Source organism: Ascaphus truei, chromosome 12 (genome assembly GCF_040206685.1).
Source record: "Ascaphus truei isolate aAscTru1 chromosome 12, aAscTru1.hap1, whole genome shotgun sequence".
Lineage (NCBI taxonomy): Eukaryota > Metazoa > Chordata > Amphibia > Anura > Ascaphidae > Ascaphus > Ascaphus truei.
Genome location: NC_134494.1, coordinates 8,136,714 through 8,280,892, shown reverse-complemented (window position 1 = coordinate 8,280,892; position 144,179 = coordinate 8,136,714). Strand labels below are relative to the sequence as shown.

General features: G+C 44.8%; 1 protein-coding gene across 1 annotated transcript; it reads left to right on the top strand.

Annotated features, from left to right (window-relative positions):
• The first annotated feature begins 32,311 nt into the window (after positions 1-32,311).
• On the top strand, positions 32,312-138,542 carry LOC142463799 (alpha-2,8-sialyltransferase 8F-like). The gene is made up of 7 exons (XM_075566630.1): positions 32,312-32,575; positions 84,726-84,806; positions 116,566-116,652; positions 123,056-123,200; positions 124,742-124,854; positions 136,638-136,724; positions 138,031-138,542. The coding sequence occupies exons 1-7, from the start codon at positions 32,469-32,471 to the stop codon at positions 138,491-138,493; spliced, it is 1,083 nt and encodes a 360-aa protein (XP_075422745.1). The 5' UTR covers positions 32,312-32,468; the 3' UTR covers positions 138,494-138,542.
• Positions 138,543-144,179: the final 5,637 nt, after the last annotated feature.

The window sequence follows — 144,179 nt, the reverse complement described above, 5'->3', positions numbered from 1 at the left end:
GTTGGAGCACCCCCCTAATCCCTATAAATGGGCAACCCCTCTTAAACTAGGGACCCCTTTACTATTCCAGGGATACCTCACATCCCTATGCCCCATTTACCTTTCTGGTCTGTGCTGAAGCAGGGAATCCTAGCTGTGAGTCGCGCAATCGTTTTCAAGGGGAGATTTTCCCGGAACAACGTGTCTCAATGTATCTGGGGTTCCGACCTGATTCCCGGGTACATTTTTGGGGTTTCCAGCATCTCTAGAACCTGGCTGGGTAGACTCATTCTAACAACACTTTGGTTTTAACAGCCAATCAAGTGGCTGTTAAACATTTTGAGGCTAAATGTGACGTCACAAGCCCTATTTAAGGCCACGACGCCTCACTTGAGCCCAAGAAGATGACGAGACAACATCGGTTGGGATTGACCATGTGGCTTTTTGGATTGACAGATGAAGATAGAAGATAAAGAAGATCAAGAAATGATGACAGATGAAGATAGAAGAAGGTGATTAAAGAAAGAAAAAAGAAGATTGGGGTACCTGATCCAGATCTTCATAGCAGATGGCATCAGATGATGTTGGAGGCCTTCAAGGTACGTGAGCTTCCTGTTACCCCGGGAGTCGGAGGGCCACCACTTCTAAATGGTAAGTAATATATTGAATGTTTGTAAAAGTCTCTTTTTACAGGTTGTTTCATTGGATGTGTTTTTTGATTTTTTTGGGGGAGGCACATTGACTGATAATATATTATTCTGTACCACTTTAGGGTACAGATTAATACATTATTATGATAATATTTGGGGGGCATTTCTGGCTTGGTATTGCTGTTTGTTTTTTTAATTTCAGTTTCTTATGTGGATGTCATTGTTTGTTTTTTTCCTGCTTAATGGCAATACAATGTTTGCGATTGGTGTTGGTTTTTAGTTAATGTTGTATTATGTTAGCTAATGCGTTTTATGGTTATTTCAGATATTGTTTGTATTTTAATGTTTAAATTAATTCATGAATGTTGTAGTAATTAATTGGTTTGATTGGTTAGTGTTACTATTAATTTTGAGTTGGTTTAGTAATTATTTGGTTGGATTGGTTACTTTATAAAATAATTCGGAGTTGTTTTAGGAATTAATTATTTTGATTGGTTAATGGTTTAATTAATTCATTGTTGATGTTGTTATTGCTTGTATTCATTGGATTAGCTGGCTCCTGTTTTTATTTAGTGAAGTGTGTTTTTTTGGAGTTTAGTTATGGTTTATTATTGTGTGTCTTGTGTATTAATGTATTGTAATTAGGGTGCCCATTGAGTGCTTGTCATGCCCATATTATTATTATATGGGTATGATGTACCACTATACTACTCAATGGGTACAGGGTGGGTATAGTCAGTCCGGGGTGGGTGCTTAGGCCTCACGGATGGGTAAAGGGGGTATTAGCCCTAAGGATGGGTGTCTAGTAAAATTGCATTTACAGCAACTTCATTACCTTAGCGGCTAACCGCTAAGGCAATGAAGGGGTTAAACACCCATGCAAGGCTTACTGTGGCCAGTGAGGGTGGGTGAAGGGGGAATTTGGACCTTTGTGGCTGTTTAGGCATTGCGGGTGGGTAGCGTTTGGGTTAACCCCTTTATTACCTTAGCGGTATTAACCGCTACGGTAATGAAGGGGTTAAGTCCCCCCGCAACCCCCACGCAAGGCCTAAACAGCCACAAAGGGCCAACTTCCCCCTTCACCTACCCTCTCTAGCCACAGTAAGCCTTGCATGGGTGTTTAACCCCTTCATTGCCCTAGCGGTTAGCCGCTAAGGTAATGAAGTTACTGTAAATGCATTTTTCCTGCATCGGATGCATGCCGGGGGGCTCCGGTGCTGGTATTAATGGCTATCAGCTATGGAGACCCCCGGCATCAATCCGAGGAGGGAAAAGGGCTTGATTTTTTCTAAGTCCCGACATATCGCAGCTCATCGAGGCATCTCCCCACCAATTTACCTAAATTTTGAGGTGTGGCGGTTCAGGGGATTCCTGCTTCCCAATGTGTCCCCGTCACACCTGTTCTCCCTGCCTCTGACCATCCTCCTCCTCATTCATCTCTCCCTTCCTCCTCCCACACCCGTTCCTCTGCGCCCTCTCTGGACACACGTCCAGTTGTCACGTCCGCCCCCCGCAAGGTCCGCGCTTACCCCCAGACTCCCGATCCCTCCCGCGGTACTCAGCGCTCGCGGTGCCGTTCTATTCCCTCTCCCCTCATGTTACCTTCTCCAGCTGCACCTCCTGGCCTCTCGCCGCCCGTGGCGGGCGCCCCCGCGGCACTCCTCGCGCTCCCTGGCACACACTGTGCGCGCGCATCCAGCCCTTACAGAAGGCGCGCGCACACGCTCCTCTTGTAGGTCTTCCCTGAGCCCTGGTTCCGCCCCTCATAGTCTGCAAGCTATTTCCCTGTCTGATTTACCTGTCTCCTCCCTCACTCCTTCTGACCTATCTCTGCAACCCCTCACTCAACACTCTGCTCCTCCTCTCTCTCCCATTGGTGCTCAACCGCTCACTCTACCCTCTGCTCCTCCTCTCTCTCCCATTGGTGCTCCCTCCTTTATAATCTCTGTCTGTCCTCTAGCTCATTGCTCTGCATAGCTTCTTGTGACCCTGTGTGTGCAGTTTCTATGCTTGGCTCTCTTGTCTCTTTCAGTGCTGTTTCCTGTCCTTGTTTACCTTTGGATCTCCCTGGCTTGAACTCTGCTTTGAATTGGATTACCCTGCTTTATCCTGCCCTTGGACCCTGCATTCGGATACGTTTACGCTGCCTTCTCCAATCCACAAACACTGGCTTATGGACTTGTTTACACTGACCTCTGAACTCTGGCACACGGACATTACTATCCAAACTCTCAAACCCAGGACTTCGTAAGTATCTGCTAACCTTTTCTCTACAGGCCCGGCAACGCATTACCACACTCCGGGCACGCCCTCACTGCTGTGGGTGCTTGTTAAAACCTTACCCACCTCAGTACTGGGGACTGGCCAGGTCTGCGGGCATACACACGCAAGTTTATGATCCTTCCGAAAATGGCCGATAAGCGGCTGATCGCCGCTCAATTGGCGAGTTTCTTTGGGTCATAAAATTTTGTTGCGATACAGGCTGTTATCGAGCACTTATCGAGGCTTACTGAATACGAGTAGCCATTTTGGCCGATAAGTGCTCAATAAGGGCCTTATCGACGCTTTCTGAATGAGGCCCTATATCGTTGTCATCGTCTTACCCCTACTTTCATCGCATTCCCAGTGCTTAGTTCCTAGTACTAAGAAATAAAATGAATAAGAAGGAAAAAAGTGACACATTGTGAATGCTCATTTGCATGTCATTACCCAGGACCTGTGGTTGCAGTGGAAGCATTGTATGATGAGAGATTATGGGGCAAGGCAGGTTTGTAGACCTGCCAGAGACATGTGAATGTGCTCAAAAGTGGTATTTTTTTGTGCTGTATGATGGAGGGTTTGGTCTCTATTTTTAAACTCATTATATCTAACTGTCGGTACCTAATTGTAGTCCTTACCAGCTTCACATTATAAATCCAGTAACTATCATTAAACTAATGATAAACAAAAGGGAGAAACAGCTGTCTGTGAGTAGGTTTACTGACCATGTACTTGTTTAACTCGAGCTGTGCTGAACAAGCTGTGTAAAGCAGCAGGCATTAGTTTATTGGGATCCATGTCAAAATGTATAAGAAGCAAAAATTTACACACTTTGAGTGCTCCTTTGCATGTCATTACTGATTACCCAAAATATCTGGCTTCAATGGAAGAATTTTATGATGAGGGATTATGGTGAAAGGCAGTTTTGTGAATCAGTCTGAGACATGTGAATGTGCTCATAAGTGGTAATTTTACATGTTGTATTGTATGTCTTTATTTGTATAGCGCCATTAATGTACATAGCGCTTCACAGTAGTAATACACATGGTAATCATATAAATAACAAATAATATAACATAAATAACAGGTCATGGGAATAAGTGCTTCAGACAAACGTAACATTTAGGAAGAGGAGTCCCTGCCCCGAGGAGCTTACAATCTAATTGGTATGTAGGAGGAACATACAGAGACAGTAGGAGGACATTTTGGTAAGTGCTTCTGCAGGGGCCCAAGCTTTATGTATCATGTGTCTAGTAATATCTACGGTGCTACTCATATGCTTCCTTAAGCAAGTGTGTCTTAAGGTGGGTCTTAAAGGTGGATAGAGAGGGTGCTAGTCGAGTATTGAAGGGAAGGGCATTCCAGATGTGTGGGGCAGTCAGTGAGAAAGGTTTAAGGTGGGAGAGGGCTTTAGATACAAAGGGGGTAGAGAGAAGACTTCCTTGAGCAGAACGCAAGAGTCAGGATGGTGCATAGAGAGAAATTAGGGATGAGATGTAAGGAGGGGCAGAAGAGTGTAAAGCTTTAAAAGTGAGGAGGAGAATTGAGTGTGTGATACGGGATTTGATAGGAAGCCAGGAGAGTGATTTCAGGGGAGACGCTGAGACAGATTTAGGAAAGAGTAGAGTGATTCTGGCAGCAGCATTATAATGTGAAATTCAGAGATTGTTCGCTGCGAGAAAATGGGTTAACACAAGTATAACCCTAGATCTGTTAAATGACTGTACACTGGATTCAATAAAGTTGAATACGGGTTATCATATCGCAATCCCACGTTAAGTGCCATTAGCATGAATATCAGTTTACCTGGCATTGCAATGGGATAACATATATAACACCTACGTGAATCTTTCTGTATGTTACATTGTGTCCCTTGGATGCCAGCTATTTGAAAGGGTTTAACAAGAAGAGTGAGGAAAGAGTGAGCTCCTCCTTCTCTTACAGTGCACCTCACAAACACACCACCTATCTAAATACTTTCAAAACTAAAACTGTCTCACATTTTAATCTGGTCTGTAACTGTTACATACGCCTATAATATATAATATCTTTACCTGTTTATGCAATGTCTTTACATATAATGTTCATTTAATGTAACCATGTATTTGTCATTATAACTCTGTGCCCAGGACATACTTGAAAACGAGAGGTAACTCAAAATGTATTACTTCCTGGTAAAACATTTGATAAATAAATAGATTGAATGATCAGGTTATAATAACTTTTCAATACCTTTTTATTAATAAAAAAAAATTCCATGAAAACATCCTCGTTTAAGAATCTTCTCTCAACGTACGAAAACAAGCTTGTTACATATGATGCAGCATGGAGCAGACAATTGTGCAGTGCATCAAAACAAACTTTTCCCTGCAATGATATATGTATCTTTGTATTCATAAGACCCACAGGGGCTTATTAATTAAAGTGCGGTATGGCAGATCAAACATGGAAACTCTCACTGAATTGAATGAACATTTCTGTGTGGTATTGCCCAATTGCCCCTATCACACTTTATTGAGTAACCCCCAAAGAGTGCAACATAAGGCCATTTCTTTAGCCACTTTGCTGCCAGAAGAGCCACCCATTGCTCTGAAATGTTTTTAGGACACTATGGCAGTGAAAAGGTTAATTGTGTATATCCTTGTTTTTTTATTATGCAATATAAAATTCTCTTCTACAGAACAGCACCTCTACGCTAGCTCATTTTCTTATGGTTTTTTTTATTTGAATCTATTTCATGAAGGTTGTAATTCGTTCCCTTCCTTGTTTAATAGCAGCATCGTGTCATAACAAGTAATGAAAAGAAAACCTCTGTTTCAAAACTGGAATATGTCAAACCTATTTCATCATCATCATCATCGTCATCATCATCGTCATCATCATCATCCTCATCCTCATCCTCATCCTCATATACATAGGCACATTAATATTAAAATAGTATGGTATTGCAACATTCAACATTCAATACCTATACATTTTTTTCAAGACTGCCTGGGTATATTAAGATGTTTATTTACTGTAGAGTATACATACTTTAGTATGTGTCACCTAAATGAAAATCATAATATTCACCGGAAGGTCATATATTCTTAAATCAGTATATTATGTTTCGTAAGACTTATATTGTCAGTTTGTCTGCTGTCAAAAATATACTAATTTCAGAATCTATAACCCGGCGTAGCTTACTGACTGATTAAAATACATTTTAAATAAAGGACGCCAAAACTAGAATCATAGCTTCCCACTTTATCCACATGCAATGAAAAGCGGCCAAAACAAGATCACTCAGCTGTACACAGTTAAAATTAAATATATGTATTTATTTTCACATTTTTCAAAAGTATGAATTTAGTTTTGCAGCATGTACCATTAAAGTTTACTTTCTAGTTTTGCTCACTCTTGTAGCCAATAGTGACATGATAAAAAAAGGATAATTTATTTGTATTTACTTTATGCCCACTTTGTTATGCCTTATGTATCAGAGAAGACAATTGTAAAGTTATTTAACCCCTTTCAGTGCAGAGTATTGCAGACTCTCGTGAAAAGAAGGGATTGCAGTTTCATTTTATTTTCATAACTTCTACTTTAATTAAGCATAAAATACAATTACTAAACGAATTTGTATAATAATTTCCCTAGAATAATTTACACTTGCATGGTAGTTGCTATTTTTTTTTAGATATAACTGTCAATAAACTGTTAATTAATTATTCTAAATTGTTCAAAGATGCAACATTTATTTTGAAGACGAACTCTTCCAAGAACTCTTCTAAACATTTCTATACTACTCAAGATTTTGTTGTGTAAACTTGTATTTAGATATATTTAACTTTCAGTAGTGTTGTAGCTAAGAATAATAAGAAGTGAACTAAAATAAACACATTTAATACATATCTCATTTTCATGCTGCTTTAACTCTCACATGTTTCATTTGTTGTATAAATTGATTCCTAGGCAATGTGTCCTTGGTAAAAATGTTAACAGAAAATGCAGTAATACACACAAACAAATTAGAATAAAAACATTGAATTCGAAAATACAATCTAAACTAAACTTACGTCTTCCTTTGAGATATAACATTGATTGTGGGCCCCAATTCCTTGCCATCAACTTATTCTAGAGATTTAAAGAAATCATGCATTATTGCCGTGAAGATTTACCTACAAGATCATATATAGTTTAAGCTATAAGTACAGCATATTACCAATTTTACCTTAGGAGCACACCAGGATTCCGACACAAGAAACAGGAAGACGGCACAGGTACAAAGCAGCACTGTTTTCGTTATCTGAAAGATAAATAATACAATAAATAGGTTTATTACAAATTACAGTACAACTATGAAGTTGTCTTGCAGATAGGATACAGTATAGTTTAGATATGGACTTTCCTCACCATTGTAGATGGTTGCCTAGACTGGGTATGTCAGACAGTCCTTTTCTCGTCAGAATAAACCTGAAAGCTTCAATTTTCAAATGTGCTCCTAATGAACATAAGTAATGCAAAGCCTTGTTCACTTTGTCTTGTTTCTTCTAGTAATCTTCTTTCCATGCACCTATTTGTTGAATAGTAGAACTGTGCATAGGAAGAGAGAATTAGTTATAGTTATCCTCCAGTAATGATCAAAGCAGAAGAACTGTGTCAGGCTCTTTTATCCACGGCTACATAATGACAGTGCTGATCCTGTGACATGTTATACCAATCTGTACCTAAACAACATGTATTATGAAAAATACAGACAAACTGGCACTAAATGTCAAGTATATGATATAGATACTGCATATCTGTAACTTCATTATAGCACTGACTGTTGTGCAAATTTGTATATTAGAAAAAAACAAGAATTCATATTCATCAAATTATTTATTTTGTGTCTCCATGACATTTTTACAAGTTTATCACACAGATTTAGCCGGCGTTAAGGCTCCCACTGGCGTGTTGCAGTTGGGCACACACAACGCGTCAGCGGAAGCAGTTACCATTGTGTCTGTATAACCAAGTCCAAAAAAGGGTGGGGCTAATGTGTTATTGCCCCTGATGGCTCATGCCAGCAGGGGCAATGATGCCTGCTACATCTGTATTTCTGAATATTTGTAGGAAACTGCTTCTCCTGCCAAGCATTCAATTATATCTAGTGTTGGAAATTCACTATATATTAAGCCGTCATATTAGGCAGCGTGTGTGGGGAGAGACAGACTGAACTTTAGAGTTTGGAGGTGCAGATGCAGCACTGTGGTCATTCGCGCTGGCACCCCTAAATCCTCTGTGGCACCATATTTTTCCCATCTGTGCTCACGTGTGCTTGTGGGTGGTCTAGGTAAGGAGACATAATGGCCCATCGGTATTTACACCACGGGGGTCCTTGCATCTGAATGGGACTCGTGTTGTGTGAATCCTACCAGGCTTTTCCTGTCTTTAAGAGATGCCCACTAAGGGGCTCATTCTAGTAGCTTTGATAAAATCACTGCCAAATCGAACGATTTGGCATGACCCTAAAGTACCTCACAGTCTAACATTTTTGTTATCATTGTATTCAGAAAGAATTAAGAAGAATTATCGCAAGTCACAAACAATGAGGTAGAAAAATACCAATATTGCTTTGGATAGCTGTGACCTTATATCAGCCTTTTTCTAAGTTCTATCGCTGCGATCTTCCCGCAGTCTGTAAGAGCTGCGCAGAGAGAGCTGCACAGAGAGAGCTGCCTCTCTCTGCACAGCTCTTACAGGCGATCGCATTGTTTTTATAAAAAAATCTAATAGAGTATTTTTGCAGGGTGTCTCCGGAGCAGAACTGCATTAATTTCAGGTCCGGGGACCACCTGCTTCTTGCGTTACAGGCCCCGTTATGGGGTGCTGGTATCTCCTGTGCATTTAAATGTCCCAGCCATGTGACATGGAGATTTAAACAATGCAGGGAGATACTGGCACCATATACCGGGGCCTGTAACTCGGGAAGGAGGGGGTCCCCGAGGCTGCAATTAATGCGGTTTGGCTCAAGAGACACTCTGCTTCATTACTGTGCGCCCTGTTACCTATCCCCTCTGGCTCGCGCCCACCCTGTGGCGTCATTTGATGCTGGGTTGCCATGGAGACGTGTCGTTGGAAGGCCAGGTAAGTACAGTTACAGAGGCCTCACGTGATCCCCGGCATTTAAAATAAATGCCTTCAGGGAAGTACGGGACTTCTGTAACTACCGCACCTCCCCCAAAAAATCTTGCGCCCCCCACTTTGCGCATAAGGCAATGAAGGGGTTAAACACAAGTACCTGGTTTCTTGGGGGTAGTGGGGGTGGGTGAAGGGGGTAGTTGCCCCAGGGTGGGTGGTTAGGCCTACCAGAAAGGTTGAGGGAGGAGTTAACCCCTTTACTACCATAGCGGTGGTAACAACCCACCCGAGAGGCCTAATCACCAACCCTTGGGGTAACTACCCCCTTTACCCAAACCCTCTATCTCCAAGAAACATTTAAATACCACAACCCTACTGCCCAACTCCCCCCCCCCCTAACAAATACAGTACAATAATGGGCAAAATTACTATTATCCATTACCAGCCAGCATAAAATAAATCAAAGTTCTACTTACCCGTGCCCGGATGAAGGCTATCTTCGTCTTCCTCTTCGTCTTCCTCCTCGTCTTCCATGGGCAGCAACACTACAATAAAAAAACAAACTAGCGTCCACTAACCCCTTAATCACTTTAGCAGTTAGTAACAGCTATAACAATTAAGGGGTTAGCCCCCCTCCCCTGCTACCAACCCAGGAGGAATAACCACCTTCCCAACGGCAACTACTCCCACTCCCCACTCCCTCTACTCATTGATTGTCACAGTGGTAAACAATGCCCCCAATCTGGGCATGGATTTCCACAATAGAAATGAATGGGCAAGCTAAAAAAAAAGAGGCACAAAATAAAACACATGACATTTAAATAAAAACAAACATTTCACAATAAAGCCATTGATTGTGATAAACCATGCCCAAAATATGGGCATGGATTGCCGCAATGACAATGAATGGGCAACATCACAAAAAATACAATACATAACAATTAAATAAAACAAGCATTTGCCAAAAAATGCATTGCTTGTCACTGTGCTTATCTATACCCATAAAGGGGCATAGATAAGCACATTGGCAGTCAATGGGCAACCTAAAAAAATATATACAATGAATAAAAATACAATCAATGTGTTTCTTACCTTTGCTGTATTCACCCGTCGATTCCTACTCGGGCACCATCTCTTGACCCACAACGCAATGCTCCTCATCTGCTGATGCAAAGAAGTCCACAATCATATGTCAATTAAAGAGACATCTCCGGTAAGTTCTTTCCTTCTTTTCTTCTTTCTTTTCTTCTTACTTTTCTTCTGTCTTTTCGGCTATATAATTCAAAAGGGGTGGAGATGTTGCCCCGACGTCTTCTTGTGGTCAAATGAGATGGAACAGGCCTTACATATGGCCTGTGACATCGCATTTGAGTGTCTGATGGTACACCCCCAATCCGATTGGTTGGTGTACCATGTGACAGCTTTAAATTTTTTGTAAGGATGTGATTTCATCAAAAAGGGAGGGAAGCCAGCCAATCAGGTAGTATATGCTTCCCTCCTTTAGGATGTCACTTCAGCAATAAAAAATTTAAGCCAGCACATGGTATACCCAGCAATCAGATTGGTAGATATAACATGTGATGCCTTTCCTTTTGACGTCATCAAAAAGGGATGGAAGATAGCCAGCCTCCTTCCATTTTTGATGACGTCACAGCACTCCAAAAAAGGAAAGGCATCACATGGTATATCCGCCACTCCGATTGCTTGGGGTGCCATGTGATGGCTACCATTTAGTTTTTTGCTGAAGTGACATCATCTTAAAGGGAGGGAAGCATACACTGGCGACACACTTTATTCGAGCTCGGCTAGTCCCACGAATTCGGGTATACCCGGGTGTATTGAGGTTTGTGACTGTTTTCTGCCCGAGTGCATTGAGTTATTTTCCGGCAGGGATTGAAGCATTTTATTCCCGCTGGCTGCAATACTGCACAGTACATATAAATATATACTGCATTACAATTCATGAATTTATGCCATTTGGTAGACACGCGAAGCATTGCAGTCTATTAAATCCTAATCATTATCATTTAACAGATCAGCCGCCCGTCAGCCAGGCATGAACCCAGGCTGGGAAGGCAAATGCAACGGGGCTTGTCAGAGGTGAGGAGCGGCGCATTCCAGGTATCTGCCAGGTACATACCGGGTATTTGCTCGAATAAAGTGTGTCGGTGCAGTATACTACCTGATTGGCTAGCTTCACTCCCTTTTTGATAATGTCATATCCTGAAGAATAAAATGGACCCTGTCACATGGTACACCAACCAATCAGATTGGTAGTGTACCATTTGACACTCAAATGTGACATCACAGGCCTTATATATTATTTGAGTCCAAAAAGATATCGGATCAACATCTCCGGCCCATTCGATTATACATAAGTAAAGAACGAAGGAAATAACTTACCGGGGATGTCTATTCAATCAACATATGATCATGGACTTCTTCACATCGGCTGATGAGGAGCATTGTGTCGTGGTCAAGACATGGTGGCCGAGTAGGGGTGAAGACAGCAAAGGTAAGAAACACATTGATTGTATGTTATTTAATTGTGTATTTTTGGGGGGATGTCCATTGACTACCATTGTGCTTATCTATGCCACTTTCTGGGTATAAATAAGCACAGTGACAAGCAATGCATTTTTGGGGAAATGCTTGTTTTTATTTAATTGTTATGTATTGTATTTTGTGTTATATTTTATTTTGCTTACCCATTCATTGTCATTGTGGAAATCCATGCCCATATTATGGATATGGTTTACCACAGTCACAATCAATGGATTTATTGTGAAATTCTTGTTTTTATTTCAATGTCATGTGTTTTTTTTTTGTGCCTGTGTTTTTCCGCTTGCCCATTCATTCTCATTGTGTCAATCCATGCCCATATTGGGGGCATGGTATACTACTGTGACAATCAATGGGTAGAGAGGGTGGTGGGTGGGGGTAGCTACACTGGGGAGGGTGGTTAGGCATCTGGGTGGTTTGCGGGGAAGGGGTTAATCCCTTAATTACTATAGCAGTTACTAAGCGCTAAAATGATTAAGGGGTTAGTGGCCAGTAGTTTATTTTTTTATTGTAATGTTGCTGTCAACAGAGGACAGGGAGGATGAGAAGGATGAGGAGGAAGACGAGGATGGCCTGTATCCTCGCAGGGGCAAGTAGAACTTTAAGCTGGCTGGATACATGTTTTATTTTTAATGGGCAAATGAACTATTATCCAGATCTGGATAATGTGGATTTTTTCCATTACTGTACTATATGTGTTAGGGGGGTTGTTGAGGATAGAGGGGGTGGATAGTAGGGTGCCCATTCCTTGCCATTGGGGTTATTGTTGCTGCCGTTGAGGGCATAGGTACCCACACTGTCAAACAATGGGTGTATTGGCTAGTATTGTGTTTTAATCTTTATTGGGGGTGGTATTTGGCCTGTGGTGGGTATTTATGCCTACTGGGTGGGTAGCAGGAGGTAGAAACCGCAAAGGTAATGAAGGGTTAAAACCTCCCACCACCCTCCCGGTAGGCATAAATACCCACTACAGGCCAAATACCAGCTTCACCTACCCGCTCTACCCCTAATAGACCAGGCACTGGTATTTAACCCCTTCTTTACCTGAGCGGTTAGCTGCTAAGTGTAATGCTCGGCCTGCCCACAAGCCAGACGCGACCCCGGGACAGAGGTGGAAAGGAGTAATACCACACACCTAACAGCAAACGGGGGCACAGCTGGAGTGTGGTAGTAGCATTGCTGGTCCAGATAACAAAAATAGACAAAGTTCAGTACTTGCCAACTCCGGTGTTGAATGGTAAAGTCCGTAAGCCAATGGTCAAGGTGTAGAGAGGGCAGCGTGGTAGAGTGTCCGTAAGCCTGGGTCGTGGAGTGGAGAGAGCAGCATAGTAGGGGTCCGTAAGCCGTGTCCAAGGGATATAGAGGTCAGCAAGGTAGAGAGTCCAAAGCCAAATCCAAGGGGTACCAGAGAGCAGCATGGTCGAAGTCCAAAGCCAAAGGTCAAAATCCAGGGAGGTCAGCAGAATATCCAGGGACAGGAACAGGGAACTGAAAGACAAGAGAGCCAGGCAAAAGCGGACAGCACCAAGGTACAGAAGCTATGCAGAGCAAGGAGGTAATGGTGAGGGGAGACTAAATAGTGGGCTGGGGCCTAACAGAGGAAGGGGAGGAGCGGACCGGGGGAGATTCTGATAAGAGAGAAGGGCCTGGGGGGCGGACCTGGTGGAGCAGGGGCAGGGAAGAGTGTGATGCGCGCGCTGCACATGAGGAGGCGGGGTCAGGTGCCCGGCGCCAGTAAATTGAAGCCTGGGTCCGCGCGCGCCCGTAAGGGTGACGCGCGAGACCCAGAAGTGCGGGAGCAACCGTGGGAGAGACCGCAAGGACTGAGGCATGCCGCCGGGGAGCCCAAGCAGCAGGGAGAAAAGGTAAGGAGGCGCTGGAAGCAGAGGTACCCGCAGCGCGGATCCTTACACTAAGGTAGTGAAGCTGCCTGTAAATGTATTTTTATTTCATAGGATGGAAGCAGGGGGTCTCCTGAGCAGGTATTAATGCTTGTCAGCTCCGGGGACCCTGGCTTCAATCCAATGCAGAAAAATAAAGTTTTTCTTCTAAGTCACACCGCTAAGTTCATAAAGGGTTTCAACCGCCAAGTGATCGGACAATACAGACATCTGTAAAACAAGTCACTGAACTGCAGATATTTCAATTATAAGACCCTACTTGCTTTTTGTGTACTGCCTAATATACTCTATCTTTACCTTTGGTGCGCTTTGCGTTTGTCTCTTTCTCCCTGTCTTGTCCACGTAGCCTGTCTTCGGTGGACTTTGTGAGAGCATACACAGAATCCTTATTTATTAAGAATAGTTTTACTATCCCATGTTAGTCCAAGTATTTTAAAGGATGATAAGACTCTGGGAGAAATAGAAAGGTTTTGTAAAAGCTATGATATTGAACCTATTGTTCCTTGATTAATGTACAAGTAACACTTTTCTATTGTTAGTTTTACATCTGTCTCAACAAACAAATATTGCTTAACAAACACTTTTTTAACATATCTAACTTACATTTTCCTTACAGGTACATCATTGAGTGGGGGCCCCAGTTTTTTCTCATCACCTAAATGTATAAAAAAGAAATAATTGAAAAAAAAAATATTAACTTATTATTGCAATGTTTTTAAAGTATATGTTCATTGAACTTACCTGTGAGGCATCCCTACAATCAGCTACAAGGAGTACCAAGATAATAGCACACGCCCAAGCACTTGCCTTTTGTGTTTTCTAAAAAGAAAATGTGAATATGAAAATAATCATAATTATACAGTAATTAGCGATGTCCTAATTTTCTTCAAGTATCCTCACCATTGTGAGGTCTACAGTTTTTTGTCCCTTAATACAAGGCCAATTAAGTATTTTGCTGCCCAGCAGCTTTTATATATCTTCATACACAAGAGTAAATAACTCTTATTCAGCTCTCACTTTTACATCTAACTTTGCAAAGGCCTTGCACTGTTTAAAGATGTGCCTACAGTATATGTATACGGCACAAATTGTTCTGTAAAGACGTCAATGGACAGTACTTTAGACATGATAAACACCCAATGACCTAATTAGATTAACATAATAAGTCAGAATGCAATTGTGTATTTTTTATCATTAATTCAAACTAGTTTACTTTTTCTTATATTGAGTAAAAAAACCATTATCATTTTGTAAATTTGTCGCCATAGGCTTGCTTTTCTTTACAAAATGCTGCAATTCCCTTAAAATATATGAAATCCATATACGTTTTACCTTACATTTCTAATCTATTTTTAAATCTGTTCTGTTACATATACAAAGTTAAAGAAATGAAATGAAGGTTTATGTCCTCATATTGTTGGAGTCATTCTTACGAAAATTTCCCTGCTGTTAAACCACTTGAAAGGTGTTTTATTTTCATAGCTTCAGAGATAACATCATTTTAAATAACCCCTTAAATGTTCACTCCAAAGCTTTCAGGTTTTTAAAAAAAAGAAAGATGAGTTTGGGGTTTCAGACATTTGTTTGTTTTTTTACAGAAAATAAAGAATAAAAAACAATAAAAAAATGGGAATAGTTGAGGGACGCTTGTGCAGTTGCTGATGGAGACGAATGGGTAATGCCATTGCTCCGATGTATTCAGAACATTAATGTAAACTCAATCCCACAGTTTTCCTGACTCTCACCTTAGTTGTGCTGAATCCTGTGGCAGATCCATCCACAATGACGCCAAAGTCCCTGAAAAAGAAAAATATTGCTGATTTAGGATCTTATTTTAAAAACCAGGAAGACTCACTCTCTTCTAAGGCCTCTGAGGCGCAGTCGAGGGGAAGGTCGGACTCAGATCAAGAACCCTCAGATGATCTGCACAATCAACTCTCTGGACTTGTATGGAGGCTTGAAGACCATACTACAGGCCGAATTAAAAAGAAATCCAAAAAGATATCTCCTCTTTATTTATTTATAAAATATTTTACCAGGAAGTAATACATTGAGAGTTACCTCTCGTTTTCAAGTATGTCCTGGGCACAGAGTTAAGACAAATAATACATGGTTACAAATACAGTTACATAGATGAACAGGTTATACATAATATACAAGATATTGCATGCACTGTTAAAGATTATATTATGGGCGTATGAAACAGTTACAGACCAGATTAAAATGTGAGACAGCCTTAGATTTGAAAGAATTTAAACTGATGGTGGATGTGAGAGTCTCTGGTAGGTAGTTCCAGTTTTGGGGTGCACGGTAAGAGAAGGAGGAACGTCCGGATACTTTGTTGAGCCTTGGGACCATGAACAGTCTTTTGGAGTCTTTAGGGGACAGAACGGACGTCCTGGAGAGGAAACTTGATGAAACTATCGTGAAACAAAACCGCACCACTGAACAACTGATCTCCTCATGTTCCAGATAGAGGAGCTGATGGAATGCCAGGAAGATTTGAAGAACAGGGAATGAAGGAACAATCTATGTATCAGAGGGATTCTGAATCCATCACTTTATCTCAAAATGGCTGATGGTCATGCTCGTGGACTGCCAAGAGGAATCCTTCATGCTGGACCACTGCCAAGGAGCAGTCCGCCCTTGGTCCCAGCCAAGTGACCCTCCCCGAGATGTGATCATAGGGTCCAGTCTTCCTGAGAAAACTGTGGCTCACCCCAGAAGCCTCGTTGATCCAACAGGGAGACTCACTTCCTCAGAGGCTCCGGGCAAATTAGGAGGAGACAACATCCACATGAAGGTCGAGCGTACGCACCAGAGATGCAGCAGACCCAGACAGAGCATGAGAAGGGAAATAAAGGTACATACCAAACATAAACAGATAAGGCGATCCTCCTCATCCATGACCGCCATTGGACTGTTTATCCCCTGCGGTGACTCCCACCTAGGGCTGGGACTGTTCAGGTCTGGAACGTTAGTATCTAGTGTAACAAGACAATATTTATTTATTTTTATTTATTTATAAAATGTTTTACCAGGAAGTAAGAAAAAATCAATGATCCAGGGCAACTTCGGATTCTTTAATGAAATGTAATCAGTACAAAACACAACGTTTCATCCTTCAAGAGGACTTTCTCAAGTGACTGGTTAGCAGATAGTGTGGAAATGTCCAGTATATATAATTAAAACACCCATGTGAAAAGACTTAATCACCAATTACCCCCTGTGAACACACGATAGTCTGCAGCTGACTTCTTAAACTCCTCTGTGGTCTGACTCCCATTCCGGTCGCGCTGATGTCATCAGATGGCTCCTGCGTGGTGACGTCATCATCTGGTTCCTCCTTATAGTGCGTTCCGACTACCTGGTCACGCACAGTGACGCGCTGACGTCTTCCTCCTTCCCCTCCTTCTGTGGTTACTCCCACGTCGTCCTGTGTTCTCGCGATGTCTCCTCTGCGTGCAATGATGCCATCTTTGTTAGTGGCAGGCTCAGCCCTTCTTCTCCAGTGTGCTTGCCGTTTCGCACATGCACAGTAAAAGGGCTCTTCTGTGTGTGAGGGGGAAGGTGCTTGTTCTGTCTTTTCACGGGGACATCATTCCAGGGGGAGCAATAGAGATAAATGGAGATAAAAGACTCAGTCAGTGAGAGTACATGTATACATATTGACACTATACCCTAAATAAATGTTTAAAGTTTAAAAATGGAATGCTTACTTATTTGACAATCTCTTACAAGGCATAAAAGCAGCAGCAGCAGCAGCAGCAACAGTGAAAAATGCCTGTGGAAGAAATATACAGTAAAATATCATGTTAAGTCAGCGACTTGTCAGAAAACTATTGAGGGACAAAAAATCATTAAGTCCTCTAGGTGAAACTGTATCCAGAGTGAATGTCCAGTAAGCTTCTCTCTGAAGTAATGATATGTCCCTATCTGAACCCGGGGATGAGGTATCTATAGACTCTATCTCCATGATCTTTAAAGATGCCACTGTATGTTTGTGATCTGTACAATGAGTAATGAGAACAGTATCTTCCTTTATGCCATTAATCTTGCTGCGGTGTTCTATGAACCTTGTTTTGAGCATACAGCTTGTTTTTCCTACATAAAGCAGCCCGCGTAGGCACTTGATAATATAAATGATGTTAGTAGAATTACATGTGATCCTACTTTTTATTTTATATTTCTGACAATTCCTCGGATGGCTAAATGTATCTCCTGTAGTGAAGCTATTACATATTGAGCACCCAAAGCACTTATAACATCCTTGTTTTTGCCCACTTAGGAAGTGTGGTGCAGCGAAATATTTGTCATCATTAGCTTTGATCAGTATGTCCTTTAGATTTTGTCCCCTTTGATACGCAAATCTTGGGAGTTCTCTACATATAGGGCCTGTAAGACCATCAGCTTGGAGAACCTTCCAATGTTTGCAGATGCTGTTTTTAATGGCTTTACTTGCCGAAGTGTATTTACTGACTATGTTGATCCTCTCTGTCCCTTTATCGTGTTGCACCGCTAGAACCTCCATGTTAAGTGCGAAAGGAAATGAATGAGGAAATGGATGCGGAGGTGAACTGTTTCTGTCTCTCTTCCTGGTGAATGGGGCGGATTGAGAAAGAAAACGTGCCAGCAGATAGTTTTTATTTATAGCCCAGAAGGATTGCAGCCAATAGGGGGCGACGTGCTGTCTGCTTGCCATGACTACATGACTACATGAGTTCATAAGTACTACATGCAGGTGGTATCTTTTCCATCCTTACAATTCAGGGGTTCTCAATCGTTAGCATTACTCACGTCACTTCAGTGATAATTACTGTTTGCGCTAGCTGCTTCTTTATTCTATGCTCTCTTCTTTATTCTATGCTCTGTTCATCCGCATATTTACATTGCATATACTGTAGTACCCAGGTGATACTGTATATACTGTACCATTTGTTAAAAATAAAAATGGAGTGGCACAGAAAGAAATCACTCTTTTTGTACACTTACAACAGGATGGATGTTGTCCCACTCTTTTTGCGTCTATACATTTTGGGCCTTATTCAGAAAGCCTCAATAAGGCCCTTATCGAGCACTTATCGCCCAAAATGGGCACTCGTATTCAGATAGCCTCGATAAGTGCCTGTATCGACGCAAAATTTTATCTCCATCCGAAATTCGCTGGCTGAGCAGCGATCAGCCCCTTATCGACCATTTTCTGATGGTTGATAAAGTCGCGCTATTCAGAGAACCGCGAGTCGGGTGTCGCGGCCTATCGCAGCCCATCGCAGCCCTAAAAAACGATTTTCTCCCCAAATCCAATTCACCACAAAATTGTGGTCAATTCAATTAGTGGGGAGATGGCCTCGATGAGCTGCGATGTTTCGGGACTTAGAAGAAATCAGGCCCCTTTCCTACCTCGGATTGATGCCGGGGGTCTCCGGAGCTGATAGCCATTAATAGCAGGTCCGGACCCCCCGGCATGCATCCGAGGCAGGAAACATGCATGTACAGCAACTTCATTACCTTAGCGGCTAACCACTAAGGCAATGAAGGGGTTAAACACCTGTGCCAGGCATACAGTAACAAACATACAATACAATACAATACTGTGGCTAGCGGGGGTGGGTGAAGGGGGAATATAGCCCTTAGTGGCTGTTTAGGCATTGCGGGGGGGTTGCGGGTGGAGTTAACCCCTTCATTACCTTGGCAGTTAATATCGCTAAGGTAATAAAGGGGTTAACCCAACCGCTACCCACCCGCAAGGTCTAAACACCCATCCTTAGGGCTAATACCCCCTTCACTCACCCGTCAGGCCTAAGCACCCACCCCAGACTGACTATACCCACCCTATACCCATTGAGTAGTATAGTGATACATCATACCCATATAATAATAATATGGGCATGATAAGCCTCTATAGCACTCAATGGGCACCCTAATAAAAATACAGTAATACATAAGACACACAATAAGAAAAGCCAACTAAACTACCAAAAAAGACACTTCACTAAATACAAACAGTAGCCAGCTAATCCAATCAATATAATCAATAGCAATATCAACATTGAATTAATTAAACCATTATCCAATCAAAACAATTAATTCGGAAAGCAACTCAAAATGAATAGTAACACTAACCAATGTAAACAATGAATTAATCCAACATTAATTAATGTAACCATTAAAAGACAAATACATACATTAAAACTATCTCTGAAGTATCCATAAAACACATTAACTAACATAATATAACATTAAGTACAAGCGAACACCAATCGCAAACCTTTTCTTACATTAACCATAAACAAACAATCACATCCACATCATTAACAAGCGAGAAATGCCCCCCAAATATTGGCATAATAATGTATTAATCTGTACCCTAAAGAGGTACAGATTAATATATTATCAGTCAATGTGCCTCCCCCCAAAAATAAAAACCCAAAGAATACACCTGTAAAAAGAGACATTTACAAACATTGAATATATTACTTACCATTAGAAGCGGTGGCCCTCCGACTCCCGGGGTAACAGGAAGCTCACGTACCTTGAAGGCCTCCAACAGCATCCGATGCCATCCGCCATCAGGATCCGGCTCAGGTACCCCAATCTTCTTTTTTCTTTCTTTACTCACCGTCTTCTATCTTCATCTGTAACCATTTCTTGTTGTTCTTTATCTTCTTTCTTCATCTGTCAATCCATAAAACCCCATGTTAAATCCCAGCCGATGCTGTCTCGTCGGCTTCTTGGGCTCAAATGAGGCGTCACGGCCTTAAATATGGCTTGTGACGTCACATTTACCCTCACAATGGTTAACAGCCACCTGATTGGCTGTTAAAACCATGTGCAGACTTAAAAAAAACTTTTTTGCCGTGACGTCACTTAAAGGGAATGATGCCAGCCAATCAGAATGGCTGTGCTTCATTTACCTTTAACATGACGTCGGTAAATCCAAGATGACCGCTGTGTCACAAGGTATTTCAGCCAATCAGCGTGTGGAATTGGTTCCCACGATCTGATTGGCTGAAATACCTTGTGACACAGTGGCCATCTTGGATTTACCGACGTCATGTTAAGGGTAAATGAAGCACAGCCATTCTGATTGGCTGGCATCATTCCCTTTAAGTGACGTCACGGCAAAAAAAATTTTTTAAGTCTGCACATGATTTTAACAGCCAATCAGGTGGCTGTTAATCATTGTGAGGGTAAATGTGATGTCACAAGCCATATTTAAGGCCGTGTCGCCTCATTTGAGCCCAATAAGCCGACGAGACAGCATCGGCTGGGATTTAACATGGGGTTTTTTGGATTGACAGATGAAGAAAGAAGATAAAGAAGATCAAGAAATGGTGACAGATGAAGATAGAAGAAGGTGATTAAAGAAAGAAAAAAGAAGATTTGGATACCTTTGCTGGATCTTCATGGCAGATGGCATCGGATGCTGTTGGAGGCCTTCAAGGTACGTGAGCTTCCTGTTACCCCGGAAGTCGGAGGGCAACCGCTTCTAATGGTAAGTAAGATATTCAATGTTTGTAAATGTCTCTTTTTACAGGTATATTCTTTGGGTTTTTATTTTTGGGGGGAGGCACATTGACTGATAATATATTAATCTGTACCTCTTTAGGGTACAGATTAATACATTATTATGCCAATATTTGGGGGGCATTTCTCGCTTGTTAATGATGTGGATGTGATTGTTTGTTTATGGTTAATGTTAGAAAAGGTTTGCAATTGGTGTTCGCTTGTACTTAAAGTTATATTATGTTAGCTAATGTGTTTTATGGTTACTTCAGAGATAGTTTTAATGTATTTATTTGTCTTTTAATGGTTACATTAATTAATGTTGGATTAATTCATTGTTTAGTGTTACTATTCATTTTGAGTTGCTTTCCGAATTAATTGTTTTGATTGGATAATGGTTTAATTAATTCAATGTTGATATTGCTATTGATTATATCGATTGAATTAGCTGGCTACTGTTTGTATTTAGTGAAGTGTCTTTTTTGGTAGTTTAGTTGGCTTTTCTTATTGTGTGTCTTATGTATTACTGTATTTTTATTAGGGTGCCCATTGAGTGCTATAGAGGCTTATCATGCCCATATTATTATTATATGGGTATGATGTACCACTATACTACTCAATGGGTATAGGGTGGGTATAGTCAGTCTGGGGTGGGTGCTTAGGCCTCCCGGGTCAGGGTGGGTTAACCCCTTAATAACTATAGCGGTTAGGAACCGCTAAGGTGATTAAGGGGTTAGGGACCATTAGAATGTATTTATTTTCTATATATGCTTTCTGGCAACGGAGGACAGAGGGACCTGCTGTTGTGGTAAGTATAACTGAATTTAATTATTTTATTTATGTATGCTAATGCAGTGTTTAATAATGGGCAAATAATCTATTATCCATATCTGGATAATAGTTATTTTGCCCATTACTGTACTGTATGGGTTTGGGCGGAGGGGGGGGGGGGGTTGTGTATTGATCTGTTTTTAAATATTTATTTAAATATACATTTCTTTAATAGTGTAGAGGTGCAGGGGGTCTCCGGAGCTCAACCACGTTGGTTTTATGTCCGGGACCCCCTGCTTCCCGAGATACAGGCCCCCCTATGGGGTGCCGGTATCCCTCTGCATTGAAATGTCCCGCGTCACGTGACCGGGACATTTCCTTGCATAGGAGATACCGGCACCCCATAAAGAGGCCTGTATCTCGGGAAGCAGGGGGTCCCCGGACATAAAACCAACGTTTTTCAGCTCCAGAGACCCCCTGCACCTCTACACAATTAAAGAAATGTATATTTAAATAAATAATTTTCGGGCGACATTTCAGCTGGGAGAGGCAGCTCTCTGTCTGTGTCTCTATCTATCTTTCTGTCTCTTACAGGACAGCCAGTCTGTGTGATGATCATGATGATGATGTCACAATTCGCAATGTGTCCGTGGATACGTTGTGACAACATCACACAGGCTAGCTCACAGGTCTAGAGCTTTAGTATACAGTAGACCTGTTCAGCCATGGAGGCAGAGAGGCAGAGAGGCAGAGAGGCAGAGAGGCAGAGAGGCAGAGAGGCAGAGAGGCAGAGAGGCAGAGAGGCAGAGAGGCAGAGAGGCAGAGAGGCAGAGAGGCAGAGAGGCAGAGAGGCAGAGAGGCAGAGACATCAGTTTGTCAATCCCATGCAAATTAAATTCCTTGAGAGCAGAGAGACAGCAGCAGGCTGTTGATAGGACAGGATTTGGAGTGGTTGTGTCTCTTTCTTGATCTCTCAACTTCCCTCCCACTGTCTCAGGTGCAGCCAGCGTTAAAGTGAGAGAGGAAATGGATGCGGAGGTGAACTGTTTCTATCTGTCTTCCTGGTGAATGGGGCGGATTGAGAAAGAAAACGTGCCAGCAGATAGTTTTTATTTTTAGCCCAGAAGGATTGCAGCCAATAGGGGGCGACGTGCTGTCTGCTTGCCATGACTACATGACTACATGAGTTCATAAGTATATGCAGGTGGTATCTTTTCCGTCCTTACAATTCAGGGGTTCTCTATCGTTAGCTTTACTCACGTCACTTCAGCGATAATTACTGTTTGCGCTAGCTGCTTCTTTATTCTATGCTCTCTTCTTTATTCTATGCTCTGTTCATCCGCATATTTACATTGCATATACTGTAGTACCAAGATGATATATACTGTACCATTTGTTAAAAATAAAAATGGAGTGGCACAGAAAGAAATCACTCTTTTTGTACACTTACAACAGGATGGATGTTGTCCCCCTCTTTTTGCGTCTATACATTGTGAAGCAATGCAAGGCCGAACGTCCTTGCAAAGTGCATCAACAATCCTTCCGAAAGGAATAATCCTTCAATCTAACTCGTCAGGGATCTATAAATAGAGACATATGTCAAATACCTGTAAAATTTTGGCCAGTACGGGGATCAAACCCACGACCTTGGCGTAATTAGCACCACGCTCTAACCATCTGAGCTAACCGGCCATGTTGGCTGGTGTCACTGTGATTTGTTTTTTTTCCCCATTCATTCCTAGGGTACACTTTTTGCCTTGATACTGTACATATGCTGCATAGTGTTTAGAATCCAGACATGTCAACTGTCTCTGATTTGGAGTCAGTGTCACTGATTTTTAGTGTTGCGTCATACAGTATGTAAGAACAGTTTCTTTCATAGGAAGGCAAATTTTAGACTTACGCCCCTTCACATAAGGCGGATATTTGGAGGCAAATAAATGATGTACAGTAATACAACATATATATATATATACAGTATAGATTTCGTATTAAATTATGCACCATGTAACTCCCCTGAAATTCTTTTTCATTCAAATTTCATTTTAGGATACAGAAGCCCAATGCAGTCTGTGCCTGTGCCTATCTATTTCTAAGTGCATCTCTCTGTCTGTGTCTCTATCTATCTTTCTGTCTCTTACAGGACAGCCAGTCTGTGTGATGATCATGATGATGATGTCACAATTCCCAATGTGTCCGTGGATACGTTGTGACAACATCACACAGGCTAGGTGACAGGTCTAGAGCTTTAGTATACAGTAGAACTGTTCAGCCATGGAGGCAGAGAGGCAGAGAGGCAGAGAGGCAGAGAGGCAGAGAGGCAGAGAGGCAGAGAGGCAGAGAGGCAGAGAGGCAGAGAGGCAGAGAGGCAGAGAGGCAGAGAGGCAGAGAGGCAGAGAGGCAGAGAGGCAGAGAGGCAGAGAGGCAGAGAGGCAGAGAGGCAGAGAGGCAGAGAGGCAGAGAGGCAGAGAGGCAGAGAGGCAGAGACATCAGTTTGTCTCTCCCATGCAAATTAAATTCCTTGAGAGCAGAGAGACAGCAGCAGGCTGTTGATAGGACAGGATTTGGAGTGGTTGTGACTCTTGATCTCTCAACTTCCCTCCCACTGTCTCAGGTGCAGCCAGCGTTAAAGTGAGAGAGGAAATGGATGCGGAGGTGAACTGTTTCTGTCTCTCTTCCTGGTGAATGGGGCGGATTGAGAAAGAAAACGTGCCAGCAGATAGTTTTTATTTTTAGCCCAGAAAGATTGCAGCCAATAGGGGGCGACGTGCTGTCTGCTTGCCATGACTACGTGACTACATGAGTTCATAAGTATATGCAGGTGGTATCTTTTCCGTCCTTACAATTCAGGGGTTCTCAATCGTTAGCTTTACTCACGTCACTTCAGTGATAATTACTGTTTGCGCTAGCTGCTTCTTTATTCTATGCTCTGTTCATCCGCATATTTACATTGCATATACTGTAGTACCAAGATGATATATACTGTACCATTTGTTAAAAATAAAAATGGAGTGGCACAGAAAGAAATCACTCTTTTTGTACACTTACAACAGGATGGATGTTGTCCCCCTCTTTTTGCGTCTATACAAAGTGCATCAACAATCCTTCCGAAAGGAATAATCCTTCAAACTAACTCGTCAGGGATCTATAAATAGAGACATATGTCAAATACCTGTAAAACTTTGGCCAGTACGGGGATCGAACCCGCGACCTTGGCGTTATTAGCACCACGCTCTAACCATCTGAGCTAACCAGCCATATTGAATGTTGCATTGGTTGACGAAAACCTCTGCACGCTTGTGGGTCCCCTGCATAGCGATTGGGAGTGGGAAGTCGTGGCACAAAATGGATATTAGGCTTCGGATTAGAGAAGGAAAAAGTTGGAGGACGGAGATTTCTAGACTGAGACTGTTGGAGGGAGATTGCATCTAATTTTTGAGTCAGAGAAGCGACTTGATTATCCAAGTACAAGAAGTGCTCGTAAATAGAGGACTGTGCTTGGCCTACCTCAGGGGGGTTATGTTTGTTGGGATCAGCATACTGTAATGCTCGCGATACCCACAAACAAGGCAAGACCCCGGTACTGAGGTGGGAAGGTATAAAACCACATACCCATAGCAGCGGAAGCGTGCCTGGAAGGCGGACTGTCTAGCGTTGCCGGGTCTGTGTTGGAGATCGAGGGTTAATCGGTATACTTGCAGTTCCTGGGATTGGAGAGAGTAAAATCTTAGAAGTCCGTTAGCCGTGGTCTGGGATATTAGACGGTAGGATAGTCCAGGTACGTTAGCCGAGATCAGGGGTTGGAGAAGTCACCGTAGTCTAGGGTAAGCCGAGGTCAATATCCAGAGGGGTTCACATACAAGCCGGGTCGGTACACAAGAGGTTAATCTGAAAGACAAGACTGGAACAAGGCAAGGCTCAACTGTAGGAAGCAGCGAGGCTACACCGAATTATGCTGAGCACTGACTGAGAGCAGGAACAGGGTATATATAGGCAAGACAGAACCAATGGGACAGGGGGTGGAGCGGAGGCGCGGCCCCAGCGGAAGCTGGGATAGGCTGCAGGAGACAAGAGGCACAAATGATGCTTGACACGCAGCTGGGGATCGTTGCACATTGTCACGTGCGCGCACGGCGTGTCCGGGGGGCGGAGCCAAGCTCCATGGCAGGGGCTGAAGAACTGCGGGTGCGCGCGCGCTCTGTAATCAGAGCGGGGTTGGGCGCATGAGCGGAGAATGGAGCAGCGGCAGCAGCAGCACTACGTAAGGAGAGAACACGTAGCAAAGGATGTGTTCCCCGATTCCTTTCAATATGCTGCCTCCTAGGGGGATTCAATTTCAACATCTAGTGTTGTAAATTGATTTCTATTCTACCCACCACCAGATTTAAGGGTACTGATCCCTTTTAACAGATTGGTATCACCCTATTAACATTCAGCTATTTTGTGTGACCGAGCTATAGGCAGCTGGGGAAAGGAAAGGTGATTTCTATTAAGGGAAGTTTAAATGGGATTTCTAATTGGAGAAAATAAGGTGATTTCTTATAGATGGAAATTTACAGAATGTTTAATAATGACGGAAACATTGATTTCCAATCAATGCAAATATAGGGAATTTTAATAGGCGCAAGTAAAGTTGATATCTAATAAGGGGAGAGTAAAAGGGATTTCTATTAGAGGAAATTAAAGGGGATGTCTAGTAAGGGAAAATTAATTTGTAACAGGAGGATTATATTTTTGGTAGAGAAGAGGTTACATCATGAAGGCTATATGTTTTTCGATGAAATAATGCATGTAAAGCTCTAATATATTGCTTTATCCTAATACCTTTTTATCTACCCAAGATAGCGCGATGTCAAAACGAATAACATCACCCCATTGCACTTCCTGTATTTATATTTATATTATGGAGTGACTAGGAACAAGGTTTCAACTCGCTGTCTGACTCAGCAATTCATCTGTAATGTGTACCTTGAGAGAATTCAATATATGTACAGTAACCTTTACCCTTAATGCATGGCTCAAACTATAAGATAAAAAAATAGGTAAAGAAGGCGTGCACTGCTATCCAGTCCGTGAGGACTCAAACTATAAGATGTTTTATAATCTTTTACATTTGAGAGAGTGCCTTGTAGGGCGTTAAACTGCCTTCTTATAATTGAGCCTCACTGCTGATAAGTCTGACTACTTTCAAATGAGTGTGACTACCATCCAGTAAGGGTGATAGTCTTTCAGTGAGTGTGACTGTCTTCCTATGCATGGCCTGCTTTCCGGTCAGTGACTGCCCTCCAGTGAGTGTAACAAACTGCCAGTGAGTGTGCCTGCTTTCCAGTAGGTGTGACTACTTTCCAATGAGCATGAGTTCCTTCTTGTGAGTGTCTCTTCCATTGAGTGTGACTGCCTTCCAGCGAGTATGTCAGGTTTCAAATGAGTGTGACTGCCTCCCAGTGAGTTTAACTGCCCTCCAGTGAGTGTGACATCCTTCCAGTAAATGTGACTGCCTTGAGTGAGCGTGACTGCCTTTCAATTAGTGTGACTGCCTTCCAGTGAGTTTGAATTCCTTCCAGTGAGTGTACCTACTTTCCAGTAAGTGTGACTGGTTTCTGTAAGAAATCCAATTTAGCAATAATTATATTGTAATGAATGAATCTTTTATCAAAGGCAGAATGTTAAAGTATACAGTATAATAATCTGATCTTTCCTTCATATATATATATATTATATCTGATTGTATGTTCAGTTATGTATACTCTACTCCAGGGGGGCGCAAACTTTTTTCCCTGTGCCCCCCTACCAGCGGTCCCCTCACTCCCGCGCCCCCCCTAACCCCCACTCACCTGCTCTCCGGCGTCATGACGGCACGTTGCCATAGCAACGTGACGTCACATGACCTCGCGGCGTCATTTTGACGCCACGTTGCCATGGCGACGCAGGAAGGAAGCCGCCGGAGCCAAGGTAAGTGAAGGTTTACAGAGGCCCTGCAGTTCACCCGGCACTTAATTTAAGTTGGTTGACGAAAACCTCTGCACCCTTGTGGGTCCCCTGCATAGCGATTGGGAGTGGGAAGTCGTGGCACCAAATGGATATTAGGCTTCGGATTAGAGAAGGAAAAAGTTGGAGGACGGAGATTTCTAGACTGAGACTGTTGGAGGGAGATTGCATCTAATTTTTGAGTCAGAGAAGCGACTTGATTATCCAAGTACAAGAAGTGCTCGTAAATAGAGGACTGTGCTTGGCCTACCTCAGGGGGGTCTATGTTTGTTGGGATCAGCATACTGTAATGCTCGCGATACCCACAAACAAGGCAAGACCCCGGTACTGAGGTGGGAAGGTACAAAACCATATACCCATAGCAGCGGAAGTGTGCCTGGAAGGCGGACTGTCTAACGTTGCCGGGTCTGGGTTGGAGATAGAGGGTTAATCGGTATACTTGCAGGTCCTGGGATTAGAGAGAGTAAAATCGTAGAAGTCCGTTAGCCGTGGTCTGGGATATTAGACGGTAGGATAGTCCAGGTACGTTAGCCGAGATCAGGGGTTGGAGAAGTCGCCGTAGTCTAGGGTAAGCCGAGGTCAATATCCAGAGGGGTTCACATACAAGCCGGGTCGGTACACAAGAGGTTAATCTGAAAGACAAGACTGGAACAAGGCAAGGCTCAACTGTAGGAAGCAGCGAGGCGACACCGAATTATGCTGAGCACTGACTGAGAGCAGGAACAGGGTATATATAGGCAAGACAGAACCAATGGGACAGGGGGTGGAGCGGAGGCGCGGCCCCAGCGGAAGCTGGGATAGGCTGCAGGAGACAAGAGGCACCAATGATGCTTGACACGCAGCTGGGGATCGTTGCACATTGTCGTTGCGCGCACGGCGTGTCCGGGGGGCGGAGCCAAGCTCCATGGCAGGGGCTGAAGAACTGCGGGTGCGTGCGCGCTCTGTAATCAGAGCGGGGTTGGGCGCATGAGCGGAGAATGGAGCAGCGGCAGCAGCAGCACTACGTAAGGAGAGAACACGTAGCAAAGGATGTGTTCCCCGATTCCTTTCAATATGCTGCCTCCTAGGGGGATTCAATTTCAACATCTAGTGTTGTAAATTGATTTCTATTCTACCCACCACCAGATTTAAGGGTACTGATCCCTTTTAACAGATTGGTATCACCCTATTAACATTCAGCTATTTTGTGTGACCGAGCTATAGGCAGCTGGGGAAAGGAAAGGTGATTTCTATTAAGGGAAGTTTAAATGGGATTTCTAATTGGAGAAAATAAGGTGATTTCTTATAGATGGAAATTTACAGAATGTTTAATAATGACGGAAACATTGATTTACAATCAATGCAAATATAGGGAATTTTAATAGGCGCAAGTAAAGTTGATATCTAATAAGGGGAGAGTAAAAGGGATTTCTATTAGAGGAAATTAAAGGGGATGTCTAGTAAGGGAAAATTAATTTGTAACAGGAGGATTATATTTTTGGTAGAGAAGAGGTTACATCATGAAGGCTATATGTTTTTCGATGAAATAATGCATGTAAAGCTCTAATATATTGCTTTATCCTAATACCTTTTTATCTACCCAAGATAGCGCGATGTCAAAACGAATAACATCACCCCATTGCACTTCCTGTATTTATATTTATATTATGGAGTGACTAGGAACAAGGTTTCAACTCGCTGTCTGACTCAGCAATTCATCTGTAATGTGTACCTTGAGAGAATTCAATATATGTACAGTAACCTTTACCCTTAATGCATGGCTCAAACTATAAGATAAAAAAATAGGTAAAGAAGGCGTGCACTGCTATCCAGTCTGTGAGGACTCAAACTATAAGATGTTTTATAATCTTTTACATTTGAGAGAGTGCCTTGTAGGGCGTTAAACTGCCTTCTTATAATTGAGCCTCACTGCTGATAAGTCTGACTACTTTCAAATGAGTGTGACTACCATCCAGTAAGGGTGATAGTCTTTCAGTGAGTGTGACTGTCTTCCTATGCATGGCCTGCTTTCCGGTCAGTGACTGCCCTCCAGTGAGTGTAACAAACTGCCAGTGAGTGTGCCTGCTTTCCAGTAGGTGTGACTACTTTCCAATGAGCATGAGTTCCTTCTTGTGAGTGTCTCTTCCATTGAGTGTGACTGCCTTCCAGTGAGTGTGACTGTCTTCCAGCGAGTGTCAGGTTTCAAATGAGTGTGACTGCCTCCCAGTGAGTTTAACTGACCTCCAGTGAGTGTGACATCCTTCCAGTAAATGTGACTGCCTTGAGTGAGCGTGACTGCCTTTCAATTAGTGTGACTGCCTTCCAGTGAGTTTGAATTCCTTCCAGTGAGTTTACCTACTTTCCAGTAAGTGTGAATGGTTTCTGTAAGAAATCCAATTTAGCAATAATTATATTGTAATGAATGAATCTTTTATCAAAGGCAGAATGTTAAAGTATACAGTATAATAATCTGATCTTTCCTTCATATATATATATTATATCTGATTGTATGTTCAGTTATGTATACTCTACTCCGGGGGGGCGCAAATTTTTTTCCTGCGCCCCCATACCGGCGGTCCCCTCACTCCCGCGCCCCCCCTAACCCCCACTCACCTGCTCTCCGGCGTCATGACGGCACGTTGCCATAGCAACGTGACGTAACATGACCTCGCGGCGTCATTTTGACGCCACATTGCCATGGCGACGCAGGAAGGAAGCCGCCGGAGCCAAGGTAAGTGAAGGTTTACAGAGGCCCTGCAGCTCACCCGGCACTTAATTTAAGTGCCTTCAGGAAGCGCGCAGGGCCTCTGTAAACCCAGCTCCCCCCCCGCCGGCAGTCTCTTGCCCCCCCTCGGGGTCGCACCCCCCCAGTTTGCGCACCGCTGCTCTACTCTATAGTGAGACCTGACTACTGTCTATCACTAAACAAGGGACATTAACCCCTTTGTACTCTTCGCTTCTTCTGAAGTTGCCTATGGATACTTAACCATATGCAGCAGTTAACTATTTAAATGTCCTAGAAACTTCAGTACACATGTAGATAATATACACCTAGAGTGAGTGTGACTACCTTCCAATTAGAGTGATTGACTTCCAGTGAATTTGAATTCCTTCCTGAGTGTACCTACTTTCCAGTAAGTGTAACTATTTTAAACTGAGTGTGGCTGCCTTCTGGTGAATGTGACTACTTTTCAGTGAGTTTGTCTGCTTTCCAGTGAGCGTGATGGCCTTTCAGTATAGTGTGACTGCCATGCAGTGAGTGTGACTGCCTTTCAGTGAGTGGTACTGTCTTCCAATGAGTGTAACTGCCTTACACTGAGTGTGACTACCTTCCACTTAGTGTGCCTGCCTTCCACAAGCACAATCACTGGAAGGCAGGCACACTAAGTGAAAGACAGTCACACTCATTGGAAGGCAGTCAAACTCACTGAAGGGTATTCAGACTAACTGGAAGGGAGTGATTTTCACTGGACGACAGTCAGAAATACGGTGTCTGGTGGGCAGCTGGAGAAAGGCGCCCTTTGTATGGGATATTGCACATTGTATGGGACACTGTGGCCACGTTAAAGGATCCTATAGGGTATTGGCAGATACCTGATTTCTTCTGAACTTAACGTTATACCAATATGGTACCCAAGGGTACTGTCTCAGACTGACTTCCAATGAGGCACTTATCATTCTCTATAAGGAACTTTAACTTTTGATAGTGTGTTGTGCTTTGGCTGCATTAGTTCATTGCCCTTTCGGGCTTTCTCTGATTTCTCCTATTCTGGATTGATTGACTATAACGATGTGCTAGGTTGCCTTATTGATCACTTTGGGTGTGTACTCATTATTAGGGACAACACTTATATCCTACCTGTTGGGGAGGTTTTACCACAGGGGTTAAGGGAGGTGTACCTTAGATCTAATCTGTCTTTGGGAACGGGCCTGAAGGAGGGGCACACACCCTGAAATGTTGCCTCCCTTATTCCCCTATACCCTTTTCCCCTCTGTCTTCCCCTCCTTCCCCTTTCCCTCACCCCTCTTTCCCCTCCCTACCCTTGTGTTGCATTCTATATAGTGGTTGATTGTCTCACATTACTGTGAGCACACTTACTATTATCGTTTGACTTTTCAATACTGTATACATATACCTCACAAACATCCTGCACCTGTGTATATTGCTAACATATTCACTTATATATTAAACTTCATTTGGCATATCCATATTTCCCTCTGATTTATTTTTTGAAGCGCTGGGAACTCCCTTTTTGTTTATTTACCAGTGTGTGCCTGCCCTCAAGTGTGCATGATTGTCTTACTGTGAGTCGGAATGCCTTCCAGCAAGTGTAACTACTTTCCATTGAGTGTGATTACCTTCATATGAGTGTGATTGCCTTCATATGAGTGTGATTGCCGACTTATGAGTGTGACTACTTTCCAGTAAGAGTGCCTGATCTCCAGTGAGTGTGACTTTCTACCAGTGAGTGTAACTGCTTTCCCATGAGTGTGACTGCCTCCTTAAGATTGAGACTTTCTTGGACTGAGCGAAACAAGTTCCTGTAACAAGAGACTGCCTCCTGCAACAAGAGATAGTCTGCCCTTCCCTTTACCTTCTCTAGCTACCTTTGACATTGACCATAATCATGAACCTAATCGTTGACTGTGTGAAGTATGACCAGCGCTTAATACCTCAGCAATTAACTTCTACAATACAGTGACACACCTAATGTGATAACCCTCTGCAAGAGAGCAGAGGCTGTTTGCAAGCATTCATTCGTCTATCATGTCTTTCCACAGATGGAAATGTTCTTATCTCCCCTTTCTGCTACTTATGATAACGTGTTACAGCTTCTACACAAGGATTCAAGAAAGAGCAAATTTGTGCATGAGGTAGGTTATCTTTAACTCATTCTGATTTCATTTAATTAGGAAACTTGTAAATGTAAATAAAAAAAATGTATATACCCAAATTATAAATAAATTTACCATAACTAGAAAAATAAATTAACATAGTATCATTATACAATGCAACGTGTTTATTGTCAGTGTTTAGATCAGGCGTGGGTAATTATTTTGACTGGTGTGCTACTTCACAAGCTGTGAGAAGCTTCGTGGGCAAAACACTTAATGTAGGTGAACTTCTCCCCCATATGCTCCCACCTTACCTTCTTCTCCCACCCGTGTTCCTGTCCTCTCCAGCTTCTCCACCACATGCTCCCCTCCTCTACAGCTTCTCTCCCATATGTTTATCTCCTCACCTTCTCTCCCACATGCTCACCTTCTCCCCACATGCTCCCCATCCTTTCCAGCTTCTCCCTCACATGCTCCCCTCTTTACCAGCTTCTCCTCCCCACATACTCCCCTCCTCCTCAGCTTCTCTTCCACATACTCCCCTCCTCCTCAGCTTCTCTTCCACATACTCCCCTCCTCCTCAGCTTCTCTTCCACATACTCCCCTCCTCCTCAGCTTCTCCCCCACATGTTCCCCTCCTCTTCTGCTTCTCCCCTACACGATTACCTCCTCACCAGCTTCTCCCACATATGCTCCTCTTCTGAAAAAGCTTCTCCTTCACATGTTCAGAAGTGAATAGAGAAGAATCTTCTCAGCCAGTGCTCAAAGTTAAATAATTTGCTTCTCCTTGGAAATAATTAGTAGCTATGTAGCATAATCATCATTTCAAATGCATCTTTGTTGGAGGATCCAACAACCAGGTAAATATGGTGAGTAAAAACTGTAATAAGGTAAATAATGCTCATTGTTAGGGGTGTGGGTAAAACATAGAAAAGGGATGTCAAGGGAACCTAAGTGAACCAGGGACCCTGACCCCTATCTAAATAATAACTCCAACAACAACCCTTAGAGCTAGACCATAAAGATAAGGAAGAGTGTCAAAGACATATTACTCACGACCCTTATATGTGCGGTCCTTCTGGTCCTGGCATGCTCTCAGCCCGACGTGTATAATGGTAGAAAATCACCCTGGATAGGGGGAAAGATGGCGGTGCACAGCGTGCCAGCAAGTGCCTCATACGTTCTGGAAGCAGGAAGTGAAACGGAAACTGGATGGCGATTTTCAGTAGAAAAATGTAATGAAAAGCAAAGACATCAATAAAAAGAAAAAATCATCTTGAGAAGGAACTCTGACGCGTTTCATGCATCTACTGCACTTTGTCAAAGTATAATGACCCTTCTCGGATGCTAACATTTGAAGGAGATCATCAACCGGAAGTCCCGCACATCCCTCGCTCATTGGTTCCTCTGTTTTGATACAATGACCAATAGAGGAGCATGGCAAGGTGAGTGGCAGCACTGGCGATGAATATAATTCCTCTATTGTCCTTGCACCCTTGAATAGAAGCACAAACATTAACAAAAAACTTTATCCAGCAAAAACTGTTTAATCAAACAAGTCATTATTATTCCTTCAATGCATATAAGTATAAATTAGGATACATGTATAAAATCTCCTCCACATGTTCCCCTCGTCACCAACTTCGACCCCACATGCACCCCTCCTCACCTGCTTCTCCCCCACATGCTCCCGTCCTCTCTAGCTTCTCCTAAACATGCTCCCCTCTCTTCTGCTTTTCCGCCACATGCTTCCCTCCTTATCAGCTTCTCTCCCACATGCTCCCTTCCTCAACAGCTTCTCCCCCACATGCTCCCCTCCTCTCCAGCTTCTCCCCAGCATCCTTTCTTCCTAACCTGCTTCTCCCCCACATGCTTCTCTCCTCTACAGATTCTCCCCCACATGCTCCCCTTTTATCTAGCTTCTCACTTACATGCTCCCCGCCTCTTCAGCTTCTCACCCACATGCTCCTCTTCTCAGCTCCTCCACCACAAGCTCCCCTCCTCAACAGCCTCTCCCCCACATGTTTGTAGATACTAGGACACAGCGTTCCCAGTGTACCGTGCTCAACTGCAGGAAATCTTTAGATGTCCATTTGAAATAATGCCTCTATATGAGGGAAACAGGGAGACACCACTCTCTACAGATATATAGATATAAATGTGTCTCTGATTATATCTCCTGAAATATGGGGGAACTGTATTATATTGGTGAGTGTCAGTAAAAAATCTCTGACCTCCCAGTAACACAGAATGTTGTATCCCCCCTGGAGAAAAGACAACAGTGAATGAATAGCCAGCCGTAATAAACGGATGGATGTACTCACAGTAGAGAGAAATCCTGTGTAGTGAGTCCCACGGCGTGCATCACGTTTGAGAAAGCAGCAACAAGATATCCTTGCGGAAAGAACGGAGCACAGCAAATGCAGTAAGAAGGGGGCTAGATACCGCTGTTAAAAATCCTTTATTCCATGGTAGACATCATGGCATGGGATATGTTAAAAATCTCGAACGCGTTTCGGGCCGTCGCCCTTTGTCAACGAGAATACAAAGGGCGACGGCCCGAAACGCGTTTGAGATTTTTAACATATCCCATGCCATGATGTCTACCATGGAATAAAGGATTTTTAACAGCGGTATCTAGCCCCCTTCTTACTGCATTTGCTGTGCTCCGTTCTTTCCGCAAGGATATCTTGTTGTGTCTCCCCCACATGTGCCTCTCCTCTACAGCTTCCCACCCCAATGCTCCCCATCTCTGCAGCTTCATCCCCATATGCTCCCCTCTTCACCAGATTCTCCCCCACATGCTCCCCCCTCAACAGCATCTCCCCATATGCTCCCCTCCTCACCAGCTCTTCCATCAAATGCTCCCTTGCTCAATAACTTCTCCCCCCACATTATCCCCATCTCTCCAGATTCTCTCAACATGCTTCCTTCCTCATCAGCTTCTACCCCACCCCCCCTACTTTCCAAATTCTTCTCCACGTGCTCCCATCCTCACTACCTTCTCCCCCACGTTCTGCCGTCCTAACCAACTTCTTCCCACACGCTCCCCTCCTCCGCAAACTCCCCCCCACATTCTTCGACCTCACCAGCTCCTCTTCCACATTCTCCACTCATCACCAGCTTCTCTCCCCATGCTTCCCTCTTCTGATTCTCCCCAACGTGCCCCCACCTCTTCTGATTGTGCTCCACAAGCTCCCCTCTTTTCCAGCTCCTCCCCCAAATCCTCAACTTCTACACAAAGATTCAAAAAAGAGCAAATCTTTGCATGAGGTAGGTGCAATTTAACTAATTCTGCTTTCATTAAATTAAGAAACTTTAAAATGTAAATAAAAGTGTATATATACCCAAATAATACATATATTTACCATAACTAGAAAGATAAATTAACAGTATCATAATACAGTGCAATGTGTTTATTATCAGTGTATAGATCAGGCATGGGCAATTATTTTGACTAGTGTGCTACTTCATAAACTTTGAAAAGCTTCCTGGGCAACACACTTAATGTAGGTCAACAGCAACTTATCCCCCACATGCTCCTCCAGGTTCTCTCCACATGCTCCCCTTCTCTTCTGCTTTTCCCCCTCATGCTACCCTCCTCATCAGCTTCTCCCCAACATCCTTTCTTCCTAACCTGCTTCTCCCCCACATGCTCCCCTCCTCTACAGCTTCTCTCCCACATACTCCCCTCCTCACCAGCTTCTCCACCACATGCTCCTCTTCTCAGAAAGCTTCTCCCTCATAAGCTCCCCTCCTCAACAGCTTCTCCCCACATGCTCCCCTTCTCACCAGCTCATCCACCAAATGCTCCCATCCTCTCTAACTTCTCCCCTTACATTATCCCCATCTCTCCAGATTCTTCCACACGTGTTCCCATTCTCACCAGCTTCTGCCCCACATTCTCACCTCCTCACAAGCTTCTTCCCACATGCTCCCCTCCTCCACAAATTCTCCCCAAATTCTTCACTCATTACCAGCTTCTCCCCCCGTGCTCCCCTCTTCAGATTCTGCCCCTCATGGTGACCTCATTACCAGCTACTTCCCCAGATCCTCCCCTCCTTTCCAGCTTCTCACCAATATGTTCACCTCCTCACCAGCTTCTCCTCTAAATGCCCCCCACCTCATTAGCTTGTTTCCCCACATGCTGCCCTACTCACCAGCCTCTCTCCCCCACATGCCCCCTACTCTTCAGCTTCTTCCTCACATGCTCCCATTCTCACCAGCTTCTCCCCACATACTTATATCCTCACTAGCTTCTCACCCACATGCTCCCCTCCTCACCAACTTCTCCCCTCTTCACCAACTTCTCCCCAAATGCTCCGCTCATCACCAGATACTCCCCCACATGTTCCTCTCCTTCCCAACTTCTCTCTGACATTCTCCACTCCTTTCCAGCTTCTTACCACATGCTCCCTGTGACGATGACGTATTATCAATGCCATAAATTAAAGGCAGGTTGCCCGGCAAAGTAACCCCTGAGTCATCAAATGTGTGTTTAAAGTGTCAGCTCTGCGGTCTAGGGCTGACTGCAGTTTTATAAAGGCTGCTAGCCTGTGTTTAAGGGGTTAATTGGAGAAGTACGCTTGGGATGGGGAAGATACAATTTAAAGCCCAGATCAAAAGGCTTATCCAATTAACGGTATAACTTTCGTTAGGAATGTCCTAATGTTCTAATTGTTTGTATACCAACGATTAGGAGAGAGACATGTAGACTGTTATGATTTTATTAATAGTACCACGTGTGTAAATGCATAAACGGGCATGGCCCTTGTGTAGGTTACAGTTATGTGAGGTGGGGGGATTTACATGACAGGCAGGGGACATGATACATTAAAATCCTACATCTATCCTTAACGCTGCTGCCAGAATCACTCTACTCTTTCCTAGATCTGTCTCAGCATCTCCCCTCATGAAATCCCTCTCCTGGCTTCCGATCAAATCCCGCATCTCACACTCCATTCTTCTCCTCACTTTTAAAGCTTTACACTCTTCTGCCCCTCCTTACATCTCAGCCCTAATTTCTCGTTATGCACCATCCAGACTCTTGCGTTCTTCTCAAGGATGTCTTCTTTCTACCCCCTTTGTATCTAAAGCCCTCTCCCGCCTTAAACCTTTTTCATTGACTGCCCCTCACCTCTGGAATGCCCTTCCCCTCAGTACCCGACTAGCACCCTCTCTATCCACCTTTAAGACCCACCTTAAGACACACTTGCTTAAAGAAGCATATGAATAGCACTGTGGCTATTCTGAACACATGGCACATAAAGCTTGGCCCCCTGCAGACGCACTTACCAGAACTCCCTCCTACTGTCTCTGTACGTTCTCCCTACCTACCAATTAGACTGTAAGCTCCTCGGAGCAGGGACTCCTCTTCCTTAATGTCTAAAGCACTTATTCCCATGATCTGTTATTTATATTATCTGTTATTTATTGGATTACCACATGTATTACTGCTGTGAAGCGCTATGTAAATGAATGGCGCTATATAAATAAAGACATACAATACAATACAATACAATACAAAAGATTCACCCTGCTAGGTTATGACCCACCATACAAGGGGGGGCAGGTATGCATAACTGAAGGCCTGGCTTCTAAGGGACCCTGGGGAGATGCCCTCCAGGATGTACAGTATACAAACCGTCAGAGCTTCAAAGAGGTGAACGTTTTGGCCTGGCAGATGTCTTGCTATGTGAGTGTCAAGTGGGAAAGATGACATTTTGTTGCACATGCAGTCAGTCACAGAGTTAGATTCATCAGTTCCATCTAAGAGTTCCATCATTAAAAGAAGATTCATCTGAGCTACAGTGTGCAGTGCAAGGACAGAACAAAATTATTTCATCTGGCAGTTTATAGGGCTGGCAAGTTGCACCCTAGCCAAAGGACTCCGTTTGTGTATCAACCCCGCTCTGGGAATTAATACCTGGTACCTGCATTTTAAGAACTTTCGTTCAAGGACTATTTTATTTTGTTTCAGTAAGTGTTATTCGTGATAATTTTGTAATTCAAGCTGTGTGTGTTCTTTATGTGAATAAAAGCAATTTATTTTATTTCACGCTTTTGTTCAATTAAAGGATCCAGGTATATACAGTATGTGTTAAAAAGCTTGGTCTCCCGTGACACTCCCATTTCCAGCTTCTCTCCAACTTCTCCCCGACATTCTCCACTCCCTTCCAGCTTCTCCCCCACATGCTCCCAATTCCAGCTTCTCGCCAAATGCTACCCTCCTCACCAATTTCTGCTGTCACATGTTGCCCATATATCCAGCTTCTCCCTCACATGCGCCCCTACTCTCCAGCCTCTCCCTCCCATACTCCCCTCAGCAGCTTCTCCCCCATATGCCCCTCTCCTCATCTGCATTTCTCCCACATGCTCCCCTCCTCACCAGCTTCTCTACCATATGCTCCCATCTTCATAAGCTTCGCCCAAACCTTTTCCCCATCTCTCCAGCTTCTCCCTCACATGCTCCCCTACTCTTCAGCTTCTCCCTCACATGCTCCCATTCTCACCAGCTTCTCTCCACATACTTCCATCCTCACTAGATTCTCCCCCACATGTTCCCCTCCTCACCAACTTCTCCCCAAATGCTCCCCTCTTCATCAGATACCCCCCACATGCTTCCGTTCTCACCAGTAACTCCCCCACATGCTCCTCTCCTCCCCAAATTCTCCCCGACATTCTCAACTCCTTTCCAGCTTCTTCCCCACATGCTCCGATTTCCAGCTTCTCCCCAAATGCTCCCCTCCTCACCAATTTCTTCTGCCACATGTTGCCCATATCTCCAACTTCTCCCCCACATTCTCCCATCCTCACCAGCTTCTCCCCATGTAACGCCTCTTCTCCAGCTTCTCCTTACATGCTCAGCTCATCAACTTCTCCCCCATATTCTCTCCATCCTCTCCAGCTTCTTCCTCACATGCTCCCTTCTTTACCAGCTTCTCCCCCACATGCTCCCATCCTCGCCAGCTTCTCCCTCACATGCGCCCCTACTCTCCAGCCACTCCCTCCCATACTCCCCTCACCAGCCTCTCCCCCACATGCTCCCATCCTCACCAGCTTCTCCCTCACATGCCCCCCTACTCTCCAGCCTCTCCCTCCCATACTACCCTCACCAGCTTCTCCCCCATATGCTCCACTCTTCACCTGCTTTGCCCCTACATGCTCCCCTCCTCCCTAGCTTCTCTCCCTTATGCTGCCACCCTCATCAGCTTTTCCAAAACATTTCCCCTTCTCTCCAGCTACTCCCTCACATATTCCCTTGCTTGCCAGATTCCCCCCACATACTGGCCTCCACACCAGGTTCTCCACCACATGCTACCATTCTCTCCAGCTTCTCCCTCTCAAGCCCCCCTCCTTTCCATTTCTCCTCCACATGCTCCCATCCACACCAGCTTCTCCCCAACATGCTCCCCTCCTTAACCACTTTCCCCCACATTCTCCCTCCTCACCAGCTTCTCCCCCATATTGTACCTTCTCACAAGCTTCTCCCACACATTCTACCTTCTCACCAGCTTCTCCCCCACATACTCCCCTCCTCACAATCTCCCCCCCCCCCCCCCATTCACCCTCCTCATCTGCTTCTCCCCCACATGCCCCACTCCTCTTCACTCTTCGGCCACCCAACAACCCTCCACCGCCCCTATTCTCACCCACAACACACTGTAATGGGCAAAAGGCTTATTATTCATATCTGGATAATAGCGCATTTGCCTATTAAAAATAAAACATTAGCCACAATACAGGTAAATTAAAGTTGTACTTAATCATGCCAGGTTGAAGGCAATCATCTTCAGCGTAACCAATCTCCCAGGATCAACTATCCCCAACCCCCACCACCATACATACAGTACAAATGGGCAAAGCACTAGTAGCCAAATATGGCTAATAGTACTTTTGCCGATTTTTTTTCAAAAGAACATAAATACACAATAAAATAACATTGACACAACAGTACAATACATGACACAGTAGGCAATAAACAACAAAAGCGACAGCCCAGCTGCGAGTCAACTACTAGACTTGCATATTGATAGTGCATCCACCTAGAGCAGGCCTGCACAACTCCAGTCCTCGAGGGCCGCATACAGGCCAGGTTTTCAGGATATCCCTACATCGGCACAGTTGGCTCACTTAGTGGCTCAGTATGACAGAGTCACTAATTGAGCCAGCTGTGCTGAAGTAGGGATATCCCGAAAACCTGGCCTGTTTGCGGCCCTCGAGGACTGGAGTTGTGCAGGCCTGACCTAGAGCATACACTTCTGTGCAGGTCCACCTCCACAAAGAGAACCTATTGATCAATCTAATGGCACCTTGTTTACCTATCTGATCTTTTTGCTGGTATACATCCTTGATATATGCAGACCAATACTTATTTTATTTATTTATAAAAATATTTTAGCATGAACTAATACATTGAGAGATACCTCTCGTTTTCAAGTATGTCCTGGGCACAGAGTTATAAAAAAAATACATGGTTACAATAAAAGAACAGGGGTATGCCGTGAATTCACAGACATTTCATGGACAGATAGAGTTGGACAATTGGGTACAGGGGATAAAGGGCTTATGAGTTTCAGATAGAAATAGAGCAGCTTTAACATCACTTTAACATCAACCAACATCAGCAAACGGCTCACACCCTTTGTCTGCCCTTCGGCTCTGCCAAAGGCTGTGCGCCTTTGGGGCAACGCAGATGTACGCTGGGGTGGCTGAGATTTAATCTGATGCATCTCTGAACAAAAAGATCTTTTCTTTGTGTCCCCTTGGCTCATTAACATTCCAGTGGGTGGGGTTGCCGATTCCACAAAGAACAAGCACATGTTAACCCTTGTCACTTATTGTGACCTGTCACAGATTAGAACAAAAGAGGGGATACCCACTCAGCCTAAAAGGTAGTGTGCAACGAGCAGGTGCACCAAGGAGGAGCAAGGGTATGTAAAACAGATACCTGTGATTAAGAAGAGCCCCACCGAGGTAGGGGGACAGCAGGAGGATCCCAATAGCGTGCACTTGTTACTCGCTCAATAATACGTGTGGGAATGGAGTCCCATAACTGGGAACGGGGATAGACCTGTAAAACACTGAACACCTGCCCGTAGTGGGTGAGGCAAAATAATGTCCCAAATTGAGGTAATGTAGTGGTGAATCTATTAAAACCAATTTATTAATAATGGGGGGAAAAGAATAGTTGTGTCATATCAAGGTTGATTTTTCAGTGAGCATTGTGGGTATTGTGGGTGTTATATAAGGGATCATTTGTGATTTATTCATTAAGCCATTTTTCTGCACTTGATAAAGACCATTGCGGTCGAAACGTCGTGTTAGCCTTAATAAATACTTTTGTTATTTTCAAATCCGTGTGCCCTGTCTTCCATCTTTCTTCTCATCACCCTGGATTGCAGCCTTTCGTACATTGATGGGAGCACCGGTAGCTGTATCATTTTTGCTTTGCTATTTATTTGGTGTGCAGCGCTTATCCTTTTTCGCATGGGAAAAGAATAGGGACCACATATAAACATCAAGCATAGCTCACAGGCCATAGATATCTGACTCAATTAAACCAGCATGGTGGCTGTAATAGGTGTGAGTGAAACCAATATGTCGGTGGGAAGGGAATTGAAAATTAAAAAATCTGGCCCTGAATGCATACCCCATACACACAAAGGAATGAAGGGGGTAACCCGGATCATTAACCAGCAAAGTCGGTTAGCATATGGAGGGGAGGGTGGAGGGAGAGGATCCCTAATATCTAAACCTCCACTGAACCTATGTCCGATTCCCAGTGAAGGGGCAGAGCAAGATCTGCCCAAAAGGGTGAGGTAACCGCTAATTTCCAACAGTAGGTTTAATCAATACACCCCATGTGCTTGTGTTGCAACAATATACTGTTTTAAAACCAGAGACAGAACATAAAACACAGACAAAGCTCAGTTTTTAGCACATCCAGTGAGACTCATACACGGTACAGTGCCTAAATATATATGTATAAATATCTAATAAGTAAAATGGTCTTTTAGTTTGACATTTTTGGCCAAAATTGTTGTAAGCCCCTGAGCCCCTGAGCCAACGCCAAGGCTTTGCAACTAATATTGACAGATTTACTATAAATCATTCTTCCTGTTATTACACAGGTTATTAAGAATTTATATTAGCGTTAGGGACCCCTGATATGTGGTCTGCCTTGGCGTTGGCTCAGGGGCTTACAACAATTTTGGCCAAAAATGTCAAACTAAAAGACCATTTTACTTATTAGATATTTATACATATATATTTAGGCACTGTACCGTGTATGAGTCTCACTGGATGTGCTAAAAACTGAGCTTTGTCTGTGTTTTATGTTCTGTCTCTGGTTTTAAAATATATATTGCCATGCTCAGTAGCACTCCTCTGTGACACTCATATGCTTATATATATGTTGTGGTCATTTTGGGGGTTCAATAGGAGCTTGTTAGGTGTCCAGTATGTTTTGCAACAATATACTGACCATATAAGTAAGTAAATAAAGCTACCGCAGTTTCACGTGAATGATCACTGCTCAGTATAAAGCACCGTGCAGCTGCTGTAAATACAGCTGGTAGCAGTTTCATAAGTAATCAGTAAATAAACATAGTCTTGCTCGCAACAATTGACTGATACAACTACACCAGTTTAAATAAAGGGTCACTGTTCAGTTCAGTATAAAGCGCTGTACAGCTGCTGTGACTGTAGCTGGTAGCAAGTGTTCACTCAGTGTATAATCATTGCACAATATGTAGCTGCTCAAATAGGAGATGGTAACAAGGATGTAGTAATCAACCTGAAGTGGCCAGGAAATGCATGTAAATAGCCTAGGGAAAGATGTATCACAGAGCACTGAACAGCTCAAGTACTGTATATAGGGAATGGTAATCCCAAAACACCAATGGTCATCTCACCCTACTGTATGTATGTAACAGTTCACGCCCCCTCCCCCCCCCATCGCAGATAGGGGCCATTAGAGGGTGTGTGTGGTGCATACCTGCTGGTAATAAGATTATACTTAACAGTGCAGCGCCTCCATCTGCCGTAGGCTCCAAAGAAATGGAGATGATCTCCCACGGTAGAACTTGTAACTCTCCCCCCAGTTAGATCACACACCAGGTCAGAGGTATATTGCAAACAGGAACGGTTTATTACTACAGTCTTTGCAGTAATACACTGCTACTCGACAGTCGTCTGCCGGATACAGTATCTTGGCTCACAGCTATCGTTGGAGATTGGCCCTGGACCATCACTGCAGGCCAAGGGCACCCGCAGCCATCCTAGCTCTTCCCCACCTCCCTAGCAGAGGGAGAGCTATAATCCCACTCACTCCTCCCCACAGGGAAGAGCGCATGTGTAGGCCCAAATCTCAGGCTCCCAGTCATGTGACCTTCCTTCCTCAAGGGGAAGGAACAACCTCCAAATTTAGGGCAATCCTGCCCTTAAGTACAGTCAGAAGGCGGGCACCCCGTTGTCCCAGCTACAACAGGATGTGCCACTCTCCGCTCTCACTCAAGTGCAGTACCAAGGTGAAGGCGAAAACCCCACACCAACTACTGGCAAGCCTGTGAATACCAGCGTTTAATGCCAGCCCATTGGGTAGAATAGTAGCCAGGAGATACCCCGCTACATGTACATACCCATACACACAGGGGGAGGGAAGCAAATGGGAACCCTAAACTCTATGGCTGGGTATTTCGGCGCACAGCAACAACCTACTCCTATTTTACAGACATATTTTGATATTTTTCTTTAGGGACAGCTTAGCCATAGAGATTAGGGTTCCCATTTGCTCCCCTCCCCCTGTGTGTAGGGGTATGTAGGGTGAGATTAACATTGGTGTTTTGGGAGTACAATTGTCTATATACTTGAGCTGTTCAGTGCTCTATGATACATCTTTCCCTAGGCTATTTACATACATTTCCTGGCAACTGCAGGCTGATTACTACATTCTTGTTACCAAAATCAAATCAAATAAGTTATACTGTATTGGCATGACGAAAGGACATTTCAGTATTGCCAAAGCATGAATAATAGGGGGGAGGGTACAGTGATTTCACAGTACATGAATAATACCATCTGCTATTAGAGCAACTACATATTGTGTAATGATTATACACTCTGAGGCCGCGCTCATGGGGGTGGTGTCACTACGTGCGCACGCTTGCACGTCCGGGACTCTTACCTGAGTTCTTATTGTAGTTCCTCAAGTCCCCGCTGCCCCTTGTGGTGCTGTAGCATGTTGACGCTGCTACATTTTGGCCAGACAATACAATTTGTGGTTTCGGGCTGCAGTCGTGTGACGTCAGAGTCACGTGAGCTGGTTCAGCCAATGAGGGTGAACAAGCTTCGTGATGCGTCCGTGACACGTTCACCACACCACCGCCACCCCCCGATCGCCTCCCCAATTTCATGCAGCCAACTTTACATATCACTGGGGCTGCAGGAGTGCGCGCAGGGGCATGCACAATAACGTGTGCCCACGCCGCCACCATGAGCGCGGCCTTACTGAACACTTGCTTCCAGCTATAATCACAGCAGCTGTACAGTGCTTTATACTAAACAGGGACCATTTATTTAAGCTGGTGTAGCTGTATCTATTTATTCAGTCTATTGTTGCGAGCAAGACTATATTTATTTATTGATTACTTATGAAACTGCTACCAGCTGTATTTACAGCAGCTGCACAGTCCTTTATACTGAGCAGTGACCATTCATGTGAAACTGCGGTAGCTTTATTTACTTATTTATATGGTTGCAACACAAGCACATGGGGTGTATTGATTACCAATACTGTTGGATATTAGCGGTTACCTCACCCTTTTGTGCAGATGTTGCTCTGTCCCCTGCACTGGGAATCGGACATAGGGTCAGTGGAGGTTTAGATATTATGGATCCTCTCCCTCCTCCCTCCCCCCCCCACCCCCATATGCTAACCGACTTTGCTGGTTAATGATCCAGTTCACCCCCCTCATTCTTTTGTGTGTATGGGGTGTGCATTCAGGGCCAGCTTTTTAGTTTTCCACCATATTTGTTTCACTCACACCTATTACAGCCACCATGCTGGTTTAATCGAGTCAGATATCCATGGCCTGTGAGCTATGCTTGATGTTTGTTGTTTATATGTGGTCCTTATTCTTTAACCCCATTATTGATAAATTGGTTTTAATATATATTCACCACTACATTACACTACATTATTTTGCCTCACCCACTGTGGGCCTGTGCTCAGTGTTTTACAGGTCTAGCCATGTTCCCAGTTACGGGACTATTTTCCCACATGTATAATTGAGCGAGCAACGAGTGCACGCTTTTGGGATCCTCCTGTTGTCCCCCTACCTCGTGGGGTTGCTCTTGACCACAGTTATGTGTTTTACATACCCTTGCTCCTCCCTGGTGCACCTGCTCGTTGGGTGGCTATTGCTTGCCAATGTGGCTCTGTGACCTGTTGAGGGCATAGATTACCACAGTGGCAATAAATGGATGAAATGGCAACAATTTTGTGTTATAGTAATATGATTTTAATAGTAATGCATTTTATTGTATTACACTGAATTGCCCATTCCTGTGTGGTGTTGGTGTTAGAGGGATGGATGAAGGGGGTAGCTGTCCTGGGAAGGGTGATTAGGCCTTATCATGGGGGTTAACCCCTTGATTACTTTAGCGGTTGTAATCGGCAAATGTAAGAGAGGCCTAATCACTCTCCCTGGGGCAACAATAACCTTCACCCACCCCCTCTACCACCAACAAACTGGGTAAAAGCAGTTAACCCCTTCATCACCTCAGCGGTTAGCCACTATGGTAATGAAGCTCTGTTTTTGTTTTAATTGTATTAACATATTACCAAAGCAGGGGGTGTCTGGTGTTTACCCCATTCATTTCAGGTCTGGGTACCCCATGCTTCTCAAGTTACAGGCCCCATTATGGGGCGCCAGTATCTCCTGCAGGTTTAAATGTCTCACATCATGTGACGTGAGAGAATTAAACTTACCGGCTCCCCCTATGGAGGCCTGTACCTCGGGAATCAAGGGGTCTCCGAGCATTAAATTAATGGGGGTCAGGTCCAGACAGCCCCTGCTTTAGTAATATGTTAATAAAATTAAAATAAAAGCATGGTGATTGTGATGGTAGGGGGTAGACGGCCTTCATAATAGAGGTGAAGCCCAATGGCTGCCCCTAAAAACTGTGTGAAGAGCTGAGTGTCAGGTCTTGAGTGTAGCAACGCACCCTGTTATGTTTTCCTGTACCTCAGTTTCCATTATACTGCCCCCTGCAGGATTATAAGATAGGGATTCCGATTTCCGGTGGTGACGTCACCACACACGCAAACCTAATCCGGAGCTCCCTATTCCCCTCCATTAAAAGGTGCCAGAACGAGCACGAAAACCACTCGAATCGCTAATAAAACGAGAGGGCAGCAAGAGCTAAGGCTAAGGATGGCTAAGCAACAAAAAAAGGGACCGATGCAGAGCGTCTCCGCTTATTTCACCCCGACGAAGCGCCCGGGAGATCAGGAGGAGCTGAGCCAAGATGGCGCCGACTCCAACGGGGCAAGCGCTCCCGCCCGCGAGCAGCCCCTCCCGGACATAACTGCCAGCCACCTTATCACTAAGGACTTCTTGGAGGACTATATGTCCCAAATGTTCTCCAAGCTTAGGAAAGATGTCAGTCAAGACTTTAATTGGGCCATTAATAAAAAAAAAAAGAACATAACTGAAATCTCCCAAAGAACGGAATCACTGGAGAGCAGGGTGGAGGATGTGGAAGCGGTACAGTCCTCGGCCGAGGACGAGATCAACCGCCTCATGCATGAGATTAACCGACTAAAAGATGGGTTAGAGGATCAGGAAAACCGGGACCGGCGTCAGAACTTAAGGTTCCGGAATATTCCTGAATCAGTTCCCACAGAAGCCCTCACATCCTACTTGCAAGAGCTCTTCCAGCACCTGGTCCCAGATTTAAAAAAGGAAGATATGGAGCTAGACCGAGCTCATAGAGCCCTCGGTCCAAGACGAGAGGACCCAAAGAGACGCAGAGACGTCATCGCTCGCTTCCATTCATACACCACCAAGGAGAAAATAATAACAAAAAGCAGAGGGATGAACCAAATCCCGTTCCAAGGCGAGCAGATCCTAATATTTAACGACCTCTCCAGAATAACCATCCTCCGGCGACAAGAACTGAAGCCGCTGACCCAGCACCTGCAAAGCCACAATGTGCGCTATAGATGGGGCTTCCCGTTTAAACTTAGCGTTCTCGCTAAGGGCAAGCTCCATTCTATCTCCCACATTGAAGATACACCCGGCTTCCTGAGACTCCTGGACCTTCCAGCCATCCAGAGACGAGGCCGTGACGAGGATGAAGAAGATACCAACCTACCTCGACATCAGCGCGGTTCCAGATCTTCAGAACGTCTAGCCCAGCAGAAGTCGTCTAAGACGCCGTCGGGACCCTAAAGAGAAAGAAACAACAGAAAAAGAAAAGCCGTGCCGCCACCCAGCCCAGCTGAGATGACACCGCCAAAACGGACTGAACAGCAATACCCTCCTCCTTACCTGTTCCCCTCATGCCTCTCCCAAAACAGCTCTCCAGCACCTGAAGAAAAGATCCCCCCCCTTCCACCTCCTCTCCCCCCTCCCCCCCCCCCCCATAACCTTCATACAGCCGTACAATCTACACTAGATCCAGAGTTCTCTCCCTCCCCCCCCCTTTCTCCCTCCCCCCTACACAACCTCCCTCACCCCATCAACGCCAATACCCTAACCCCCCCCCCCTTCCCCACTAGAGCCCTATCCAGAAGTAAATCCTCACCCTAGAGTTAACCATAAGCTTACCCTGGCCCCATCCACCATCTCTCTTCCCCCCCCCCATCTACGAGTCAAAAAGATAAGCAACCCCCTCCCCCCCTCTGCTCTCTACCTACCTGAGAAGGAGACTCGAGGAGCGGAGCAGCTAGAGGGGCAGGACGGAGCTCAATCGGGGACCCAGCGGCAGACTGGTAAAGTAAAACAAAAAATAAATAAATAAAATGAAAACCGGGCGCCAAATAACCATAAGGGGGCGCAGCTAAATAAGCCGCGATAGCTCCGCGGGGCCCCAGATCTCAAATGCCACCCCCCAGACCACCCCCTCCACCGCATAGCCCGCCCCCCCTTGTAAAAATGTACCATAAATATGTATCTCCCTGTGTACGCCCCCTCTCCCCCCCTCCCACCCCCCATCCCCTGATCCTCTACCCTCCCCCCCCTCCCCCCTTATAGTCAGTAATCTACTGAGCAAAGTAAACACCCAAGCCAAACCCGACTATGTCCACAAAGAGCCCTAGAGAAGGGAAATCAAAGAGGCATCTCTCTCCCTAACTGCAAAAGGACTAGCCTAGACAAGTGTAAGCCCCATACTACCTCTAGAAATAGAGAAACTACTCCCGCCACATACTTGTTAATAGTGGTTCCCTCCCCCCACAGTAAGGAGGGTCTAGGGTCTAACACCATGCTCCGCGACAGGCCCATGTTCCCGGAAGTCCCTTCAGGGGCATCTCACCCCACTACCTTTTTCACGCAAGTGTCAAAGGCTATTTTCCTTAGGCCTCCCCAAGGCCCACCCAGTATTTTCCTCCCTTATGTGTTTCCCTCCCCTCCTATTCCTGTTCACAGCGCAGGCCCCCCCTCCACGACACCCTCTACCGAGGGCCCAGGCCTGAGCGCCGCCCCCCGGTTCCGAGCTCCTGACATGGGAAGAATAGGAGCCACAGGGCCTAGTGCCCTGAAAACACCATAAGAAAAATAATGGCCTCCATCAAACTAATTTCAATTAACGTTAAAGGCCTCAACTCAGCAAAAAAGAGGAAACTAGTCCTTACAGATCTTAAAAGATCTAAAGGCGATATAGTCCTAATGCAAGAAACCCACTTTAACACCCAGACGCCCCCTAACACATTTAAAAGTGTATTCCCCCAGGCATACTACGCCTCCTCCCCTAGCAAAAAAAGAGGAGTAGCTATCCTCATCAGGACTGGAGTCCCATTTGTTCTGACAAAATCACACCCGGACCCCGAAGGGTGCTCGCTGACACTCCAGGGTACCTTAGCAGGATCCCCGATCACAATTGTTAATGTGTATGCCCCCAACGATAATCAAATTCTTTTTCTAACCAATCTACTAGAATCCCTAGACCAACAATCCCTATCCTCTCTGATCATTGGAGGAGATTTTAATATGGTAGCCTCATATATAAAAGATAAATCCGGCCCCGGCCAAATAAGCCCAGACCACACTCCCTCCCCGAGCAGCGCCCAGGCCCAAAAAAAAGCTAAGAAATTCCGCGATATCATGGAGAACTATTCACTGACCGATATATGGAGGGCTCAGCACCAGGGCCAGAGGGACTATACTTTTTTCTCCACCCCTCATCAGTCCTATTCGAGGATCGATTTATTTTCTGGGCACCAGTAACATCGTCCAGGCTTCCTCCCAGTCCAACATCGGACCAATCACCTGGTCCGATCATGCACCGATTGACCTCTTCCTAACCCTACCCTTTGTCAAAAACTACCAATATAAATGGAAGCTAAATGACTCCTTGCTTATCTGCCCCGACACTGAGACATCAATACGCCAAAAACTGATAGCATTCTTTAAGTTTAATAGAGGCTCCGCCTCAACCTCAGCCATGCTCTGGGAGGCTCATAAAGCCACTATCAGGGGAGACTTAATCTCCATGGCCTCATACAAAAAAAAGCAAAAACTTAAACTCCAAAAAGAGCTCACAGAAAAGATCTCCCAGCTAGAATCCCAACATAAAAGCTTGGCGTTTAAAAAGACGCTAAAGCAACTAACCCTAGCCAGAACTGCCCTTAAACACACACAGCTGGAGGAAGTCGAAAAAGCCCTTCGATGGTCAAAACAAAAATACTTTGACAAGGGCAACAAAGCCGACAAGCTCCTGGCCTCGAAGCTACGAGGCGCCAGAGCAAAAGCCCAGATAGCTAAAATTCAGACAGACAAAGGACAGGTCACATATCTAGAGAAGGAGATAACACAGGAGTTCGCGAAATTTTACTCAGACCTGTATAATCTTCACCCCCCAGACCAGGACCCAGTTAATATTAATAAAATAACCCAATACCTAGAGCACTGCAGCCTCCCCACCCTTACCTTCGAAGAAATAGAGAGCTTGAATAAACCTATAACCCAAGAGGAACTTTCCCAAGCTATAAAATCCCTTAAGACAGCAAAAACACCGGGCCCAGACGGCTTTTCTAATATTTATTATAAGATGTTTATACCAATCCTATCCCCCTACCTTCTCGAAATGTATAACTCTTTCCTACAAGGAGAGCCGATACCCTCTTCCATTACAGCAGCAAACTTAGCGATCATTCACAAAGAGGGCAGAGATCCACTCCTTTGTGGAAATTATAGGCCTATCTCCCTGCTAAATACCGATCTCAAAATCTACAGCAAGATCCTGGCAAACAGGCTAAATCCAATTCTCCCTAGACTGATACATGTAGATCAAGTAGGATTTGTGTCCGGAAGACAGGCCTCCGACAACACCCGCAAAATAGTGGATATAATCGACCATGTGCATCTCTCTGGGACCAGGGCAATGATTCTGAGCCTCGACGCTGAAAAGGCGTTTGACAGGATCAAGTGGTCCTTCCTAGACCAGAACATGCTGAGGTTTGGATTCTCAGGCCCTTTCCTAGAAGGGGTGAGAGCCCTTTATCACAACCCAACAGCATATGTCAAACTGGCAGGTTGTTTCTCAGACCCAATAAAGATTAGAAACGGGACCAGACAAGGCTGCCCACTCTCTCCCCTACTATTTGCCCTTACTATAGAGCCCCTAGCAGCTACGATCAGAGAAGAACCCAATATAAAAGGTATTCAAATTGGAGACAGAGAACACAAAATTTCACTGTTTGCAGATGATGTAATTTTGACTCTCGCTGCCCCCCACACGTCCCTTCCCAACCTCCAACGGCACCTGACACAATTCGGCCAAATATCTGACTACAAAGTAAATATGGACAAATCTGAGGCCCTAAATTTATCTCTCCACCCCCCAGGACTGGAAACTCATTCAAGCCAACTATAAATACCGCTGGAGTTCCTCCTATATTAAATACCTAGGTGTCAAAATCTCTAATTCCTATAATACTCTATATCAATACAACTACCCCCCTTATTTAACCAGATTAAAAAAGACCTAGAAATCTGGAAAAAACACCAAATCTCATGGTTTGGGAGAATGACGGCAGTAAAAATGAACGTTCTCCCAAGACTGTTGTATAATTTCCAAACCCTCCCAATCCCGGTCCCACAAACATCGCTTAAAAACATGCAGTCTCTAATCCTCCAATTCATTTGGAATGATAAAAGGCCCAGAGTCCCTCGATCAGTGATGCTCTCGTGTAGAGAGAGAGGAGGTGTGGGGGTCCCCGACCTAGCAAAATATTATCTCGCAGCACAGCTGAAGCAGGCTGTAGTTTGGAATTGCGACCCGGCCTTAGCTTCATGGCTAGAGATAGAGTCTCACTACGCCCGCCCCCTCTCCTTCCAGGTGGCAATGTGGTCCACTGGCAGCAGCGGGACCAAACCACCAAGGTTTACCCTGGGAGCAATGAGATGCACGTGGGAAGTATGGCTTAAATGCAAAGGGAAGTATGGTCTGGTAGCATCCCCCTCACAGCTCACCCCCATCTTCGGGAACCCCAAATTCCCACCAGGGTGTTCCCCAAGTCAATTTGACCAATTTCAGAGTCACAATATTAGGATGGTGGCCGATCTGCTGCATAAAGATGAGATCGCTACTTTTCAGGCGATTAGGGACAAACTCGAGATCCAGGGCTTCCACCTGTTTAAATACTTGCAAGTTAGGCACTTCCTGTTATCCCTCTCCCCAACCTCTAAATTCCCCAAACTAACCAGATTCGAAATTCTGTGTGCCAAAAAAACTTACCAAAAAGGCCTGATCTCTCAAATATACAAAGGATTAGAGTCACCTTCCACACCACCTACCCATCGATACATGCAAAGATGGTCTGAGGAACTAGGCCTTTCAATAGACCCGGAAGACTGGGAGGAGATCTGGGAGCAGGCCCCAAAAACGTCAATTTGCACAACAATAAAAGAAAACATATATAAAATCCTATTTCAGTGGTACCTGACTCCCGCTAGGCTGAGCCAGATCTACCCCGGCGCGGTTGACCTGTGCTGGCGTGGATGTGGTCAAAAGGGGGACATGGCCCACATTTGGTGGTCATGTCCGGAGATACAGAGATTCTGGACCATGATCCAGAGGCTCATACACGAAGTCACGGGACTATCCCTACCCTTGGACCCACTGACCCTGGTGCTGAACAAACCAATCGAAGATCTCCCCTCACCAATGTCCAGACTAGTAACGGCCATATTGATGGCGGCTAGGTGCTCCATAGCAGCCGCTTGGAAGCAGACTAAAGCCCCCTCTAGAACGACTGTCACTAGGAGAATTAATGAAGTTATGACCATGGAGAAACTGACCGCCATGCTCCAAAAGAAAATACCCCAGTTCCTGAATACCTGGTACCCCTGGCTAGCAAAGTAGACTCAACCGAACCGAGTCGCGGAGGCAGGAGCGCGCCACCCCCCCCCCCTTTTTCCCCCCCGGACTCCGGGGGAGGAGAGGATGCTACAGAGTACCCTGGACGACTCCCCCTCCCTCCCCCGGGACCCTCCTCCCCCCCATATACCCCTATATGTCTTCTTCCTTCCCCCCCCCTCTCTCCCTCCCCTCTATATCCCCCCCACCCAAGAAAATGGAAAATGTTATATGGTCACTCACAGATTGTAAAAAGCATCACTGTCATGGGATCATGACACCCTTGTATGTACTGCATTATCTGATTGTGCCCAATAAAAAAATTGTTACAAAAAAAAGATAGGGATTCCATGGAGTCCCCATAGGAAATAGCTACAGGACTGGGACTTTAAGGGAGGTTAAGGGTAGATATTGGGGGCAACTAGAGTAAAATCTATATAAAGTGTTGTTGACCAGAGATACCTGTAGTACTGCTATGTTACCCACAAATCGTGTAGGATTTGCAGGTACGCATCTGTAGATGAAGATGTGGTGGGTTGTGGAAGTAAAATAAAAGAATAACACAAGGCACTGTGGTTTTTCTTAATGCTATTTAATGAGCCATAAGTTCAGCAGCAGCAGCCTATCACAGGGTGAAAAACACACGTAAAATAAAGAACATTATTTTCCTGTCAAAAAGCAACGGAATGATATATTGTCATTCAGTCCCCTCGGATGTACTGTGTTGAGTATAAAAATCCAATATGATTCCCTTTGGAGCAAGAAAGTGTTATTTTCTAACTCTGAAATGGCTTTTGACACATGCTCTATGCCCATCAATTTAAGAGAGGAAATAGGATGGCTAAATCTCTGCAATGTTTAATGAGTGCAGTTTCTTCTGTGGAATGTATGATCTTGTGCTCGTTGTATCTTGTTTTTCCAATATAACAAAGTCCGCAGGGGCATTTAATCATATAAATTACATTAGATGTAGTGCACGTTATCCTGCTTTTAATTTTATATGTCTTGCCACTCCATGGGTGAAAAAAATATTCACCAGTGTTTAGGCTATTGCAGACACTGCATTTAAAATACTTCAAGCACCCCCATTTTGGGTTGCTTAAAAAGTGTGATTGCACATTATGTTCTTTAGAATCAGCCATAATTAACATGTCCTTTACATTTTACCTACCGTTGTTGAGCTGGGGATATGCTAGGTCCGGAGAACAAAGGACACCTTATGGACTGCCAGACCTATTGGTGCATACCCAACGGGTGGCAATGGGTTGGCTGGGGGAAGATGCTCTGGTAGGCGCGTTTCCCATTGGCCGATTCATATTCCCCGTATGCCTGGCTATTCGAGCTAGTTTGACACGCCTCCTCCTCTGACGTCAGCAGACAGAAGAGCCCCTATTTCGATTGGCTGCTGGTGAAATTTCCCATGCTCTGATTGGTCGCCACTCCTACTTCACTGTTAGAGATAGCTCAGTGGAAGGTATGTAAGGAGATGGCTTGATCAGAGAACCAGACCTTCTGTTGCTTGAGTTGGCGAGTCGCAGGCGGGCTTTTCAAAGTTGCTCTGTTGCGAATAGCTGAGCAACCGGGCTTCTTTTCTGAAGCTATGAAAGCCTGCCCTGCTGAGACCATGACAGACGCTAAGTCCAAGTTCTCAAAAAAGAAAGTAGCGGTCGCAGTTGGGTATTCTGCCCGAAAAGAGTACAAAGAAGCCTGGTAGGATTTCTCGATCAGGGTAATCCTTCCAGAGCAGGCGCCCTGCACTTATTTGAGGCTAGTTTTTGACCCCAGACCCCCAGTAAGTGTGTATTTTACCTGTATTTTCTATTTAATTGTGTATACGTGGGTTTCATCCAAATACACTACATTTTATTCCACTACCTTGTTTTGCCTAGTGAATGATCCCGGTTAAAAGACATGGGGGGCTATGCACAAAGCTGTGATAAGTCGTTTTAAGAGCGCAAAGTGCTCTTAGAACGTGAAGTTCCACCGAGCGCGATTCACAGAGCCGCGCTAACAGGCACTTTGCGCTCTAAAACTGACTTTTTTCAAGAAATTTTTCAAAGTCCAACTTTGCTCGTACGATCAGCTGTTTGTGCTGAATTCTGCCCATCTGCGGGATTCACTAAGCTACGCAAACTTATTGTACTTGAAAGTTGCGCTGAACAAAGCTCACCAGCTAAAGGCAGGTGATAAAAAAAGCAGGACTTAGGAAAATGTCTGTTACATTTTTGCAGGCGCAACACCCATACAACAGGCCGACGGGTGTCCCCGGCAGACCCCGCGGGGGACCCGAGGGAGGCCGGGGGTCCTGCAGGTGTCCGGGGGTCCCGTGGGTGTCCCTGGCAGACCAAGCAGGGGTCCGGGTGTCCCCGCGGCAATCCCGGTGTGTCCGCGGGAGTCCCCACGGGAGACCACGTGGGAGTTCCGTGGTCCCCACGGGCCTGCGGTACCAATGTTGTGCCTCCAAAAAAATAAACAATATTTCTAACTAAATACACCCCCCTCCCCCTAACACGTACAATACAGTAATGGGCAAAAATACTATTATCCACATATGGATAATAATTCATTTGCCCACTTTAAATACATGAATCACAATAAATACAGTAACTACATATTACACTTACATTTTTCAGGCACCCACTATGAAGGCCGTCTTCATCCTCATCTTCATCCTGCCCATGTCCCCTCCTAAGCTGCAAAACATACAAAAGAATAAAAATAGCCAATGTAATGTCCCCTAACTCCTTAATCACCTTAGCGGTCATTGATTGCTATAGTCATTAAGGGGTTAACCCACCCTCACCCACCACTCAGGAGGCCTATACACCCTCCCCCACTACCCACCCCATGAGGCCTAACCACCCACTACCCACAGGGAGGCCTACCCAGCCTGGCTTGGGGACAATACCCACTTCCCCCACCCCTGTTAAACACAATAAACAGCACTATATTTAATAAATAATACATAACCCACCCCCTGTGCCCCCCCATAAATACTTGATTTATTCTTTTACATACAGGGTTAATACCCCAGGCCCACGGGAGTCCCCGGTGGTCCTGACGGTGTCCATAAGACTCACAGTGGCCCAGCAAAAGGTTTCAAACAGGGTCTGGAGGCTTACGAGTGGTCCCCGCCAGGTGCCGTGGTCCACCAGGTGGTCTCCGTGGGTCACCGTGGGCCCCAAATGGGGTCTCCATGGATAGGCCCGTGGGTGTCTGGGGGGCCCCAGGTCAGACCCACAGGTGTCTGAGTGTCCTCGGGTGGTTCCCACGGGGGTCTTTGGGCCCTTGGGTGTTCCCTACAAGTCCACAGTGCCCCCACAGATGTGGGGCCACCGGTTCTTCCCCGCAGGTGTCCCCGTGGACCCGGCAGCCTGGTAACCGTGAGCGTCCGAGGAGACCTCAGGTGGTCTCCAGAGGTCCCCGCAGTCCTAAGGAACCAACTGTAGGAGGAACGCGCACAGAGGTATGCAAGGGAGATTTGTTATGGTGAAATTAAATAAGGCTTTTATTGCGCCTGTTTCCTTAACATCAGAAAACCATCCAAACAAGGGGTCAAACACAGCTTCTATTCACTTGGGAGTATTTCTAGTGAAACCTACTGGTATGCAGTCCACAACTCCATTTAGATAAGCATGTCTCCCAGCCCCAAACATATATCTTGATATGGGCAGATATACCAAAAAGTCTTATAAAGGAAAGTCTTATCTGTTTCTTGTGGTTGGAGGGAAAGTCTTCTCTGTTCCTGGGTTGCTGCCTTTTTCCTCAGGTTTTGTCAGCATTCAGGTTTAGAGGTGTTTTCCCCTGTGTCTGGCAAACAGCTCTGCTGTTTCTTCTGGCAGGCTCAAGATACAGTATCTGTCCCCATGGCCAATCTCACAACTTGTGAGACTCAGGAACAATGTCCCTCCCTGTCTCAAAAGACAGGCTTTTCTTAGAAGCAACATGCTCTATTTCCCTGAACCTCTGTTCCCATTATACTGTACCCTGCAGGATTATAAAATAGGGATGCCATGTGTGGTTAGGATTCCCCATAGGAAATAGCTGCAGGACTGGAACGTTGGGCACAGAAGGTTAAGGGCAGATATTGGGGGGCAACTAGAGTTAAAATCTGTATAAAGTGTTGTTGACCGGAAATTCCTGTAGTACTGATATGTTACCCACAAATCCTGTAGGATTTGCGGGTACGCATTTGTAGATAAAGACGTGGTGGGTTATGGAAGTCCAATGTAAAGTATAGGAAAAACCTGACCTGTTTTGTGGTTTACCTGTCCCTTTGTCCCAGAAATATGAGACTTCAGGAGTGGGAGTTTTAGATGGGATATTTGTGTGAAAATGTATTTATCTTTGTAACAGGGACAGTTAAAGAAACTTGCCTCTAATCCAGCAGTGTGCTGGTTAATTGCACACCAGCAATCAGCCACACTCCACCTGGCTGATTAGAACTATAGAAAAAGCCTGTTCCCAGAAACAGGAGGAGGATTTTTCCTGAGTCCCACAATTGGGGCTGTCCCAGGAAGAACAGACCAGATTTCCTTAGTCCACACTGGACTGACCAGAGGAACAGATGTCTTGAGCTGCAGAAGGACTGTACTGTATGCTGATAGCAAGACAAGGGGACAAGACAGACAATCAAAGTGTGGCAAATTGTACTTTCCCAGCGTAATGGGAAGTGTGGCGGGCAAGCACAAGTCCCCCCGGCAAGCGCGAGTCCAGTTCTCATAGTGTAATGGACTAACGTAGTCAGGGATATTGTATCATCCCATTGGAGAGATAGTATGTCTCTTACTTAACACTAAGTGAGTTGCTAATATAGGCGCAAAACAAATACATTTTATTGAATTATAACAGCGGCGATTTAAAATATACAAACATTAATATTAAAATTCCCCAGACGAAGTATGCGCAGACATACGAAATGTGCGTAGGGCATCAACATGTCACGACGGTGACGTTATCGTAGGAGGCGGCATGATTCAACTCGTCTGCTGTTTGGAAGTATCCCGTCCTTGGTCCGCAAGTATTCCTCCTGCACCTTGGTTCCGATAAGCTATTGAATACGGGTTGTATGGCGATTCATTTAACTTGATACCCACACAAAGTGGGTTATTACTGGCTTAACCCATCGGGAGCTTGGCACATATTTCTGTGTGTGGTTGTGGACCTTGGTTTACGTTAATCAGTCTTTGTATATATGTACTGTACTTTACTTTACTGGCTCCACCCTTTGGGTGTTAATTCCATGCCATATACATTTTCAACAGTGAATGCGGACTTTAGATGAAGTCAATTACTTTATGTATACATATACAGCAGGTGTTTAGTGTTTACTACCTTTGTGGGATGCTAAAATCTATTTTATTAGCAGAGGAAATATATTTGTCCTGTAACAGCATGATCATATAGACTGTGGAGTATGTATTGGTTACACTCTGTAAAGACTATGCAGAGATAACAGGACAGTGTGACTTTCCAGCACTGGAATATACTTTCCTTACTTGCCTCAATTTGGGGAGGCAACATTGCTTTAATTTACAACATTGTTGCTCTGTATTGATCACACGTTACATTGGTATGTTTTGCTATTACTAGCTCTCTAATTGAGAACAAGAGGTTTCTCCAACATGCAACAGTGTCCTAATTAAAACCACACTTACCTTTGTCTGCTCCATCAAGAGACATACTCCTACATGAGCCAGCTTTGCTCTTTGATCACCGTTTGATATAAGGTCAATATATGTAGTATTATTCTACAAGGTTAATATATGTAGTAGTATTCCAACAGATACTGCTTGAGACTACTCCCTCCTTTTCTGCCAGCACCACATTGGTTTATAAGAATGATGGTTATTACTAAGTAATATAGGTTCTATCAGTTATTAATTGTCCTGATCTAATACATTGGGGTCACAAAGATCTAACCGGACAGAGAATAGAACTAGTTACTTTATATTGCCTTCCATCAGGATTCTTTATCGTGCGCCCCCCTGGGGAATTTTAATATTAATGTTTGTATATTTTAAATCGTCGCTGTTATAATTCAATAAAATGTATTTGTTTTGCGCCTATATTAGCAACCCACTTAGTGTGTCAATGTTAAGTATATACTATCTCTCCAATGGGATGATACAATATCCCTGACTACGTTAGTCCATTACACTATGAGAATACGAGTGCAGCTAATTTAGGAACTTGTGTAAATCTTTGTTTACATTTTTTGTTCTGATATATGATTATCCCAATGCACCATTGTTAGAATCTTTATGGATACTAGGTGAGTGTTGAATCAATCTTCTTCTTTGCACACAGGTTCTCAACACTGCCTCAACCTTTTGTAGATGTGTCCCAATCTGGACTATAAATTACCACATCATCTAAGTAAGCTGAGGCATTGTTCAAGTACGGCTGTAACAATTTATTCATCAACCTTTGGAAGGTTGCAGGTGCCCCATGAAGGCCAAAGGGTAAAACGGTATACTGGAAGAGGCCTTCAGTTGTGGAGAAGGCTGTTTTCTCTTTTGCTGACTCTGTTAATGTGATTTGTCAAAAACCCTTTGTAAGATCCTAAGTGGTTACAAAACAGGCTCTCGCGAGCTTCTCAATTAACTCGTCTACCTGGGACATAGGATAGGCGGCAAACTTCGAGACTTCATTGACTTTTCTAAAGTCATTACAAAACCGTATTGACCCATCAGGCTTAGGTTCCAAGACAATAGGGCTGGACCATTGACTATGGAACTCCTCAATTACTCCTAGGTCTTGTATCTTCTGATTGAATAGCCCCTCTTCTGGCTTCTGGGATCCTATAAGGTCTTATCTTAACGGCTATTCCCAGCTTGGTGACAATATCATGGGAAACTCCCCTAGTTTTCCCTGGTACACTGGAAAATACGTCCCTGTTCCTATTTATCAATTCTACAGCTTCCCCGTATTGTTCAGGAGCGAGTTCTGACGATATTCGAACTAGTGGATCCTCCACTTTCCCAGATTTGTTACCTACTGTACCACCATCAGACATACCTCTCTATCCTTCCAGGATTTTAATAGATTTATGTGATAGATTTGCTCTACCTTCCTCCGATCTGGCTGCCGAATTTTATAATTCACCGGGCCGACCTGTTCTAGAACTTCATATGGCCCTTGCCAATGTGATAACAGCTTGCTTTTGGCTGTAGGAACAAGCACCATTACTCAGCACCTTGGTCGGAAGCTGCGAACCGTAGCCTTTCTGTTGTAAAGGTTCTGTTGGGCCCTCTGTGCCTCTTCTAAATGTTGTCTGACTATGGGAGTAACATGAGCAATGTGTTCTTTTAGATCTTCTACAAATTGGATGACATTCTTCCCTGGAACAGCTTGTTTGAGGCTATCCAGAATCCCACTAGGGCGTTTCCCATGCAGGAGTTCAAATGGGGAAAACCCTGTAGGGGCCTGTGGTACTTCTCGGATTGCAAACAAGAGATAAGGCAACAAGGTGTCCCAGTTCTTCTTCTTTTTTTTTTATAACTTGAAATTTTTATTGATGTAAAGTACAGGAACAAATTATACCGTAGCAGTAACATATGCAAAGAAAATAAAATATAAATCCAAATTAATTTATACAAGTGTTACATTGTGAAATGAATGATAACAGGACAACACAAGACAAGACTAGACTAACTGAGACAACACCCAGCTCACGGTGAATCGGCTGCTATCCTATTTATAGCATGTATATAGCGTACTACCGGATGGGGAAGGGTGGGGATTACATGGGGGGGGGGGAGAGTAGAAGGATGGTTTAATTTGGTTACACCTTAGCTCTATAGGTGCATGGTCAGACCATGAAATATCATGGATTTCCGCTCGAGCGACCAACGGGAAAAGTCTACTAGAGACGAAGAAGTAGTCGATTCTACTGTATGAATTGTGAGGGTGGGAGTAAAATGTGTAATCCCTCTCTAGTGGGTGCAATTCTCTCCAAATATCTGATAAATTATTTTTACGGAGGCCTGTAGTCAGGGAGAGACTCACTTTTTTGTTATTGTCTTTAGGGGTACTAGACCTAACTATGGCTGGTTGGAGGGTGATATTGAAGTCCCCTGTCACAATCAGAAGACCATGTGCTCAAGTGTATAGGGTTTGAAAAAAGGTGTCAAAGATTTTTGCATCTTGCTCACAGGGATAATTGCGCCGGCAGGCAGGAGCTCAAACTTCAAGCTTCCATGCACCACCGCCTCGCGCATGCGCCTCCAAGGTGTCCCAGTTTTTACCATCACTATCAACCACCTTCCTCAACATCATCTTAAGAGTTTTATTAAATCTTTCTACCAGTCCGTCCGTTTGCGGATGGTAAACAGAGGTTCTTAAGGACTTTATTTTTAGCTCTACGCATAATTCTCACATAAGTTTAGACGCAAACGGGGTGCCCTTATCTGTCAAAATTTCCTTCGGTATCCCGAGTCGGGAGAATACTTGGAACAATTCCTTAGCTATGGCTTTGGAGGAAGTATTACGTAAAGGCAGCGCCTCTAGATAGCGAGTGGCATAATCTACAATGACTAAGATGTATTGATGACCCTTGGCATATTTCTCCAAGGGACCCACTATATCCATAGCAATCCTCTCAAATGGAATCTCAATAATAGCCATAGGAATTAACGGGGCCCTCAAGCTTGGTCGGGTGGCTGTCAACTGACACTCGGGGCAGGAGGCACAGAACCTTTTTACTGCATTATATATCCATGGTCAGTAAAATCTTTTTAGGATTCTTTTCTTTGTTTTCTCTACTCCAAGATTACCCCCAATAAGTGAGAGTGTGCTAGCTCTAGGACAGTTCTATACTTCCAAAACCTTCCTCTTATGGAGTTTGGCCGGTTACATCTACGGGTAACTCTGACTCCTGAGTGTCAACAAGCCCTGTCTCTGACAACTCCTCATCCTCTGTTTTTCCTCTGTTAGGAGTAGTAACCGGTGCTAACTGGGGTGGGGGCGGACCTCTTTTTTAGTCCTTCCTATGTTCTCGTTTTGATTTAGGGGTTTTAGACACTTCAGAGACTAATTCCGGGTCTGTAAATGGAAAAACATCATCCAGAGTAGGATTGTTTAAGGTGAGTTGTCCTCTGATCAGGGTATCAAACATAGGAAAATTAAAACCTAACACTAGGGAATGGGGTAACTTTGGTACAATTGCTTCTGCAGTTTGGATGACTTGCCCCTTGACTTTTACTTTTATCGGAGTTGTGGTGTAAGGAAGCATACACCCATGCACACATAATACTTGCAGCTTCTCACCCTGGCGTAACTGGAGAGGCTTAACCACCTTCCCTGATACCAAGTTAATATCACTCCCTGAATCTACCAGGACAGAGCTTGGTTTACCATTTAAAATTACTGTGGTGAGGAAGATATGAGTATTTTTATCCCTGCGGGTCACACGTGCCACGCCACAGAACTATGACCTCAAGACCCATATGCACACTCCATTGGTTCAGACAACTTAGGGCAGTGAGCCTTAATATGTCCGAAGAATTCCGAGGATTTTTTTAGGAAATAGAATATGAAATAGTGCAAATTGATGCAAATTGGTGGAAATTGGTGCATGCTTGGAGTGAAATTTAGAACAAATTACGTAATGTCAGATCATTTAGAAATAACTGACCTGACATGACTGTACATGGCGAGTAATACTAATCTTAATGCTCCTCACACAAATTCCAAGATTGTTGCAACCCTCCTCATCCTCTCTCTGTCTCCTCTTTGTCCTCTCACCCTCCTATCCCCCCATGTCCTCTCAAACCCTCCCTTCATCCTCTCTCATCCCTCCATCCCCTCATAACCCCTCCCTTCGTCATCTGTTACCCCCCCTTCCTGTCATTATCAGTTCAGTAGCTTTCAAATTTAGACTTCAAAATCCAGCTTTAAATTGCATATTGAATCATGCCATTGAATAAGTAACCTGCTCTGCCTTCTTGGGGATGATCTGTAAGTAAGGGTGCTGCAGAGATTGCAATGCTGCTGTAATGAGAGCTGAGTTATGGAGCCTTTCTGAGAATTTACAATGGTGGTTATTTTTAATAGGTCTTGAAAATGGGAAGACTGTTAGTATAGTAAAAGAAAAGTAAGGGTGAGTGAGCAATTAAACAAAATTGCCAGTACTGTATGTATTGTATGTATGTACTGTATGTATGTCTGTCACCACACACACACTGAGACACACACACACACACACACACACACACACACACACACACACACACACACACACACACACACACATACACACACACACACACACACATACACACACACACACACACACACACACACACACTGAGACATATACACACACACACTGAGACATATACACACACACACACTGAGACATATACACACACACTGAGACATATACACACACACAGATAGACAGACACCCACTGAGACACACAGACACAGCCTCACCTCTCTGCTGCATGCTTTTTCTCCGCTCTTTGGTCCCACCCCCAGGCTCCTGCCACCTCCTGATTGGCTGAATCACACAGCAGCAACCAATCAGAAGCTGCCCAGCCCCCTAGCAGCAGCAGCCCTGCTCTATCCCATGTCCGGTATTATCTCTCATATTTTACCGAACAGGGGAACCAAATACCGGCCTGTCCGGTTCAATACTGGACACCTGGCAACCCTACTGTGATCATATCAGTGCTACCTGAATAGGCCCCTCGGTGTCGTTGCCTCTTCATTATCAGTACAGTATATAGATACTCTGTGGCATTATACAGTGTAGCGTGTTCATTATCAGTGTATAGATTCTCTGCATGTATGTATGTATGTATGTCTTTATTTATATAGCGCCAGAAGTGTACTCAGCGCTTCACAAAGAATACAGTACAGGGAATTATAGTAATGCAATAAGTGCAGAAAAATCAGACAATAGGAAAGGAAATCCCTGCCCCGAAGAGCTTACAATCTAAGAGGTTTGATGGGAGATTTACAGAGACAGTATGTGAGGGAATAAGTGCTGTAGATGGCAGTGCTTGGCCACAATGGGTGGTAGGAGTGACTGAGTGTGGGTCAGTAACCATGAGTGCAGGTTATTGGGATGCTTGATTTGTGGGGCAAGTTTTAAGGTTAGTCAGTATTAAAATGAGAGTGTTATCACAATTTAAAGGGGAAGAGATGACAGGGAGGCGTAGGTAAAATCAGGTGTGTACAGTGTGTCTGGCTTCAAGCTTAGGGGAGATCCCCAGCAGCAGGAAGGAGTAGATAGAGGGTGTGAATAGAGGATTTGTGTGGGTGCTTGTTATTGAGGGGTAAATAAGTTGTTGGGAGAAAGGTGTATAAATAATGGTGCAGTGGGGAGGTAGGAATTCGGAGAGAATGGGACGTTCACAAAGGAGTGATGAAACAGTAAACAGAAAAAGCAGTAGGGAGGGCATAGTGAGATGCAGGAGGAGAAACAGTCCAGGTATCATTATACAGCGTGGTGTGTTCATTATCAGTGTATAGATACTGAGTGCTATTATATGGCACAGAGTGTTCATTATCAGAGTGTAACCCCTTGAGAGAACACAGCAGCAGTAGCATGGAGTAGAGAAATTGATTTTTATTCAAACAGATGACAGTAATGAGAACACAGCAATCCATACATGCTATTCCTCTCTGGTGTGTACTGCTGGGAGAGAGCCAATAACAATGCAGCAGCAGGTGCACTACCACTCCCAGAAGCACCCGCTGCTGTAACAGGGACACATGACAGGATAGCCAATGAGAGGAAAGGAGTGCAAAGTTGAGAGGGAAGTAAACCAGGAACAAGAACAGAGGAGAGGGGAGAGCTATAAAGAGACCCTGGAGAGACAGCCCTGTTTCAGAGTGCTGCAGCTGTTGCTGATAAGGCCACACATAGGATTCAGCGTGGAGGATCATCAGCCCTCGGGACTAATGCCTCGTCCAGGGTGGCGCTGAGCAGGTGCGTGCGCTCACGCTGGACACGTTGCAGCAATGTACGTAGCCTGCGTGAGCGGGCGGGCGCACCTACTCGGCGCTCAGCCATTTGCCGAGCAAGCAAAATTGATTTTGCTGCTCGCAGGCGCATCATGTGAGCGGTTCGCCTAATGAGAGCGAACCATCTCCGTGACTTCGGGCCGCGCCCCCAGACGTGCGTGCACATAGCCGGCCAGGAAAAGCACGGCCGAGCAGGGCGCAGCGCCGGAGCGCCAGCGCGCCTGTTTCCACCCTGGATGAGGCCTTAGAGAGCTGTGAGTAGGAGCAGAGGAAATCCTCACTACAGCAAAGGACATGGAAGGCTTTGTGAGGAGACAGACCTGTTACGGTACCATAATATTATAATATTCTCTGCGCTCATGCTTGAGAATGGTGACATCACAAACTCTCCAAACGTTGGGCTGTCCGGCAACTTTTTCGGTAAGTGCGAGCGGGGGGCATGGCCTAAACAGTGACTGGCGCTGATTGGCTGATGAGTTCATGTGACCCCTCAGCGAGCCTCAAACTCAATTCAATCTGTCTCAGCAAGTGCCCATCACCCGTGAGTGTACGTGCACGCTCACGGACATGCGCGCCTGTTGAGCGTGGCCGGACAGATTTAAATTGATTGTGCTGACTGCGCCAAGCGCGGATGCAGCCTTGGAGCTCCAACATTTATGCTAGCATCCACCTGCAGGACCGTGGGGTCTCTGTGATATATACACCCGTGCACACATGACTGCGCAGCGCTTCGTTACAAGTGATATATACATCCATGCACACATGACTGCACAGCTCTTTGTTACAAGTGTAATTGTATGTATGTGACCATCACCCTGAGGATCACGTTGATGTTTATATTGTTGGGGTATGAGGGCTTGAATATAAAGATATTTATTTGGGTATACATACCCTGGTGTTGTGTCCTATTGTCTGACCTAGAACCAAGTGCTCAGTTAGGGGGCTACTCGGCCATATCAGGGTGTAGAACTCAGGCCCCCGCCTCAAAACTAAGAGGTTAGTCTAAGGTAATTAAGTGAGGGGTTATACTGTAAGTGTATAGATACTCAGCATCATTATACAGCGTGGCGTGTTCATTATCAGTGTATATATACTCATTTGTATACAGCACATTGTGTTCATCATCAGTACATAGTGTAATCTCACCATCATGTTGCGGGGTCTTGTGTCCCATATTAAGGCAGGAAACTCTGTATTTCTTTGTACCGGGTTTATTTACAGGGGTTAAATAACACAATAATAGGCCCACCGTCCCTTTAAGGAAAAACAAATCATAAAAATAAAGCCTACAACTATCAGGAGTCTGACTAAACAACTCCAGCCCTTTCTAACTGGGTGGCAAGTTAAGATGGTTACCACCCAAAACATGTACTGCAAATACAAAAGTCCAATAAGAAAATATAACAGTCCTTATCTGTTTTGATACTGTAGGTGAATCCCTCCCACAAGAGTCCAGGAAATCCCCCTGGATCGAAGGTCATGGACAGGACAGCCCTATTTCCACAGCAGACATGTCCTTTCTTCCTGAGTGTGCAACCCAGACAATCCCAGCAGGCTCTGCGACCACTGTCCAGCAAGCCTAGGGACTGTGCCAGCCAGCTTCCTTCTGGCTGGGGAGAAGTCACTCTCCCCCTTCTCTGGGGAAAGAAGTCTCTCTCTGTCTGCCTTTTACACTCCTGCTTACTCAGGAGACCAGGCTGATTAGCTGCACCTGTAACAAGCCTCTCCAGGGGAGGTTAACTCCATGTAGGCTGGAAAACACACTAGCTGCACCACTCCACCCCAGACAGAGACAGTGACTGTATCCCAATAGATACTCTTTATCATTATACAGAGAAGCATTTTCATTATCAGTGTATAGATACTCTGCATAATTATACAGCGTGGCATATTAATTCTCAGTGTGTAGAGATTTGTTGTGTATATAGGAATACTCCATCATGATTAAACATCACGGTTTGTAGAGTACAGAATATGGGGATACTCATCAATATTACACAGCGTGGCGTGTTTATTATCATTGTTTAGATACCCATCGTCATTATACAGTGCAGTGTATTCATAGAGAGGAGGAGACTGAGGGAGGGAGAGTAAAATTTCCACATCTATTAATCTGTGTATAGGATAGAATTATAGAGAGAAACACACAGACTGTAAGGGTTTCAGTCCAGGCTTTGGCTGGAACCCGCCCTTACCTGGATGCTGTGGACATTTTAATCACTGGCAGCCTGCTCTATTGACTGCACCTGTTTCAGGGATTAAATAGCTGTCAGTGACTTCCAGCCCCTGTCTGAGCATTGTATGCATTTCCTTGTGTGCCTGGCCCCCTTGTATCCTGAGTCTGCCCTGTTCCTGAGCCCCTCCCTGTTCTTTTGGATATCCTGTTGCCTTGACCTCTGCCTGGATCACGACTACTCTAACTGGACTCTGTCCCCTGGCTCTGGTCGTTGATCTTATACCCCATACCTCAGCCCTCCGGGTCAGTTTCCTGTTCAGAGACGAGCAACGTTGCACAGACATAAGAGGGGTTGTTACAAAAAAGGGCAGCAGGATGGTTAAAATAAAAGTTAAGCTGTCCCGTTCATTAGAGTCACTTCCCATGACACCAGGATTATTGTAATGCACTAAATTTTGCGAACAAGAACAACCAGGCGCTTACCTTGAGTCTCAGAACAGTGCTTACAGTATAGCCAATAAAATTTGGTCTCTTTTAGGTGCTTAGAGACAACGCTTAAGTCCCGTCTGCGTCAACCCCAGAGTAGGGACAATCCAGAGCCCTTATACAAACATGGAAACGGGAAAATGGGAGAGCATGGGATTAGGACAAAATACAATACAGATGCAATCGATATATGGCTGATAGCGTACTGATATAGTGGTATGGGGGGCCAAGCTTATAATATACTTACACGGCCTGGTGTAAGCAAAAATCAAATAGATTGGTATCTTTACAGGATACGTCCTGACCTCTCCCAACTCAGATGTGGAAAATCAATGGGGGTATAGGTACTTGCTAATACATATATACTCACACGGCCCAGTGTGAGTAATAGTAGAGGTTCTGGTATCTTTGTGGTTTACACAACCCGTCCAAGCTTTTAGACTGGACGCAGGGGATGGTTCTCCAGCAATATTCCAACAGAAAATCTCACTCCAGTTGCTTGGAGTCAGTGAGTGTCTCTCCCCGGTCCCGCAGTGAATGGGGGGGGGGGGGGACAAGTGATGCACAATCTCAGTAAGGTTCTTTTTAAAAAATGGCATTTATTAATACAAATAGACAAAGAACTCATGAGCCTCATGAGCCTGAGGAAGCCGATTACTCGGCGAAACGCGTTGCTCGAATTGGTGGCAGTTTTTGTCCTACGGAGGCTTCCGTAGCCAGTTCCTATAGCCGCAACCATAGCAGAGCAGAGAAGTGTCATCACTCTGCACCCCAGACGCGGGGCGGAACTACCTGCTGTTGGGGCTCGCGACTGAGCTACGTGGGAAGGCCAGGAGTTTATTGTATATGTGAGTTCTTTGTCTATTTGTATTAATAAATGCCATTTTTTTAAAAGAACCTTACTGAGATCGTGCATCACTTGTCCCCCCCCCCCCCCCATTCACTGTGGGACCGGGGAGACACTCACTGACTCCAAGCAACTGGAGTGAGATTTCCTGTTGGAGTATTGCTGGAGAACCATCCCCTGCGTCCAGTCTAAAAGCTTGGACGGGTTGTGTAAACCACAAAGATATCAGAACCTCTACTATTACTCACACTGGGCCGTGTGAGTATATATGTATTAGCAACTATCTATACCCCCATTGATTTTCCACATCTGAGTTGGGAGAGGTCAGGACGTATCCTGTAAAGATACCAATCTATTTGATTTTTGCTTACACAAGGCCGTGTAAGTATATTATAAGCTTGGCCCCCCATACCACTACATCAGTACGCTATCAGCCATATATCGATTGCATCTGTATTGTATTTTGTCCTAATCCCATGCTCCCCCATTTTCCCGTTTCAATGCACTGAGTTTGCCTGTAAATGTATTTTCCTAAAACCATCTGAAATTGTAAAACTATTGTATTTTGAAAGTAGTGGTCCGTGTATGTTATGCTTTAACACATAAAGGGCTGTAGTAGCTTCTTACTGGAGATAAAGGGCCAGGTCAGAGACCCCTTTATCCCTGAAAACAATGCCCACCTGCTGGACAATTAACTTCCCTGGGTTACAGGGGATGCCAAAGAAAGGGCATGTAGACCCCCATCTCAAGGCAGTTTTGCAAGACTTGGGATGGTCAGGAGACATGTTCAGATTCGACGGAAGGTTGTGAACAAAGGACCCCCACTGGTTTGGCACACAGACCAAAATCAGAGCCATTTTTGGGACAGCCAAATCGGTGTCATCTCATCTGAGTCGGATCTACTCGTCTTGCAATAGCAGTCATAGGCGCTTCTCTGATTTGTCCAATCCGTAAGTCCCATTCAACCGACTTTACGATTGGCAAATGGCCAGACCTGTAACTGTGCCCCCCATCTTCTCTGATTTATCTGTTTGTTCTTCCCACTGTGATTAGACAAACACCATTTCACCATATGTTTGAAGAGAAGGGGAAAAACTATCAATGTAATGCCGATTCAGACTGTTGAAAGTTGCTCGTGGGTAGTCTCGGTCATTGGAGACAACCTGGAAATTTCAGCCTGCGGAGATGAGAGGATTTTGAAGCTCTGGAGGAGCATGGTTTGCGGGAGACGACATGGATTAGTGGCCTTATGTCGAGCTCAGCACCTTGTGATTTAGGAGATTACCATAATTGCTGAATATAGCTATTTTATTTGTTTTTATACTGTTTTTGTGTGTGGTTTAACTGTTTGTTATGCTTGTGATGTTCCATGTTTGCTTTCACCAGAACAAACCCCTGTTTATTTAACCCCTTACTCTGCCTTGTGCTGTGAGTTTGTAAGTTGTCTGGTCGTCTGTGACAGATGCCCTTTTCTTGTGGCAGCGGCGGGATGCACACAGGATCAACGGTTTAATTCTTTGCAGGTCCATCTCAACCATAAAACAACGCTCTGGGTGAAAGGGTTGAGACATGGGACTGTACCCTTGCTCATCTTATGTCAGAGATGGGTACAGCACAGGGTTTCTATCTGCTTTAATGAGTTGATCTCCCAGATTATTCCCTCTGCAATAGGAAAACAGGGTAGGTGTTGGAGAATATTACATCACATAGGGATACAGTCAAAAAAATTACAATGTTTCAAGATATATTAAGAGCTCTATCTTGATGCTGGGGTATATTTAGACAAAAAGGGAATTCTCCGTTCCTTCATATTTTTAACTCTATTTTTTTTGGAGTTAACAAATTGTTTCTATCCATCTGTACCACTGTTTTCAAATGGTTTTCAACGGTTTGTGTCACTTTTGGCCCCTTTCTAAGATTTTTCTCACTATCTATTGTACATAGGTTCAAAGCTGTAATTCTTTGTGGCCAGTCTCAACCATAAAACCATGTTCTGGATTGCAGGGTGTGGGGCCAATACATATGAGAAACTCCGGGACCTTGTACCTAGGAAGCAGTTTCTCCTGTAATGTATGTCGGAGCTGCGGGAGCGGGTAATCGACCGAACTGTCGTTCAGTGGCTGCAAAGGCAAATAAGATCTTATCTGGCATTAAACGAGGAATGGACAGAAGGGAAGTAAGCACAATTATGCCCCTTTATACAGCATTAGTAAGACCACACCTTGAATATGGAGTAATATTTTTGACACCACTCCATGAAAAATACATTATGAAACTAGAAAAAGTGCAGAGATGAGCCACCAAATTAAGAAATGGGAGGGGAAGGCAGACAAATGAGGAGACTAACCAATTTAGAGTTATTTACATAAGAAAAGAGGTGTCTACGAGGGAATATGATAACTATATACAAATATTTCTGGGTCAATACAAGAAGCGTTTAAAATAACTATTCATCAGTACAAAGGACACAGGATGTTTCCTTAAGGTTGGAGGAAAGGAGATTTCCCCCAATAGCAAAGGAAAGGGTGCTTTAGAGTAATTCAGTACCCATGGAAGCTGTGATGACAGATAAAATAGAAATATATATTAAAAAAAAGATGCCCATCTTTTTTGAAAGGACAGCTGTACATGAATTTTGATGGTAGGGGCAATGTGGCTCTCATATTAAAGGCAAAGCCCAGCTATTGCACCTACCAGTCCGGATATATGCCAGAAATTGCCGATCTGTCGAAGGCCATGTCTGTACTTATTCAGTTTATTTTTTGCCATGGGTAATGTGATGCTAAATGTATTTCTCTGTCTCTCTTTGTGTGAGGGACTGGTAATTCAGGGTTGGGTACTCAAAGGTGGGAAGGCAAAGTGTTTGGGAACAGTGTGAGAGTGGTGTGGGATGTTGCCAATGTCTGGGGGTATGTTGGCTTGAAAAGCAGAACCTTTGTCCATCCCAGACACTGAGTTTCCTATCTCTGCAGAAGATATCTGGCCGGCTGTGGGAACCATTGCCGGTTTGAACTTCCCACTCTCATTAAGCCCACGCTCTGTTATACATAACATCCGCGCTCTGATTGGTCTGATCTCACTTCCAGACTTCAGTTTGGAGTCAGCGTAGACTTTAACTAGGCGGTGTGGTCTGAGACACAGAGAACAAGGCTTGTGCACTATGAATGAGACATTCAAACTTGCTATTATCCGAATAGCATTCCTGAGGTCTTTAGAGACCAGACACCTACAGGAACAGACCTGGGTAAGCCTTTTGAAGTAGCACCCAGCATTTAGTTAGCTAGGATTATCCCCATAAACTCTGTGTTGGTGAGTATTTGCTGTAGCTTTGTATTGTGTTGTACTGGTTGACTCAGGTGAATACAGGTTGAACGTGTGTTCCTTGATTGGACCAAGGGATCCAAGGGATCCAAGACGTGGTGGTTCTTACTGGACTAGATAGTGATATTTGTCTGTAATTACCTGGGGGGGGGCTTGTTTGCTATGTCAAAGAAGATGGTAGGCAGGTTGCAGCAGTTACCTGCACCATAGAGAGGCTGTTGCCACCCAAGAGGCTTCTACCATTCGGTGAGCAGCACACAAACCCATCACTCAGGACCTTGGAGCCATCGCAAATAGATGTCCCCACTAAGACCAGAGTGGTAAGCCAGAAGGAGCCTGGCATGATTAACCCCTAACACTGACTGTGTGACTAGGAATGAGGGTTTGGAGTACAGCAGCGTGTTTCAGGAAGTCATGCTGTCGAACCTGAACTTTGAGGGCATGAGGCAGAGCACTGCCGACATTGCCTCTGAGACCAGATTGGAGTGGTTCCTGTGGCAATGCCGTCTCTTGTGCAGGGTCACAACCCTGCTGCTTTTAACCTAAGGTGGACTGGGACTAGGCAGTTAATTGTTCTCATGACATACCAGGTTCAGCTTCTACGCTTGGCCCACGCAATCCCGCTAGCGAGTCATCAGGGGTAGATCCACACGAAATCCCACCTCACACAGAATTTCTACTGGCCGAGAGTGGTGTGGGCGGTGAAAATGTTCTGTCATGCTTCTGACACCTGTACAAAAAAGTGTTATTAAACTTGCGCTCTAAACAAAAAAGTGCAATTCTGATGCAAGTAAACGTTCTGTGACATCAAATCATTCTAAGGTGAAATACCAAACGGTGCAAAAACAGTGATATGAAAAAAATACAAAATACTTTATAAAGTGCCGCTCACACACTTTACAGGATTGCTCCTTCAATCCTCAGCAGTTTTGTAGTCCAGGTGGTGGGGAGCGCAAATATGTGAATAAAAAATGAAACCACAAATAGTGCAATATTTCTATGCGGATAAATAGAATTCTGTGTAACCTATAGATTGTTTACTCACAATCTATCTGTTCTTTAAAGCATATCCATCAGTGCAACAACGTATTCAGTACATCTAGGTGTGTGGTAACCTTTATGGATAAAAAATAGAAGCCCCAATAGCGTAGACTGATATAACATTTATCAGAAGGTATATCAAATAATTTTTACACTCACATGGTGTCAGAATATATCAGGCACATAAGCAGTGATCAGAGTAGGAGTAGGTGCCCTCCAGGACCCTCAGCGTTCACCCCCTGCTCTCGTGCACAACTCTCTCTGCGTCTCTCCTCTCGGTCTCACTCGTGTTTGGCTGGCTACCGCACTTCCTGTTTGGAATATTCGGATGCCGATTCACGGAAGCAGCAGCGCTGTGAACATCAATCCTGCACAGCTGCGGTCTTGTGGCACTCTACACGTTTCACTGGATTCCAAGTTTCATCAGGAGTGCTGTCATGGTGTATCTCCCTGTATCAAAATAACTACTTAATGAAAATATACACAATCTTTATTGTAGAACTGACAACCTTATAATGATACATAGTTACATAGTTACATAGTAGATGAGGTTGAAAAAAGACATACAGTAGGTCCATCAAGTTCAACCTATGCTAAATTTAGACAACAGATACTTTATCCTATATCTATATAGTAGCCCCCTGTAAACAGCACGGGCTATATATATCTTTCTCCTACTGTGGTAAGTCCTGTTAAGGGCAGACGCCAGTAGTAATCATGGGTTTTCCCCCTTCACGCCATGCCTTGAGTGATAGATGCAGGCCCCTGACTCTGCTGCAGGCATGAGACAGAGGGGAGGTCCTGCTGACATCATGAGAGGTGGGGCTGACTCTATTTAGTAGCCAGTTCCTGTGAGTGACAGTGAGTTCAAAGTCTAGTTCAAGTCTGTCCTGGGAGTTGGAGGAGAGGAGTAGGTCGAGCTCTGTCCTGGGAGAGAGAGAGAGAACTCTGGCCTATTAGTTGGAGAGTGAGCAGAGCTCCAGTGGACCAATGCCCCTCACCCTGATGAGGGGGTGATGGGGAGGATCTACCACCACCCAGAGGATACCCTCTGAGGTGAGCATTGGGGTATTGAGGCCCATCACAGACCATCCTGTCGGAGTACATCTTGGAGGAAAGGAGAGGAGAGGAGAAGGCCTGTACACTTTTGGATTGCCTTGTGTGCTGCTGCCGCTGTGTGCTGCCAAGGCTGCTGTGTGCGAGCTAGAGACAATAAAGAGACCTTGCTGATTTTACCAGAGACTGTGTGTGATTCTGGAGCATCCACCCTGGGACCAGGGTTATTTCTTCTATAAGGGTCCTACCCCATATCCCTGGGAAGTTATAGAGGATGGAGGCGCTGCACCACCACTAAAGAATGAGGCAACTACCCCAGAAGCCTGGTCCTGTGTCCCCAACATCATCGCGGGAAGCTCAGGCCCTCCTGTTACCGGCAGGTACGCACCACTCAAGCACATGTAGCCAGCCCTCACACACCCTAGATATAGCATCTATGTCTGGGGGGGGGGGGGGGAATATGGGTTACATATAATTACTTATTGATCCAGAGGAAGGCAAACAAAATACCCATTACTCTGCCTTGTCCTGTGATTCCTTTGTAAGTTGTCTGGTCGTCTGTGACAGATGCCCTTTTCTTGTGGCAGCGGCGGGATGCACACAGGATCAACGGTTTAATTCTTTGCAGGCCCATCTCAACCATAAAACAACGCACTGGGTGAAATGGTTGAGACATGGTTGCTCATCTTATGTCAGAGATGGGTACAGCACAGGGTTTCTATCTGGTTTAATGAGTTGATCTCCCAAATTCTTCCCTCTGCAATAGGAAAACAGGGTAGGTGTTGGAGAATATTACATCACATAGGGATACAGTCAAAAAAATTACAATGTTTCAAGATATATTAAGAGCTCTATCTTGATGCTGGGGTATATTTAGACAAAAAGGGAATTCTCCGTTCCTTCATATTTTTAACTCTATTTTTTTTGGAGTTAACAAATTGTTTCTATCCATCTGTACCACTGTTTTCAAATGGTTTTCAACGGTTTGTGTCACTTTTGGCCCCTTTCTAAGATTTTTCTCACTATCTATTGTACATAGGTTCAAAGCTGTAATTCTTTGTGGCCAGTCTCAACCATAAAACCATGTTCTGGATTGCAGGGTGTGGGGCCAATACATATGAGAAACTCCGGGACCTTGTACCTAGGAAGCAGTTTCTCCTGTAATGTATGTCGGAGCTGCGGGAGCGGGTAATCGACCGAACTGTCGTTCAGTGGCTGCAAAGGCAAATAAGATCTTATCTGGCATTAAACGAGGAATGGACAGAAGGGAAGTAAGCACAATTATGCCCCTTTATACAGCATTAGTAAGACCACACCTTGAATATGGAGTAATATTTTTGACACCACTCCATGAAAAATACATAATGAAACTAGAAAAAGTGCAGAGAAGAGCCACCAAATTAAGAAATGGGAGGGGAAGGCAGACAAATGAGGAGACTAACCAATTTAGAGTTATTTACATAAGAAAAGAGGTGTCTACGAGGGAATATGATAACTATATACAAATATTTCTGGGTCAATACAAGAAGCGTTTAAAATAACTATTCATCAGTACAAAGGACACAGGATGTTTCCTTAAGGTTGGAGGAAAGGAGATTTCCCCCAATAGCAAAGGAAAGGGTGCTTTAGAGTAATTCAGTACCCATGGAAGCTGTGATGACAGATAAAATAGAAATATATATTAAAAAAAAGATGCCCATCTTTTTTGAAAGGACAGCTGTACAGGAATTTTGATGGTAGGGGCAATGTGGCTCTCATATTAAAGGCAAAGCCCAGCTATTGCACCTACCAGTCCGGATATATGCCAGAAATTGCCGATCTGTCGAAGGCCATGTCTGTACTTATTCAGTTTATTTTTTGCCATGGGTAATGTGATGCTAAATGTATTTCTCTGTCTCTCTTTGTGTGAGGGACTGGTAATTCAGGGTTGGGTACTCAAAGGTGGGAAGGCAAAGTGTTTGGGAACAGTGTGAGAGTGGTGTGGGATGTTGCCAATGTCTGGGGGTATGTTGGCTTGAAAAGCAGAACCTTTGTCCATCCCAGACACTGAGTTTCCTATCTCTGCAGAAGATATCTGGCCGGCTGTGGGAACCATTGCCGGTTTGAACTTCCCGCTCTCATTAAGCCCACGCACTTTTATACGTAACATCCGCGCTCTGATTGGTTTGATCTCACTTCCAGAATTCAGTTTGGAGTCAGCGTAGACTTTAACTAGGCGGTGTGGTCTGAGAATTTTGCCAGAGACACCGAGTCCAAGGCTTGTGCACTTGACAAATGAGACATTCAAACTTGCTATTATCCGAATAGCATCCCTGAGGTCTTTAGAGACCAGACACCTACAGGAAGCAGACCTGGGTAAGCCTTTTGAAGTGGCACCCAGCACTTAGTTAGCTAGGATTATCCCCATAAACCCTGTGTTGGTGAGTATTTGCTGTAGCTTTGTATTGTGTTGTACTGGTTGACTCCGGTGAATACAGGTTGAATGTGTGTTCCTTGATTGGGGAGCAGACCAAGGGATCCAAGACGTGGTGGTTCTTACTGGACTAGATAGTGATATTTGTCTGTAATTACCTGGGGGGGGGCTTGTTTGCTATTTCAAAGAAGATGGTAGGCAGGTTGCAGCAGTTACCTCCACCAGAGAGAGGCTGTTGCCACCCAAGAGGCTTCTACCATTCGGTGAGCAGCATACAAACCCATCGCTCAGGACCTTGGAGCCATCGCAAATAGATGTCCCCACTAAGACCAGAGTGGTAAGCCAGAAGGAGCCTGACATGATTAACCCCTAACACTGACTGTGTGACTAGGAATGAGGGTTTGGAGTACAGCAGCGTGTTTCAGGAAGTCATGCGGTCGAACCTGAACTTTGAGGGCATGAGGCAGAGCACTGCCGACATTGCCTCTGAGACCAGATTGGAGTGGTTCCTGTGGCAATGCCGTCTCTTGTACAGGGTCACAACCCTGCTGCTTCTAACCTAAGGTGGACTGGGACTAGGCAGTTAATTGTTCTCATGACATACCAGGTTCAGCTTCTACGCTTGGCCCACGCAATCCCGCTAGCGAGTCATCAGGGGTAGATCCACACGAAATCCCACCTCACACAGAATTTCTACTGGCCGAGAGTGGTGTGGGCGGTGAAAATATTCTGTCATGCTTCTGACACCTGTACAAAAAAGTGTTATTAAACTTGCGCTCTAAACAAAAAAGTGCAATTCTGATGCAAGTAAACGTTCTGTGACATCAAATCATTCTAAGGTGAAATACCAAACGGTGCAAAAACAGTGATATGAAAAAAATACAAAATACTTTATAAAGTGCCGCTCACACACTTTACAGGATTGCTCCTTCAATCCTCAGCCGTTTTGTAGTCCAGGTGGTGGGGAGCGCAAATATGTGAATAAAAAATGAAAACACAAATAGTGCAATATTTCTATGCGGATAAATAGAATTCTGTGTAACCTATAGATTGTTTACTCACAATCTATCTGTTCTTTAAAGCATATCCATCAGTGCAACAACGTATTCAGTACATCTAGGTGTGTGGTAACCTTTATGGATAAAAAATAGAAGCCCCAATAGCGTAGACTGATATAACATTTATCAGAAGGTATATCAAATAATTTTTACACTCACATGGTGTCAGAATATATCAGGCAAATAAGCAGTGATCAGAGTAGGAGTAGGTGCCGTCCAGGACCCTCAGCGTTCACCCCCTGCTTTCGTGCACAATTCTCTCTGCGTCTCTCCACTCGGTCTCACTCGTGTTTGGCTGGCTACCGCACTTCGTGGTTGGAATATTCGGATGCCGATTCACGGAAGCAGCAGCACTGTGAACATCAATCCTGCACAGCTGCGGTCTTGTGGCACTCTATACGTTTCACTGGATTCCCAGTTTCATCAGGAGTGCTGTCATGGTGTATCTCCCTGTATCAAAATAACTACTTAATGAAAATATACACAATCTTTATAGTAGAACTGACAACCTTATAATGATACATAGTTACATAGTTACATAGTAGATGAGGTTGAAAAAAGACATAGGTCCATCAAGTTCAACCTATGCTAAATTTAGACAACAGATACTTTATCCTATATCTATATGTAGCCCCCTGTAAACAGCACGGGCTATATACTGCACCGACACACTTTATTCGAGCAAATACCCAGTATGTACCTGGCAGATACCTGGAATGCGCCGCTCCTCACCTCTGACAAGCCCCGTTGCGTTTGCCTTCCCAGCCTGGGTTCATGCCTGGCTGACGGGTGGCTGATCTGTTAAATGATAATGATTAGGATTTAATAGGCTGCAATGCTTCGCGTGTCTACCAGATGGCATAAATTCATGAATTGTAATGCAGTATATATATATATACTGTGCAGTATTGCAGCCAGCGGGAATAAAATGCTTCAATCCCTGCCTGGAAAATAACCCAATGCACTCGGGCAGAAAACAGTCACAAACCTCAATACACCCGGGTATACCCGAATTCGTGGGACTAGCCGAGCTCGAATAAAGTGTGTCGCCAGTGTATATCTTTCTCCTACTGTGGTAAGTCCTGTTAAGGGCAGGCGCCAGTAGTAATCATGGGTTTTCCCCCTTCACGCCCTGCCTTGAGTGATAGATGCAGGCCCCTGACTCTGCTGCAGGCATGAGACAGAGGGGAGGTCCTGCTGACATCATGAGAGGTGGGGCTGACTCTATTTAGTAGCCAGTTCCTGTGAGTGACAGTGAGTTCGAAGTCTAGTTCAAGTCTGTCCTGGGAGTTGGAGGAGAGGAGTAGGTCGAGCTCTGTCCTGGGAGCAGGAGAGAGAGAGAGAACTCTGGCCTATTAGTTGGAGAGTGAGCAGAGCTCCAGTGGACCAATGCCCCTCACCCTGATGAGGGGGTGATGGGGAGGATCTACCACCACCCAGAGGATAACCTCTGAGGTGAGCATTGTGGTATTGAGGCCCCTCGCAGACCATCCTGTCGGAGTGCATCTTGGAGGAAAGGAGAGGAGAGGAGAAGGCCTGTACACCTTTGGATTGCCTTGTGTGCTGCTGCTGCTGCTGTGCTGCCAAGGCTGCTGTGTGCGAGCTAGAGACAATAAAGAGACCTTGCTGATTTTACCAGAGACTGTGCGTGATTCTGGAGCATCCACCCTGGGACCAGGGTTATTTCTTCTATAAGGGTCCTACCCCATATCCCTGGGAAGTTATAGAGGATGGAGGCGCTGCACCACCACTAAAGAATGAGGCAACTACCCCAGAAGCCTGGTCCTGTGTCCCCAACATCATCGCGGGAAGCTCAGGCCCTCCTGTTACCGGCAGGTACGCACCACTCAAGCACATGTAGCCAGCCCTCACACACCCTAGATATAGCATCTGTGTCTGGGGGGGGGGGATATGGGTTACATATAATTACCTATTGATCCAGAGGAAGGCAAACAAAATACCCATTAAGGGGAAAAATTAATTCCTTCCTGACTCCAAGAATTGGCAATCGGATTAATCCCTGGATCAACATCCTTCCCATGTATACTTATTTGGTATATCCCTGTATACTTTTCCCATCTAAAAAGATGTCCAACCTTTTTTTGAACAAATCTATTGTATCTGCCATCACAGTCTCCATGGGTAATGAATTCCACATTTTAACTGGCCTAACTGTAAAGAACCCTTTCCTTTGTTGCTGGTGAAATTTCCTTTCCTCCAACCTTAAGGGATGTCCCCGAGTCCTTAGTACTGTCCTTGGGATGAATAGTTCTTTTGAAAGCTCCTTGTATTGTCCCTGAATATATTTGTATATAGTTATCATATCCCCTCTTAGACGCCTCTTTTCTAATGTAAATAAATCTAATTTAGCTAGCCTCTCCTCATAAGTTAGATTGTCCATCCCCTTTATTAATTTGGTGGCTCTTCTCTGCACTTTCTCTAGTTCCATAATGTCTTTTCTTAGGATTGGTGCCCAAAATTGTACTCCATATCCAAGGTGTGGTCTTACCAATGCTTTATAAAGGGAACTAATTATGTTTACTTCCCTTCCATCCATTGCCCGTTTAATGCAAGATAAGATTTTGCTTTAAACAGGCAATGGATAGAAGGAAAGTAAACATAATAGTGATGAAATAATATCTAGAGTATTAATAAGCGCAAATCATACAGTGATCCAATAACCGTGCAAGTAACATATTGTGAACCTATATATCCGTATAGAGATCGTAAGCTGCACTTTAAGTGTAAACTTTAGGCATGTGTCATTTATCAGACTCGCGAGATTTTCCATTGGGCACGAGAACCAGATTTTCTCTCTTACTTGAGCTAAGGATGAGATTGTCTGTTTTATCCAGAGAGTCGCTATTCACGCAGTGACTGTGTGATATTACAGTAGCTTGTTTTGGGGTTTATTCAGTCCTGTCATTTTTTTTATTCAGTTAGAACATCATGAGTCACAAGCCACTGAATGATTCAATATTCTCTCTTTCCAGCCATGTATTACTGTCCAGAGTCTTTTAATCCTTGTGCATCCTTAGATATATAATATGGATTCCTGTTTCTCGCATCTCTTGGGAGACAGTGGGGAGGATCCTGGGATATATTTTAGCATGTCTAGTGTGTATAAGGTACCATCGATATTGTACCTTGTGTCCATTCTCTTTTATTGTAGTGCAAATCAAGCTTTTTGCTATTGTCTCGAAAATATTGTTCCATTTAACTTTATCTAGTTCTGGCCCTAGATCAATCGCCCATAAAAAAAATAAAAAATCTTGTGAGCCTAAGTTCAGGAATGTGCTACAGAGGGTTGTGATTAGGCCCTTCTGGTGTGCTGTCTCTAGGCAGAGGTTCTCAACAGAGTCTGAGACGCTGTAGGTTTTTTTCATATTGCAAAGTCTCTTAGCTACATTTGATGAATTCTAGCTCTGGTAGATCGCTTTCAGTGAATATGGCCTCTGGAGGTTTAAGTCTGCCTTTTCCCCCACAAATCTCCCACCCACAATATTCCTGTGGGCCGCCATACTCGGAAGTCCGCTGTCTCCTGCCTAGGAGTCATATTGAATCTCATTTGTGTGGGGCCTGTTTCAGTCTGTGTTTGTCCCAGAATTTCAAGGAACGGATCATTGTGGGGAGTAGCTCAGGGATGTCGCTTCTCACTGTGCAGGGAACCAAAGTATTATCTCTGAACTTATAGGGTCCAGAAGATCAGATTCTATTTTTACCCATCGTCTTAATCCTATGCCTGCATGCCAGTTGATGAGTTGGCTGGTGTAAGGGAGATACCTGACATATCCTTTAAAGCTCTCACTCTGTCTGCATATCACCTGCTCATCCCCTGGAACTGCTGTTCTGCACTAAGAGCTACCAGGAGACATTATCCCTGTGGCTTCTCTGCACCCGTTCCTCTGTTTCCTGCCTCTCCTATTAAAGCCCTTTCTGTCTATCCTTGCCTTTGTTTTATTGCCACTGACCCATATCTTCTATTTGCTGGTTTTCTTCTTGTCTTCTGTTTTTGCTCGCTGCTTGTTTTTGGGTTGTCAGTATAATTAAAGGTCCTTGCCTATAAATTGTCTTGCCCCTTTTGTTCTGGAGTCTTATCCCTGTCCCAGTCCTGTCCCGGAGACCTGTCCTGGTCATGTTGTGTAGTTCAGTCCCTGTCCCCCTCCTGTTCCTGCCTACCACCTGCATGTGACATCTTCTTGTGACCCCGGCAAAGCCTCTTTGCTGCTTGCTCTGACTTCTGCTTGTGACATTGTTTACACCTTTGCTTTTGCCTTGTTGGAGTCATGTACAGAGACATTATTGTTTTCAGAAATCTTCCTCCTACGCCAAATGCTTCCATGGGGCTTTCATGTAGCTCCAATCTATTCAATTGATCTCCTTTTCAGCGCCAAGTGCTAGAAGCATCATTGGCACTTTATGACTTTTGAAGTATAATATGTCTATAACCTTATCTACTGCTTGTCTAGTGGGAATGAAAAACATACATAAATTGTAAAACACAGTTTGTAGTTTACTATATATGATGGGCATGTAATAAAGGATATGTTGGACGAATTATAAGACCCCTGAAAAAATGGATTTCTGAACATGTTCGCTTAATTAAAAACAGACACAAAACATCCCGTCTCAAGACATTTTTTGCAATGTCCTCAAGGAGGATTGAAGAAGTTTCGTTTTTTGGCATTGGAATATGTCAAATTGCCCGTACGAGGAGGTGACAGATTAAATTTAATAAACAGAAGAGAAATGTTTTGGATGTTCTCTTTAGACACACTGGTCCCATTAGGGATTCATGTGGACTGGGAACTACAACACTTTATGTTGATATAGTCATTTTTGTATTTACCATACTGTGTTTTCCTTCCTTTTCTCACCCTTCCCTCCTTCCTCTTCCCCATTCCCTCTCCCACCCCTCCCTCTCTCCCCCTTCCCTTTCCTGTTCCTTTTCCCTCCCTCTCCCTCTCATCATTACCCATCTTTTTCCGTTACAGTTTAATAATATTATCATTAATAATATTATGCATTGAGTATTCAAGTTTATTCAATAATAATTATTTATTTGTACCATATTAGATGTCTTCTTTTTCTTTACTTTTTTTCTTGTCTTCTTGATTTGTCTTTTTTTAATATTATTTTATTCATTTTTTTCTAGTTACTTATTTATTTTATTTATAGCTTCATGTGGTTTATGATGATTTGAATACCTTGTTTATTAGATTTTCAGCAACCTATTATCTGGTATTGCATCTGTTGTTCATGTTATGAAGCGAGATTTATTCATGGGAAAGGATAGGAGTGCCACCTTCTGGCCAAAAATGGAGTTCCTACAATGCTTAACTAATGCATAGACAGCCACATACAATGTTACCATGTATATTGTTAGTCTCCTACATGGCTATATCTGAACTGCTGCCTTTGAACTGGTAACCGTTTATAGATACGTGGTTGAAACAAGTTAGTATGTTTGGATACAAAAAATTCAATTGTAAAAGAATATTTTTTTATACACAGCCGGACCATAATGTGTGGTAGTGATTAGCTGTTGTTTACTTTGGGATTTCAATCATGTTTAAATAATGCATAGACAGTTATATACAATGGTACCATGCATACTGTTGGATTTTTTTATAAGGTTAGATCTTCATTGCTACCTCGGAAATGGTTACAGTCTGTGTGAATGTTGCTGCATTGGGTGAAGCATGTCGGGAGACTCTAATTCCATCATATATGAGTAGTATGTATATAGTCTGATTGTAATGTGCTAGTTATTCAGGTACGCGGCTCTAAACAAGTGGTCCGGTTTGGGATTTCAGATATAGTTTTTGTTATGTATTGTATCATACATTTATTCCACCTTTTTGGTAGTGTATTTGTTTTGGCAGCGGATATTCACAGTTGAGTGCAAATAGCCGCACGGCTATTCCATTTTATTTCCTACTGAGTGCGAATAGCCGAGCTGCTATGAACACTGTAATATCAATAGGTTTCTATGCCTTTATTCACTACAAAAGCATCATAAAGTCTTATAGCTCAATGGTAATGCTCCAGGCCATTAACAGAGTGGACCAGGGTTCAATTCCTGGCTGGGATGTTTATTTTTTTCCCATTTTATTTCCTACTGAGTGTGAATAGCCGTGCGGCTATTTGCACTCAACTGTGAATAGCCGTGCGGCTATTTGCACTCAACTGTGAATATCCACTGCCATTTGGTTTTGTATGCCTTTTTGTATTGTATTTTGTATGTTTAAAGGATGTGCCTATGTAATGTATTTTAGACCGTCCGTTTTTTGTTTAGTCTTTATTATAATCTTTTGAATGTTTGTTTTTATATGTGTCACATCCATTTATGTATGTGTAGTTTGTTTTGTTTTTAAGTATGCAGCTCATATATGCTAGCTAGTTTGCATACTATAGTGATTTGTCCCCTCTATGGTGCCGTATTTCTATTGTATCGGCACAATATTGTTGGGGCGCATGCGTGATGACGTCACTGACCCGCATATGCGTTGCAATGCTAAACAACGCAGTGACGTCACCGCAGGCTCTGAAATGGCGCAAAAATTAGAGTGCAAGAAGGAGAGAAAGAGAGGAATACACACATTTTCCCCTTGAAGAAGTTCGCGAGAAGAAACGTGTAGGGCGGCTCTGAGGAAGTAGGTGGTGTGCTGGACCTTGGTGCTTGTGAGGGATTGCCCACTCAGGATTGTCTCCTTGGACCTGGGGAGCAGCACTGGACGGCCACCACGAGATTTCTCCTAAAGAACAGGGAGTGTTGGACTTCCCCTCACTACATGACCCAGGGTGGTCCCAATGCTCAAAACCTACCTATGTTTGTGAGTGCTACTAATTTTTTTATATTTATTGTTTATAAAGCAATCTGCACTATATCTTGTGTCCTCTCTTCTATATATCGGATATCTCCTCCTAGTGATTTGCAACCTGAGTTTGTAACTCTTAATGAACCACAGGCCTTAACTGCTCATATTAAATGTGAGTAGGATTACATCAGTGTACCGGTTGAGAAATGTTCCCCTATTTAGATACTCTATTGCACTATTGTGTGTTATTTCTGATTTTTGCTATATACACCTACCTGGATGTGAGTGCGCACCCGATCATCTGCCGCTACTGGTCATCAACAGAGCGTGCTTCTCAAGGGGCATGTTCCTTGGTGTCATGCATTCACCCCCTACTCTAACATTTTCTTTTTCTTCCCATTTTTCCAGCTTACACGATGTACGACCACAACTGCCGGGAAAAACCTGTATGAGACTGAAGAAAACAATTCTCCATACTTCCCTCAAAATGTAAGTACTGAAAAACTCATATCACTTTACAATGTGGCGTGTTCATTATCAGTATATAGATACTCTGGATCATTATACAGAGAAGCATGTTCATTATCAGTATATAGATACTCTCCATCGCTATACAGTACGGCATGTTCATTATGAGGGCACCGTATCAGTTCAATTAAGTGACCCTATATGAATCTCAGCCAGATCAACATGATGTTCAACAAATGTGTTAACTCTTCAAAGACAAAAAGATGGACTAGAACAAGTAGAAGAATGGGTCTACCTTGTCATGCAAATAACAATGGATGGGAACCTTTGGAATTAAATCAATAGGAGAATGAAGATGGGATTGAGCGCATTTGGAAAAATAAGATAATATTTAACGGTCCCTTCACCTGTGCCTCAAGAGGGAAGTTTTTGAAAATGTAACTGAATTCCAAGTGGTATAAAAAGACCACGATGATGACCAAAAGTAAGATTGGAGGGTGGAATCAGAGAGAAGAGAATAGGCTTGTAACCGCAGTACCTGCAAGATCCTTTTGGAGGCTTTATCCAGCAGTGGGTAGACAAGGACTAAAGAAAAAGATGAAATATTAATTTATGTATTAAATATTTTATCAGGAATTTTTTTTTGAGAGTTGTCTCTCATTTTCAAGTATGTCCCGGGCACAAAGTAATTGACAACAATACAATTTACAGTTACAAACATGTTTAAAGTAGGAAACAGCGGAAGTCTTGGAGGAATTTAGACCGGAAGCAGATTTTAGGGATTCAAGGTAAATTGTTTCAACAGTTGGCTGATTGGTATGAAAAGGAAGAGCAACCAGATTCTATATTGATTCTTGGAACTATAAGCAGTGTGACCGTAGGGGCAGCACGGCACAGTATATTAAAGGTTAAGCCCGCTAGTTGCCCTTACCAATCAAGATGGCGTACTCATGAATAGAAAGTATAAATAGAGGAAGGGCAATTGTCAGTTTTCACAAGAAAAAATATTTGTTAGCCACAGAGAACCAATGTTTTGGCATATTAGCCAGCATGCCATGTCCTTGAGAAAGGTTGCTATGCAAGTCAAAATGTTGGTTCTCTGTGACTATTAAAAACTTTTTCTTGTGAAAACCGACTACTGCCGTATCTCTATGTACTGCACCGACACACTTTATTCGAGCAAATACCCAGTATGTACCTGGCAGATACCTGGAATGCGCCGCTCCTCACCTCTGGCAAGCCCCGTTGCGTTTGCCTTCCCAGCCTGGGTTCATGCCTGGCTGACGGGCGGCTGATCTGTTAAATGATAATGATTAGGATTTAATAGGCTGCAATGCTTCCCGTGTCTACCAGATGGCATAAATTCATGAATTGTAATGCAGTATATATATATATACTGTGCAGTATTGCAGCCAGCGGGAATAAAATGCTTCAATCCCTGCTTGGAAAATACCTCAATGCACTCGGGCAGAAAACAGTCACAAACCTCAATACACCCGGGTATACCCGAATTCGTGGGACTAGCCGAGCTCGAATAAAGTGTGTCGCCAGTGTATGCTTTGGACATCGTGGACAACAGCAAGTCTGACCTGGGCTTAGGAGCACCGGTAGTGCGAAAAAAAGAGGGATTAACCCCTTGAGACTAGTACTTTAAGGCTGTCAGGATAGGTATTATAAATCTTCAGATGTCATGTACATTTATAAACTGCACACGATCAGGCTCTTTTTAATATATTGACTTTATAGACTACTAGTGTGTTAGTGGAATATCAAGTAGGACGGGGGTGAATCTGGTGGTACTGTATGAGGAACCAGAGATGCCGGTGAAACCACTGTAAAGTGTGTCCCACGGCAAACCCCCAACCTCTCCACCGCAACCCTCACTAGCCCTGGTGTCCCACACAATGAATGGTGTCTTACGGCAGGCATGTACTCGCAATCTTGATGCCGTGGAAGTAAAAGCCTGAATCAGATCGCAGACCCCGCGTGCTCCAGGCGAATATCCGGAAGTAGAAAAAATTGCTGCAAAGGCGCTTCACTGCCTGTCAAAGTCCCATACTAGGGAAGAAATACGTCAGAGTTACTTGCTATGTGTATGATTGTTACTGCACATTACATTTTCTAATTTACACTTGATTGCACTTGGTTTCCTATAAACTCATACCGGACAACAGTGAACCCGCCTTTGCAGCAATTTCTACTAGAAGCCCCGGTAGTTGTACTTAGTTTTATTAAAAGTTTGGCGTGCCTCATGTATTTTGTTTTTCGGGCCTATGTATGGGATGTCTAAAGGTCGCAAAATGGCTGCTAGGCCCATTAATGCCTAAACCCCGGTTAAGTATCTTCACACTGTATAGTGTTAAACTATTTGGGATTTCTATGTGTTTCTTTGGGACTCATTGTATGCTTGGGACAGTTACAATTATTTAGTGGCCAGCATGCAGCGAGTAAGAAGGCAAGCCTTTGTGTGGCTACTGAGTTGCTCAGCGCAAAAGTGGTCTCTGCTGATTCGTCGCCACCCGGTTCTCCATGTTTTAAAATGGAGACTGGGTAACTATAGAAGCCAATGCTGATCAGAGCTCCACCGTTGATTATGGTTGGTCTCATTGACTAGAGGCCAACTGGAAATGGGAACTGTGGATGAAGAGGCAGGGATCCCTGGTACTGGGATACTTTAGGATGGATGGAACGAGGAGGAACCCAGAGTAACGTTGCTTCAGAAGCACCTTGCAACTAGTGAGCTTGTAGTAGTCCCCCTTAACCACTGTTCTTGTGAGTTGTTGCAGTTTTTTTGCACTGTGTTGTTCCCTTTTGCTCAGGCCAAATAAACCTGCGTGGTGTTTGCGATCCCGGTAAAAGTCTGGTATATCATGACAAGAAGGTTTGTGGAGGAAGATCTAAGGAGATAAGTACTGTGTACATTTTTGGGTGAGAAGCTTGCTCAGGTAATTGGGTAATTTGTCCAGAAAGTGTTTGAAGGTGAGACAGGATCAATCTAAGTCACTTCTGTTTGCTGCAGCTCTGGTTGGCCTCCGCTGTCACGCATTACCTATTTGGAATCCCTGCTGCTGACCCCAGACCGTGACACAGACCTCGCTGCCTTCCGTCTGCCCTGACCTTTGGCCTGTCGCCTGGACTCTGCACCACTGCCACCTGCCCTGACCCTTTGCCTGCTTACCAACTACGGATACTCTAACAGGACTCTGTCCCTGGGCTCTGGTCAGTTAATTTGCATCTCTACCTCAGCCTTGTGGGTCCGCTTCCTGATCGGAGACGAGTATCATCACAGAGTGTGCATCAATGCATCCTTCATTATATTTTGAAGCTCTGAGGATTTCTTCGCTAGGGCCGCATCTGCTTGCTTCAGTTTCTGGATCTTCTCGTGCTCCCACTTGTACTGAGTCATCTGGCCTCTAAGCTTGGCCTCCAGTGATGATCTGGTGGTGTTCAGGGTAGCCTTCAGTTCCTCATGCTGTTCTGTAAGGACACACTGAATACTCAGACTTTCCTGCATAATTTGTACTTTGTTAACAGCCTGCAGAATTTCTTACTGCTTAGATCGCTGCTTCTCTTTGTCATTCTGAGGTGTGTATGCAGACCTTGCAGTTGTCTCTTCAGTAGGTGTTTCTTTTTCCTGGTAGGGGGAGCGCTGGTGACACAGTGTACTATATATATATATATATATATATATATATATATATATATATATATATATATATATATATATATATATATATTAAAGTGACAGAAAATATAGACAGCGCCCTTCACACACTACACCTAAATTGCTGCAGCCCTGATAGATGTGGCAAGAATTTGCACCAGGCAAATATGCCCAATAAACAGTGGTGTGAAAATAACTAAATGTATTCTGGCAGGAAAAACTAAAAGTGACTATTAGATAAAAACACAAAAGCAAAAAAGAAGTGTGCATAACATATAAAAATAAAAATAAAAAAAAAAGGCAATAAAAGAGATATTGCCAATTAATGTGGGTAAAAATGACACTGAGTGTCACTGGGACGTAACTAAAAAATGCAAATATAAAAAAAATGGGTTCATGTGATAAGCAATGAAAAAGTCAATACACGATTATGAACCCATAAATGCAGTAAATATGAAAAATACTTAAGTCCACATGTGTCCATGATAAGTTGATTTGCAAAAGGTCCAGGCTGCTTCTTCTTGGGCTCACCGAACTCCCACAGTACCTATTAGAGAAAAAGAGAAAAGAAGCGCCCGATCCTTGTGTAAAATCAGATGAACAAAGTTTTAATATCTCATGGACAAGACAAATGCACACTTACAATTTGTCTGATAAAATAAAGCATGTTATGGGACCTGCCCATGCACCAACTGAGGACTCCTCGGTCTCTTCTTTGTGTGTGAGTGTCAGTATTGGCTCCAAAAAAGATGTTGCTGTCAGCTGCTGTCTCCAGGGGAGTAATCCTTAGTGTTTGTGAGCACTCAATCTCCACATGCAGCCGCCATTTAGCCTTTCTTCTCACACTTGAAACCGGAAAAAAATCTTCAGGCAAGTCCTTGCCTCCTCACGCTGGTGCTGGGAGATATCTGGCAGTGAGCCTACGGTGACAGGGCAGCTCCCAGCACCAGCGTGAGGAGGCAAGGACTTGCCTGAAGATTTTTTTCCGGTTTCAAGTGTGAGAAGAAAGGCTAAATGGCGGCTGCATGTGGAGATTGAGTGCTCACAAACACTAAGGATTACTCCCCTGGAGACAGCAGCTGACAGCAACATCTTTTTTGGAGCCAATACTGACACTCACACACAAAGAAGAGACCGAGGAGTCCTCAGTTGGTGCATGGGCAGGTCCCATAACATGCTTTATTTTATCAGACAAATTGTAAGTGTGCATTTGTCTTGTCCATGAGATATTAAAACTTTGTTCATCTGATTTTACACAAGGATCGGGCGCTTCTTTTCTCTTTTTCTCTAATATATATATATATATATATATATATATGTATATATATAAAAAAAGAATAAAAAATATATGGTATAGCCAGTTAGAGATGAACCCTATCTTTCATTGGTATAATGGTCTCACTCATAAATTGGATAATATAGAGGGCAGATCAGAGATCCTTCTCTCTCTGATGGGAGCTGTGCTGGAACCAAAGGGAAATATGCTGGATAATGTATGGTCAGACAGCTTAACTAGTTTCCGTTTACAAGCATCACAAGTTCTATAAGGTTTCTTCACTTTATTGAAAAGCAGCGGATCACAGATATACTTGTAGATGGTGTAGTGAGTGAGAGTTTGTCTGCAATAATAGTGCTTGATAGTAAGGACAAAAAGTAAAAACGATGCTTCTTACCAGGAACTAAGGGCATAGGTAGTGCCTGCTAGACTGCTGAGGTGAAAAGAAAGCAAAATGGAGGGTCCTCACAGGAACAGAGCCTGGGCTAAGGAAACTGTGAATACAGGCAGGGGGTAGTGGAACAGTCCACTATGCCAGGGGAATAACAGGGGTAGTCATAGAACCACTGCTGGAGGTTAAAGGGCCAGCAGGCAGAGCTGCAAAAAGGGAAAGGGAACAGAACTATGATTCTAGTTCCAGGGCACTCCCCATCTGGTATCTGGAGATACCACTATAAACTAACTATGTGGAACATGTTTGAATACATCACAAAAAATAATATCACATTCATAATCAATGCTGAAGTATATTCACATAGCGATGAGATACCGGCCGGTATCCCTGGGTTCAAAGTCCTCTGGCCAAGGTCCTTAGGCAGAGGATTCCGGGTGGATGCACCGCTCCAGGCTAGCTGGTTACACCACAATGTCTTTCAGAGTCCACAGAACTGGTGGTCAGTTCTTCTTTGTTATAATCCGATTTAGGCATTAAAAGGATAATCTCTGTAATGGGCCTTAAAATGGTTTTAGCAATTCCTCGTTGGGTTACTCTCACTTCTACCTTGCGGATCTTTTCATCTTCGCTTGGGATGGTTTTGATACAGTAATACTGTAAGTCCCATAGGCCATTCGTTTCTCGTCACCTGTCTATCTGTCAATAGAACAACATCTCCTTCTTGGATATCTGGTTTAACAGTTTGCCATTTACGGCGTTCCTGAAGTGTCACAAGATATTCGCGTCTTCAGCGATCCCAAAATGTGTTTGCCAAGCGATGCACCTGTCTCCACTGTCGTTTGTACATATCCTTAGAACTGAAATCTTCGACTGGGGTGAGGATGTTCCCTACATTCTGAGTTAGGAGCATTGTTGGTGTCAGAATACTTGGCGATTCTGGATCTGTTGACACTGGAATCAAAGGCCTAGCATTAATTGTTGCTGATATTTCATATAAATGGGGTTAACACTTCATGGGTGAGTCGAGTCAAATAATTTTTCAGCATCATAGAGTCCAAAATACGCCGAACCACCCTGATCATGGGTTCCCATGCTCCACCCATGTGAAAGGAGTGAGGAGAGTTGAATGTCCATGTACACTCTTGGTCGCGCATTTATCTCTGGATACTGTTGCCTCTATCATCTTTAGTGTTTATTTGTAATTCCTTACATGCTCCAACAAAATTGGTGCCGCAATCGGAGCGTATTTGTTTAACTGGTCCTCTGACTGCGAAGAATCTTCTGAGGGCATTTATGAAGCTTGAAGCGTTCATAGATTCTATGATCTCGATGTCTATAGCTTGCGTACTCATGCAGGTGAAGAGTACCGCCCATCGTTTACTGTTTGCTACTCTGCCCCTTGTTCTACGTGAGATAACCATCCAGGGTTCAAATACATCGAGTCCTACACAGGTAAAGGGGGTTTCTGTATTAAGTCTGTCGATTGGTAAGTCTGCCATCCTTTGGTCTTGGCTTTTGCCTCGCAACATTCGGCACCTAACACATTTCTGGAGATTACTGGCCACGCACCTTTTCATGCCAATGACCCAAATGCCTGCTGCCCTGATAGCGCCTTCAGTGAAATGTCGTCCCTGATGCATAACTTGTTCATGGTAGTAGCGCACCAAGAAAGTAGCGATGTGATGCCAGCCAGGGATGATAAGTGGATTGCTTTCCTCTCAGCTCAGTTGGGACTTGTTGAGGCGGCCTCCTATTCTCATGAGGCATTCATCGTCGATGAAGGGATTTAACTTCCAAAGTGGGCTGTTTTTAGGGATGCTCTTCCCTCCACGAATGTAACTGATCTCCTCTGCATACCTCTCTTTCTGAACGTGACGTAGAACGGTTTCCTTTGCCCTTGTAACTTCGTCCACTATGCGCAATTCTTTACAGATATGCCAGCCGTGGAAGCCTGTCGTTTTACCATCTGATGTCTGGCGGAAGGAGATAGCTATGTGCCTCAGATGGGCTACTGCTCGCAGGAGGGCTGTCCACCTTAAGAAGCGATGGAATCGGCGCGATCCGAATGCGTTTATGTGCAGTACATTCGTGAGTAACACGGATACTTGAGGCCTTATCTCTGTGTCCTTCTCGGGATCCACGAGTTCAAAGTCGTCAACTGGGGTTGATGGCGTTTCCGCGGGCTGCGTAAGAAACGTTGATCCTATGAGCCACAACGTGTTCTGTAGTTGCGCTGCAGGCACTGATCTGGTGGCATGGTCTGAAGGGTTTTGGTCTGTGAGCACATGGTACCATTGTCCTGGTTGGGTTGACTTCCTGATTCTTTCTATGCGGTTGGCCACGTATACGTAGAATCTTCTTTTCTTGTTGCATATGTAGCCCAGTACCACCATGCTATCTGTGTAGAATCTGACAGCATCTGGTCTGCAGTCCATCTAGTTTTCGAAGAGTTCTGCCAGTTCTACTGCTAACACTGCGCCACGTAGCTCGAGTCTGGGTATAGTGTGGTCAGGTTGTTGCGCCAGCTTAGCCTTGCCAATGATGAACCTGATATGGTAAATTCCATTCACGTCCGCGGTTTTTAGGTAGGCCACCAGGGCTATGGCCTTTGTAGAGGCATTTGAGAACCCACAAAGCTCTTTGCTGTGTGCAGTGGTGAAAGATATAGGTGAGTAGGGGTGTGGGATCTGAAGCTGCTCTAGGGTCTTCAAGGAATCCTTCCATATTCCCCACTCTTTCCGTCTTTCTGGGGGTAGTGGGGTATCCCAGTCCTGCTTCTCGAAAGACATTTCTCTGAGAAGAGACTTCCCTTGTATAGTTACTGGAGCTACGAATCCTAGCGGATCGTAAAGACTGTTGATCGTGGACAGGACTCCGCGTCGGGTGTAGGGTTTTTCCTCGATGGATACCTGGAATGTGAATGCGTCTGTTTTAAGATTCCAGCTTATCCCCAGACTCCGCTGTATGGGAGGTGTGTCGGTCCCCAGATCCAAATTCTTAAGATCGCTTGCGTGATCGTCTGCGTGGAATGCCTTCATCACTATGGCACTATTGGAGGCTATTTTGTGCAATCTTAGGTTGGCGTTTGCTAACATCTTTTGTGTCCTTTTGAGTAGGTCTATGGCTTCTTCTTCGGTGGGGACTGATTTCAACCCGTCGTCCACATAGAAGTCTCTTTCGACGAAGTACCTCGTGTCTTTCCCGAACTCTGCTTCTCCTTCTTGAGCCATTCTTCTGAGGCCGTAGGCGGCCACCACAGGTGATGGGCTGTTGCCGAAGACGTGTACTTTCATACGGTACTCTATGATTTCGTCCTCTATGTCGTCATTCTGGTACCACAGGAACCTTAGGTAGTTACGGTTGTCTTCTCGCACAAGGAAGCAGTGGAACATCTGTTGAATGTCTGCTGTTATGACAATTGGCTCCTTGCGGAAGCGGATCAACACTCCCAGAAGACTGTTTGTCAGGTCCGGCCCGGTGATGAGAACATTGTTTAGGGAGACTCCCTGGTGCTGAGCACTGGAATCGAATACCACTCAAATTTGGCCAGGCTTCTGGGGGTGGTAGACGCCGAATGACAGGAGGTACCAGCATTCTTTGCCTTCTTTCAGTGGGGGCGGCACTGAGGAAGATCTTCTGCATGAATGCCACAAAGTGTTTCTTGGTCTCAGGTTTCCTTTGTAGGTTACGGCGGAGCGAAGTGAGCCTAGACATGGCGTGGTCTCTGTTGTTTGGGAGGCGTCTTCTTGGTGAGCGGAATGGTAGCGGGCCACCCAACTACCTAATTCGTCCTTGAAGAACTCCTTATCCATTAACCTCAGGAATTCTCTATCCTCCACCGGTGGCGCCTGTTTGTCATCATCCTTTGTTGTCTGGAACGCTGTGCGCCCTAGGTCATCGGTGTATTTGTTTGCCACAAACGCATCTCCATACAGCCTATTGGTCTTGAACTTCTCTTGGACCTGGAAGTGGTTCGGACATGGTTTGAAGCGAGATGCACGACCATTCTCCAACAGGTTTGTTCATAGGGTGTCTACGTTGTCGGGTCCGTGTATCCTGTCTATGCACACTTCTCCCACTACCACCCATCCTAGATCAAGCCTTTGAGCGCTTGGAGCGTTATGTTCCCCGTTTCGCTGTTCGTGGATTTTGTGGGCTCTCATGATGTCCCTGCCAAGTAGCAGCAAGATCTGGGCGCCTTCGTCTAGTGGTGTGATGCGATCGCAAATAGCTTTGAGATGGGGGTGGTGTCGCGCTACGTCTGGTGTGGGGATTTCGTTCCTATCTTCCGCCATGTGATTGCACTCTATGAGTGTGGGAAGGGGCATTTTCACTTTGCCGTCCACTGAGCATATGGTGTAGCCATTCACTCTCCTCCCTGTAGTTTCCATTCGCCCTGTGCATGTTCTGAGTGTGTAAGGAGAGGCGCTGTCTTGTATGTTGAACATGTCGAAGAATTCTGACCTGACCAACGCTTCCTTCTCCACATATCTCTGTGCATTTGGACGCTACCGATGTGGGGGGTGTCCCTCCCTCTTCTTCCTCCCCGCTCTGCTTTGCCGTAGGGTTAGGGGCCTTGCTAGATTTGGGCTTCATAGTCTCTTGGTGTAAATCACCTATGTGCCTGTCTCTATTAAACTCTGTGCATTTTATAGCTTCTTTGCAGTCCTTGAATAAATGAGCTGTGGAAGCACAACATTTGAAACAAGCTCCCCATTCCCTGAGTAAGTTCTTCCGCTCCTCTATGGGCTTCATTCTGAATCCGATACACTTGTTAAGTGGATGCGGCCTTTTGTGTATTGGACATTCTTTGTTAAGGTCCCTTGGTTTCTTGTTCCTGACGGCCGACTGGTCGGGATTCGCGTGGGTCGTAGGGGACACGTCCGTCCTGTGGACCGAGATGGGTGTTATGGCATCCTTGTATCTCGCCGCTGACCTTTCATTCTTCGGGTGGCTGGCACTGGATGTGCTCTGCGCACTTAAGATGAATCTGGGGTCGTTTCTCGTCCTTGCTGCTTTACAGATGAAGCTTAAGAAGACTGAAAATGGGGGGTAGGTGACTTGCTTCTCCCTTTTGTATTTGGAGCCCTGTGAAATCCATCTTTTTTGGAGGTTGTAGGGTAGCTTCTCCAAGATGGGTCTCACTCCACGAGCTGAGTCTATGACATAGAGACCTGTTAAGGAATGGTCTTTTCTTACAAACTCCAGCTCTTGCAGCAGGTCCCCGAGCTCTCGTAACTTCGAGTAGTCTTTAGCTGTGGTCCTGGGAAAGCTGTCGACTCTTTTGAGGACCGAATCTTTGACTGCTTCGGGGCTACCGTAGAACTCTTCTAGCCTTTCCCATACTAGGTCAAGAGCTACTTGGGGGTGGTTCGCGTTTGCCGTCCCGAGTCTCTTCGCGTGTTCCCTGGATTCTTTCCCCAGCCATTTGGATAACGGGCTGAGCTCTCCCCTTGCTGAGAAGCCCAGGGTCTCGATTGCGTCCTTTAACGTGAACTTCCACATTCGGTAGTTCTCTGGGCGGTCGTCAAAGTTGGTAAGTCCTATTTGCACCATGTCACGTTGGATCATGTACTTGCCCAGGTCTGTCAGGCCTGAGGCATCGGCGTATTGGTCGCATTCTGAGGTAGTTACCGGGAGGGTCCTTGCAGTTGCCTCTTCCTTGGCATGGATGCATGGTGACTGCTGGTCAGTGTGAGGGGCTGTGTTTTCCCGTGTGGGTGTACCTGGATTGCGAGCCTGTTGTAGTGCATGCGTGTGCGTGCTGGTGTGTGAATCACTGTTGCGGCTGTGGCTATCCCAGGTAGCTGTACCCTTAAAGGAACAGCGTCTTCTCCATGTGGACCTAGCAGGTCTTCGGTGTCTGTGGTATCACTCCCGTCGTGTTGAGATGGTGCGCTGGTGTTTACACTGAAGAGGCTCCTTACGTAGTCTTCGGTGCGTTGGACTGGATCCTCTGAGGCTATCCGTCAGTATGGTTACTCCCCGCCGTCCTGTTGTGCGGCTGCTTCTAGGACTTCAGCTTGGGCTATGGCGGCGGTGGCTTCCTTCTCTTGATTAAGTGCCTCTAGTTCCGCATCAAATTTGGCTTTCCTACACGTAGTGGCTGCGGTAGTAGTGGCGGCATTAGCCCTTACGGCGGCCTCTCTCCGACCATATTCTGCCCTGGCACGTGCGGCCTCTGCGGTGGCTTGTGCCTTGGTGGCGCTTGCGCTGGACACGTTAGATTGCGCTGACCTTGATGAGTGCCTGGATGTGCTGGAATGCTGCGATGTGGTCTCCTGCAAAAGGTCTTTTCTCTTATTCTCAGCTTCCGTGATGGAGGTTCGCACGCGGCTGTCACGTGTCACGTCAATATTATGCTGTAAGTGCTTTTTCTTGCAGGCTTTTGCCGGTGTTAGCCCTGGTCAAGTACGTGATGTATACCTCTGACAGCTCTTGGTAACACGAGTGATCTAAGTTTAATTGAGTTATTGCCTGCTCGAGCTGTTGTACATAATTGCCAGCGCCGGTGACCTTGTGTATTCCAAGTGTGGTTATTTCCCAGGCCTTCTCTAATTTAGCGCGGTGCGCTTCAATGTCAGTCTCATATTTTTCGCGGGCCTTTTGTGTCAGTGTGACTGTCCGTTTAGGCCTTGCGTCTGCCCGCGCCTGTTGCAGTTGTGTTGCGGTCTCTGTGTCTGAGTGGTCACTCTCCTGCGTTGTGTCTGGTGAGGATCTGAGTTTTGCCATGCTGTAGGTGTATGTAGGCCTTTAGCCAGTGCATGTGGCGTGCGGTATGTTACCTGCGTCACCGATGGGCGACTGTCTCAGATAGTGCCGGTAGGTGTTCTGCAGCGGTAAGCATAGGGGTTGCTGTACTTACAGGTGCCCGGTGGCTCTGACCTGTGTCACAGACCTGCACGCAGCGGTTTTGGTGCCATTTCTGATTCTTTATTGTGTGGCTACAGGGTATACATAAGGGGTCCCCTTCTCCCAGTCCCCTACACTCCTTGATAAAGGACCCTTACGGTCTGAAACGCATAGGAGTATTTGTCATACCCCCTGGGGTGATGTTTACTGAGTGGTGCTGAATAAATAGAACTTTATTTTCTTACCACCTGGCTCCCTGGCAGTGCACTGTTCTTGCTCTCTTTTTCTTCTGCTGGATTACTCTCTACAGTTTGTATGCCATTTGGATGGACTATCCAGGACATTTGAGGACAGATGGAGTGGGTAATACTTACTTTATTATTCATTCAGTGTTGATCATCCATGGAGGAGTACCTTTCATTAGCACTGGCATGTCTCCAATGAGGTTTCATCACGGGGCTTTCCTGCATCTTTGATTGGTTCCTTCAGGAGATTGGTGCTTTGGTCACTCACATATCACACTTTACTGCTATACCCACTCCCTTATACACTCTGTCCTCCAGTCCTGGTACCTCATTATGGACATTTGCACATAGAGTTCCACCATCTCTGGAGCACCCAATTCTCTTTATACCCCTATAGGCAAAACAGGCCAGTGAAATAAAATGAGGTTTATTCTGATGAAGACCTCGGAAACACACAGAAATACAGAATTCAGGAACTATACACACTTACTTCGGGTCTGGGGGTAAAAACTAGGCTTTCCTAGGTGCAAGGCGCCTGCTTCAGCAAAGGCTTACCTTGTTCACTCTACGTCACTGCAATAAGCCTGGAACAGGTAACCTTATTCCTCAGAACCAGTCCTCAGCTTGGGTTTAGGAATCCCTGGCACATCAATGCCCCTGGGAAACCCTACCAGCGCTTCACTGGACAAGACAAAAGATTACCTATAAGTCTGAAAGACTGAGAGACACCCTGAAAGACACACACCGAGCTCTGAGTGTGGTAGCCCCTTTTATAGACTACTGTGTCCTATGTTTTAACATGAACAGGTCCTTCCTGCCACTCAGAGTGTGGGAACTTCTCCCACCAGCCAATCAGAGCGAGGCTCATCTGGCTGATGATGTCAGGGAAAGGGGCGGGCCAACCCATATCTTACTCCTGGCCATCTGCAGAGAACCAAAATGGCTTTGGGGCCTGTTCTTCTGCCCCTCATTGCTCCCAAATGGCCCAAAACCTCGGACATCCTGGGTCTCCTTTGAGCCCAGATGGCTAGGCAGACATCCTGGCTCCTATGCAAATGCTTAGGCTTTTAATACATACAGTATAACACCCTATAAACCATACTTTAGTAAAGTATAAACTTTTCGGGAACCTTATACTTATAAGGGAAATGGATTCGGGATACTCGGTCTTGAAATCCAGGAGTCTGGGGGACACTGGGTTGCCCCAGTGTAATTCACCCCGCATACCGGCAAATCATGCCTGCTCGCCGGGGAGAATTAAATGACTAACGATAACTTTGGCCCCCGGACTCCTGCAAACAAAATAATTGCATTTCTACCCAAATACACCAGTTCTAGGGCTAAGGGAACATGTTATATGAAAAGCATGTGTTATCCCTGGTTCCTGGATTATGGAGGTTCAGGAGTAACCAGAGGACTTAACCTTTATTAGATGGCCTGGTTACCCCCTCCCGTCACAGATGCCCTCTGCACATTGATTTTTGCCTTAATAATGGAACCATTTGCAGAATCAATAAGGAATATTCCAGATATTGCGGGCGTTAAAATAGGTGAGAAAGAACATACAGTAAAATCGCATTATATGCTGATGATGTTCTTCTGATAAAAATAAATCCTTTGGTTTCGTTACCAAATAAATGAAAGTTCTGGGTAGATACTGTATAGTTTAGCATCTAATTTTAAAATCAATTTAACAAAAACGGAGGCCCTAAATATAAGTCTTCCAGCAGGGTCGGTGGCCCAAGTCAAAGAAAACTTCCCTTTCGAGTGGAAGAATAAGAGTATAAAATATTTAGGTTCAAATATAACGGCAAAAGTAGAAGATCTGTTCCAGGCCAATTATACTCCATTAGCAAAAACAATAGAAAACGATTTAAAAAGGTGGAGTGAGAGTATTATTTCGTGGATAGATAGAATTCATTGTATTAAAATGAATGTATTGCTGAGGCTTTTGTATTTGTTCCAGACTATCCCCGTGAAAGTTTCCAAGCAATAGATTACTACGCTTCAAATTAAAATTAATACATTTATTTGGGAATATAAAAAGCCATGGACCAATACTAAAACATTGCAAAGACATAAATCACAAGGTGGACTTAGGCTACCAAACATCAACAAATATTATCTCGCTACACAAGCGAACGCCCATTTTGAATGGTTTCACTGTACTAAAAATATACTCTGGGTGGAAATTTGTAATAATTATTGCAAAGAAATAGATACAAATAAGGCTCCATGGCTTAGGAAGGCAGATCGCCCTGGAGGTCTTTACGTGCACCCCACTATTGTCGATGCACTATGTGCATGGGATGACATTTCTAAAGATGAGAGAACCTCCATGTTCCCATCCCGTCTAACTCCAATATGTGGGAACCCTGATTTCCCCTCACGGCTCGACTCCAGAATATTTACAAAAGGGGGAGTCAAGCGGGTGTAATTAGACTGGGAGATCTGATGGATACGGGTAAGACCAGATGTTTTAAACACTTTCAGAATCAGTTTGAATTTAAAGAAGGGGAGGGATGGCAATATATACAAATTTTTCATTATATGAACGAAAAAAACAAACAAAAAAAAAACAACACATGAAGGGCGGTGACTCCTTTATGAAACAGTGCTGGTTTTACGGGGTGCAGGTGGTCACAATATATTGTACATCTATTGAACATTACTAGAAATTAATACCGAATCTAAACCAGGGTTTGTATTAGCCCAGGGGTCTCCAAACTCTGTCCTCAAGAGCCACCAACAAGCCAGCTTTTATGGATATCCCTGTTTCAGCACAGGTGGCTCAATCAGTGGCTCAGTATTCTGAGCCACTGATTGAGCTACCTGTGTTGAAACAGGGATATCCATAAAAGCCGGCCTGTTGGCGGCTCTTGAGGACAGAGTTTGGAGACCCCTGTACTAGCCTGAGAAAAGGAGTTGGACAGGGAATACTCTGCACTCGAATGGACACAGATGTGGAGTAATGCCAGCTCTTCCTCAATATCAACGAATATTCTTGAAAATGTATATAAGATAATATAAAGGTGGTATTTTCGGCGTGTAGTTCCAGCCACGACCGCTACGTTCTCTTCTCGGAACTTGGCCCCGAAAAGTGGGACTTAGAAAATTTATTGACTTGAAAATATCTGAAGCCGGTCACTGCTATTTCTCCAAGAGCATCTTTTGGTGATTTCAAATTTGCTGCTGCTGTCTTGGCGCTTAGAATCTGAGGTCCATATTGGCTGCTGGGTTTCTTAGGCTGCGGTCCCAGTGATTGCCACAGCGCATGCCTCGGCGTGCGCTGTGCGCACAACACCGGCCCCCAAGTCACTCAGGGCCGAGAACATGCGTCGGCGCACGTTCAGCAGCCGCGCTGTACTGCAAGATTCCACACACAAAAAAAATTGTGTGTGGAACTTGTGACGGAGCCGTGGCCACGCCCCCGCCGGCGGTTCAGCCAATGAGGGCGAACAAGCTGCGTGAGGTCATGGCCACGCCCCGCAAACCCCCCCTGCCACGCCCCCTCCTGTTGCAACCTCTCCCTCACAGGACCGCGTGTGCGGGTGCAGCGCTGTGCACGCGCCGCCTCCCCCCCCCCCCCGCCAGGCGTGCGTGCACTGGGAACGCAGCCTTATAGTATTTCAGATTCATTAATGAAATACTACAGCAATGCAAGGCTCCAGTGCAGCAGCCATTCTCCCCCGACACCCTTCGTAGCCAGCTCAAAGGATTATGATCAGTGATCACTGTAAAGGACCGGCCATATACTGTAGATAGGGCTGCAATTTCTTCAGTGCCCAAACTATGGCCAAGCACTCCTTTTCAATTGTGGCATAAGCCACTTCCCTGGGTTGCAGTTTCCTACTCAGGTACACAATGGGGTTCACGCCTGCCTCGCTCACTTGACTGAGTACGGCACCGATACTGTAGTTGGAGGCATCAGTCTGTACTTAAAATGTTTTTGAGTAATCTGGTGCAGACATAATTGGAGCACTAGGAAGTGCTGTCTTCAGTGTCTGAAAAGCTTTTTCACAGGCAGGAGACCAGGCTACCAGAACTGGGAGTCGCTTCTGTGTCAAGTCATTCAGGGGTTTCACAATGGCACTATACTAAGGGACAAACTTCCTACAGTAGCCAGCGGTGCCTAAAAAAGCCATTACCTGCTTTTTGGTCCTAGGTACCAGCCACTGCACTATAGCTTCCACCTTAGCTGGTTCTGGCTTAAGGTGCCTTCCGCCCACTCTGTGCCCTTAATAAAACACTTCTGCCATACCCACTAGACACTTGGCAAGCTTTAGTGTCAGCCCTGCTTCCCTGAGTGTCAGCCCTGCACCTTGTCAGCACCGCAGCAACATGAACTAAATGTGAGTCCCATGAGTTACTGAACACAGCAATGTCATCTAGGTATGCCCTTCTAAAACTTTGCATCCCTTCCAGTAACCTATTGATCAGGCGTTCGAAGGTAGCCAGGGCATTCTTCGTCCCAAATGGCATCACCAAAAATTCACCACTTGGAGTGATAAATGCTGACTTCTCCCTAGCCTGCTGGGTCAGAGGAATTTGCCAATACCCTTAGGAAAAATCCATGGTTGTGCGATACTTGGCCTCTACAAGCTCATCTAACAGCTTATTTATCCGGGGCATGGGATAAGCATCTGACACCATCACAGTGTTGAGCTACCGGTAGTCCACACATGTCAGGAATCCGCTCCGCGGTTTACTGGTTGCCTTACCTTGCAGACCGGTGCAGTTCTGGAACAGCTCTCCTGATGTTTGCTGCAGCCTGGATTCACTCACCAAAGCAATACACACTCCCTCTGGTATCTACTGCAGCTGTGCAGCCTATCACTGCAACCTATACTTGCATTCACTCATTGGAGCAGTACCTTCACACCCCCACCGGGGATTGGCCCGCTGGCCTTTAAGTACTGCTTTCCCAAAATGATCCCTGCCGAGCATAGTCCTTACCGGATGTCACCAACTGTTCTGCCACAAGCTCTTGCTTGTTCTCTTGTGCTGAAGCAGAGGTTTCGTCCCTGCGTCCTTCAGCCTCCTGGATTCCTGCACTGAAGCGGAGGTTTCGCCCCTGCGTCCTTCAGTCTCCTGGATTCCTGCACTGAAGCGGAGGTTTCCCTGTGTATCTACAGCTTCCTGGTTCCTGGGGCCTACTCTTTCCCTAATCTAGAGAGGCCGTGTCCTGGTTCCTGCGCTGCTACAGAGGATTCCCTAGCCCGCTCAGGACTCTTGCGCTGTAGCACTGGTTTAACCGTGCAGCTAGGCGGTGTGTAAATCTGGTCTGTCTTCCACCTCCTGAGACCAGTACCATGGGCCATGGTCGCCGCACGCGCAGAGGCCACCCCCGCGCTCCTAAGCTGAAGCGGGGTTCTCCTGACTCCCTGTTGCCGAACTCCTACTTGGACAATGTTTATTCTGACGTCTCCTGTCCTGACCCTGGCTTGTACAATGACGATGCTGTCTTCTCCAATCCTGACCCTGCTACGTACGACTATGAACTGCGCAATCCGGATCAGCCTGCGAGGTTTAAGGTCGGTGCTTTTACAACCCTACCTCAGCCACGCGGTCCGACCCGAGTTTGTGGCGAGCACAACCGTGACAGTATGCTCGGCCCCACAAACTCGGATTGTCCTGTGGTGAGGGTTGGTAAGTTTCTGTCTGAACTCCTGTCCCGGCCTGCAGACCAGTCCCAGTACCTATGCGAAATACTACCTCGGATGGAAGATCCGTTTATGTTTGAAGGTTTAACCCCTTTGCAAAAAAAATGCCGTAAGGATCTCTTTATGAAGGCTTATTGCCTCAAGGACTTAAAACAGCTTCTGGCCGCTAGTGTTCCCTTCCCTGATTCCCCTTTATCCTGGGATAATGTGAACCCTGTGAAACTGGCCAACGCCCGTAATACACTCCATGCCCTGGCCTTATCATTGGACATTCACGTAGTACCAAAAGACCCTCTCCTCATGTTTGCTCATGCACAAAACATACTCTGTATACTTTCCATAACATTGGACATTTGCATAAGAGAACAGGATTCCCTCCTCGCCAGCTGCGCTGACGCTTGGCGGTCCCGCTCTGCTGCCAGTCCTGTCGCTAAATCTGGGGACATACCTCCCTCTCCAGGAAATGACAAAACTGTCCCACTAGCATTGCTCCCCAACGTAGTAACTACTACGGTCCCTAGCCCTGATTGTTTGCCCGGGTTCCCTGATTCCAATGATATGTCTACTGTAACCCCAGCCAATCAGGCCTGCGAGGCTTCCCCGTCAGAGAAAGAATCCCTAAGTTCTGTTCCCAGGGTCATTTCTGTATTAATCCCTGTGGGGCAGCTCTCTGAGTCTCCTTTGGTAATTCCCTGTTCTCTGCCAGCCATGGTCACGCCCCTAGCTCCAGAGGAGAAATCCCTTGTCTTTCCCAATTCAGAGAGAAGTCTCTCTATGGTCTACTCTCAGGTATGGTCTGAATTAACCCCTGTAAATTCTTGCTGCCTCCAAGTTAATGCCTTCGTTTTAGCCTCAAAGAGTGAGTCCACAAGTCAGACAGCAGAGGTTGCATTGAAGGATTCCCCTAGCCTTACGGATTCCTTAGAAATTCTTTGCTATAAATCCCCTGCTTCAGCTCAAGTTTCCGCAGTCTCGCCTCCGGAGACTTCAGCTAAAGTTCTGGTTCCTGTAAAAGGTATTCAGGAGTCAGGGTTTTCCCTAAGCTTGGTCGCAGAGTTCCTCTTCCCGGGTATTTCACTGAACCAGTCTGTCGCCCAGAGAGCGGTGATCCCTGCTTCAGCGCATAGTTCCCACATTGTGGAATCTGCAGTCATTTCTGGTTTCCCAGACATTCCTTACCAAATACCTACTTCAGAGACCAGTACAGTTAGGTTTAACCCCCGTGTACTGTCTGGGTTCTCCTCTTCTCTAAGCTTAGGATTAAAAGCATACAGTAGTCTGTATGTCTCTCATGGGGTTCATGTTGTGTTCCCATGAATGTTTGCTGACACACGGCTTTCTCTCAAAAATGACGCTTTTTCATATATACTAGTAAGAAACCTGCACACTGTTTCCCCTCTCGTTGAATTGTGTCTTACTGGCCCTGAGACTCTGAGAGGTAATGATTCTCCTTCAGATTCTGAATCTCTTCCTACAATGGTTATCCTAGCTGGGGGTCCCCCTGATTTCTCTGTCCAGGCTAATCCTTCAGGGTTCAGCATATCTGTAGTCACTCCCTTAGTACTGTCTGAGGTCACCATGCATATATTACAAGTCTTGGGGTTTAAATCTGAGCTGTTTAGCTGTCCTGCCTTTGCTGAAACTCTGTCCCTCAGTACTGTGTCTAAATATGCCCCAGCAAACATGGGGTTACTCTGGGAAGAAATTAAAGCTCCTGTCTTAAAGGGTATTTTTTCTCACATGTCCAGCAAATCTAGAACCTCAGTAATTGTTTCTAAGTCACTTATCAATACATCTGATTTTTTCTCTAATCAAACCCAGACACCCTCACTATCGGTTAGGAGTCCTGGGATCAGAGATTTTGCATTAGAAAACACACCTATTCCTGTTTTTGTCAGGTTAGGTACCCCTGTGGTTAGGGCCATTGCAGTTTCGGAAAAGACTCCTTGTACTCCTAAGGTGCCTGTCATTAAGAGTTTTCATAGTTCATACTTGCTGCTTGTTGATTCTCAGGTCTCTGTCACTGAGGTACAGACTTCAGCTTCTGATGTTAGCTTCCCTCCCGCCACTACCCTGGCTCTGCCTTTTTCTCAAGCTCCTGATATGAAAATTCCAAGGTCTATTCCTGATTCACTGACAATACTATCTTCCAATGAAGATTTCCCAGTATTGGAGAGCGCTACTGTTGTTTGCTTCTCTGCTCCTGCTAAACCATGGTTTTGTCCCTCGGATTTTTCGGTTGCCCCTGTTATTTCCTCTCAGTTGGAAATACTCTGTACGTATCCCAAGATTTCGGTCCCTATGCCTGGTTTACTGCTTGCCTTGTCACCTTCCATACTGTCACGGTTGTGCTCGCCACAAACTCGGGTCGGACCGCGTGGCTGAGGTAGGGTTGTAAAAGCACCGACCTTAAACCTCGCAGGCTGATCCGGATTGCGCAGTTCATAGTCGTACGTAGCAGGGTCTGGATTGGAGAAGACAGCATCGTCGTTGTACAAGCCAGGGTCAGGATAGGAGACGTCAGAATAAACATTGTCCAAGTAGGAGTTCGGCAACAGGGAGTCAGGAAAAACCTGCTTCAGCTTAGGAGCGCGGGGGTGGCCTCTGCGCGTGCGGCGACCTTGGCCCATGGTACTGGTCTCAGGAGGTGGAAGACAGACCAGATTTACACACCGCCTAGCTGCACGGTTAAACCAGTGCTACAGTGCAAGAGTCCTGAGCGGGCTAGGGAATCCTCTGTAGCAGCGCAGGAACCAGGACACGGCCTCTCTAGATTAGGGAAAGAGTAGTCCCCAGGAACCAGGAAGCTGTAGATACACAGGGAGACCTCCGCTTCAGGGTAGGAATCCAGGAGACTGAAGGACGCAGGGGTGAAACCTCCGCTTCAGTGCAGGAATCCAGGAGGCTGAAGGACGCAGGGGTGAAACCTCCGCTTCAGTGCAGGAATCCAGGAGGCTGAAGGACGCAAGGGAAAGCTCCGCTTCAGCACAAGGGGAACAGGAAGCTGAAAGACGCAAGGGAAACCTCCGCTTCAGCACAGGAGTACAAGCAAGAGCTTGTGGCAGAACAGTTGGTGACATCCGGTAAGGACTATGCTCGGCAAGGAGCATTATGGGAAGGCAATACTTAAAGGCCAGCAGGCCAATCCCCAGCGGGGGTGTGAAGGTATTGCTCCAATGAATGAATGCAAGTCTAGGTTGCATAATAGGCTGCACAGCTGCAGTAGATACCAGAGGTAGTGTGTATAGCTTTGGTGAGTGAATCCAGGCTGCAGCAAACATCAGGAGAGCTGTTCCAGAACTGCACCGGTCTGCAAGGTAAGGTAACCAGTAACCCGCGGAGCGGATTCCTGACACATACCAATACCGGGAGAAGCTTCCAACCAGCCTATACCCTTACTAACCATTACCTGGGAGCCTTCTAGAGGAAAAATTCCTCGCAAATTCCAACATGCAGTGGTCAGCCAAGACTTTTTCTGTTACAAAGTTCCTCCTGGTGTATTCGATCAACTATCAGGGCCGCTGATCCTAGATTCCGATTCCTTTATTAAAGACTGGGCTTTCAGTGGGGGTTCATCTGCCGTTTCTGCTCTGGAACTCTCTGGTTCTTCCCAGCCCTGGATTTCCAAGACATTTTGCGAGGCGAGCCATGTACCAAGGATGTTTCTTCCATCTATCTCATATCCTAGAACTGTAATCACCAAAGAAATGCTCGTTTACGGATGTCCTTTCCACCTAAGGAATTTTAGGAACAACTCTATGTCCCCAAGACCCATGGATGGCCCTGTCTGGCCGCAGTTCTCACCGGGGGGTGGGGGTACACTAAGGGCTAACCACGAGTCTCTGGACCACGACTCTAACCCCAATCCTAGACGGTTCAGCAACAATTCCCGGTCCTCCAACTCTATGAGTGCTCATGTTCGCCCGGAGGTCTCACGTGAAGGGGGGGATACTGTCAGGAATCCGCTCCGCGGTTTACTGGTTGCCTTACCTTGCAGACCGGTGCAGTTCTGGAACAGCTCTCCTGATGTTTGCTGCAGCCTGGATTCACTCACCAAAGCAATACACACTCCCTCTGGTATCTACTGCAGCTGTGCAGCCTATCACTGCAACCTATACTTGCATTCACTCATTGGAGCAGTACCTTCACACCCCCGCCGGGGATTGGCCCGCTGGCCTTTAAGTACTGCTTTCCCATAATGCTCGCTGCCGAGCATAGTCCTTACCGGATGTCACCAACTGTTCTGCCACAAGCTCTTGCTTGTTCTCTTGTGCTGAAGCAGAGGTTTCGTCCCTGCGTCCTTCAGCCTCCTGGATTCCTGCACTGAAGCGGAGGTTTCGCCCCTGCGTCCTTCAGTCTCCTGGATTCCTGCACTGAAGCGGAGGTTTCCCTGTGTATCTACAGCTTCCTGGTTCCTGGGGCCTACTCTTTCCCTAATCTAGAGAGGCCGTGTCCTGGTTCCTGCGCTGCTACAGAGGATTCCCTAGCCCGCTCAGGACTCTTGCACTGTAGCACTGGTTTAACCGTGCAGCTAGGCGGTGTGTAAATCTGGTCTGTCTTCCACCTCCTGAGACCAGTACCATGGGCCAAGGTCGCCGCACGCGCAGAGGCCACCCCCGCGCTCCTAAGCTGAAGCAGGTTTTTCCTGACTCCCTGTTGCCGAACTCCTACTTGGACAATGTTTATTCTGACGTCTCCTGTCCTGACCCTGGCTTGTACAACGACGATGCTGTCTTCTCCAATCCTGACCCTGCTACGTACGACTATGAACTGCGCAATCCGGATCAGCCTGCGAGGTTTAAGGTCGGTGCTTTTACAACCCTACCTCAGCCACGCGGTCCGACCCGAGTTTGTGGCGAGCACAACCGTGACAACACAGAACCAAGTGGTTCCATCCTTCTTAGGAACCAGGACTACAGGACAAGCCCAAGGGCTCTTAGATAGCACAATGACCCCTAGGGCCAGCATCTCTTCTACCTCCTTCTCTATACTACTCTTTACCTCTGCTGATACTCCGTAATCATGCTTATGCAGAGGTCTCTGATCACCGGTAAGCACTGGGTGATCTGTAATATGTGTTCTGCCTAGCTTGTTTGTGAACAGAACCCTATGCTGCTCTAACATAGCCTTTGCCTGTACTCTCTGCTGTACACTGAGCTGAGACCCTATCTCAACCTGCTTTACTGTGCCCCCCTGCCTAGATTCCCCTAGGAGGTCAGGCAGAGCATTGGTCACCGGGTCCCGCATCGTGGGCTAAAAATAGCCAACACTGATGCCACACTCTGTTTGAAATATTCTCTAAGCATATAAATATTCTATTTCTACCTGTGTCTCCATCTAACTGTACAAAATAGTTGCACTCATTCATCTTCCTGAAAACCATGTACGGTCCAGACCAGGCAGCCATTAATTTGTTCTGCTGAGTGGACTTCAGAACAAGTACTTGCTGTCATGGGATGAATGATCTGCTACAGGCATTCTGGTCGAACCGAGTATTCTGCTTGGTCTGAGCCTCCCTGAGATTAGCCTGTGCTAACCCCATAAGCATTTCCAACCTATCCCTGAGATTTACCACATACTGAAGCACAGATTCATCAGTATTGGTAGTCTCCGCTTCCCATCCCTCATGGAAAAAGTTGAGGTCCCCGTACCCTGCAACCATATAGCAACTCGAAGGGGGAGAACCCGGTAGATTGTTGCAGTACCTCTCGGTATGCAAATAGCAAGTACTGCAGGTGAATTTCCCAGTCCTTCCCTTCAACTTATATAAAGGCTCGCAGCATCTGCTTCAGGGTACCATTGAACCTCTCACATAAACTGTTTGTCTTGGGGTGTTAAGGGGTTGTGCGCTGGTACTTCACCGAGCACGCATCCAAGAGACACTGTAACAATTCACTCATGAATTGTGACCCTTGATCAGTAAGAATCTCACTAGGGAAACCTACTCTAGTGAAGATAACTAATAATGACTTTGCTACTACCCTAGCATCGATGGTGGAATGTGCTACAGCCTCAGGGTACCTGGTGGCAAAATCCACCACCGTGAGTATGTAATGCTTGCCAGACCAACGAGGAATCATACATGTAGAGATAAAGTGATGCTCAAATACCTGGTCCTATATTCCTTAAATAGAGTCCATTCTTCTTGATAAAGTGCTGTAAAGATGAACCCCGCTTCAGCTAAATATTAAGTGAATGTATGGGAGTAAGGTGCTGGTGGGTGATGTGAGAAGTAAACAACATAGAGAAGAGAACCCACTTAAAGCACTCAATGCCCCCTATGAAGTGTAATGATAATTTTAAAAATAATCTTTAATGCTAAACTAATTAAAATAATGGGTGTTAAAATACATCAAATGACACACATATATATTAACCCTAAGATGAGTATACAGGTATGTGACACTCCGGGTTAATGTAATAGAGGGACAGTTTGAGGTGTATTAGATCAAACGTGTCCAGAGAACTGATATGCAGTATTCCCTAATTGTGGTAGTCAGGTATGAGCAAAGGTGGGGAGGGGCTGCAAAATCACCTGTCTTTGTTGAAAAACAAGTCCCAAGGTGATGGTAGTGGAAATGTGAGACTGGTCAAATGTTGCTATATATAGGCGCAAAATAAATGCACACCAATCAGTGTGTGCTCACTAGGTATATAATATATTGCTTCAATGATGGAAGATCAATATTGTATATTCTCCCACATGTGACCACCTAAAAAAACAGCTAATAAACTCCAAATCGGTAAAGAGCTGGTTGTAATACACAGAACACAAATACTATGGCTAATAGGTTCCTGTAAACGGTGTGGCTTTTGGTGTACCTATGCACATATTCATGAATGTGCTACCACCGTTGGGAATGCTTCTGCCACTAATATAGCTGTGTATAAGTATGACGAGACCTGTCTAGAGTGTCAAACAAGTCCCAAGGTGGACAACTGGGGAAATAGGAGATATAAGACTGATCGTAGTCCTACTAATAAGCAATACATACACACTGATCAAAGGGTGTGCACTCAGCATATAATATATTAATCCACTAATGGATAGTCAGTCACACATACCCCACATTAAACACCTAAAAATCAGATGGTAAACTCCAGGATATTAGAGAGCTAGCTGTCAACAATTAACATAAATGCCGTGACTAATAGACTCCTATAAACGGTGTGGCTTGTGTATACCTGTGCACATATTCATGAATGCGCTTCCACCGTCAGGAGTACTAATATCACTAATACAACAATGTATCCAAGGAGTTAAAGCAGCCCCAACCTCACCTAATGCTGCCGAGTCACCACACAGACTCCTGCCCTGGATAGAAGGGAGTACACGCGTGCAGTCTAGCAGCTGATTGCTCTGCAATTCAGAAGGCTGCCACGGAAGTCCTGACTGTGCGCGTGCACGTGACAGATGCCGACGCACGCGTTTCGCGATTAGAAACGCTTTCTCAAGGCTCAGTGTGAGGGGGAAGTCCCATTGATCGTAATAAAGTTTATATATGCATAAGTGTGTTTCTATTGGTTGGGGGTTTCACCCTAGAGGTGTGTCTATGTAGTGCTGCTGTATAGGCTCTAATACAGCACTAACAAGTGAACATAGGCTATCCTCAATCAAATAATTGATATAATCACAAAGACGTTGCAGCAGTGCATAAGAAAAGATTAAAGCACTTGATAAAGTGCATAGCCTGCACGAAACGTGTAGAAGGGCTCCTACCCTCGATTTTATGTGTTCCCAATAAAGTAACTATTTTTTGTCAGACCTGCTTTTCTCTCTTGTTGTGCGCTGCACACACTTACTTTGCAATGAGGAATCATGAGGGGTCCCACTACTGTATGTCCATAGCTACCCACTGGAAAGGTTCCCCAATTACGGTAGTGGGTTCAAGGGGTGCTTTCACATGATCACCCACTTTACCCACTCACTGGTAGGCATCACAGGAGCGTCAGAACTCTGCCACTGCCACAGATGCCCCCAGCCAGTAGTAATGCTGCAACAGCCATGCTCTCGTCCGAGTGACCCCCTGATGCCCCGGTAGGGGTATGGAGTGGGCTACCTGTAACAGTTGCTGCTTATACTTCCTCTGTACCACTGTCTTCTACCTGTCCAAACCCTATCTGGAGCTGTAGAAGCCTGCTCTCTATTCAAGAGCCCACAGAACCATAAGAACTGATCTGACCCACTGTCCAAGGCAGACCCGGGCGCTCTGAGTCTCATACCCTCCAAGCTGGGATCAGACTGCATCCCTAAACTGTGTCCCTAATTCTGGCCACCCACCCTTAGTCTCTAAGTCGGGGGAAAGGGGTACAGGTAAAGGGGAAGGTAATTCAGCACACAGTCGTGACTCAGTATGGCTTACGTGCCTGGTCTACTTGGAGACCCCTGGAACGGTTGGTCCCAAATGCAGGGGGACGGCAAAATCCTCAGGTGTACATCCTTTGCCCTGGCTCCTAGTAATCGCTGCAACAGAAGCCAGTTCTGCCGTAAAAACACAAGTTAGGTGCCCCAGGTCATTACCGAGGAGCACTTCAATATCTAACCCGGGAAATACCCCGACCTCCCTCATGCCACGTCCGGCACCTCAATCAAGGAATACCGAGGCAACTTGAATGGACCGTGGTCCACCATCTGGCATGGTCACCTGCATGTCATTGGAAGAGAAAAGGACCATATATGATGCACACTACTCTACTAGTAAAAATACAGCTGTTCAGCGCGGGCCAGCCTCCACGGTCCTCTGACAGCACCTCCGGCTGGAGTAGAACCTGCTCTGCCCCTCCACTCAATGTGGATCCCCAGCACTCCAGGAGGACTTGGTGGCAAAATCAAGATGGCCGCCGCTCGATCCCTCCCGGCGGCACGGCCTCCATTACGGCCACGAACCACCCATTCTCCTCGGGTTCACTCCTTGGATGGTGTGGGGGAGGTGCCGTCACTCGTCCCTGATGGCGCCGGTCATCTCCAGGAGTCTAGGGGGTTGTATAGCCCTGTTTATCTTCCCTGACAGAGCTCTGCAGACCTGCGTCTGTGGACATCTCTTTGAGAGACGTCCAGCTCCTCGGCGAGACTGTGAAATTCCTTTATGGCGATTTCCAGTTCTGTGAGGCGACTACTGATCTCTTTCAGTGCCTCCTCATTCTTCTGTTTCAGATTAGCAATCATTCTGTCAGACTTGCACTGTTTTTTATCCATGGTGCTAATAGTATCGTCCGCAGTATCTAGAGCAGTCCTTAGATCCTCCAATCTGGTCCTGGCCTCTGTGTAAATTGCGTGCAGCATCCTCTATAGTTTGTTTTAGGCTGCAGGGAATCTCGTGCCCCCATTTTTCTCTGCGGGATCTGCGGACATGTCTGATTCTTCCATGGTAAGTGGAGAACCACTTTTCTTTTTCCGCCTTTTTGTTTTGGTTGACTCCATCCCATCTGGTTTACTGGGGTCTGCTTCATTATTTCCGTGCTTATGTTGCGGTTGCGTAAGCTGGCGCACATTATCAGTGATATGCTACACCTGCTCTTGCTCCCGCCGATCACATTCGTCATCATAGAGACTGGTCTTTTCGGTGCCTACCGAGTTTATGCACCTCCAGCATCCTAGGGGTTTTTTGTGGGTGCGACTCGGTTCAGGTCCCACATAAGAGATATCTTCTTCCTCATTTGTATCCTTGTTGGACTGGAAGGGGCACTCTTCCGTGGAGTCGGGTTCATTGAGGGAACACCACATCTTATCCTCCATTTTGGTGCCATCAGGTGTATTCTTCTTCCTGACCTCGAGAGGCACTATTGCAACTTTTTTCCACTGTATTCGCTAGAACCCCAGCTGGTAGTCCTACATGTGAGCAGACATTGCTTGCACAGTTCATAGCTCTCACAGGCGTCTCTGTATACTTTTTTCTTTACATTGGTAGATTCTGAGACATTAGCAGTACTGTGCACAAATTATTTCTCATCAGTGATACTGGATGTGCACTTGCTAAGAAAACTTCTACATTTTCGTTGTGACCACTGCATGTTGCTTGCTGCGGCAGTTCCTTGGCTCGTTTTTCATTTAATTTCATCTGGCTGTTGCCCTTTTCCCAGGGCCACATAGGCATCTTCCTCATCATCAGAATAAGGCTTGGTCCCCGATGGCTGCTGCAGGTGCTGCAGGGACAAGAGCCGTACCTCAATGGTGCCGGGTCCGCTACAAGGGGTGGCCACCGCTCTGTGCGGTCCATTTTTCCTGCAGACAGGAAAATTGTGAGCAGAACTAGCGATGGAGTGTTAGGCCACGCCCCCAGCTGTTCAGACAATGAGGGTGAACCTGCCGGGTGATATCATGGTCGTGCCCCCCATCACTCCCCCGTCACACCCCCCCTGTCTGTCCCCGTGCAGCTCACTGCAGACCGGGGAACTTGGCTGCACACGCCACCAGCCTGGTAGGTGTGCGTGCAGTGCAGAAAGTGGGGCCGTAGCCTAAGGCCTGTAGGGACACTGCTCCATGTGGCTGGGCTCTTTACACCAGGAGCACCTATTTATTCTCCATTCTTGCAGAGTCTGTACTTAACTTCAGCGTGGCAGCCATTTATAAACGCACTTTTTTTCTCTTCACAAGTTGTGGGGTGGACTCTGGTAACAGCATCAGTTCCTTGTGTGGGTCACCGTCTGTCGCAGACTCCCCAGTCAAACTGTGGTGTTGTGGCTTTCTCCAGTGCAGTATAGTTTTCCTGCCTGGATGTGTTGCCCTTTAATTCTGGTCCCATCTGTTCTTTGTTTTGTTGCTCAGGCTGTTGCAGGAACTATATGCAGTCAAAAGCACTGGGCAGTCTCTGGGGCCCCTTTGAAATTCAAGGGCCACCTCTCATTCCAACATCTGTGCAGAGGTATACTCAGGGAGACCGATTTGGGGGATATTAAACATGGCTTTTTTTATCCTGTACCTTTAAACAGCCGTTTAAGGCAAAACATAATACAATGAAACAAACACCTACTCCACTTTGGACACTAAATAAACACTACATGCCCTAACTGTCTGACTGGCTGGATAGGCCAGTTCCCAGTCCAAAACATATAACACATTATCAGGGAACAATATATATGGAAGTCTTATCTGACTGTGCTAGTCTGCTGTCTCCAGAACCTCCATGTTCACTTGCAGATGCAAGCATTGCAGTCCTGCTGCTCTCAGGAAGTCTGTTGTCAGCACACAGCCCTGGTGTGTGCTCAAGACTCTCTCCTCTTGTCAGCACAGTTGTGTGCTAAGGAGTCTCTCTGCAGGCTTCTCTGCTCTCCTTTGTCAGTACAATGTGTCTGTGCTAAGGAGTCTCTCTCTCTGTGTGTGAGTTTTCCTACAGGAGGCTTTTCTAAAGCTCTGATTAGCCAGGTAGAGACTGGTTAGTTGACTGGCTGCAATTAACAAGCTCCCTGCTGGATTCCTCAGAGGCAGCTGGATTCCTCAGAGGAATAAGTTCCCGTTACAGGATCACTGCAGCCTCCTTCCATAACGAGAGCAACGTATGCTGTACTGTATACTGACCTGGGACATTTCCATGGTTAGGAGTTGAGGACTGGACCTGAAACACTATTAAATGTCTTATACAGGGAGATATGAATTAAACAGGGTCAGGGGAGGGGTTATAGAGGTGAGCGCTTCAAGGGGAAAGCCTATATATGTTGCTGAAGGGGAAATGCAGCTTAAAATTGTCTTAGAACTTATTCAAAATCCGGACTACCTAGGCCATTTTATGTCTTATCAATTGTATGGAAAATCCTATATAGGTTAGTGCTAAGTGGTAATGGGGCAAGTAAACAGGAAGACAAGAGGTGAATCTTCCACAGATCCCAGGTTACTGCACACTGGCTAATAGAATATATAGCAGGAATAAAGTGCTTGTGTTACTACAGGGAGTGGACTGAGGGGAGGATCCTGGTAATTGCACCCAGAATTGGGATAGAGCAATTACCTAAAATCCCTATGGGCAAAACAATAAACTTTTATTCAACATATATGTAGACGCACATTGTCACGACGCAATAAATCAGTGGATAATAAAAACAACTAAAACACAGGCACGGGTATATAAGGAGGTGGTGGTAGGATAAATATCAGATATACCACTGCTTAGATAGATACCTCCATTGATAGCTCCGATAGGGGTGGTAAGCGGTGAAGGTAAATATACCTAATGAAAATAGCAATATATGCTGGTGAATCACCTGAAGCCTGGGAGGGTGTAATGGGTGTCTGTTATGCAACTAGTATGGTAGTACCGGAGGAATGAGCCTCAGTCAATGTGGGTCATGAGAGCTGCAGATCAAAGGGATGACGTCATCGCGTTGACGTCGGAGGTCACGGGTGAGATCGCTCCTTTACAGGGAAGGGAGGGTGTCAGTTGCTGTACCGGGTACTCTTAACCGCAGCTACTTTGCCAGATTCTGAGCATTATACCGGCCTTTGCCGCTGCCTGTGAGACAGGAGAGTAGGGACTGCATAGGCTGCACGGGGTGACATTGCAATCGATAGAGCAGTGTGTAACGCAGCCGCATTGATCTGCAGCTCTCATGACCCACATTGACTGAGGCTCATTCCTCCGGTACTACCATACTAGTTGCATAACAGACACCCATTACACCCTCCCAGGCTTCAGGTGATTCACCAGCATATATTGCTACACTGGCGACACACTTTATCGCAGTGCGGCCAGATCCGCAAGCCGGGAGATTTCCCGGCTTGCTAGTGGCCGCCCCTCGGCGTGCCGCGCGTCATAGACGCGCGGTCACGCGTCTTCGGGAGCCTGCGCCCCCTGCACGCGCGTCCAGGGCTCCCCGAGGGAGCCCTGGTGTCCCGCGATCTGCGGGACGGCGGCAGGGGGTTCCGGGGGACCCGGCGGACCCGGCAGCGGGAGGGAGAGCGCCCCGATCGGAGGGCGCTCTTCCGCTGCTTCGGCGCGCGCCCGTCACACTCGGGCGCGCGCCAGGCTACTGCTGCGGCACAGAACGGGCAAATGCTCGAATAAACTGTGCCGCAGCAGTATTTTCATTAGGTATATTTACCTTCACCGCTTACCACCCCTATCGGAGCTATCAATGGAGGTATCTATCTAAGCAGTGGTATATCTGATATTTATCCTACCACCACCTCCTTATATACCCGTGCCTGTGTTTTAGTTGTTTTTATTATCCACTGATTTATTGCGTCGTGACAATGTGCGTCTACATATATGTTGAATAAAAGTTTATTGTTTTGCCCATAGGGCATTTTAGGTAATTGCTCTATCCCAATTCTGGGTGCAATTACCAGGATCCTCCCCTCAGTCCACTCCCTGTAGTAACACAAGCACTTTATTCCTGCTATATATTCTATTAGCCTGTGTGCAGTAACCTGGGATCTGTGGAAGATTAACCTCTTGTCTTCCTGTTTACTTGCTATGTTAGTACCATCCCTTTGCACCGGCTACATTATCTGCTATCTGGTGAGCGGTGTACTATCAGTTATTTTATATAAGTGGTAATGGGGCCTGCAACGCATTACAAATATCCTATTTTCACCCTTTATCTCTATTAAAACCCTGTTACATTGACCATCATGTGTCCTAACAATGGCAGGAAAGTTGCTATATATCAGGGTATATATTAACTGCTATATATGCTGCTATGAAATAAGGGGTTATAATTAATTCTCTTATTAATATTATATGTACCTCTTAGGTTGAAAATGGACACATTCATTCAAAATGTCGTGGCTATCCAAAGATGCCCTTTTACTGAAAACCCAAAGTACCTTGAACAATTAAGGTGAGTGTATATAATCAGCTGTTTAACCTGAAAAAAATATATATATATATTATAATATATATATTACATGCAGGAGTACTGCAGTATGTGTTTTCCAGCATGCAGATGGTTAAATTCCTCCTGCAAAGGTTAGCTACAGGTGTAGCTATTTAGAAGACAGAACTCCTGAATGACAGGGTTTTTAAAAAGCCGGCAGGCAGCTGCTTGCAGAGAGAGATAGACTTCTCCCCATCCAGGAGGAGACTGGTTGGTCTGGCTACCTGTTCCAGAGCCTGCAAGAGACAGCACAGGTGGCTGTGGGGACTGCCAAGAAGGATATGCCTGGGACCTGCAGGACCCTGTGGCCATGAACTGCATGAGCCATGAGGGCCAGACAGCGCCATGGCTATGAACAGTTAAAGATTTGAGACTGCTGAGGGAGCAGGGCTGTCCTGTCCAGATTGCTGTAACAGAGGGATTTCCTGGACTCTCTTGGGACCAAGTTCCCACAGCAAAACAGATAAGGATTTTATATTGTCATATATAGAATATCTGTAAACATGAGTGTGTTTTGGGCTGGTAACCAGTTTTGCTGACTAGCCAATTAGAGAGGGTGCTGCTGTGTAGTCAGTCTTATAAAGAGGAGTAGGCTTTACTTTTATGGTTTTGTTTCCTTAAACGGACAGTGTCCCTATTGTTTTGTTTATCCCCTGTAAATAAAACCCAGTTCAACGAATTCTAGAGTTTCCTGCAGGGGGTTAATTTGCAAGGATAAATCAAACACCAACAGGCCCACCGTCCCTTTAAGTCAAAACAAAACATAAAAATAACACCTATTCCCTTTAGGGAAAAGTAACTACACTGTAGCTTTAACCCTTACTAACTGGATGGCCAGCCCAAAAACATGCCCTGGCATATGCAATAATCTACACGGTCTCTACACACAACAATAAAGGGTTTTGCTTATTTGTTAGTCCAGGTTTCGAACAGACGTCCCCGCTTCAGCGCGGCCTCGCGGCCTTCCTTCCAAGGGGAGCTCGACCCCAATAGAGCTCAGAGAATCTCTCTTCTATAAGTCCAATGCCAAGTACAGGAAATCCCCACTTCAACATGGTCTCTCATCCTACCTTCTTCCTGGGAACAACAACCCAGGCAGTCCCAGCAGACTCTCTGACCACCATCCAGTGTGCCCAATGAACTGTGTCAGCCTTCCTAGCTTCTCTGGGGAAAATGTCTCTCTCTCTCTGCAGCTTCCCGTGTCTGTCTTAAAACACTTCCTTGATCATTCAGACCGGGCTGATTAGCTGCACCTGAGGCTACCTTATCCAGGGGAAATTAACTCCATGTATGCTGAAAATTCCATTAGCTGCTAGTTCTCAAGTCCAGAAGGACAGTGACTCCGTCACAATATAAATATATATATATATAAAACAATTAGTGCGCAAATTCAAACACCTTCCAATTGCACCTATGTGTAAATAACATGCAATATGTTCCCATGATGCTGAAGGGGTAACCAGGCTCACTAATAAAAGTCAAGCCCACTTGGTTGCCCCTGATCCATGTTTTGGGGTCCTAGAGTGTCAGCTCTTGGATCTGCCTGTCATGTATGTACTGATGTGTCTGTATGTAAAATGAGCGACAATAAAGAATTTTTGTTTTTGCCTTTCCAGGAGTGCCAGCAAGCAGAGATTGCTAGGCTATGAGGTTCAGGATGGGTTTTTGCAGAGAAACTCTTTACAGATTGTGGCTATGTAGCGGGGTTCCAGAGTTACTGTATACCCCAAAAATTTAGCTGGGAATCAGGTAGGATTCTCGTATACATTGAAGCACATTGCTGCGGTCAAAACCGTACCCTGAAAACGTTCTTGCAGCAGTCCCTGCTTCAGAACAGACCAGAAAGGTAATAGGGGATCAAGTTATCCCCAGAACAGTACAGGGATCCCTAGTATAAAGGGGTGCCCAGTTCATGCCCATGTCACCCTGACCCTGGTATAGGGGTTCAGGGGGGTGCTCCAGCTATAGGATAAAGCTGCAAGGTTTATTTTGTGCTAAAATGTAAAGTCAGGTTTTTGTAGTATGGCGGGGGTATGTCTAGTGAGAATAGACAGTATACATTCTTATTCTATCCCTGGCACCAAAGAAATACTTAGATATTTTTAGCAAGACACAGTATAAAAGTATAGTTTATTAAACTGTGTGTTTTAAAACATATGCTTTGTGCACAGGACATCTAGGGATGAAAGGCCCAGAGGATGTTCAAGGTGTGATTCAATTATCCACATCCTCAGATCAAAGGGAGCAATGTGCCTGTCCATTTGGTCTACCCAGACTGGCCAAAGTCTCTCACTTTGGGAGGCATGGAGGGAAGCACGGGCAGAGAGGCCATATTTCACCTGCCCCTGGGTTCAGTCAGATGTTTAAGAAACCCCGTTTTTATTACTGGTTTGTTTCAGATTGGTTGCTAGTGAAATTCCTCACGCTCCTGATAGGGAGATAGAATTCTGTAAATGGAACTGAGAGTTTTTAAAAACCCTTATGCAGCTCAGATTTGGCAGTTCTCTAAGTTTCTCTCAAGATTTTAAAGTTTTCCAGATTCCAAGCAGCAAGGGAATCTTAGCCCTTTGGAGAGAGAGAGAGGGAGCTGTTGTGGTTGTAACTGCATGGTGGTTTCAGTTCTAAGACTTTTTAGGGTAAGCTTGGCGATAAGCCCCTACACCTAGGAAAGTCTTTTTTCTGTAAATTATGTAACATTGTGTGTTTGCCTTTTCCTGTGAATAAATGTACCATTTATTCATTATCTTGTTTTGCTCTGTGAAATTACCCTGGTATAAAGGTGTAAATACCTGGTCTCCCATGACAGTTCCTATTATATGCTGCTATATTGCCTTGGGTCCCACACTGAAACCCCAAAGATAGATACAGTACAAGAGAAAAATGACAAAAGCGCAGATAATGGAAGTAATGATAAATACATATAATAGCAAATGCTCAAATAAGCTAGCTAACTAATTACAATATAATTGGCTCGCAAGGCCCCCAGTAGAAAAGCATGGAAAAGGATCCTGAAATTGAAAAAAGGTGCAAATAGTGAAGTACAGTGTAAGAAGGGATCTATATAAGCAAATGGGTGGACTGCCACTTACAATATGGCAATAAAAATCAGCATTGTGGGATGAGATCCCTGTACCGCAATAGATTTGGCTTTTGTACACTCCACACCTGTGGACAAACAGAAAACAGCTGATCGACAAACTCTTGGACTTCAGCACACCTGGCTTCCTCCTCGCCTCCTTGTCACTGGCAGGTGAAGTCAACGAAGTCGGACACGCCCTTTGCGCTTAGATGTAGATCGCACAAACCAGTGGATCTTTGTGGCTTGCTGCTCCCAGATATTAGTCACTGAATATTGTAAGTCAGGTCTATTTAGGCAACTCAGCAGTTACCAACTTAACCCGGCATGTTTCATTTCAAAAGAAACTTCCACAGCTGCGAGCTGGGACCCAAAATTATCTTTCGTCACCCGCTGGAAGGGTTCCCCAATCACCGGTAGCAGCCTAAGGGGGGGATTCACCCGATCACCTTGCCACCCCACTTGCTGGCAGGTATCACAGGTGCGGCAGGTTGCTGATGCCTCCCGAGATACCCCCAGCCAGTAGGAACTCTGGGTCAGCCTGGCTTTCATACAGGTAACCCCCCGATGCCCCACTAGTAGGATCACATGCGCTAAGTGCAGCAACTGTGCATGGTACTTACTAGGTATCACAAACTGACATTTGGCTGTCCATGGTCTGTCCGGCTGGATCAACTGGGCTGCCTATCCAGGTGATGGCCTGGGCTGCTGGGGTCCATTGCCCAGCCCCTGCACCCTGGGTCCAGAAAAGCTTGGGACAGTCGCGTTCCATGTGCCCTGTCTGGTTGCACAGTCATACATGGGCAAACTCAGTGGGCACTGGCTGGGTGCTGGCAGCCAGGAACTTACGCTGGTTCAGGCAGAATCAAGCTGTCGAGGGCTATAAATGCACATACACACACACACACACATACATACACACACACACACATAGAGATGTAGTACTGACAGGTAGGGGGTAATGGAGGGCTTAACCTTTATTAAAAGCAGTCACATCTACCCCTACTGTCCAGGTATAACAAAGCTGCTCCTCAAATTTCAGGTATCCTTAATTGGAATGTCCTAAAATGTGATCCTTTGCTGGGAGATGCTTTATTAGAGCATCCAACAATTATTTTCAAAAGACATAGGAATTTAAAAAATATTCTTGCCCCAACGGTTCTTAGAGATACCACTAAAGTGTCATCAGGTACAGATATAGCCTGTTATGCGAGTTATCTGCGATTTAACCTGTGTTAACTGTGGCCTGAAGGCAGGCAGAAATTGAAATTTAGCGTTGTCTGCAATGCCGGACAGAAACTCAAGTAGGCGATCGCGAATTGCCATCTGCCGGAGAGGCGCCGAACTGCAAACAACCAAATCAGAATTCAGTCTAACTGTGTAATACAGGTGTGTATAACAACACAAAGAGTTGTTTGCATAGAGTTTAATTGGATGTATATTGATTACAGTATATCTGCCAAGAAAAATGACAGCTGTCCGCGCTTTTGTTGAGTGGAGCCGGAGAAACCAACATGCTATATCTGTAACTGATTAACGTCTAAAATTACAGGTTGTTTCGAGTGTGTAACTAGTAGATATATCACTTGTGATAATCTAGATACCACAGATTCAAAATGTTTTGCTTCAGGAAATTCAGATAAAATACAAGATTGTATTAATTGTAATGTCAAGTTTGAAGTTTATTTGATTTTATGCCCATGCAAAAAATATTATGTTGGTAGGACAAAAATACCCTTTAAAACGAGATTTCTGGAACACAAGGAATATACAGCATGGTTATGACTCATTGTCTGCCCAGGCATTTTTGTAAAATTCATAACAAAGAAAGGACATACTATAAAGGGTCGGAGAATCAAAGGGATTGAGGTGGTGCATAAAGATGCAAGAGGGGGAGGCCACCTTTTAGCATTACGCACAAGAGAAACCTTTTGAATCCACCAGCTCAATACTCTACAACTGCATGGATTACATTTGGATATAGACCTAGAAGCTTTTCTATGATCTGTATGTAACCTGTATTATTTAACATTTTAAAAGCACTATATGTACTATGTAAGAGCTACAGTGCAGTTAAAACGGGTTAAAAACCAGAAGTGCCCTGTAAGGGATGTGCGCAGCGGGTAATACACTGGAGATGTTTTAAGATAAATAAACGAAGGCTTTATTAGCCAGGAGCTTTAAACAGAAACACAATTAGAGCAGAAAATAATAACCAGGCCTACTTTTGGACATGGTCCAAAGAGTAGTTGTAGGCAGGGTGCTCTCCACGTCAGACCAGGGACTGTGGTGGTGTCTGTGGGAGGAGGGGGGGAGATCACTCTGGCAGGTTCCAGGGACCAATGCTGTCTGGAACAGAGAGATTATCTCTTCCCCTGGGATCTCTCTAGCAGCACAGATTCACCCTGTCTTAGAGATTACCTTCTGTCTGTGCAGCAGACTTTTAAGTTTGCTTTATGAGCCAGGTGGAGGCTGGTCAATTAACATAAAAAAATAGAATGAATTAGCACTCACCCTGTGTAACACAATTCAGCTAGAGGGGCTGTGACTCTGCATCCACACCGCAAGATGCATACAACTATACAAAAAACAAATACAAATAATAAAACAGGACTTACTAAAGCTAAAGACAGGCTTTATTTTGGAAGCCTTTTGAGACACGTATAAGGCCCTAATATTTATAGTGAAAATAATCTAAGAAAAAGGGTGCACAAAAACAGATATATATACAGTACTTCCCATGCTTATACCAGCAGCAGATAAATCTCGACCCCACTCCCTGCCGGCTTAACAGTTTCTCTTATGGTACTGGAGAGGTAGACTTCAGGCCCCACCACTAGGGTACAAATATTAACACAATAATAACAGGGATATTAACAATATTAACAGGAAAATAAAGAAGGATTACATTAATAGTACAAATGTAAGCCTTTTACATTTTATCTAGTTTAAAATGTTAAAATAGAAAATAGAGGAAGAAAAAGATAATTTAACAACTTTATAATGGTACACGGTAATTACTCTGAATATTACGAGAGGAACCTTATAACTATCAGGATGATAATAATGTGATTGTAATCATCTGTGCTGGAAATTTATATTTCATGTGTTTTTTATGTATTCTGTATCTTTTACTAAATAATAAAATATTTTTAAAATGTTTTTATTGTCATTAGGTCACTTTGCTCTTAAATGGGATTGACCCTTTAATTTATTAAACATGTCACTGTCATTAGGTAACTTTGCTTCTTTGTGGGAATTTGTTAACATAAACATGTCATTTAATTTTAGGACGGAGCTTCGGAAATGCTGCAACGCCAGCGATCAACTCATAGTAACACAGAACAACACCCGGATCGACGACATCCTAAATTATGAGACACAGCAGAAGAAAACAATCAAAGTCGACAAGAAAATTCATCAAATGCTTCCTAATGTACGATCAGAAATCCTTTATATCCCCCCAAAAATCTACATCTGTTAGTTCAATACTCCAATTCCCGGAACTAATGTGTAGAGTACATAGGTTACCATGTTCACATCTCCATGACGTAAAACAGGAACAGACGTCATGTGTTGAGTTTACATGATATTCAAAGCTAATTATATGCAAAAACAATGTCAAAACCACATCTCATTGCAATAGGCTTAACAGCCATTATTGTACAGTTACATAACGTTGAGTTATCTTCCAATAAGTAAGTACATATTAGCATTACTGCTATCCAGGTAGTGAAATAGAGCTTTTACTGGAGAGGAGAGTGGAGAGGAAAATAATGCTACGTGTATAATAGTTCAATCATGCCTAACTGTGGTGTTACACTGATCCAGACCCTGTAAAAGCCCTATTTTAGGGTCTAAAAAAGATTAATGCCAAGTTTAAGTCCCTGTTTTAAACTTAGCAGACTTTAGTGAATAGGCGATGCTATAATTTGCATATCATTTACATCTCATTATCACTAACATCTGTTATCATTAACGAGGAGAAAACATGGTTTAACTTTATGTTGGATTAACGACGTTTAGAGTGAGTTTTTGTTTTTCTCTTTCCACCATATTACAAGTCCCCTTTAATCTTTCCCCTATTAGAAATCCCCTTTACTTTCTCCATAAATCCCCTTTACTCACACTCCTCCTCCCCCCCCACCCCCCCCCCCCCCCGATATTAGAAATCCGCTTTAATCACACGTGGGAACTAGACCCAAAACATTGTGCTCAAAGAGCGTCCTGATATCTGAGATTTGCAGACACACAAATAGCATTCCATTTAAGGATATATATTCAATAGCTGTAAATCTCTTTTTGAGCCATATTAAAGTCAATGTGTGATGATTGATTCTGTATTGGCATTTAGCATGTCTACTTCCATGATGAAGTCTCTGTGCGTGAAACCGGATAAGTGAGAGATTGTGGGGGTGCGGAGGGTAGAAAGACATTTTGAATATTCACAGGTCTATACTGTACATACTGTAGCAGGCACTGTAAGTGTTTTTGGTTGATGAGCCGAGGATGGATCAATGCAAATCCCAATAAGAACTGTTATGTTCAATACCCAAGGAAAAATCTAAATTCAAAGGTACTCACTGGATCCATTAGCAGCTCCTTGACATGCTTCCGAGGATACGAAGAAATCGAGCTCAGCCAATAAGCAAACATTCAGGACTGGATAAATGCTGGTAAAAGTTATTATTTTATTCCAACATCAGACAGGTACAAAATAATTAAAGCGTTCACGCTTTGAAACACTTTGTCAAAGACTCTGACATAAAGTCAATAGATAATAACTTTTACCATGATCTTCATTTGTGCTTATTGGCTATGCTCCATTTTATCCTGCTCGTTTCCTGGATTTCTTCTAGAGATTTACTCTTTCCCTCTTTTAGACCAAAACATTTAGATTTTTTTTTAGAACCAAAACAGAAAACAAAAAATCCCTCTCTTGGTTAAAATCCTAATCTATTTTATTTTGCCCTGTAGGCTATGCCGTTCCCAAGAAAACCCCTTAAAAAGTGCGCTGTGGTTGGTAATGGGGGAATTTTACTAAACAGCTGCTGTGGTTCAGAAATTGACCGCGCTGATTATGTTTTCAGGTAACTGTTTCCATACTCCAATTTATTCTGAATGTGTGAAATATATACTGTATATAGGTTTGTTACATTCTATTTTTAATTCTATAAATGTCTCCGACAAGCAAGTCAGCCACTGGGTATTGTACCTGCTAGGCTATGTACTGTTTGTATGTTTTTATGTATCTGGCATACAGTATGACATCATACTGGTGGCATCATAATGAAAATAGCTTGGTGGCAGATAAGAAGAGTCAGATAGCCATAATGTTTACATAGAAAGCAGAAAAAGAAAGGAAGAGAGGAAGTCAGTTGGCACGTGACGAGAAAGCAAGAATGTTGGAGAAGGAGAGGAAGGTGGAAAGAATTGGGGACATCATAAGGTATTAAAGGAAAGTGATGGGGGGAAAGAGATGAGGAGGGAGAGAGAAGGGGAGGATGGGGAGAAGGAGCGGCATGAGGAGAAATTAAGAATTCTGGAGAAATAGAGAGACAGAAAGAATTGGCGACATCATAAGGTATTAAAGGAAAGTGATGGGAGAAATAGAGGTTTCTTAAAATTCCCAAACAACACCGGTTACTTTCAGCTAGTATGGAGATATATACTGTATATATATTTATCTTCTTCAGCCTCTGTGTAGCCACTCCTGAAATAAGGCTTCCCCAATGATCTTTTGCGGTTACAAGCCTGTCTTCTCCATGATGCTCCACTGCAGTTACAAGCCTGTCTTCTCCATGTTGTTGCAAAAATATTCTGATTTCATCCTCCCATCTTACGATTGGTCATCATGTTTGTACATAGATATATACAATTATATATATATATATATATATATATATATATATATATATATATATATATATATATACTGCACCGACACACTTTATTCGAGCAAATACCCAGTATGTACCTGGCAGATACCTGGAATGCGCCGCTCCTCACCTCTGACAAGCCCCGTTGCATTTGCCTTCCCAGCCTGGGTTCATGCCTGGCTGACGGGCGGCTGATCTGTTAAATGATAATGATTAGGATTTAATAGGCTGCAATGCTTCGCGTGTCTACCAGATGGCATAAATTCATGAATTGTAATGCAGTATATATATATATACTGTGCAGTATTGCAGCCAGCGGGAATAAAATGCTTCAATCCCTGCCTGGAAAATACCTCAATGCACTCGGGCAGAAAACAGTCACAAACCTCAATACACCCGGGTATACCCGAATTCGTGGGACTAGCCGAGCTCGAATAAAGTGTGTCGCCAGTGTATGTATATACAGTGCTTGACAAATCACCCACAAATCTACTCGCCGAACCAAAAAATTTACTCGCCACCTAGTCCCGCCCCAAACCCCGCCTTTAGTCCCGCCCCTAGTCCCGCCCCCAACCCCATCTCTAATCCCGCCCCCAGCCCCGCATTTAAAAAAACCATAAATGAAATAAATTGAATAAATTCCTAGTAAGAACATTCGTTTTTGACATAAGTTTATTTATTGTATTACATTATACTACAATTAGTCCTTGTGTATAAATGTCAAATCTAGAAAAAAAGCCAGATGTGAATGACTAGTTTCCTGAACCCCTTAACCAGTGTCTGGACGTCCCCACTTCACAATATTTAAAGCAGCAATCCCGCCTGGGATCTTACCTGATCTGCAGTCCGTCAATGTCCAGGTACCCTCATTCCCGCAATGTTATACATTGGAGGGGATGTGTTCCCTACCAGTCTTCTGGGTTAGGGGGGGTTCCGATGTCTCCTGTGTGAAGCTTGAGTCAGATCTGGAAGAAAGCAGTATAGGTTATTTCGGTGTAGTGTAGGGCAGTTAAGATATACAGGGTAAATAAGAGATCCAGATCCAGAGTGTGAGACAGAGAGACGGAGAGAGAGGGTGAGAGAGATGGAGAGAGAGGGTGAGAGAGACGGAGAGAGAGGGTGAGAGAGACGGAGAGAGAGGGTGAGAGAGACGGAGAGAGAGGGTGAGAATGACGGAGAGAGAGGGTGAGAGAGACGGAGAGAGAAGGTGAGAGAGACAGAGAGAGTGTGAGAGAAACGGAGAGAGTGTGAGAGAGACGGAGGGTGAGAGACAGAGAGAGGGTGACTGTGGGGGGATGGGGTGACTGGGTGGGGTGATTGGGGGTGTGGGGTGACTGGGTGGGGTGATTGGGGGTGTGGGGTGACTGGGTGGGGTGATTGGGGGTGTGGGGTGACTGGGTGGGGTGATTGATTGGGGGGTGGGGTGATTGGGGGGTGGGGTGATTGGGGGGGGGGGGGGGTGATTGTGGGGGTGGGGTGATTGGGGGGGTGGGGTGATTGGGGGTGTGGGGTGACTGGGTGGGGTGATTGATTGGGGGGTGGGGTGATTGATTGGGGGTGGGGTGATTGGGGGGTGGGGTGATTGGGGGGGTGGGGTGATTGGGGGTGGGGTGATTGTGGGGGTGGGGTGATGGGGGGGTGGGGTGATTGGGGGTGTGTGGTGATGGGATGTCTGACTTGGTGGGGATTACTGACTGTCTGACTGGGTGGGATGACTGGGCAGGGGGTGGGATGACAGACTATGACTGACTTTTGACTGACTGGGTGGGGGTGTGATTGACTTTTAACTGACTGGGTGGGGGGGGGGTGACTGACCCCCCCCCCATTACTTACCCGTGCAGAGAAGGAAGGGCGGTTTGAAGTCATGGCAACTCCAAGCCGCGTCACAGCCAGAGGGTTTTTTTTTTTTTTTCGAGCAGGGGATTTTGTTATTGCAGAGCAGGGGAAAAGCTACTGGCCACGAGCCAATATCCGATCGCAGCTGGCGAGTTGGCGACCGGGTTTGTCGAGCACTGTATATATATATACATATACATATACGAAGAAAAATTACAGTGCGTTTAACCAGATGATGCAAATTAACCACAGACAAGCCATGCAAAGACCTCGCTTAGGGACAGAAATTTCTTTTTTTGTGCCCTACTGTTTACAAATATATACAGGCAGTCCTCGTTTTACAATGCTTTGTTTTTCAATGAATGGCTTATCTACCGCTATGCAATGCATACCTATGTTCATTTTTACAACGCCAAATCGGCTTATCTAACGCTATTACGACGCTTTGCAACATTGTGTGTGTGTGTGTGTGCATGTGTGTGTGTGTGTGCATGTGTGTGTGTGTGTGTGTGTGTGTGTGTGTGTGTGTGTGTGTGTGTGTGTGTGTGTGTGTGTGTGTGTGTGTGTGTGTGTGTGTGTGTGTGTGTGTGTGTGTGTGTATATATATATATATATATGTATATATGTAGCCCTGGTAAGAAATAGGGCTATATATCTATCCTCCTTCTGGTGTAAGCCCTGCTAAGGGCAGGCCGCCAGTAGTTATCATGGGTTTCCCCTGCTTAAAGCCCTGCCTTGATTGGTGGAGTTGGGCCCCCTGACTCTGTGTGGAAGGCAAGAGACACAGGGGAGGGGCCTGCTGACATCAGGAGGGGTGGGGCTGTCTAAATTTAGTTGCCTGATCCTGTCAGTGGCAGTAGGTGTGAGAGGAGTTCTGTCTTGGGAGTGAGAGGAGAGAGTTCTGTCCTGGGATCAGGAGGAATGATTTCCAGGAGAGGCAGGCCTTACATGAGGAGACGCTCAGGCCTGACTGAGTAGAGTTGATAGAACAGTGGTGGACCAATGCCCTCACCCTGCCTAGGGGGTGAGGGAGAACTAGCCCCACCCTGAGTGTCTGTACCTTGGAGTGGTTGTGGGGAGAGTGAGAGCCCCAGACAGCCCATCCTGAAGGGGTACGGTCTGGAGGAGGAGAAGGAGGAAGAGACCATTGTGTATGATCTGCTGCGGCTGCTGAGAGCTGTTGTACAATAAAGAGACTTGATACTTTTTACAAAGAGACTGAGACTGAAATCTCTCGCCCTATTGCGGGGGCTTCTCTGGGAGGATTTCACCCTACCCTTATAGGGCTCACCAGAGATGGAGGCGCTGCACCATTGCTAGAAGATGAAGGCACTAACCCCAGAAGCCTGTCCCTGTTGTCCCCCATACCATCGCGGGAGACTCAGGCCCTCCTGTTCCTCACAGGTATGCACCACCATAAGACATGCAGCCAGCCCTCATTACACCTTAGGGGTCCGATCTGCGACCGGGGGGGGGGGGGAATATGGGTTACATATACATACATATATAATATTATATTATATATTATGTTATATTATATAAAATACAGTATATACACTATATAATTTATGTGGGTGCTGCATATCTTATTGCCTGCATAAAATATTTGGTGTATTTTAGTGTTAAAAATACCTTCAGGAACGGAACCTTTCATTTAAACAGTGCTCCTATCGGAAAACGTGTTTCACTTTACAACGTTTTGCTATCCAACGCCATTTTGAGTAAAGCATTGTGTCGGATAACCGAGGACTGCCTGTACTTACAGTATCTACTTGACTTACCTGAGTGCTGCCCTTTGATTTTGTTTTTGAACGGTATCGTATATTTATCTATTGTTTATGGGATGTGCACCTACATATATATATATATTGTATGTGTATATATATATATAGCAACTGTAAATATTCCTGTATATTCATTTGCATGAGATAAGAGTCGGTAATCACCACACTTATTAAGGTTATGGTGGGTAAAAAAATTGACAAAAACCCTCCACAGTAAAGCGTAAAGCATAAAGCAACTGTAAAAATTCCTGTATATTCATTTGCATGTCTTAGACAGGTCTGCAACCCTGTCTTTCACCATTATCACCCAGCACACAGCACTTCCACTGCAGCAAGGGATTCTGGGAAATGACATGCAAATGAGCACACAGTGCCACCTTTTATCTCAAGCTCACATTACATGAGCAACCCTTAGCCAATGCATGCTGCTTTAGACACAGCTTTTAAGCAAGCGCTTGGGAGATGCAAAGCCAGTAAACCCACTCAAAGACATGTTTCAACCTTGATGGGTATCATCAGTGTGAGGTTGGTTGCTGGCATTTGCTCAAATGAGATAAGAGTCGGTAATCACCACATTTATTAAGGTTATGGTGGGTGAAAAAAAGTGACAAAAACCCTCCACAGTAAAGCATAAAGCAACTGTAAATATTCCTGTATGTTCATTTGCATGTCTTAGACAGGTCTGCAACCCTGTCTTTCACCATTATCACCCAGCACACAGCACTTCCACTGTAGCAAGGGATTCTGGGAAATGACATCTATATATACCAGATGATGCAAATTAACAACAGACAAGCTAAGCAGTGGAAAAATAACCACTGGTAATATTACCCTAAATAATGAAGCAAGGACGGAGCTACAGACAAGGACAAGGGTAACAGACAACGACAACCACAACACAAGGGAAAAGGGGGGGGGGGCAGGGAGAGGAGGGAAAACAAGGAGGGGGGGAAACAATGGGAAAACACAAAAGGAAGGGGCAATATGCCCTTGGAGGATGTGTGCCTATGGTTCGTGTGGCGCAAAAACTGTGGCTTCCAGGAGGTATGAGCCCCGCTGTTGGGAGCCTGTGGTGTGTGTAATGAATATACGAACAGCGCCTCCACCTGGGAAGGATCCCCACACAGTGGGATAGCCCCTTCCAAGACAATACAGTCATTAATTGCACACAATGGTATATGTAACAGTATTTACTGAACAGTAACTTGTAACAACAACTATGTAACATAAGATAACACCACATCACAGTATAAAGAGCACCCCACCCAGTACCACCAGTGAGTATCCCAAAACTACTTTGGGTGCTAGGTACCAATACCCAGATGTCCCTTTTCCCAGTGTTCAGCCCACCCAAAAGTGTAAGGAGTAGCGCTCTCCTGTGACTGTTGGTGCACTTGTTGAGATACCTACCGAGTACTAGAAATGAGGATCCGTCTGATCCAGCGACATGTCCCTCTGCTTCATCATCTGCCTCCGCGCTGGGTGGACTCTGGCAGGAGGGTCTCACCTCCAAGAGTCCTTAACAACACCACGGTAGTCTAGTCCCAGTCCTCCGACCGCGTTCACCACACAGCGTCTTCCTTGTGTCCCTGACACTACAGTATAATGGGTAAGCGTCCCTATCTAAGGGCTTTCCCTTAGTCTCTCTCATTCACTCTAACTCTCTCCTCGCTGACTCAAATCTAACTCACTAAATCCTAAATTACTAACTCAATAACTCCTAACTCACTAACTTCTAATTCACTAACTCCTAAGTTACTAACTTCTAATTCACTAACTCCTAAGTTACTAATTTACTCACTCCTCTCACTAGCTCACTAACTTATAACTCATTAAGGGCAACATGCAGTAAGTGGCGGAAAGGCACTTCTCGCCACTTTCCCGCCAATAAAGCCTATCCGTATTCAGTAAGGGGCGAGAAAGTGGCGAGATGCAAAAAAAACGCCAGTTTGGCAGGCGGTTTTTTTTTTTCCGCCGGTGGCGAGGCGAGAAGGCACTTTCCGCCTAAAAATTAAACATTTTCCGCCACACTGTATTCTAGTAGAGGCGAGTAGCTAAGCGGAGCTATTCGCCACTCTAGAATAGCGTTTTGCTGGCGAATCAGCCACGCAAGAAAAAGTTGGCAAGTTGCTGCTGAGAGGCAGCGGATGAGTGGCGGATCGGCACTTAGAAAAATTTCTGGCCTTTTTCCTGGCTGGGATTGATGCCGGGGGTCTCCGGAGCTGATACCATTAATACCAGCACCGGACCCCCCCGGCATGCATCCGAGGCAGGAAAAATGAATTTAAAGCCCACTTCATTACCTTAGCGGTTAACCGCTAAGGTAATGAAGAGGTTAAACAGCCGTGCCAGCTTTATTGTGGGTAGCGGGGGTGGGTGAAGGGGGTATTTGGCCCTTGTTGTTTGTTTAGGGCTTCCGGGGGGTTGCGAGTGCACTTAACCCCTTCACGACCGTAGCGGTTAATACCGCTACGGTCATGAAGGGGTTAAGGCCTCCCGCTACCCACCCGCAAGCCCTTAACAACCACCGTTGGGGCTAATACCCCCTTCACCCACCCCCTCTACCCACAATAAAAAAAATACACAACAGCCCCACACTAACTAAATATATATATATATATACACAGAAAGATGACTGCGCTCAACAGGTACTAATGATATAAGTGTATAAGTACTAGTAAGCACTGTAGATTAGCATAAATGATCGACTATACATTAAATAAATATAATTTCAATAGCTGAATTAATACTGGTATTCACTGAACATGCTATAAAAAATGTATGTGATTCTAGACCAATGTATATTAAAGCTAAAATAGTTGAGACCCATAAAACATTCTTAAGAATACATATATAATAGTGGTATAAATGTGAAAAGCAAATGATTGTTTAATGATAAAAATAAATATGAATAAAAATAAAAATAAAAATAAAAAATGCAAAAAAATAAAAAAAATAAAAAATAAAAATATTTTTAAAAATATAAAAATGTAAATATGAAAAAAGGGGCTCAAAAATAGGATCTGGCAGCTCTCCACAAGGACCAACGACCTCCCATAAATCTGTGAACAACAAGAAAAGAAAGCGCCCGATCCTAGTGCAACATGAAAAATACACTTTTAATAAAAATAGATTAGGTCCAACATAAATGCACTCACAAACAAATAATCAATAAAAGCATGTAATGAGTATACTCATTCGCTTCCGTGTGCTGCTATGGCTCCGTTGGTGTATGCTCTCTCTCAAGTAGGATGTCAGCTGCTTCTGCCGTCTTTACTGAGTGCAGGAACTGTGCATGCCTCTGGAGCCGTGACCCGGAAGTGTAACAGTCTCTTTGGTAAACCGGATGCCAGGATCGTGGATATTTGTCCCCGTGCAATGCCTCATAATGCCTCATAAGGCCTGCCTCATAAGCCACCAGCACCTGTGCTCCCCCGCAACACTCCCGCAGCCCCCCTTCGCACCACCCGCTCCTACTGAACTCTCGTGCCTGCCCGCATGCAGCGGACGTGAGGAGGACAAGGGGCAAGCCCGGAGGGGGAGCCTGGCTACATATATAACCTGGACCCTGGCTGTGCATTAAAATTGTTATACTTTATAAAGTGTATTTTGCTGCATGGAGTTCCTGTAACAGGGTCATTCTACATAGTAGAATCAAGCTGCAGGTGGAGGCGCTACCGAACATTGACTCTGGTAACCCCCCCCCCAGGTTCCCAGCAGCAGAGACTCAGATCTCCTGTGGGCCACAGGTATTGCACCCCACACATACACCGTAACCACACATCTCCCAGGGGGTGGGGGAAAGTGCGCTACATATATATGTATAGGATTTTCAAATATTTCAAATCTAAAATGTTGTTAGATCTTAATCTATGTCATAATAATAGATAAAGATAACCTCATCAAACAAATTACACAAAACCTGATACTTTTTCAACATTTATTTATCCACAAATGATTCAACATTCAAAATCCATGTGTGAAAAAAGTATGTAAACCTTTAGGGAGCTATGCACTAAGCAATGAGCTTTTGCGTTCGCATAGGCATTTTGTGATCGTACTTAAAAAAATTAAGCCAGAGGCGGGATTCACTAACAAGTGAAGGGCATTTTGTTAAAGCCGATCACAAAACTGTTGTATCATGCGAGCTGTTTTTTCCCCTGCTATCGTGCTTAAACTTGTAAAGCGCGATAGCTGATAGAACAAAATGCAGCCTGTAAGACACTGCGTCTCCATGCACGGCCCTTACAGGCGATCGTACTGTAAAAATATATCATTATTATAATTAGTGGTCGACAAATCACCAAAAAATCTACTCGCCGAACAAAAAAATCTACTCGCCACCTAGTACCACAGATGTGCTGCTTGGGCCAATAGGAGCTCTCCGCGATGTTAAATACACTCGCCCGGGGCGTGCAAATGTATAGGTTTGTCGAACACTGATTATAGTGTACATGTGCAAGGGGTCTGCTGAGCTGAACCGCATTGGTTTCAGCCTTGGGGACCCCCTACTTCATGAGATACAGGCCCCCGTTATGGGGTGCCAGTATCCCCTGTGCTTTTAAATCACCCGCTTCACGTGACCGGGGGATTTCAATCCTGCAGGGGGATACTGGCACCCCATAACGGGGCCTGTATCTCATAAAGTAGGGGGTCCCCAAGGCTGAAACCAATGCGGTTCAGCTCAGGAGACCCCCAACTCGTCTACACTAGTATCAAAACACACATCACAATAAAAAATTATTAATTACCGTAGCGGCTATCCGCTATGGTAATGAAGCTGCTTTAATATAATTTTTATTAATATTGTGCGGGAGCAGGGGGTCTCCTGAGCTGAACCGCATTGATTTCAGCCTCAGGGATCCCCTGCTTCCCGAGTTACAGGCCCAGATATGGGGCGCCGGTATCTCCATTATTTACATGTCACACGTCATGCGACGTAGACGCTATAAAAATGGCGGCGACAATGGCATCCGATGCCCCATATCGGGGCCTGTAACTCGGGATATAGGGGTCCCTGAGCCAGAAATCAAAGTGGTTCAGCTCAGAAGACCCCCTGATCCCGCACACTATTAAAAAAATACATTAAAGCAGCTTCTTTACCTTAGCGGCTATCTGCTAAGGCAATGAAGGGGTTAAGGTACAGTAGAATGCTTATTGGGGACAATTGCCCCCAATAAACATTGCAATATACAACACAAACACACCCACCCCCTGTGACCCCAACAGCCCTTATACCCCCTAACATACATCAAAGATCTTTTTTTTATTTTTATGCACAGGAATTATACTATAGTCCGGCGGTTGCCCTTGGGTGGTCCCCGCGGATGTCCACAGACCCCACAGGGGTCCCCGGGTGGTCTCTGCAGGTGTCCAGGGGACCCCCTCTTGCTTGGTACCAATCCTGTGCCCCCAAAAAATATAAAACATACTTTTAAATAAATACACCTCCCTCCCTCGCCCCCTAACACATACAGTACAATAATGGCCAAAATGACTATTATCCACATATGGATAATAGTGAATTTGGCCATTTAAAAGACAACAATAAGTAGCATAAATAAAGTAAATAAATCTTGCACTCACCCCTGCCAGGCTGCCACGATGAAGGCCGTCCTCATCCTCATCACAGTCCATGTCCTCCGTTGCCACAAATAATACAGTGCATAAAAAAACTATCTTTGAAAGGGAAAAAGGCATAAAACTACAGGTTTGCCAGATACCAAACAGAGATGCCACGGGGGGCAATCAGAGTGGATAAAAACCCTGTTTGAACCACCTGCAACCATTGATACTGATCCCACTGCAGGTGGTCACCCTAGTCTCAAGGAAGAAAAGATCGCCGATACATGGCCAAGCAGTTAAAAGATTACTTTATAAAAGGGAAAGAGGAGCTTGAGCGAAAAGTCCTCCTCAGGTGACTAAAAAGTAATGGTTTTAAGCATCTTCTTGAAGAGACACTTTTAACTGGGAAATGTCTCCAATCCCATCATGACTGAGGGTTCTCTCCCTCCATTCATTCTCATTTGAGCCACAGGTACATCTCGAGTGATAGTGGAGGAATGGCTTCAGACGTGGCTAGACCGAGCTACCCACAAACAGGGGAGGTATGTAGAAGAGCCTTAACCCCTGTCTAAAAGGGCTTCACTTGAAAGCCTGTATTGGTCTGAGGCATCCAGCAGAGAACTGTTAAATTGTAACTAAAGACAATTAACCAGTCTCCACCTGGCTAATCAGACAGGTAGAAAAACCTCCTACTAGAACTGCAGAGAGAGCCTCTGGAGCACAGTTACAAATGTGTTGCCAAGAAGGCTTTGTTCTTTTGCACAGGGCTGTGCCGACATCAAGACAGCCAGACAGCCAGACAGCCAGACTCCAAGACAGAAAGCCAGGTAAACTTCAAAGAGGTACCTGTAAGCAGTAATCCTAAATTGGATACTGATTCCGGGACTCCCAATGATGACACGGATGCAAACTTTGCCAACACGGAAGTCACAGTACCGGTGAGAAGGAGCAGAGCGATAGCGCTGACGGATTTCAGTTATCCAGACGTCCGGAGTGGGTAGAGTGTACATGTATTACACTCACTGCGCTTTGTACTTGAGAAAGTGTGAGTGCATTCATTTCCCCCCTACCCTGTACATTGACACCTTTTGTTCTTTTTTCTGTGAGGATTGATGCAGCAACAAATGAATTCCAGGACTCTTGCTTATCACACTTTGTAAGATTGTTGTGATTGCTTATTCACTATTAAGCACTTCAATCACTTTTATAGTCTTCCCCTTTTCACTGGTATATCCTGCCCGCGCTCCTGTATGGATATGAAACTTAAAATGTGAAGATCATTCAGAAGCTTCAGACAGCTCAAAGAAGTATGGAAAGAAGCATGTTCAGTATTAAACGAAGAGACGGGATAAAGAATTAATGGGTTTGGAAGCAAACAAAGGGAAAGTAATGAAAATGGCAGTGGGGTGGGCATTTCAAAAGGCTAAGATGGCAATCATAAGAAAGCTGGGAGGATAAACTTAGGACATTTGTTGGAGGAACAGGAAGGAGAGGCTTGTAACTGCAGTACCTGGAAAATAATTGGGGGGGGGGCCTTTATCCGTCACGGAATGAACCCCATAAACAACAAGCCAAATTTTGTTTTAGAGATAAAATGAAAACCAAAACACTAGGGCATCTGGAATATCGAACATATATATACACGCACACTTATGTCTGTGTCACTGTCACCCTGCAGGGGGAGGGGCAGACTCATATCTCCCTTCTGTGTCAATGTGTCACCCTGCAGGGGGAGGAGGGGAGAACAGGATCATAGCTCCCTCCTGTGTCACTTAATGAGTCATTTCAAATTTGCTCTATCCTTCCCAGGTTTAATTTGCCACCAATGAATCAGACGTATGACGTTGGAACAAAGTTAGATCTTGTCACGGCAAACCCGAGCATTCTTTATAAAAGGTAGGAAAAAACTGAATGAATTCATTTTATGAGGGTGTAGAGGTACTCATTATCATTATACAGCACAAAAAGAATAGACAATACCGTTCTGTGGCTAACGAAATGCTTTTATTCTTGCGAGCTTTCGAGATACACTGATCTCTTCTTCCGGCGATGTTACAATGAATGAAGCTAAAAAAAAGGGGTATACACTTAAAAACAGTGCATACTGGAATGTGATCTGTGATGGAAGACAATCCCTCCCCAGTGCAGTTTTATGGCTAGAGGTGATAAAATGTCCCTGAATGTCAGTGATGTGAGAGTGTGTGTGTGTGTGTGTGTGTGTGTGTGTGTGTGTGTGTGTGTGTGTGTGTGTGTGTGTGTGTGTGTGTGTGTGTGTGTGTGTGTGTGTGTGTGTGTGTGTGTGTGTGTGTGTGTGTGTGTGTGAATATAAATAGGTAAAGAGCCCACAGTGTACTCAGCGCTTTACAAAATGTGTGTGTGTGGAGTGGGGGTGTATATCAATGTTGTGGGTAGGTGTGGAAGTGTAAGAGGCTGTGGCATAACTACAATAGTGTGTGGAATATATGTGGTCCCTATTGATATATAGGGATGGAATTACATGGAGTTTATGTGTAAGAAACAGCTATGTGTGTGTGCATATATATATATATATATATATATATATATATATATATATATATATATATATATATATATATATATACTGTATATATATATATATATATAGCACAGTATGTACGGACATGTCCTTGGCACTCATATATATATATATATATATATATATATATATATATATTACCCATTTTGTATATTTGTTAATAAAAAAAATGTGTTTTTTTTAATATGAGTACTTTGAGAGTTGTGTTACTAATTCGACTACTTGAGCAATAGAGCTCCTTATGCACTTCTCTGCACATTTAACTGTATGAGTGCTACACTGGAATCTTTTGTGTTTTTCCCTATTTGGGATCAAATTTATGTGCGAAATGGATTTAATGGCAGATTTAAAAGTATCACTCGTATTTTTTAGTACGCAGATGTATTTTGGTGTGGGGATTGTATTTAGTCTAAAAAATCCAGGAAAATCTGAGAAGAGGGTTCATACCAGCCCATTCATCTCTAAGTGCTTGGATAATCAGCAGCTGTGCAGCGCAGCATGTTAATTTTCAGTGAATAGATACCTACCATCATTATACAGTGCAGCATGTTCAATATGAGTGTACAGATAATAAGTGTCATTATACAGTCAGGGTCTTCATTATAAAAGTATAGAGATACTCAGCATTATTGTATCTCTCCTCAGGTTCTCTGCATTAAATGAGAAGAGGAAACCCTTTGCTGACATGATGAAGGTTTATGGTTCGGCCCTAATACTCATGCCAGCTTTCTCTTTTGTGGGCAACACCGACATTTCCTTTAAGGTCCTCTACACTGTGGAAGACTTTGGTTTGGACCCGAAGGTGGTCTTTTTTAACCCAGAATACCTGAAGAACCTTGCCGTTCACTGGAAGATGAAAGGACTCAATGTCAGGCGTCTGTCCTCTGGGCTCATGCTGATTAGCACTGCTCTGGAGCTCTGTGAGAAAGTGTCTCTCTATGGTTTTTGGCCCTTCTCACAAGACCTGCAAGGGAACCGAATCCCACACCACTACTACGACAACATAATCCCTAACGCCAAAATGCACTCTATGCCGGATGAGTTCTTCTTCTACGCCCAGATGCACAGCCAGGGGGCTCTCAGGTTGAATTTGGGGAAATGCTTCTGAGAGGTAGCTGTGAACTGATAATGGGATGACCAAGAAAGGAACACAGGAGCGCACCAAGGTAAGGAAAATTGTATTGCCAAGTGCAAATAGCAAACAAATAGTAACTTACATATAAGTAAAATTCAGTTCGTGTAAGAGTCAGTCAAGCTCCTCGACACATCGACAGTGCAGTGGAATAGATAAGGGAAGTGCTGATATGGTGAGATTCAGTCCCGCGCGCTGGAACAAAGCCGTTCGCACTTAATAACAGCTCACTTCCGGGTTCATGTGCCGTTCTGATACCCACATGAAGTAAGCCCCCTTGTCTTCATCACTGACTATTGCTGTCCCGAATAGGGTGCAATTACCAATATAGTAAAAAGCACACTAGAGTCAAGGTAACCAAATGGTATATAACCTGGTATCTAAACCCTTTATCCCTGCTACACGTTTCGCATATCACGAATGCTTCGTCAGGCGGACTGAATTTTACTTATATGTAAGTTACTATTTGTTTGCTATTTGCACTTGTCAATACAATTTTCCTTACCTTGGTGCACTCCTGTGTTCTCTTTCTTGGGTATTTGGTCAACCGATGGAGTCTTCCAGTGGTGGACATTTTTGGAGTGAGGGGAAGATCTCCATGTCACAGGAGCTGCAAGAGGAGAGAGAGGACTTATCTGTAAATTCCCTTAGGAAGCAAAAGCGTGGATTGAATATCTTTTGACTGATAATGGGATGAGTTGGAGCAATGGAATGAGATTAAAATATTTTGGGTTGTTCATTGGTCTTGCAAACTGCTTGTCCATGGTTGTCATTAACAATAAAGGTAGCTTTGCACTCGAGCGTAGCTGGGTTAGGATGGATGAATACCAAGGTGTGGGTTTTCCATGGTGATCATCTAAAATACATGGTATTCAGGCCTCTGTCATCTTTGTATATACTACATAAACAATTTATATTCCATTGAGACCCAAGAAGGTCTAATCAAGCTTCCACCACTACTATTACAGTTTCGTGCCAAGTCTTCAGTCCCACTACACATAAAATGGCTTTTTCTACACTCAGATTAAAACTATGCGGGGAATCTCCCATTGCAAGTAGAGAGATGGTTCTGATAAGGAGCTGTGCACAGGTATTGTGATGAGATGGTAGTCTATTACACTTACACACTACTTTGTCTTTTCGTTCCTGCTACCTCTTTAAATCTACATTGATAGTTACAGTACATAGTTATATACTAGATGGAGTTGAAAAAAGACATATGCCCATAAAGTTTAACCGATGCTAAATTTAGACAACAGATACTTGTCCTATATTTACAGTATTTTGATCCGGAAGAAGGCAAACAAAAAAACCTCAGTACATTTTTTTCAATGTTTCCATGTTTACTTATTTGGTATATCCTTGTATACCTTTCCTTTCTAAAAAGATGTCCAGCCTTTTTTGAACATATCTAATGTATCTGCCATAACGGTCTCCATGGGTAATGAATTCCAAATTTTAAATGCCCGTATTGTAAATAACTGTTTCCTTTGTTGTTGGTGACATCGCCTTTCCTTCATCACTAAGGGATGACCCTGTGTCGTTTGTACTGCCCCTTGGGATGAATAGTTCTTTTGTAAGCTCCCTGTATTGTCCCCAGTTATATTTGTTTATAATTACCATATTGCATATTAGATGCCTCTTTTCTAATGTAAACAAATCTAATTTAGCCTCTCCTCATAAATCAAATTATCCATCCCCTTTATTAATTTGGTGACTCTTCTCTGCTTCTAGTTCCATACTCTCTTTACTAAGGAGGGGTGCCCAAAATTGTACTCCATATTCAAGGTGTAGTCTTACTAATGTTTTATAAAGAGGCATAATTATGTTTACTTCCCTTCCGTCCATTGCCCGTTTAATGTAAGATAAGATCTTGCTTGGCTTTGCAGTTACTGCATGCTTTTTGGCACTACTGATAAACCTGCTTTCTACAAGTACCCTAAATACTTCTTCATCAAGGATTCTCCTAATGTATCCTCATTTAAATTGAAAGTTGCCTGTTTATTCTTGTTTCCAAAATGCATAACCTTACATTTATCTGTATTAAACCTCATCTGCCATATACCTGCCCAAGTTTCCAGCATATCCAAGTCCTTCTGAAGAAAAATTACATCCTACCATAATTCTACAACCATACACAATTTAGGGGGTCATACAGTAAGCGGCGAAAAGGCACTTTTCGCCAGTTTCTCACCAAAAATGTCTGCTAGATTCAGTAAGCAACGAGAAGCTGGTGAGAAGAGAAAAAGTCGCCTTTTGCCGGATTTTTTTTTCCGGCAGACACACAGCGAAAAGCCACTTTTTTACACTTTTTTAAACTAGCTGAATTCTAGTAGCCCTGATCAGCTTTTCACCATTCTAGAATTGAGAATTCCTCTCCAAATCATCCCGGCACAAAAAGTTGGCAAGAAGCTGGCGAGGAGCGGCGAGGCAGGACTTAAAAAAATCAGGCCCTTTTCCTGCATCGGGGGTCTCCGGAGCTGATAACCATTATTATCAGCAACGGAGCCCCCAGTCATGCATCCGATGCAGGAAAAATGCATTTATGGCCACTTCATTACCTTAGCGGCTAACCGCGAAGGCAATGAAGGGGTTAACCACCCATGCTAGGCTTATTGTGGGTAGCGGGGGGTGAGTGAAGGGGGTATTTGGCCCTTGGTGGGTGTTTAGGCCTTGCCAGGGGACTGCGGGTGGAGTTAACCCCTTCATTACCTTAGCAGTGAATACCGCTAAGGTAATGACAGGGTTAACCCCACCCGCAAGATCTAAACACCCACCAAAGGACAAATACCCCCTTCACCCACCCCGCTACCCACAATAAAAACAATAAACACTACAGCCCCACTACCCACCTCCTAGGCCCTCAATAAACTATACTATATCAAATACACTACCCACCCACCCACTGTGCCCCCAACAACCCCTATACCCCCATCGAGATAGCGCATCGCGGGCGCGTGCATGCAACTGCACGGAAGCTCCCTGCAACCACAGTGATGCCTGCACACCTACCCTGCATCATCCTACCGGCGCTCGACCTACCTCTGACCACACTTCTGGGTAAGGTCTCTCATTGGCTCCCTCTAGTATTTAGCTTCAATCAGCCCTGGGCTGATTGCTGAGCATATTTTGTGTTTGCTGTGCTTGCTTCAAGCTGCCTTGCTGTGTTCTCTTGTTTTTGAATCCTGACCCCCAGCCTTGTACCGGACTCCTGACCTCTGGCATCCTTGGACCTTGGCTTTGGAATTTGACTACTCTGCTCTCTCCTCGACCTCGGCTCCGGAATTCGACTACTCTCCGCTCTCCAATCCCTACTACGGCAAGTACCTACTACGATCCTACACTCTCCTGCCCTGACACGGCTAACCCACGATTACGAGCTGCGCAACCCGGACCCAGCTTTGTGGCCTAGGTCAGTGCTTTCACATCCCCACCTCAGCCCCACGGTCTGGCCCTGGTTTGTGGTGAGCACCCGTGACATTACCACAGCAATATGATGTATGTCCTCATCAGGATAAGCAGATCCCTGTCCTCTGTTGCCACAAAAAAAACATTGCAAATACATTCTAATGTCCCCTAACCCCTTAATTACCTTATTGGTTAATAACCACAAAAGTAATTAAGGGGTTTACCCATCCTGCACCGATATCCACCCACAAGGCTTAACCACCCTTCCCAGGCAACAACTCCCACACTTCACCCATTCATTTGTTCAGTGGCTTCATCATGCCCATATATAATACATGTATAATATGGACATGATTAACCAATATACAAAGACATGATTAAAGATTAACAAAACATGCAAATGCTGCTTGTTTGGGAGAGAGGGAGAGAGGGAGAGAGGGAGAGGGAGAGGGAGAGAGGGAGCGGGAGCGAGGGAGAGGGAGAGAGGGAGAGAGAGGGAGAGAGAGGGAGAGGGAGAGGGAGAGGGAGAGAGAGAGAGAGAGAGAGAGAGAGAGAGAGAGAGAGAGAGAGAGATACAGGGGCAATAAATGGGCATAAAATACAATTCAAGGATATTATAAAGAAAAATAGGTGACGTCAGTCTGGCTCCGCCTCCCACCTAAGCAAGGGTGAGAGGCACATCTGAGTGCCGGCTAAAACATGAAGTCTCCATACTGCAGGTCTGATACAATATTGATTCTTACGTTGTGACTCATGTTGTTACTGCCACTTTGAATTCAGACCTCAGGTACATTATTACCATACTGTATACGTGGAGATGGTATTGAACCGTGATACACATTTAGACCCAGTTACATTTATCTCTTGGGCTTTAGACGGTTCTGCTTTATGCTTCATGCTGATAATAATCATTATTGGTTCATTAGCAATGAGCTTTTACCCACACCCTAGCTGCACCTAGCATACTCTTGCTCCCAAAAGTATATTGTTTTGTTGCACTAACAAGTCATATGTTATTAACCATCAGTCCCACTCTGCTGTATATTAGTCCTGTATACTCATACTAGGGATCTCCTTTACCATCTCATTTACCAAGGTGACGTGACGAAGCCGGCGTCAAATGGTATTTCAGCCAATCAGATCGTGGGAACCAATTCCACACTCTGATTGGCTGAAATACCATGTGACGCCGGCCATCTTGGATTTAGTGAAGTCATCTTAAAGGCAAATGAAGCACAGCCATTCTGATTGGCAGGCATCATTCCCTTTAAGTAACGTCATATAAAAAAAAAATTAAAGTCGGAACATGGTTTGAACAGCCAATCAGGTGGCTGTTAACCATTTTGAGGCTAAATGTGACGTCACAAGCCCTATTTAAGGCCGTGAAGCCTCATTTGAGCCCAAGAAGACGACGAGACAACATCGGTTGGGATTTACCATGGGTTTTTTTTGGATTGACAGCTGAAGATAGAAGATAAAGAAGATCAAGAAATGGTGACAGATGAAGATAGAAGAAGGTAATTAAAGAAAGAAAAAAGAAGATTTGGGTACCTGATCCGGATCTTCATGGCGGATGGCATCGGATGCTGTTGGAGGCCTTCAAGGTACGTGAGCTTCCTGTTACCCCGGGAGTCGGAGTGCCACCGCTTCTAATGGTAAGTAATATATTGAATGTTTGTAAATGTCTTTTTTTACAGGCTTCTTCATTGGATGTGTTTTTTCATTTTTTTGGGGGAGGCACATTGACTGATAATATATTAATCTGTACCACTTTAGGGTACAGATTAATACATTATTATGACAATATTTGGGGGGCATTTGTGGCTTGGTATTGCTGCTGTTTTTTTTAATTTCAATTTCTTATGTGGATGTGATTGTTTGTTTTTTTCCTGCTTAATGTAATAAAATGTTTGCGATTGGTGTTCGTTTGTAGTTAATGTTGTATTATGTTAGCTAATGCGTTTTATGGTTATTTCAGATATTGTTTGAATTTATTTATCATGCGCAATTTTCATTGTTTATTTATTTCTTCCTTTTTTCTATACGTTGGTATATTTTCTGGATTCTGCTTCCTGCCATTAATAACAACCGCTTATCATGTAAACTTAGTAGCAGTTATGTTTCATGTAACCCCCTCTCTGATAGATGCACCATACAACTTTTTATAGAATCTGTGTCCTAATATTTGTACAGGTACTTTTGGTCAACATTACGTCATTATTTCTACCCATTTCTACTTAAAATGTCATATATT

Excerpts from the sequence above, each read along its gene's own strand:
- LOC142463799 (XM_075566630.1), top strand. The coding sequence starts at position 32,469 with ATGTCTTTCCACAGATGGAAATGTTCTTATCTCCCCTTTCTGCTACTT. Across the intron at positions 32,576-84,725 it reads AGAGCAAATTTGTGCATGAG|CTTACACGATGTACGACCAC; the intron begins GTAGGTTATCTT and ends CCATTTTTCCAG. Across the intron at positions 136,725-138,030 it reads CCGAGCATTCTTTATAAAAG|GTTCTCTGCATTAAATGAGA; the intron begins GTAGGAAAAAAC and ends ATCTCTCCTCAG.